The 121,896-nt window shown below is 50.5% G+C and overlaps 4 protein-coding genes across 6 annotated transcripts; 3 read left to right on the forward strand and 1 right to left on the reverse strand.

Moving 5' to 3' along the window:
* Positions 1-12,399: 12,399 nt before the first annotated feature.
* Positions 12,400-14,212, forward strand: SLC18A3 (solute carrier family 18 member A3). The gene has a single exon (XM_022564528.2). It carries the CDS (start codon positions 12,400-12,402, stop codon positions 13,984-13,986), a length of 1,587 nt encoding a protein of 528 aa, XP_022420236.1. The 3' UTR covers positions 13,987-14,212.
* Positions 14,213-18,232: 4,020 nt separating this feature from the next.
* On the forward strand, positions 18,233-66,281 carry CHAT (choline O-acetyltransferase). Its single transcript, XM_022564496.2, has 14 exons — positions 18,233-18,313; positions 21,263-21,454; positions 22,119-22,237; positions 24,622-24,675; positions 28,428-28,608; positions 30,505-30,682; positions 47,575-47,744; positions 52,036-52,136; positions 53,046-53,174; positions 55,779-55,901; positions 58,840-58,981; positions 59,136-59,198; positions 64,088-64,225; positions 65,958-66,281. The coding sequence occupies exons 1-14, from the start codon at positions 18,248-18,250 to the stop codon at positions 66,225-66,227; spliced, it is 1,926 nt and encodes a 641-aa protein (XP_022420204.1). The 5' UTR covers positions 18,233-18,247; the 3' UTR covers positions 66,228-66,281.
* Positions 66,282-72,243: 5,962 nt separating this feature from the next.
* On the forward strand, positions 72,244-84,484 carry C16H10orf53 (chromosome 16 C10orf53 homolog). Its single transcript, XM_089897826.1, is given in 3 exon segments — positions 72,244-75,207; positions 83,579-83,698; positions 84,353-84,484. Coding segments are annotated over 3 exon segments (369 nt in total). The 5' UTR covers positions 72,244-75,023; the 3' UTR covers positions 84,418-84,484.
* A 14,026-nt stretch (positions 84,485-98,510) lies between these two features.
* OGDHL (oxoglutarate dehydrogenase L) lies at positions 98,511-121,632 on the reverse strand. Of its 3 annotated transcripts, XM_022564513.2 has the most exons (22): positions 121,429-121,632; positions 119,478-119,648; positions 115,529-115,631; positions 114,984-115,099; positions 114,685-114,839; positions 113,823-113,969; positions 112,042-112,132; positions 109,401-109,580; positions 109,142-109,270; positions 108,077-108,256; positions 107,650-107,802; positions 106,992-107,094; positions 106,326-106,454; positions 105,113-105,263; positions 103,925-104,052; positions 102,803-102,981; positions 101,372-101,443; positions 101,134-101,259; positions 100,956-101,028; positions 99,433-99,596; positions 99,096-99,250; positions 98,511-98,634 (listed from the first exon to the last, which is right to left on the reverse strand). In XM_022564513.2, the coding sequence occupies exons 1-22, from the start codon at positions 121,630-121,632 to the stop codon at positions 98,511-98,513; spliced, it is 3,033 nt and encodes a 1,010-aa protein (XP_022420221.2). The 3 variants fall into 3 exon arrangements, with proteins under 3 accessions (XP_022420221.2, XP_089753953.1, XP_089753954.1); XM_089897827.1 differs by lacking the exon at positions 119,478-119,648; XM_089897828.1 differs by lacking the exon at positions 108,077-108,256.
* Positions 121,633-121,896: the final 264 nt, after the last annotated feature.

Raw genomic sequence — 121,896 nt, forward strand, 5'->3', positions numbered from 1 at the left:
ATGAGACATGCAGATGGCTTACTTTCCAGGCAGAGGGGAGAGCAGGTGCAAAGGACCTGAGGTGGGTAGAGCAGGCACACAGAGGACCTGCCAGCTTTGGCGAGGGTGGGGTCTAGACCAGAGTGCCTGGAGGCCGCCAGGAGGGCAGGAGGCCGACATCTAATCATCAAAGGACAGTAATTAAACAAGATGACATAGTTCCCAGGTTAGCTTGTCAGTCTTTTAAGGTAATAAACCTGGGTGTTGTCAGGGTGAAAAGAGGCACCCTCATAGTGGGAATGGAGGCCACAACATGCTTTTAGAAAGCCGTTTGGCTGTATGAGTTGAGACATAAAAATGGTCCTACCGTTTGGACCAGTCATTCCACATCCGGGACTGTATCCTTGAGAAAAATCCCAAACATGGGAATCTTTATATTGTGCCCTTCAATTAGCCATGAAAAGCCAGTTGGCTCCCTGGGGCCCTGGCACACTGCCCCCCCCAGTCCCAGGGCTCTGCACCCCAGCACACCCCACCCCTTACCCACGGCCCCCTGACCTGGCTTCCCACCTGGAACCCCTGCCTCAAAGTGTGACATTGGTCTCCTCCCCCGGCACCGCGTGGGTCAGGGTGTGCCTACCCCACCCACTCCTTCCCGTCACTAGAGGAAGGACAGAGGCTTCCTGAGCCCATCAACTGTGCAGACTAAACACTCCACAAGGGAGGCTGGAATTTGCTCAATATCTGGGGTCAGACGAGACGAACGTTCCAGGTCATGCTGTCTGCTACCAGATGGCATCTGAGAAGTTCACGGGAAGACATGGTGCCAATCCACCTGTCACTTATTCATTTACAAACCCACGGACAGTCCATCCTGTACCAACCTGGACAGTCATGGAACCTGCCAATGGTCCAGCCCCTGGCTGAGGCCTCACAGCCCAGAGGAGACAGGCACATTCCTTATGAGGGGTGCACACACGTGTCATCAAGAATTCATTTTGAAACTAGCTTTAAATGGAGTTTAATTAATAGCATCTTAATTACCTGGGAAAACAGTGCTCTGGTTAGTTTCTTGATACAAAGCTGATCATGCTTTCAACTGAGTCACATGATCTTCCCCACAGTCGGGGGCCCCGTCTGCACACCCACATGGGGAGAGGTCTCCACACACCTGCATTCATGTCTCTGGTTATGAAGTCTCTGCGTCCCTGTCCGTGTCACCATCTGGAGCTCCAGGGATATGCAGGGGATTCCTGAGAACTCTGAGTCAGGACTCACTATGGAACTTGACTCAGGTGGTCGGGATGTCCAGAGTTAGTGTCAGTCAGAGGTGTTCTGGGCCACCGTCCTGTGCCCCAGGGGGCCAGTTCTTTTCATCAAGATATAAGCTTTTTCTCCAGAACCTCCCACGACATCACCAGAAGTTTGGGGGTTGGAATCCCCAGCTTAGTAACCTAGACTTTCTTCGTCTCAGGGCCCCATCTTGTCACATGTCCACAGCGCAGGCCCCCAAAGTTCTTCAGTTGTACTTTAATATCTTTGTGCCTCAACAAGAAAGGGTCAGAGCTCCGCTCACTTTCCTCCCTGCAAATGCTTCCAAAAAAAAAAGACACTTTTTGTTTGTTTGCTCCACAGTCACGGTGCCAGGTGCTGGGGACACAGTGGTGACAGATCTGAGAGGGTCACGGCTCGTGCATGAGAAGCATTGGCTGTTCTCAGTGCACAGTCACGGGCAGGACCGGGGGCACCGCTGTCCTGCAGTCGGCTGTGTGCTTCGCAGCCCTGTTCACATGTCCACCATCCCTCCCTCACACCCTGCTCTCCCTGGTCCCAGATCCCGATACCCGCACTTCAGCACAAGCTAACTGCCCCCTCACCCCTGGAGGTACAGCCATAGCTCGACCTCGGAGGGAGGAGATCACTCCAGCTCTTTTTTTCCTTCTGTCCACATCTGAAGGGTGTGTAGGGAGCTGGGAGCCACCTCTGCAGCCTGGCCCACTGTGGCCTCTTGTCCTACTAGAACCTCGAGCCCCGATCAATCATCAAAGCCACATTTGTGGGCGTTGGGAGCATGGGCTTTGGGGCCACCTAGATTCAAACCCTGGCTCTGTTTCTCCCTGGCTGTGTGACCGCGAGTAAGTTATTTCATCTCTCTGTATCTCAGAGTCATCAGATATACATGGGAGAGAATCATAGTATCAACATGATAAAGCCGTTGTCAGGAAGAAGTGAGCCAGCGCCACGCTTTACAAGCTGCAAGTCACCAACCATTTTCTGGTTATAAATCCAGATTAGTGGGTTATGACCAGCATTCAACATAAATATAGTGGAAACAAGAGCATGTCTCACTTCAGAGGTATCGATACCTCTGTATGTGCATGTGGCACAAAACATCCGCAGATGTTTTTCTGCCTGTGAGGCACCATTGTGGGCTTTGGAGATGTTAGACGGATTAAATACAGGTCAAGGTGGGGGGAAGACATGCAATCCAAGCCTGGAAGCCACCCTGCAAGTGCTAGGTTTGAGGTGTGTGCACGTGGGCCAGGATGCTCCCAGTGGTGAGTAACTTATTCTGCTGGGAGAGAAAACGTGGATGCCAGCGCGACACGGCATGTCAGGACCCCGGTGTCCTGGACAGGCAGCTGTGCATGTGTGGCCAGCCGTGCCAAGAGAAGCAGCACGGGGAGGGGCTGGAGTCACACACCGAGGGCCTTGAAAGCCAAGGTTACCTTTTGAGTTCGACCCTAGGCAATGGGAATTTAAAGCAGGATGACCGATTTAACAAATATCTATTGAGTGCCTACTATGGGGAAGATTTATGTTGTAAAATGTTGACTGTGAGAGCAGTTTGGGGGGTCAGGAGCTAGTGGCAATACTGAAGGCGGGGGATCTGCCACGAAGCTACTGTAAGAGTCGTAGCATGAGATAATAAGGACAGAGGTCAGAACGTCTGGAGAAGGAGTCGTCAGGTACAGCCTCTGTATCTGGGGCTGTGTGGTCCCCAGCATCCAGGGGAGGATGGCAACTATGACCCTGCACACAGGTCAGGGGGAAAGAGCAGGGCTCTGGAGGTCACAGAGGAATTCCACAGCCCCCAAAAGCACAGAAGTCACATGGCCAAATGGATAAACCCATGGGCATGAGTCAGACAGCCCTGTGACCATGGCACATTACTCAAGCCCCTGCATTGCCAATTTATACAATGGGGCCAGCCCAGAAGAACACTTAGCTCACAGGGGTGTTATGATATTGAAAGCTAATAATGGTAAAAGCCTTCCACTGTGTCTGGCACAGGGCCAGGGGTCACACTAGGACTCCTTGCTGACCTCTCTTACATCACAGACATGCCTAGAGAAGGTGCTGGCAGGCAGCCTGAGAAAGGACCAACTTCTAGCCACTTACACACAAGTCAGGGAAACGGGGCTGAGTTTGTAGCACCGCTGCCCTCTCCAGACCCATGTTCACAACTCAGACCCATCCCTCCCCAATGACTTGGAGCCTGGGGGTGGGGATACATAGTATGCAGGCCCTGCAGGGCCAGCCCTCTCACCCGATGAGGGCTCCTCCTTGCATCTTCATCACCCACACCAGGGCCCCCCTGAGAGGGAATAGGTTTTCAAAGGCTTCAAGACAGATGATCTTGAACGTGTGACATTACCCAAGTACAGAGGGTTTCCCTGGTCCTCAGTGAAGATGGTCACTACATACGCATTCAGAACAATTCGCTCCAAAGCAAGCATCTCCCTTGGATTATTCACTGAGCCCTTCTGTGTGCAGAGAGTGTGCTGGGTGCTGGGGATGCAGCCCTGTGCAGCACGCATCTGCAAGGAACATCCTTCCAGAGTAATCGTCTGCCCTCCCTCCTGCTGGCCCCCAAGATTTCCCTGCCTCAAACCTACACTTTTCGGGTCTGACAATGGAAGTGACTCTGACCAATCAGTGCTCACTTTTTGGATCAAGACAAGCCTCCAAAACCAGGAGAGCTGGCTGGCAGCCTTCATAGATCTTCTTGGTTTTCCCAACAGAACCAACTCCGAATGTAAAATACAGAGTTTCCCTTAACTATCTTTTGCCTACTGAACTGGTCAACCAGGGAAGCTTTTCAGCGAGGCTGCATTGTCAATGTGCCTTAAAGCAAACATGTTTCCTGGCTATCCCCAGGGTGTATCTGGGGTATTTTTCAGGAACACGTAAGCTTTTCTCTAAGAGTTCCTCGGTCCATTCCAGGCTCAACAGAATTTTGGCACAATGAGAAAGTCTACCCTTTTCAAAAGTGATAAACAGTTCTGTTCTTCCATTGCACAGTCATCTATTGGGTGTGTTGTGTACCAGGTGCTGAGCGCAACCCAGCCACCTTAGATCCTTCCTGCAAGGACACACACCCTGGTAGAGGAAACAGACAGATGAACACATCCTCATGATACAGTATGACAAGTACAGTGATAGACACATGGAACTGATCCAAGGGAAGGAGAAATCAGTTTTATTTGGAAGGTGGGACAAAGAGGCTTGATTTTATCGTAAAAGATGAGAAGTCACCTAGGTGGCTAGGGAGAGGTATAATTAACAACAGCATCAACTTACTTCACAAGGAATCTCATTCCAACAATACCAAACCCTGTGAGGCATTGTCAATGCACCCATTTTACTAATGTGTAAGTAAGGTTTGGAGAGGTTAAGTAATTTTTCACAAGGTCAGAGAGTTAGAAACTTGCAGAGGAGAGACAACTCTGTACAGTTTTTTAAATGATGGAAACTAGATCGAGAGAATTTAAGAAAATTTGCTCAAGGTTAGACAGGTGATGGAATAGGAACCAAACCCAGGCCTCATATTGAGACCGTAGAGGTAGATGAGTTATAGAGGACCTCTCATGCCAAGCTAAGGAATTTGGACTCTTTCCCATTGACGATGAAGAGGCTCTGAAGGGTTTTAATTGGTGTGTCCACTTCACCACATCCGCTCTAATTTATCCTGCCCGATACGTATAACTGATAAATTCTAGTAGTGAAGAAGGAACACCAGTTTTAGCCACAGTGGACATGTCCAGGGCAGAGATATTTTATTTAATGATGTTAGTCTATTAAATGATGATATTCTATTTAATGAGAATTACTACAACTCAGGAAGAAAAAAGACAAAGAATCTAATAGAAAAATGGGGAAAGAAAGTAGCAGCAATTTACAAAAAAGAAAATGCAGACGGCTAATACACATATGAAAAGGTAGTCAGCCAATTAAAACAATAATGTAATTAAAACAATAATGAATACCATTTTTCTCCCATCAGATTGACAAAAAGGAAAAAGAAAGAGCAAGTGTTAGCAAGGATATTTAGGACTGTGTCCTCTGTTTTGTGAGGGTATACACTTACGCAGCCACTTTGGAGGGCAATTTAGAAATTTCTTTTCAAATTTAAAAAGCACACAGATTGGTGGGATCTACCAAGTTTTGGTGTATCTCTGGGGGAAGCACCTCCATACAAGCACAAGGAGATTCATTGCAACATTGTCACACCTAAAAATTAGACATAACCCAAATGTCCACCTAAGGAAATAGCTGTAAACACTGGGGTCTGCTCATAACAAAAAATAATGTGCAACAGCTAAGAAAATCGTGCTGTTTCCGTATAGACTAAAGTGGATACATTGTTGAGTGGAAAAGGAGAGAACTGCAGAATGATACATATATAACAACATTTATGTAAAAATATACTTATGTAAACACAGAGGCTGCTTATGTTACATTTTATATGGGTTCATAGATATGTATGGAGAGGGTTTAGCAAGGGCTTGGAAAATACATGCTAAAAACAGGAACAGTGGTAGTCTGAGAGGTAACAGAAGGGACCAGGGTTGGGGGCCAGAAAGAAACATTTATAATGCCCTAATTTCTATGAGCAATCTCTATTTATGTACTACTTATGTGATTAATTTTCATTTTAATAAATGTAGAGATGGATTTCAAAACCACTGACACATCAGTTCCTCTGCAGTTTTATGGCCAGTGCTCTGCAGAATGCATAAGAAGCAAAATCTTGTTATTAGACACCCGGACGCAGATCCTGCCTTCAAGGAGCTCTCAGGCTGGTGTGGGGGAACAGGTCCACCACCACGTGGGATTAAGTCCTGATGGGGAGTAGATAACGCAAGGGGATTCATGCTGGGAGGAAAGGGAGGTTATTCACATTATTTCAGGGATCAGGAAGGTATGGCAACCAAGGAGAGGCAAAGCTGGGCATGGGCCAAGAGAACTTCCCATTCAAAGTAGGACCCAGCAATCCCACTACTGGGCATATACCCAGAGAAAACCACAATTCAAAAAGACACATGCACCCTAATGTTCATTGCAGCACTATTTACAATAGCCAGGACATGGAAGCAACCTAAATGCTCATCAACAGACGCACGGATAAAGAAGATGTGGTACATCTATACAGTGGAATATTAGCCTTAAAAAGGAATGAAATTGGGTCATTTGTACAGACGTGGATGGACCTAGAGACTGTCATACAGAGTGCAGTAAGTCAGAAAGAGAAAAACAAATATTGTATATTATCACATATATGTGGAATCTAGAAAAAATGGTACAGATGAACCAGTTTGCAAGGCAGAAATAAAGACACAGATGTAGAGTACAAACGTATGGACACCAAGGGGGGAAGCGGGGTTGGGGGTGGTGGTGGGATGAATTGGGAGATTGGGATTGACATATATACATGAATATGTATAAAATAGATAACTAATAAGAACCTGCTGTATAAAAAAATAAAATTTAATTTTTAAAAAAGTGCAGAGGTGGGAGCTCCTGTGGCCATTAGGGAAGACAGGGAGAATGGGAGGTGGGGGGCAGGTTGTGGAAAGCCATGAGGCTGGGAGAAGAAGATGGACCCTAGTCCCAGGCATCAGGGGCCCCTGCAAGGTATGTTGGTCCCTGAGAACGTGCCTGAAACTTTACAGAGAAAAGAAGTTTGGCATCTGTGCAGGAGTGGGTTGGCCAGGTCAGGAGGCAAAGGACAAGTTGGAATGTAATTCACTGCCCCAGTGCAAAGGAAGATGTGCAGTCTGTGCCAGGGGCAGGGGTGGTCTTGATGGAGGAGGGAGATGAACCTGAGAAACTCATTCGATTGGGGTGGGAAGTGAGTGGAGGGAGCAGAGACAAAGGGGATTTTGAGGCTCTGCTTCCACTCAGTGATTTACAGGAAAGCGGGTAGAGGCCGCCCCTTCTCTGGGAGCTATACAGAGGAGCTATAAGTCCCACACACAGTGCAGGAGCTGCAGTCCCCTTGTTTTCCCATTGGAGCCCAGCTATGCTGTGCATAAGGCAAGTCTGGCCCCTAAGGACAGGCTGGCCAAGGGCAGGCAGGCAGGCACGTAGTCCTTCTGGCTTCCAGCCACCAGACTCACAGGCTTCCGGGAAAGGCTGACAGGGCCGCTCTGTTCCTTTGAATCTGGAAATATGTGGCTGGGGAAACCTAAATTAATTAAGTGATGCTGAGGCCCTGAGGCCCCCCCCCCGAGGAAGCACACAAGGGAGGGGTTGGCGAGGACAGGGTAAACTGCACCCCCCCCCCCAGTATTGGAATCCAGAGAGGCTCATGAGCCTCATTGGAACGAAGCCGGCACTCAAGTGCTTTCTGGGAGACAAAGAAATAATAAATCAAGAGCAGGTGCCCTGCCCACACACTGCCACTACCACCAACAACCTGCTTCTCTACAGATACATGGCCATTTCCCGTCTCTGGGACCAGATGTCTCAGTGAAGCAACAAATGGCAAGGTCCTGGAATTGACCCAGTCCATGACCTTCTCAGAAAAGAGGCCATGATGGACTGATGCCTCCCTCCAAAGCAGCCCCCCTCCATACACAATTCCCCCAGGATCCCCCCAAATACACACACACACACCAGACCTCACCGAGGCACAGGTGCAAGATGGCTATCCTTCCACCCCCTCCCTCCCTAAGCTGCCACATACCGGGACTCCCCGAGTCCCCAGCAAGCTCCACTATGGCACTAGTCCGGTGTAGAAAAATTTTTTGTTTTTCTAGCAGACTGAGGTCACGACTGTAGGCAATGGATAAAATGAGAAGGAAGATTGTCAGCCAGAAATCATCAACATGTCTCTATTCATACAAAGCAATAATAATTAAGCTCCCACTAAGTGTCAGGCATTGAGCTAGATACTTTCAAGTAAGTCATCTCATAATCTTCATTCGTCCTGGAGCAGGATAGCACGGTGGCTGAGAGCTGGATGCTGGGGCTAGCCTGCATATGAAGTCTGTCTCCACCACTTGAGAGCTCTCTGACTGTGGATGAATTTCTATACCTTGGCGTCCTTACCTGCAAAAAGGTAGTATGAAGGTTGATAAAGGATTAAGTGAATTAATGTTTATAAAATGCTTAGAACGGTGCCTGGCACTTTATAAACACATCTATGTGTCTTATAAATAAGTTCCTTGCTTTACTCATTCCACTTACTAGATATGTACTCTCTAGTAATAGTTACTCCATCTGGTTGAGAAAAGAGAGAAAAAATTGCTTTCATTTTCTCCAACAGAATTGGATGGGAAGTTCCCTTTTGCCTGCGAGTTATGCTCAGATAGAGGACTCTCTGGGAAGGAATTTACCAAGAGTTCTGGTGACGAGGAAGCCACAGGTGCAGGAAGATGGAGGGTCAGGGCCCTTGAGGGAGGCTGGTTGGCAAGTTGCAAAGCCTGTACCAGCACCCTGGACAGCTCCCTGCAGGCCAGGGCCAGAATAGAGGTTGTTCCCCTCCTGCCAGGCTCAGCTTTTTGCTGCGGCAAGGCGTCCTGGCCTGCTGCCAACTCCTCCACCCTAGTCCTTGGGGCTGTTGATGCACAGGTGGGGGGCTGCCTTCTAAGCTGGAAGTGGGAGGGTGAGAGAATTTAGTGTCCCTGGAGCTTCCTTAAGGAGCTGGTCCTGGACCATCTTCCTTCCTTCCTTCCTTCCTGCCTGCCCGCCTGCCTGGGTGAAGTCTGGGGTGTGTGTGTGTGTGTGTGTGTGTGTGTGTGTGTGTGTGTGTGTGTGTGTGTGTGTGTGTGTGTGTTTTTTGGGGGGATGTCCTGGTGAGTTTTGTGTGGATGGCTGCTGCTTTGGAGGGAGGCATCAGTCCGTCCTGGCCTCTTTTCCTTCCATGGATCTTCATCGGCCCCTCTCCTTGGCACTGACAGGGAAGGTGTGATCACCTTGCACAAAGAGCAGCAGAGGCGTGATGAGGCACAAGGAATAGGGAAGCAGCATGAGGACAACAAGACTGGTCCCCATGGCCTGGGTTTAAATTTAGGCTCTACTGCTGGAATCTCAGGCAAGTGACCCAGCTTCTCCATGCCCAACTTCCTCATCAATAAGACAGGGGAAATAGCACCTACACTGAACCAGGATTGAGTGAGAATTAAATAAAGCAGCACACACAACACCTCTGGCACAGAGATGTGCTTAATAAATGAACCTGTTTCCTGCCATAGGGGAACAGAGGACTGGAGAATTAGGCATGAGCCCAGAGATAACTTGCCTTCATGCTCAGGAACAGCCATGAATTCTGTGGGCCAGAGAGCTGGAAGAAGGGATCTGCATCTTGAAGGCCCTGGGAAAGTTTCTCTTCTCTAAGATTCCACTGTTCTTTAGCCACGAGACAGAAAACTTCTGCCTTAAATTCCAACCCCCCTCTTTCAAATCAGATGAGGCAAACAACATATGCATACATAATAATTGCTCAGTAGGTTGGAAGACTGTCCCTTTAAAAGCCTCATAATGGGAGAGTCAGAAGGGACCAGAGGTCTCCAACTCAAAAGACCAGAAGGTGAGGCAGGTGATGTAAATTTGTGCAGCCAGCTGGAGAAAGACTGCAATGAGCTGGAGAGGGTGTGTACTGACTAACGGCCTTCAAATAAAATTTAAAATAATTATCTCACCCAACGGAGCCCTTCTACAGCACCCATTTCCTGCTGAGGGCTGCAGCGAGTTAGAAGTCCCCTAACCCCTTACTTAACAGAGACCAAGGCTGTGACTTGCCCAAGGTCACCCAGAGCCAGGTCTGTCCCCATACTGGAACTTTTTCCCTCCCTCAGACAGAGGACAGTTTGGCCACTTCAGAGCAGGTGTTGGCAACTCCTTAAGTGGAAGTTTCTTCTCCTTCCCTGAGGTGTCTGGGTGGGTGGAGAGATTGGGCAATGGGTGGCAAGGCTGCTGCCTCTCACCCTGGCGTGCTGGTCTCCATCACCTCATCCGACAGCTATCTCAGGGACAGAAGCCAACTTTCCAATGCCTTCTGGGCGTCTCACCAGCCAAGACACAGCCTGGAATGATAATGCCTGCTTAACCAGCGGGGCGAGCCAGGAAGCCAGGGTACCCCTGAAACTTTTATCTGCTCTTTACAAGACCCACAACTGTAAAATGAAGATAAAACAACACACCTTACAGATGATAATAATAACCACAGCAGCCACTTACATTGCTCTTACTGTGTGCCAGGCACCCTAAGCAGTGGGTACTATTATCCATTTTACAGATAAAGAAACTGAGGGATAGAGAGGCGAAGTGATTCCCCCCCTTCCTCCCAGGCGCCCTAACTAGTAGGTGGCAGAGCCAGGAGCCATCTCAGTCCTCTGCCTCTAAAGCCCAAGTTCTTTCCACTGTATCAGGATGCCTCCTTCGGGGTGGGGAGCACCGTAAGGGAAGAAGCGGTGTCTAATGGTAGTTTGCTTTTGAGGCCAGAAGGATGGGAAGAATCCTCTCTGACTCTGGAAGAAAGGGACAAACTGTAATATCAACAGCACAAATCTCCCAGCCTCCACTGCCTCAGAGCCTCTCTCCGGCCAGTCCGCAGACCAGAACATGGACTCGATGTGCCATCCATGGTCAACGCTGGGGACGCATCAGGCCCAGCGCAAAGCTAGGGCGGCTCACCTTGTCTTCTGAGAACGGGGCGTCTCAGCGGGTGTGGCCCTCTTAAGGTGAGCCCCCCTTGAGCCTCTGCTGAGAGCAAAGCTGCTGGATCCTGCCCAGGAAATGGTTTCGGCGCCCACGCGGGGTCTCTTACGGCTCCAGGCGTAGACCCCTGCCACATCACTCCCTGAGCCCACCCGGGACTTGGAGGCAGCTCTGGAGATTGGAGGTGGGGGTGGGGTTGGGAAGGGGGCGGGACCTCGCAGGAGCGGAGGGAGGGCTTGGTGTAGTGCGAAGACTGCCTGGGAGGAGTTAGAACGGGGAGGGCGTGAGGAGGCGGGAAGGGAGAAGAGGCGGAGCTGCCGGACCCGGACAGTTAAAACGGAAAGGGGGCGCACTGGTTAGGAGAAGGAGGTGGGGAAAGCGGTAGGGTGGGCGGGGCAGAGCTGATATTGGGGGCCCCGGGTGGGGACGAAGCGCCTTCACCCCTCAATCCCCAGATGCTCTTAGTCTGGAGTTCTCTGCTGTGACATTCTCCCGAAGGGCCGGTCGGTCGGAACCCAGTCCAGCAGTATGCGCCTCCCCTCCCCGGCGTGGAAGGGGCCAGGGGGCGGGGCCAGAGAAAGGGTTGAGGGATCTGTAGTCGGCGCCCCTCCAGTCACTGCCCCACATTCCAGCTGCGAGAACAGATGGACGTAGCCGCGGCTCACCTCGGGGACTCCTTACCCGCTGCGCGCTGAGATCCAGGCTAAGGCGGAGATCTGGAGCCCCTAGCGCCCCCCCTCTCCCGCGGGGCCGGGGGAAAGCGGCCGCTGTGTGCCCCTCTCCGTGGGGAGAAGAGCGGGCGCGGACCCCACGAGTCCTAGAACTGCTGGGGCGGAGAACCCGCTTGTCGCGCGGCGCACCCATCCTCAGGGGCTTGGCCAGGACTCTTTCCGCACCGAGACCCCTTTCTGGGGCTTCCAGCCTTGGCGCATCTGGGGAGAGGACCCCCTCCCGGCAGCGCCCCGCCCCCAGCCCCCGCCCCGCCGACGTCGCATTAGCATGAGCGACGCAAGTGGCCCGGGCACCACTCGGGGGCCGAGACTCGCCGCGTCACAGCCCCGAGTGTAAAAGAAAAAAAGAGTAGGCGGCGGCGGAGGAGGCAAGAGCCGACGCGAGGGGAGGGGAGAGCGGCAGGGCGAGCGAGCCGGCGGGCGGGCGGCAGCAGCATGCCCCTCGGCCTGCTCAGGCGGCCTCTCAGCGCTGCGGGGGTGGCTCCCTGCGCGCCCGAGCCTCAGAGCGCTCAGTCTCCGGCTCCGGCGCCTTGGCACGGCCGCCTTTCCTGACCGCCCCTGAGCCCAGCGGCGGCGGGTCCCGAGCTCGGTTCCGGACAGCGGCGGCGCCTCGCCCGACAGGGTCCTTGCCTTTCCCGGCGAGCAGGGTTCCCCGAAGTTCCGCGCCCTGGTCTCTGCACTGCAGGGCGCGCGCGCCCGGCCCCGGCCGAAGCGTCCTCGGAAGAGCGGCGGGGTGCGGGTGATGGAACCCGAGGCGCCGGCGGGTCAGGCCCCGGCGGCAGCCAGCAAGCTGTCGGAGGCGGTGGGCGCGGCGCTGCAAGATCCCCGGCGGCAGCGGCGCCTGGTGCTGGTCATCGTGTGCGTGGCGCTGTTCCTGGACAACATGCTGTACATGGTCATCGTGCCCATCGTACCCTACTACGTGCACTCGGCCAGCGAGAAGCCCACCCTGACTTCCAAAGTGTGTGTGACCACCCTGCCGCCGCCCACTCCGGCCAATGCCAGTGCAGACACGGTCAACACCTCGGAGTCCTCGACGGCCGCGATGCCGGCCAGGTCTACCGCGCAGCCCCAATACCCCACCGACAACGAGGACGTGAAGATCGGGGTGCTGTTTGCCTCCAAGGCCATCCTGCAGCTGCTGGTGAACCCCCTGAGCGGGACCTTCATCGACCGCATGAGCTATGACTTGCCGCTGCTTATGGGCCTGGGCGTACTGTTCGCCTCTACAGTGATGTTTGCCTTTGCGGAGGACTACGCGACGCTCTTCGCCGCGCGCAGCCTGCAGGGTCTCGGCTCGGCCTTCGCGGACACGTCTGGCATTGCCATGATCGCCGACAAGTATCCTGAGGAGCCGGAGCGCAGTCGTGCCCTGGGCTTGGCGTTGGCCTTCATCAGCTTCGGAAGCCTAGTGGCGCCGCCCTTCGGGGGGTTCCTCCACAAGTTCGTGGGCAAGACGGCGCCCTTTCTGGTGCTCGCCATGGTTTCGCTGCTCGACGCCCTGTTGCTGCTGGTCGTGGCCAAGCCCTTCTCCGCCGCGGCGCGGGCGCGGGCCAACCTGCCAGTGGGCACGCCTATCCACCGCCTCATGCTGGACCCCTACATCGCCGTGGTGGCAGGCGCGCTCACCACCTGCAACATCCCCCTCGCCTTTCTCGAGCCTACCATCGCCACGTGGATGGAGCACACGATGGCGGCGTCCGAGTGGGACGCAGGCATAGCCTGGCTGCCGGCCTTCGTGCCGCACGTGCTAGGTGTGTACCTCACAGTGCGACTGGCAGCGCGCTACCCCCACCTGCAGTGGCTGTACGGCGCCTTCGGGCTGGCAGTGATAGGCGCCAGCTCGTGCTTGGTGCCCGCCTGCCGCTCCTTTGCACCACTAGTGGTCTCGCTCTGCGGCCTCTGCTTCGGCATTGCGCTGGTGGACACGGCGCTGCTGCCCACGCTCGCCTTTCTTGTGGACGTGCGCCACGTCTCGGTCTATGGCAGCGTCTACGCCATTGCCGATATATCCTATTGCGTGGCCTATGCGCTCGGGCCCATAGTGGCGGGCCACATCGTGCACTCGCTTGGCTTTGAGCAGCTTAGCCTCGTTATGGGCCTGGCCAACCTGCTGTATGCGCCCGTCCTGCTGCTGCTGCGCAACGTGGGCCGCCTGAAGCGCTCCCGCTCCGAGCGCGATGTGCTGCTGGATGAGCCACCGCAGGGTCTATACGATGCTGTGCGCCTGCGGGAGCGCCCTCTGTCCGACCGGGAAGTCGCGCCTCGCAGCCCGCCAGGCCCCTTTGACTCATGTGAGGACGACTACGACTACTACACCCGCAGCTAGCAGCCCCGCTTCTCCTCCAGGCCACCCGCCCACTCCCCACCCCCGGGTCAAGGTGGCTGCTCTGTGAGCACACTGGCCAGCTCAGGCTCAGATCCCGCCTCCTGCAGCGAGTACCCCAGCCCCTCCTCTGTCTTGATTTCCCCTGCCCGAGTCGCCTCTCTATGACCCTTTCTGTGTCCTCCTCCCTTTCCTCCAAAGGGGCGTGGAGCACCGAGGCACGTGAACTTATGTGCTCCTGGCAAAGACGAAGAGGCGCGCGGGTCGCCACCTCGGGGCTCCCCGATGTAGAGACGTGCCTCTGTTTGTCCTTCCTTCCGTTCCCCCCAGTGCCAACTTGGCCCGCTGCGCTGCGGTGCCTCCGGGCCGAATCAATAAACTATATCTGTACGAGACCGAGTCTCTTTACTGATGGGGTGGGCGGCCGGGCAAGGGGCCAGGGCAGAATGGGAGGGTGAGCTGGGTCTAACCCAAATCCGGGTCTCAGTCCAGCGGGCATGCAGGAAGCCTGTTGCTCTTTTGCTACCTGGAAAAGGAGATACGAAAGAAGCAAACTCAACAAGGGCTCCCACCCACAAACACCCTGGTGCCTAGGCCAGCCTCAGCCCGCGACAGCCCCTCCCTCACCCAGGCCTAGCGCAGCGCCCCAGGGCGCCGCCCGGGGGAGCCTGAGGACCCTCTCCCTCCGGGTGCGCTGGTCCCGCCCCTTGAGGACACACCCTGAGTCTAAGGCAGAGCTCTTAGGCGCCCAAGCTTCCCTTCCCTTCGAGCCTGGCAACCTGTCCCGTCCAGTCTCCGAAAGGGAATAGGGGTGGAACTGTTATGGGCAGCTGAAAAAAAACCGGCCGCATCCTTAAGGGCTTGATTTCTCGAGACGCGTGTGTGTGATTGTGTGTTCGTTAGACCGCTGGACTCTATCCTACGAGGAGTGGAGGAACAGTTGTCGATGTGTCCGCTGTGTCCCAGCTATGCGGGCTTGAGTCAGGGCTGGAGAGAATGATAGTGTGAGAGCTGATACCAGCCCCACCCTACCCGGTCCTGAGTGCAAGCAAGCGCCCAGGGCTGCCAGAGAAGTCTCCCCACCTTGAGTGGGGGTCCCCAGAGTCCCAGACCAGCGTGTGTGCACCACTCCCAGTCCTGCAACCTGTGGCCTCCTGAAGGCTGCAGAGTCCTCGGATTCCGGCATGGAGAGGTCGCCGTGTTGGGGTACGCCTGTGTATTAGACAACGTCTGTGGGGGTCTGTACTGCTGGTGTGTGCACGTCTGTTCTGACTCTGTGTGTCCGGCTGTGTGTGTGTCTGTCTGAGCAGGGTCTCTCTTTGTGAGTCTGTCTGTGTGTGTTCGTGTGTAAGGATCTATATGGGGTGGGGGGGGGAATGCATTGTCTGGGAGGAATGTCTGCCTCTGGCTGCGTGTCTCTAAGCATCCCCAGGTCTGTATCCTGCATATTCCCCGTAGTGCCAGCCGGGATGAGTGGGAATAGAAAAGGACCTGCAGTGATCGATAAACAGGTTGTTTTATTTATTATTATTATTATTATATTGTAAAAGGAGTTGTAATAAGGTTTGAGCCTGCCCTAGACAGTGGGGAGGGCACAGATTTATCCAGACCCAACCCTCCCCAGGGTTCTGCAGAGGCAGCCACAGCTAGGATAAAGGGGTTAGGGGAGCGCAGGGACTGGGGAAGGCTGAGCTGAGGGCGATGGGCGCGGGCGGGGCCACGTTCTGCACCCCCCCACCTCGGGCCTGGATTCCGATGCCTTTGCTAGAGATCGTCCGGGAAGCCGTCAGAGCACGGGATGGGGGCCGGGAGGTGGGATCCCGGAAGGCGGCGGAGTGGTGAGGCGGGGTGGAGAGGGGGTGACAAAGGATGGAGAGGGTGAGAGGTAGGGGTGGGGCTGGGGGGAGGGAGGAAAAGGGAGAAAGGGGAGGGAGGAGGAACAGGAGGAAAGAGGGGAGGCGACTGGCGCGGCCGGCTCGCTCGCAGCCAGTCGCGAGGCCTGGGGACCCGGCGACGTCGGAGGCTCTGCCACCGACTGAGGCGGTGGCCCCCACCCCCGCACTGCTGACGCGCCCCCGAATCCCTTCCGGCTCACATTCTAGCCCCTAGTTCTGCTGGGTGCGGTGCAGCGGCGGCCGAGGCAGCAGAGACGAGGAGAGCAGGTGAGTAGGGCTGGACTGGCGGAGCACAGCGCGGGGAGCAGGGAGCGCAGGGAGTCTCCGTCCAGGGACCGCGCCCGGGGCCGGGAGGCCCCAGAACCCGCGGAGTCCTCCGAGTCCCGAAGGGCAGTGGCCGTCGGGGGACGGCCAGGAGACTGCGGGATTCTGTGGCTCTGGTGTTTCTCCACCGAGCGTGGGGGCAGGGGACGGGGAGCTGGATGGTGCGAAGTTGGGGGAAAGGGCTTGGACAGGCTTGACTGTCAGCTTCGCGGCTTCACGTGTGTGTCCACACTTCTGAACCCCCATCTGCTAAGTGCCAAGGTCTGCACTTTCCGTGCCCAGTTGGAGGGTCTGCAGGTCTCACTCCAACCCCCTGAAGTGCTGGCATGCACCTGCCTCTCTCCAACTCTCTCTCTCTCTCTCTCTCTCTCTCTCTCTCCCTCGGAGGCGGGAGATGGGGTGCAGGCGTGGGCGCAAGTGGCAAGTATAAGCCGGGTGACAGGTAGCCCCTGGAGCACGCGGGCAGCCTGTGGTGCCCGGGCTGAGCTGGGCTTCGGCTTCCAGGGCAAAGCAGAGCCCCCTCCAGGCAGGCTTCAGAAGCCAGGCTGGTGGGAGTGTGGAGTGGAGGGCACCAAACTGACATAGAAAGATACCGACACAAATACACCCTTTAGGCGCCAGCCCAAGGGCCAGTGAGGAAGAGCAGCTGGCCGACAGGAACAAAGCCCTCCCATTTGGCACCCATGAAACCATCCTACTTCAGTCTCCTGTGCCCCTCCGAGACATGGGGTCTCTGAGGCTTGACTAGTATCTTCCCGCTATGGGCTGGCTGGGGGCCAGAGCAAGAGGAGGTATTGGCTGCATTGTCTATAGGGCTCTTACCACCTTGCCCTTGCCCTACTCGCCCCCTCAAAACTCCCGTGGCGCTGGGGTCGACTCTCATCTGGATACCGTTGCTTCTGCTTTGCAGTGGGCAGTGGCAGCTCCTATGCTACAGGGCGCTCGCTGGTCTGGGGACCACCTAGTCCCGAGTGCTGTGGCACAGTGCCTGCAAGGGCTCTACATTCTCTGCCCAGTGCTACCAGGCAACCCCAGGCTCCTCCACCCCTGGACTGGCATTATCTATCTTTCTGGATGCTGTGTCTTAGGGTCAGCTGTGCCTTGCACCCAACCCCCCTCTCCCACTGTGTCTGCCTGGGGGTAGAATGGGCTACGTCTTAGCTTTAGGCTCTTGGGAGAGAATAGGGGATGGATGAGTGGAAACCATGGGTGGGTGCTTATGCTTATGCAGGCTTATGCTTAGGGTTAGAGGTTGGGCCCTGAGGGTAGAGGTTGGGCCCCAGTAACCTTAAAAACTGGCTTTTGCCCCTCTTGGCCTGGCTCACTTCTACTGTACCTTCAGAATTAATCCACCTCCTTACAGGCCTATTCAGGGGGCCCCTAGGGGCCTGGGCTGCCTAACTTCCCTGTACCATCTCCCTCAGCATTCTCATGCCACCTACACTGGCAGCCAGCCAACCAGAGACTGCCTAAGTCACAGCCCATCCAGCAGGGTCCTCCCTGCCTTGGCCACGGGCCAGTCTCCGATAAGCCTCGAGTGTCTCCTGGAGCCCAGAGCCTTAGAGGACCTTGTATTCATTCATGTGCGCATGCATTCCTTGTACTCAGCCACCCAACACTGATTTTACTCCATGCCAGGCACAGGGCTACGGCTCAGAGGTGAAGCACTGAACACGGCAGGTGTAGTCTTGCCCTGGAGAAGCTCACAGTCTAGTGGGAAAGAGAGATTTTAATCTGCAAAGCACATATCTATCGGGTCCCAGGCAGGAACAACGCAAGTGCTCTGCCAGTGACCCCTCATGGATCTGGAATGAGAGGACACTGTGGTCAGTGTGTGGACTGGTCTGGAGGTCAGGAGTTTGGGACCAGGCCCACAAGGAGGGCTGTGAACACTACTGCCCAGCTCTGGCCTCCTCACAGGGCAGAGGCAGGGTACCAGGCTATGGGAAGTGAAGGGTCCCGTCTAGGTGGCTCTTGTATTGATGCCTCTCTGCTTCTTGGTCCCCAGGTCCACACCTCTGCTTCCCCAATCAGGAGTCACCAAGATGCCCATCCTCGAAAAAACGCCCCCTAAGATGGCAGCAAAAAGTCCCAACAGTGAGGAGGAACCTGTAAGTGACGTTTGGATCCCTCTCCCCCCACTCACAAACTTTTGCTTCCAGAGCAGTCCTGAGAGGGACTGACCCCCAACTTTTGCCTGGCCCCTAGCCCTGTGCTCTCCTGGGCAGGAGGCCCAGGCTGCAGCCCTGCCCCAAGTTTGCTGAGGAGCCCGGGGAGGCATGGAGGGGCTGCGAGTGGCGTCAGGGAATACTGAGGGAATGCTGACAGCCACACTTCCTAACCTCCAAGGCCAGGGAGAGCCCTTGACCTGAGCCGGGCACTCTTTTTTCTCTCAGGACCTCCCCTCTCTCCAAGTTCCACCTCCAATGGCTGTGAGCCCAGTGGAACTGCCTTAGGGTGAGGCTGAATTCCCTACTCTAAGCCTTGTCACATCCCAGCCCCAGCTGCTGTCAGCCCTGGAGTCTTAAGCGCCGTCTTCCCCACTGGTTTGAGACAATGCCACCCTTCCCTGGGCAGGCATCCTCCTTCCCCACCACACTCAACCCACCTTCCAGAGTGATAGAGCGACACATCTGATCTTCAGGCTGTTGCACACGGCGGTTCCTGTCTTCTTGACACCTCTTTACCCCAACCCTAACCCCAGGGCTTCATTTGAAAACCTGATCAGAACTTTCTGGCTTCTCCTCATGAAGTTGCTCACCACATTGTCCAGACAAACAGCCTGACAAACACCTCTGTTTTTGCCTCTGGTCCATGGCACGTCCCCCCCTTTGGACTGTGGCTGCCTTGAGAGCAGGCTCTGTATCTCCATTGTCCCTGAGACCAGCCCAGAAATGTGAGCCCTGGCTCACATAAATTGCCCAGAAATATTTATCGATCTAAGACCCCAGGGCCCAAAGACCCTCATTTGTACAAGTCCCTGCCTCTGTACCCAGGCAAGGCCAGAAGCCCACGAGAGTCTGGGAAGAGCCCCAAGGGGCTGAGACATCTGAGCAGAGATTTCCTGCTTCACTCCTTCTTACCCATCACTGATTCCCCATGACCCAGGCTGAGTCACTGTCAGAGCTCCGAAGAAGGGTAGCCTGTTTCTAGCAGGGGCTCTAGCCAGATCTGCTGGCACTCTTGGCCAAGCCACCGGCTGGACTGCGCTTTCTGTAGATGCTTCCCCACTCACCCACCACACAGACCCCCAAGACCCCAAGAGAAGGAAGAGGGAACTAGAGCAGCTTGGTGGGGAGGCTGGACCTGCCTCTCTGGGAGTGTGCGGAGCAACCGGGAATGCTGCCCGGACCCATCCTCAAGGGTTACCCAGGGCAGGAGCAGCCCGTAGTTGGCACTGACACCCTCCTCCCTCCCCCTAGGGCAGTGAACTCTAGAGACAGGCTCAGGCAGGCAGAGCCCCTTCCCTCATCAGCGCACGCGCTCCGGCTCACTCACACTTGGGGTCCTCACACTTGGGGTCCGCCTGCCCAGAGCTCCCGGGAATGCGGGTGGGGGTCCGCTTCAGTCCCTGCAGCAGCAGGAGCAGAGCACAGGTAAGCATTCAACGGACCCCCTTCACTCCACAGCCTGGCCGGGGTGGAAATTCACTGACCCCACCAACCCACAGAGGAGAAACCCCTGAAAAGAAGGCAGCCCACCATGTGCCAGCTTTGTAAAGTTTAAGTAGCAGCAGGAAGAGTCCTGGTTTCCGATTGTGACCAGCTAAGGGAGGAAGAGGGAAAAGGATGGATGGAAAAGGGAGCAAGGGAGAGAACGCCCAAGGAGGAAGGAGCAGAAGGGCTGTCGAGGGGGGTGGGGGTGGGGGGGGGCGGGGACTGATTTCAGGTCCTGGCTCTGCCATAGAATGGCAGGATGAGTTTGGACTAGGCTCTTCACCCTCTGGTCCTCAGTTTCCTCATCTGAAAATGGGACAAAAATTCCTTCCCAGGCTAAGCCATAACACTGTTGAACGCACACAAGATCCCAGGGTGACAGAGCTCGTAAACTGAGAAGCCCAGATCAGGAGGACATGGGTAGGGAGTTCTACTTAGATTCTTGAGACACTTTGGGGGCCCCCAGGTATTACGGGTTTTCTCTTAGGAATCCATCTGGAGGGATAAGGATAGTAATATCATAACGTTTTATGATGTGCCTAATTGGGGCCAGTTGTTTCTCTTATTTAATTCTCTCTGTGCCCCTCTCACATAGGAATTGTTATTTATGTCCTATGGATGAGGAAGCTGAGGCTTGGAGAGATTAAGAGTGGAAAAACTTCCAATGCATTTCCCCCCTACCTGCACCCCATACCCACATGGAGCTAAATGCCCCTCCCTGTGTTTCATAACTCGGAGGGATTTAATAAGGAGACCAGTGCATGAGTCACCTTCCCAGGAAATATCATGCAGAATTCTGGTCATTAGGGCAAGCAGTGAACTACACCTCGCACCACCTTTCAACTGTCCAAATCTCTCCATTAAAGTCACACCCTTTGGGTCCGGAGATCAACTGGACTGTGGAGCCCCAGCTGGGAACAAGTCCTAAATTAAGAGTGGCCAGCAGTCAATATCAATAACAGGACCGTTTCATCTTACACTCATTCTTTATGGTTTGTAGGCACTTTCATATTCGTGATCTCTTTGATCTTATGAGAGATAGAGGTTATTACCTCTGTTTTACAGGGTAGGAAACTGAGGCACAGAGGTAGGGGTGATTTGCTCAAGATCACACAGGTGGTCAGCAGCAGGGTCGGGGCATGAACCCATGTCTGTCTGGTGTCAGCCTCAAGGTCTTTTCCTCTGCACTTTGTCCCCTCCTAGAGACCAGGATGGGGCGTGGGAGAAAGCTAACAGGAGCTTCCTAAGTTCACAATTCTGCTGAGCTGAGCCCTGGAAACAGATGAGTCCCAGGATAGGGAACAAAGATGGGGCAGATCGAAACAGACACAGGGCATCAATTTGGGGACAGGCATGGGCCACACATGAGAAGAGGAACCAAAGCCTGTGAACCTTCTCTTCCAGGGGCTGCCCAAACTCCCCGTGCCCCCGCTGCAGCAGACCCTGGCCACCTACCTGCGGTGCATGCAGCACCTGGTGCCTGAGGAGCAATTCAGGAGGAGCCAGGCCATCGTGCAGCGGTTTGGGGCTCCTGGTGGCCTCGGTGAGACCCTGCAGCAGAAGCTCCTGGAACGGCGGGAGAAGACAGCCAACTGGGTAAGACCTGCTGGGAGGGGGCAAACAAGGAACCCATGGGTCAGGGGGCAGAAAGCAGTCATGGAGACAGAGGGATTTGGATGAGGGGCAGGTAGGTGACAAAGATGGGGCAGATGGAGGGACAGGCATCGGGGAGACAACAGAGCGATAGTGAGGAGCAAGGGTGAAGGACAGACAAGATGGAGATGGGGACAGAGAGAGGACAGATGGGGATAAGGATGGGGGACAGACAGGGACAGAGATGGGGGCAGATGGGGGACAGAAATGGGGGGGCAGATGAATAACAGGGATGGGAACAGCAGAGGATAGCGTGAGGTCAGGGGAGCAGAGAGGGGTGAAAGGCAGGAATGAGACACTCATAAGAATGGGCAGGGGGCATGGATGAAGCAGTAAACAACCAGGATGAACACTGGGATGGAAGAAAAGAGATAGTATGGGACAAAGCTGAAGGACAGGCGTGGTAGACGGGGAGCACACAGGCCCTAGCCCGTAAATGGGGCTCAGCGTATGTTTGTGGAATGAATGAATGAATGAAAAATGTACATGATCTACTGAAGGGTCCCCATTTTCCCCTGGGGCTGCCAGGATGGGACTGGTGCACTCCACAGGCGAGATGTGTGTTGCCGTTCGGGGTAATGGCACCCTTCCCCACCCTCCCTGGCAGGTGTCTGAGTACTGGCTGAATGACATGTATCTCAATAACCGACTGGCCCTGCCTGTCAACTCCAGCCCAGCTGTGATCTTTGCCCGGCAGCACTTCCAAGATACCAGTGACCAGCTAAGGTGAGGTCCCCATGCCCCTGGGCTCACAGCTTGGGAGTCTGCCTGGAGGAGGGGGCCTGGCACCAGCACCAGGAAGGAGAGGTTGAAACTCGTGCCTTGGCTGAGCTTTCTGAGGCCGTATGGCCCTGAGACAGTGGCATCCAGGCCATGGTGTCAGAAGGAGTTTAGGCAAGCGGCACATGGGTAACAAACACAGGGTCTTCCTCAGAATGTATCTATTTGGGGTGGGGTGGGGAGGTCACGGGCCCGCAGGTGTCCCCATGGCAGTCTGGGCCTGGTTGAGGCCCTGGGAGGAAGCCTGTAGCCTCTGATCCTGCCAGCACTTGAGGCTGGGGCTTCTTACTGGGACCCACAGCCCCAGGCTATCTCAGAGGGCCTCTGCTGCCCTGCAGCCCCCAGCTCTGGACAGAGGCTCTGAGGGAGTGGAAATGGTTTCTTCCCGCCAGCCACCACCAGAATCTCTGCCATCTGCTGCAATTTCAGAGCTCACTGAGCCGCTGGAACAGCCTCTGAGCCCACTGATGACAATGGAGTGGCCGTTTATGCAAGGGTCGGGTCGGGAGGAAGGGTCTCCCTGCCAGAGTCTCTCAGAGCCAAACCCAGGTCTCTGGCCTCAAGACCCAAAAGTGGCACAGCATGGGGACAGTTCAGAGGGAGGAAAAAAAAAAAAGAGGCAGGGCCCACCTTGGCCTCTGAGCAGGGCTCAACTATGCTGGAAGACCCCTGCCCACCTCCTGCTTCACCAAGACCAGCTCGGCCAACCTGCTGGCCGGGGGCAGTCTTCCCCCTTCCCCTGCAGCCAGGCCTTCCCTGGGCAGAAGGAAGTGTGTGGATGGATGAACAACCTCCAGAAACAGTTCTCAAAATTGCATTGAAGGGGGCGTTTTCCTCCTGATGCAATTAAGCCAGGCTCATCATCCATGGGCTGTTAAGATGACAGAGTCCTTTAAGGAACCTCCATACTGTTCTCCACAGTGGCCGTACCAATTCACATTCCCACCAGCAGTGCAAGAGTGTTCCCTTAAAAAACTACAAATAGAACTACCATATGACCCAGCAATCCCACTACTGGGCATATACCCTGAGAAAACCATAATTCAAAAAGAGTCATGTACCACAATGTTCATTGCAGCTCTATTTACAATAGCCCGGAGATGGAAACAACCTAAGTGCCCATCATCGGATGAATGGATAAAGAAGATGTGGCACATATATATATACAATGGAATATTACTCAGCCATAAAAAGAAACAAAATTGAGCTATTTGTAGTGAGGTGGATAGACCTAGAGTCTGTCATACAGAGTGAAGTAAGTCAGAAAGAGAAGGACAAATACCGTGTGCTAACACATATATATGGAATTTAAGAAAAAAAAAATGTCATGAAGAACCTAGGGGTAAGACAGGAATAAAGACACAGACCTACTGGAGAATGGACTTGAGGATATGGGGAGGGAGAAGGGTAAGCTGTGACAAAGTGAGAGAGTGTCATGGACATATATACACTACCAAACGTAAGGTAGATAGCTAGTGGGAAGCATCCGCATAGCACAGGGAGATCAGCTCGGTGCTTTGTGACCACCTAGAGGGGTGGGATAGGGAGGGTGGGAGGGAGGGAGATGCAAGAGGGAAGAGGTATGGGAACATACGTATATGTATAACTGATTCACTTTGTTATAAAGCAGAAACTAACACACCATTGTAAAGCAATTATACTCTAATAAAGATAAAAAAAAAAAAAAAGATGACAGAGTCCCGTGGTAAGGTTGTCTGGTGCCTTTTTTCCCCACGCCAGCACCCGCTTTCCTTTTCATTAGTATTAAGGGGACCAAATGACTGACTTTCCCCAGGAGATTGGATTTCCCAGAACCCCGGGGTTTTGGCCCAGTCCAGCCCCAGCACAGGCCTTCACCTGGAAGAACCCCATCCCTGACTGTCCAACCCCCTCTTGCCTGCTCTGTGGCCTCTCCTGGCTTCCTCTCCCTCCTCCTCCTCCACTTCAGTCACCTTCCAGCTTCCTCTCCTCCCCCCCAGTTCTCTCCTCAGGACCATTTTTAATCCAAGGTTTGTGAAGGACCGACAGCATGGGGGTAGGGGCGGGGCAGCAGGAACCCCACGTGATTAGTGTACCATCAAGGCCAGACATCTGGTGGGTGGTCCATGAGTTTGGGAGAGACAGAGTGGAGGTGGGAGGGAGGGGCAGAGGGAGGTAGAGAGAGAAGTAAGAAGGAATGAAGGAAGAAGGGAGGGAGGGAGGAAGGGAGCTGAAGGATGGAGGGAGGGAGGGAGCTGAAGGATGGAGGGAGGGAGGGAGCTGAAGGATGGAGGGAGGGAGGGAGCCTGGGCCCTGGAGAGGAAAAACTAAGGCCTCATCTCTCTCTGCAGGTTTGCAGCCAACCTCATCTCCGGTGTGCTCAGCTACAAGGCCCTGCTGGACAGGTAGGACAGAGCCCAGCCTGAGAAGGGTAGTACCCTGTTCTGGCACAGTCTGTTGACCCATCTGTCTCCCTACCACACTAGCCAAGGAGCTCCCAGAGGGCAGAGAACTTGCCTTTTTCCAGCTCTGTGTTCTGGGCTCCCATCACAGAGCAAACAGCCCCCTTGAACTTGCTGAGCATCAGAATGACCTTTACCCCAGCTGGCCTAGCCATTAATGGTTACTTTGCCCGGGGTAAGCACGATCCCTCCTTGATCTCTTTAAAATGCCCCCCTCCCTCCATACGTCTTATATATACACGTGCCATGATTCAGCGTGTCAGGAATATAGAGAGCATGTCAAAAGGTGGGGAAGGAAAAGTGGCTGGAGCGCAGTGATGGTGAGTTCAGCCTTGTTACTCACTACGTGAAAGGAATGGGCTCCCCACTCTGAGCCTGTTTCCTCAACCCCATCAAGCTTGAGAAATGGGTGAGCTGGCTCAGTGGACCCAAAGGTGTCCTGACAGATGGAGAGAGCTGCATAAGCACAGTGGATCATCACTGATTTTAGGAGGAAAGTCCCTTTTCCAGCCAAGCACCAGGTGCCCAGGAGCAGCAGAGGGAGTGAGAGGACGTGGGGGACCCCGTGAGAGGGTCTCAGAGTCCCCAGAGGCAGGAAATATAAGGGCGTCAGATGCTGGAAAGAAAGAAGGGTCCAAAGCAATGTCCATTGCACAGACGAGGAAGCTGAGGCTCAGAGAGGTTAAGGGTCTTGTCCGTGGTCACACAGCCAGGAGGTGGCAGAGTGAGGAAGGCACAGGGGCAAACTTCACTTTCTTTTTAACTTGATCCAACCGAGTCTTAGCCAGACTTGTGGGGGAGGCTTAGACCTGCAGCCCCTCCAGGGTAGGACTGTTTCCTCTGGAGCGGAGGGGGCAGGCCCCCAGACCCAAAGTGCAGAGTAGCTCAGGGCTTGGGCCCTGGGGTCAGCAGACCTGAGTCTGAATTCTGACACCCACAACACAGGACGTGTCGATCTTGGGTGAGTAATCACTCCTAGCTATATACCCCTGTCTGTCAAATGGAAATAATAATAGTAGCAGCCTCTTGGGGCTGCTGCAACTGTCCTATGAGATGACGCCTTCAAAGCTTTCAGCCCTAAGTTAGGCACACAGCAGGCTCTCCGTGCATTTCTGAACCAAACGCTCCTAGACTTCTGTCTGCTCACTCCTCACCGTACCATTCCCTCGCTGGGTCACCAGACCTTCCGGCTACTGTTACTCGTGGTGTTTTTTTGATGCCTCTCTTCCTCGCTGGGAGAGCTCTGCCATCCCCCAGAACTCAGTGCTACTGACACTCCAACTCTCTGATTTCAGAGAGCCTCATCCCTTACCTTGTCCAGCTGGACAGCAGAGGAGGAAGGGCGCCACCCACGACCTTGTACCCTTCCATCGCTGACAGTCCAGACCCCAGACTCCCACGTGTGTGTGCGTGCGCTTGTGCGCCTTCACACTCACACAGACATGCATACCCATACATATCCAAGTGAAGGTTCCCACATCTGATCACCGTAAATGTCGTAAGGCTGGAAATTTATGCCATTGCCCAAGCGCCTGTTTTAGACGCTTCATTTACTCATTTATTCATTTGCTCACTTTGCAAATTGATGTTGGGAAGGTGAAGGGAAATAAGGCCACATCCCTGTCTTCGAAATGTTCTCAGACTGTTTGGCAAGACGGACACCTCAACAGCACAAAATACAGCTGTGTCGGTCCCCATGAGCCCCATACTCCATTATCTGACCCCCTGACGTCCCCACCAGGGCACCTCCCGGTCATTGCAAGCTGAGTCATCCCCAGTGGGCCCTTGGGGTCCCTCCCCACACCCCAGCTGGACCCTTACCTTGTCCTGCCATCTCAGTAAATGCACCACACACCCCTAGTGGTGAATCCGGGACCCTAGAAATCACCTGAGGTGTCTTTCTCCCTCGCCTGCTCATCTAGTCCAAGTGCAAGTACATCACTCTCCCTCCAGAACCCATTCCCATGCCTCCCTTCCCCTCCTCCCACCCCCCTCCCCAGGCCCATCACCTTCCCAACAGCCCACAGCCTCCTTCCTGGTTCTTCCTTTGACCCACTTCCACCCATTCTCCACACAGAACCAGGGCCATTACGAAAGCAAAACAGATCAAATCCTGCCCCTGAAAGCTCTCACCTTCTGGGGCTTTCACTGCCCCAAGAATGAAACGGTACCACCTTTCCACTGCCAAGGAGACTCACAAGTCTCCCCACCTCTCTGGCCATCTCTTTACTCAGTTTCAATTCACTGGCTTCCTTTCACCTTGGACGAGTGTTCCTCAAATGATCTATGGTGAAGGACCAATATATTCTTTTAATTTAGTAAAGTGTTTGTAAAACACCGCAGAAATGAATTAGCAGAAAAACGGCCCAAAGGTACAAAATACGACACCATTTGTTTTATCGTTAGATTCAACACACACAAACGTCGTCTGTCAACCTGTTACAAGTTTCTGAAAGCTCCTTCTGGAGTCCCACACTCACCCTGTCGTGAGCTGGTCATTACAGTTCCGTCTGACACCCACAGTTGGAGCAGCAGGGCCGTGGGACACCCCACCCAGCACACCTCCTGCCTGCTTCTTACCCTCAGGGCTCAGCTCACAGGTCTGGTCCACAGTGAGGATGTCCCTGGTCGCTCCTTCTGCCCCACCAGTCACTATCTCATCACCCTGTCTCACTACCTGCTTGCTGTCTTTGCCCCACTACGTACCCCAGACCTGTGCCCCATTAGAACAGGAAACTCAGGTCTTGTTTGCAGCTATATGCCCAGATCCTGGTGCCTGGCCCCGGAGAGTGCTCAGTCACATTTGTTGGCTGAAAGGATGGAAGGAAGAAAGGAGGAAGGAGGGACGGAAGAAAGGAAAGAAGGAAGGAAGGGAAGGAGGGAGGGGAGAAAGAGACAGAAAGAGAGAGAAGAAAAAGGAGGAAGAGGAAGAAGAAAAGGAAGGGAAGGCAGAAGGGGGAGAGGAGGAGGAGACAGAAGGAGGGAAGACAGGGAAAGAGAGAGAGTGAGAGAGAAGGAGGAGGAGAAAAAAGGAGGGAAGAAAGTACACGAGACACGCTGAGACCACAGGAGAAAGAGAACTTTCCACCTTGAACTCAGAGGAGGTTTCTAGAAGAGGTGATGAAGGAGTAGGCTCTAAAAAGAGTAGAGGGGGGCTTCCCTGGTGGCGCAGCGGTTGAGAGTCCGCCTGCCAATGCAGGTGACACGGGTTCGTGCCCCGGTCCGGAAAGATCCCACATGCCGCGGAGCGGCTGGGCCCGTGAGCCGTGGCCGCTGAGCCTGCGCATCCGGAGCCTGTGGTCCGCAACGGGGGAGGCCACAACAGTGAGAGGCCCGCCTACCGCAAAAAAAAAAAAAAAAGAGTAGAGGGAGTTTTCTAAATACATTAGTTGAGAACAGGAGTGAGGGTGAAAGTGTGCCAAGCAAAGCAGCAGAAGCAAAGGCCCAGAGGGCTGAGATGGCCAGATCCGCACCTGTGCACATGTAGTACATGAGGCCGGGGCGAGGCAGACTAATGGAGGCCGGAGAACACCCCGAGGGACTCCACGGGGCACTCCACTGCTTTAGAAAGTGGCAAATCTAGCTCTTTGACAGCCATCGTCATGCAGTTCTGGTGTTTCTGCTCCACTTTGCCTAATCAGGTTAGAGTAGAATCAACTCTGATTCCCTGCCTCCCTCCCCTCCCTCCCCTCCAGCCACTCCATCCCGACTGACTGTGCCAAGGGCCAGCTGTCAGGGCAGCAGCTCTGTATGAAGCAGTACTACGGGCTCTTCTCCTCCTACCGGCTCCCCGGCCACACCCAGGACACGCTGGTGGCCCAGAAGAGCAGTGTCATGCCGGAGCCTGAGCACGTCATCGTGGCCTGCTGCAACCAGGTAGGCGGCCCCTTGCTGCTGCAGCCTCTCAGGCTTGGGGAGGGGCGCACGTGTGTTCATCCATTCCTGCTTCTCCAAGGGTGTTCAACCCCCTCCCGGAGTCACACGGTGAGCTGGGGCAGGGTGGCCCCAAAGTGGGGTGTCTTGAGTCCTGGTCAGTCCCATTCCTCTCCGCTGGTTGGATTTTAAGAACGAGGAGAGTCATCAATTGAGAATGCCTTCAGTGGGTTCCCACTTCAGTCCTGACCAGCCAGGTCAGGTTCAAAGAACCGCCTGGATGGACTGAGAGTCGTTAATGAGACCCAGCATGTCCTTAGCCCTTCCACATGCAGTCATCCAGGCTGTGGCCTTCCTGGAGACCACATACAGACAGATGGACAGCTTACAGACTGACTGTCAGGACTTCCATGTCCAGACCATAGGCTTGGCACTTCCGTTCATCCCATCTGATCCTACGATGGCCCTGCAGAGGGGGCCTTGGAATCTCCATTTGACAGATGAGGAAACGAGACTTAGGTTAAGTGCCTTGTCCAAGGGTGAGAAGTCCTCCTAGGTCTGCCAGTGTCACAAGCCCACAAGGTCCTCAGACTGGGTTCCAGGGAACAAAAAAGAGTCCATGGGGGCCCAGGGGACAGGGCGAGCATGAGGACTTCTGACAACAGACAGTATATTCTATATATTGAGGCTCCACATAAATATTCCATCTGACTAAAAGCTGTTTTGTTTTCTGTCAAAACCCAAGTTTGACATCCACCCTGGGGACTCCCCTGGTATTTGTTCTACAGTGTTTCCTTCTTGGGCTCATCTGACATTTTCAGTCTAAGCCGGGAGCCCTAAGTCCGCCATCGGAGGATGGCCGTTCCAGGTTCGAAGCCCACCTGACGCCTGGCCGGCCACAAAACGAGAACCTTTCTCCATCTTCGTTCAAAAGTCAAACCCAGAATTTCCCAGCGCCCACGCACCCTAGCGTCCACCCCTTCCAGAAACGCTTTCAGGCTCCCACCCTGAGCCAGGCCACCTGTATGCTGTCCAGCGTGTGGGACCAGGCACTCACGTCAACCAGCTGACAAGCGTTCTTGACCTGGGGCTGGAAATAAAACCCTTTACAATGCCCAAGGCTCTAGCTTCAAAACTGCTGAACGACAGCTCACAAGCCTTACACACAGAGCACACGCAGGTGCACATGTATGTGTGTACACGTACGCGTAGAGCATTTTGTGTGTTGTTTCTCCATTTTAATCTTCCTCTGCATATTATTCGCTGACTTGCTTTTTTTCTCCACTCACCAGTGTGTTTGAGATCTATCCCCGCAGCTGTACCTAGAGCTAGTTCCTTCCCTTTAGCTGCTGGATAGACATGCACTGGATGGATAGACCACGGTTTACTTAACCATTCCCCTACTGGAGGACATTTGGGCTCTCTGTACCGCTTTGCTATTGCAAACAGGCTGATATGCACATTCCTTTATATGTCTTTCCGGGCACAAGAGTATACGTTTCGCTAAGCCTTAGGCTAGAGTACGTATTTATGAGAACAACTGCTGGATCATAGGGCATGCACATTTTCAGTTTTGATTGACACAGCCCTCCAACAGCAGTTGTATCCATTTCTACTCAATTCCCCACAAACATAATGGTTTTATGTAATCTAGGAACTACAGAAACAAGCTTTCTTTAGTAAGTTTAATCTGACCTTCTTTGATTTGGGGCAGTTTGGAGTCCAGCACAGTCAGCCGTGTTGCGCTGGTCCCCACATTATGACTCTTCAGAGCCATCACATACCTTGGGAACCGTGGGCCCGAGCATCCCCGCCCTGCCCCCGTGTGGAGGCTCAGGGAGGGCCTGACGCCTTGGGCTGACCGCCCTGAGTGACGTCTTTGACCTGTTTCCCCCACAGTTCTTTGTCTTGGATGTTGTGATTAATTTCCGCCGTCTCAGTGAGGGGGATCTGTTCACTCAGTTGAGAAAGATAGTCAGAATGGCTTCCAACGAGGATGAACGCTTACCTCCAATCGGCCTGCTGACGTCAGACGGGAGGAGCGAGTGGGCTGAGGCCAGGACGGTCCTCGTGAAAGGTTAGCAGCAGTGCCCAGTGCGTCTCCACGCTCATCTCATCCTCACACCCATCGGCTCCCCTCCCTCCAGGGTCGGGCGCCATGCCTCATCCCCATTTGCCATAGCACGGGGAGCTCAGGCCTCCCTCCAACGCAGGACCGATGGCATGTCCTACTGTCAGCCGAGGTGCCTTGAAACTGAAGGCACCTTTTGTGCCCTTGTAATTCATCTGACAATGTGCTAGCTTTCTGGGTGAGGCTGACTAGCCCTGGAATCTGAGGATGTCCAGGAATATTGAGGGAGGGAAGATTACGAGCTGGATGAAGGCCAGCTGCAATGAAGCAGTTGTGTTTTACTGGTGGGCAGGGATGGTACTCATTTCAAGAGTCTGAGTCACTGGAAGAGCTGTCAGGTGGGGATCTGGGATGGAGCCCACCTCTGGGAGGGTGGTTGGCTGCCTCCTTCCTGTGATTTCATGGTCCCGGAACTCTTCACCTTCAAGCTGACCTTATCCTGCAGGCTGCTGCTCTTATGAAAGTTTCTGAGCGTTCCCATAAGAAATCCAGGAAGAGCCTTACAATTTTCAGATCATCCTTCTGGAAACGACTTTTCAAACCCAAAGCGAGCCCTATTCTCAGAAACTGGATGGAGAGCCTTCCTTTCTTGTCTACGTTAGAGATTCCCAGATGAGGGGTGACACTTCTGTGAGCCTCTGTCTGCCCCTCAGGTTTTGATGCAGCCAGGTGACCATTCGGACTCCCGGAGTGTCTGTAAGCTGAGGACCTGGGATAGGCCTAGGGAGTGTAAGGGACAGAGAGGATGAACCCCTGGCCCTGAGCTGCCCCTTCGATAGGAATCGGGGAAGGGACGACAGATGAGGGAGCAGATTTAAGTACATAGTAATGCAGTGTCTACCCATGTAAGGCAGTAGGGCCAGCAGGTGCCAAATAAATGCTCCAGGACCTCAGAGAGGGGAGGGAGCCCTTCTAATTGGGAGGCTTTTGAAAGGCTTTGTAGGAAGAGGTGGGAATTGAGCAAAGCCCTGTGACATGAGTGAGAGGGGCAGGAGGGAGGGACAGTGTCCAGGCAAGTACCCCAACTGCAGGCAAAGTCGACCGCCCAGCAGGGCCACGTCTGACCTGCCAGTACCATGAGGAGAGCAGTCTGGCTGGCAAAGGTGGCCATGCTAAATGTACTGAGAGAATGAGAAAGTGGTGGGGCTTGGATGTATGGCCACAGGCACTTCCCTCTCCCTAGAAGGTTCTTCCCCCAGGGCTGGCTGGCTCCTTGCACCATCCCAAACTCAGCTCAGGTGCCCCGCCCTAGCCCCTCCTGGAACATCCCCCAGCTCTCCCCAGCTCACTCTGTCCCCTTGTCCTGTTTTCTCATCTTGATTGCATTTCTCACCCTCTGAAGTCAGCTTTTCATTTGTTTGGTTCGTGCTGATTATCTGTCCTGCCCCACCCCCCAAGTCTATAAGGTCCAGGAGAACAGGGGCCTTACCTGGTTTAACTTCTGAATCTGCTGTCGCAAACACAGCTAGTCCCCAGTTATATTTGTTAAATAAAAGAATGAAGGACTGGGCTTCCATGGTGGCGCAGTGGTCGAGAGTCGCCTGCCGATGCAGGGGACACGGGTTCGTGCCCCAGTCCAGGAGGATCCCACGTGCCGCGGAGCGCCTGGGCCCGTGAGCCATGGCTGCTGAGCCTGCGCGTCCGGAGCCTGTGGTCCGCAACGGGAGAGGCCACAACAGTGAGAGGCCCGCGTACCACAAAATAAAAAAGAATGAAGGACTACTAAGGATACTGGGCCCCAGACTTATTTCCCACTTACCAATGAATTTTTCTTTCATTCGATTCTTGGGCACTTTATAGTGCTTGGTCTTAAATCGGAGGCTGCATGGGTCACAGGGAGGTGTAAGAGTTGACCCTGTTCTCACTGAACTCACTGCCAAGTGGGGGAATTAATAACTTATGATTTGAAAGTGAGTTGATTCCCTCAGCAGACCATGGTGTAATCAAATCCCACTCTTCTCCCCTCCAGGGAAAGAGACAGGCATCAAAAGAATCGCCTCTGCTTCCAGTACGGTTCCCACTTTATTAGCAGGCCAGGCCCAAGCCATCTCTCTGCAGAACTGACCGGGACTGCCTTGGGGTTTGAGTGCTTGGGTGCGCTAATCGGAATTAATTTGTTAATGGCACTTGATCTGGCTTTCTGAATGGAAGTGCTGTTTCTAAAGGAAGCACCGCAGAAAGGAGGGGGCGCAAACACGCCTTCCCTTTGGAAATCTAATTAATCCAGTTAGCACTGACTGTGTCATCTGCACAGCAGGAAGCCAATCTTTCACAGAACTCTCCTCTCTGGAGTGCCCCTTCCCATGGAAGGAAAACAGGGAAACCACTTGGATACAATTTTGGTGTAAAAATGAAAGATTAAGGCAGCTTGGGCTAGAGTGGAGAGTGAAGATGGAAAGACACGGGTGGGGTCTAGATACATTTCAAACTAGAAGTGACAATAAGGAAAAGAGGAATGAGCAAGTGTCCTAGGTTTTTGATGTGAGCAACTGAGTAGATGGTGGTACCATTCACTGAGATGAGAACCAGGTGAGGGAAGTGGCAACAGAACGGAGAAGTCCTTTCCAAGTATGTTAGGGCTGAGACGCCTTGAGTCAAGTTAGATCTATGTGTCTGGTCCTCAAGGGAGAGGTCGGTACAGAGATATAAATTTGAGAGCCATCAGCACAGAAGTGATATTTAAAGTCACGGACTTGGATGAGATCATCTGGAAACAGAAGAATGGGGCCTTGGAGGTCAGGTAGAGAAAGATGCAAAGGGGATTGCAAAAGAGCAGCCTGTGAAGTCAAGAGGAAACCAGGAGATGAGTCACGGAAATCCAAGAGGGAAGGAGAGAGCCGCTGACCACGTGGGATGCTGCTGAGAGCTCGCGGAAGAGCAAGACAGAGAGGAAACCCTGGGCTTAGCAACCCTAAGTCATCCGTGACCTTCACTAAAGTCAGACTAGAGTGCTAGGAAGGGTGAATGGTCGTATGCTGATGGAAGCCATCCAATAGCAGGAGGGAATTGTTGATGAGACGGTCACTGAGTAGAATCTTGAAGGGTGGGTGGTTCTTTTCAGACACTTTGGTACTAGAAGGAGCAGGAAAATGGAAGTGGTGGGAAGACGATGGGGCTCAAGGGCAGTGTTTTTAGTAGGAGAGGCAAGTGCATGGAAGTAATCCAGGAAGTGAAATTGTTAATGAGGAGAGAGGAGACAAACAGAGGGGTGGAATTCTTGCAAAGGCAAAAGGAAATGGAACCCAGAGAATCAGAGGCCTTTGACTGGTACAGGGAAAACAGGAGCTGGGCCCGAGGTCCACGGGGATGTGGCTGTGGTGGCAGGAATAAGAGGAGGTTCCTGACTAGAGGCTTCTGGCTTCAGATCCGCAGAGCCACGGCTATGCACCAAGAGAGGTGAGGGTGGGACACTGGAGGCAGAAGAGAATACGTGGAATAGCCTCTTGCAAAGTGGAAAAGACAGCCTACTCAGGAAACTTGCTAAGATTCATGGACTATGTCGAGCTTGTATTTGAGGGCTTGGGGTCATACATTTTAGAAGAAATTAATTAGCATTGTTTTGCATTCCCCCCCCATAGTGCTCAGGTCCTGAGGTTCAGGTGAGGAGAAGGTGGGTTGCTGTGTTCAGCCAAGGTTGGTGAGCATAATGGAGGGAGTGGGGGGCAGGTGTGGCAGGGGAATGACTATAATGTTGGAATCTGAACTGAGTAAGGAGATTCGTTAGTCTGCTCAGGCTGCCATAACAACGTACGACACACTGAGGGGCTTAGACAACAGCCATTTATCTTCCCCCACTTCAGGAGGCTAGAAGTCCAAGATCAAGATGTCAACAGAGTTGGTTTCTTCTGAGGCCTCTCTCCTTGGCTCATGGATGGCCATCTTCTCCCTGTGTCTTCACATTGTCTTCCCTCTGTGTGTGTGGATGTCTGTGTTCTCATCTCCTCTTCTTATAAGGACACTAGTCATGTTGGACTAGGGCCCCACCCCAGTGACCTCATTTTAATTTAATTACCTCTGTAAAGATCCCCATCTCCAAATACGGTCCCATTCTGAGGTACAGGGGGTTAGGACTTCAACTTGGGAATTTTTGGGGGACATAGTTCAGCCCATCACAGGAGGGAAGTGAAAGACAGGCGTGGGTGGTGCAGACTTGAAATAGGCAGTGGGGCCCAAGGGTTTTGGGGGTGTCAGTGAGGTGAGACGTGTTGCAGTGGGAGGTAAGAGAGTGTGAAGCAGGAGTCAAGAGTGTGGTCAGGGCGCGGCATGCTTGAACTAGGCTTCAGAGGGGGTTGGCTCCTGGTAGAGGTACATCCCCAGATGTGATGGTGGGAGTGGGTACTGAGGTTAGACTGTCAAAAGTGAGACGTCAAGGAGCTGAGAGAGGAGTATGCCAGCCAGGTCACACACACGGGGACGTCCAAGCTACCGGAAGGACGGCCAGAGTGCTGATGGGGAGGAAGAAGCTGAGCCAGGAGCCCAGGTCATCATGGCCGGGCACTGTGAAGAAGTCAGCGGAGCCCAGCAGCAAGGAGGAGGGTGTGATGGGAGGGGTGAAAGCCCAACAACTGCAGTTCCAAAGGGAAAGGGAGGAGGAGTCATTTAGGAGCAGGAACAGAGAAGGGGAAGCCCCCTACCAATCTGGCCCCCTGGTGAGTGTGAGGAGACACAACAGTCTCTTAGAAGGGGGTTCAGGGAGGTGGGCCCTCAGGGAGGCCGCCCTCCACTTGAGGCAGAAGGTGAATAGAGCACTTTCAGAAGAGGTTAACAACACAAGGAATAGCCAACGAGTCACCGTGAAGAGTCCGGGAAGGAGGAGGGGGGAGGGGGGAGGGCTGTGTCCTCACAGGGGACACTGGAACGGCAGGGGATGAGAGTGCCAGGGAAAGACCCAGGGATGGTGGTCGTTGTTGCAAATGATGCTCCCAAAGCCCTAACCTCGGGGAAGCCTCTCTCCTGCTTCCAGGAGCAGCTGCTGGCTGTGGTTGTGAGGCTTGGGGGTCTTTCTGGCTCACAGTAAAACCACAGTTAATTCTGTGAAATGGGTTGAGCTTTCCGGGGTATCTCAGCTGAAGTCCCAAGGGCTCCACCTCCCTTCCTGGGACCCAGGCAGAGACCCAGTCCGTGGGCACTGGGCCCAGGCTGGCACTGTCCAGCAGGAGGCTTTAGCCATGCTGAGCTCCGCTCGTCCTGATGGAGGCCTGGACCAAGGAGCCTGAACTCAGACAAAATCCACCCCTGTATTCTCACAGGGTCAGCTGAGACCCAGAGGGGCAGTTGATTTCATCAACCCACTGTCTTTCCAGAGATGGTTCCTTGATCCCCCAACCAGGATGGCTGCCTCTGTGAACCCCCAGGCTGCCCAGCCTCTGATCCTCTGCCATGACATCAAGAGAGTGGAGCTCATGGAGGTCCAGTAACTGCCAGTGGGGCACAGCCCACATGGAGTGCCCTCCGGGGAGGCCAAGGGCTACAGGACCTGCTGGTACCGTTACTGCCCCTGAGGGCTGCCAACTTGCTGGGGAGACCAGAATAAGCAGAATCGTGAGGGCAAGAGTGGACAGGATAAAACCAAATGAGGGTCTCCATCAGGAGTCCTGTGGGCGTTTGGAGGCCTCACCCCTCTGCATGTCATAGCCCAGGAGGCTTTCCTGTGTCAAGTGGGACTAGAGGTAAACCCAGGTGGGTTGTGGTCAGTGGGACTGGGGCTAGCTGACAATATCAGGGTCATCTAGAGAGCTCCTAAAAAAAACCCCAAAAACCCAGATTCCTGGGTGCTGGTGATTTTCCAGTGGGACTGGAGTGAGGCCAAGGGATTTGTATTCTTAAAGCACCCTCAGGTGTAGTGCAGGTTGGGACCCACTTATTCGGATATCAGCGGCTACTGTGCATGGAGGTCCCCCTTGGTGCTGAGCCCTGTCCTGGGTGCTTTCTGTCCCTTGTTGCCATCGGTCTTCATAATAGCCTATGAGGCGAGAGTTTCATCCCCACAGAGCAGAAGAGGCTGTGTCTCCCACAGTTTGAGGGAGTCCCCACCCTTACAGGTGGTGGGCGGTGGAGCCAGGACTGAATAAGGAACATCTGTCTCCCCAGCCTGAGATCTGCGGGGCCCGGTGGGCAGGGGTGGGATTCAGGCCTCAGAAGGGCCGTGCACATCCACTCAGAACCTCCCTCCCTGCCCAACGCGAAGCTACGGCCTTCCCGAACCCAGGAGGGGCCAACACCGTTATCCTGGTCTGGAAATTTAATTAGACATCCAGCCCTGAGTCTGGAAGACTACAGTGCTTGTCAATTTGTAGGAAAAGGATAGCCAGCTGGAGATACCTCCACCGCACTCACCCACCACAGCCCGCTGGCTTGCATGGGTGCTGCCGTGGAGAACCTGCAAGCAGACTTCGGAGGCATATGCGGCCATTTACACAGTCCTGTAAGTATTTATCCCCAGCAGCCAATTAGAGCTGAGCCACTGCTTTCAAGGAGGGAACTGACAGAAGGTAGCTGTGTCTGCAGAAGGCCCCCTCGGTCATGGTTTACAAGAACCACTCGGGATGGGGCATTTTGCTCTTTAAATATTGTCATCCAGAGATAGGCAAGTCTGCTGATTTGAAAAACAATTGCACATTAGCAATCACAGCATGTCTGATTTAACTGGCCCAGAAATACCTCCTGGTCTCTTGAGGCTGAATGCTGTTTCTTGGGGCCAACCCCTCCCTCCCACAGTGGAAGCATGAAGGCTTTTATAGATGAGAGCATCCAGGCAGGGAGAGGCATGTGGTCCAAGGCAAGAGGCCTGAGCTTGACCTGTGCCCCACTGCTGTCCCCTGGAGCCTGGCTTCCTAGGCCTGGATGTGGAAATAGCAGCCCCACCCGTGGATAGGACCAAGGGGATGCAAAGCTGGTGCCTGGCACACAGAGGGTGATCGCTAAGGGATAACTCTTATTAGACTGGGGGAAACACTCTGGGGATGTTTTGCCCAAGCCCACAGCCTCTCTGGAAAAATCCGGTGAACTGAAAATGGACACCTGTTGATGGACACTGCCCTTGCAGTCAGTGACAGTGGCCCACGGCCTCAGACTGAATGGCCTAAAGTCCTTGTGTGGAGCCCTAACCCTTATGACTCTGGGATGCTCTTTTGCCTCCCCCAGGCTCCCCACATACCACATGCTCTGTGTGCACACACTCCAGACACCTGTCCTCTTTCATTTCTCGCTGGGTGCCATCTCTCTGGCCCTCACCGTCCATTTCATGACCAGCACTATGATATTTGGTTACAAGGTAGCTAAGAGGTTTTGGGGGCTTTTTGTATCTCCTGACCTTCTCCACTCACCACCTCTCCCCTATATTCTGGAAGTATGATAGCTATTTAAATCTGCCTTTGTGGGAAAGGTGGCTAGAACCCAGAGGAAAGAAATTCTTGGCTCCTGACTTTAAAAAAAAATTTAAATTAAACTCATTTGGAGATAATTGCACATGTACTTGTAAGAAATAAACTCGCCTGTACCATTTTCCCCCCGAATGGTAACATCTTGCAAATCTTACAATATCACAACCAGGACATTGACATTGATACAGTCAAGATACAGAACATGTCCATCCCCACAAGGATCCCTCTGTTCCCTTTATAGCCACACCCACCTCCCTTCCAGCCCCATCCCTCCTTAACCCCTAGCAACCACTAATCTATCCTTCATTTCTATGATGTTGTTTCAAGAATGTCATATAAATGGAGTCATGCAGTATGTAACCTTCGGAGATTGGCTTTTTCACTCAGTATAATTCTCTGGAGATTCATCCAAGTTATTGCATGTGTGAATAGTTCATACTGCATTCCACAGTATGGATATATCACAATGAGTGATATAACCATTGAAGGATATCTGAGTTGTTTCTACTTTTTGGCTATTACAAATAAAGCTACTATGAACATATATGTATAGGTTTTTGTGTGATCATAAGTTTTCATTTCAGAAAAAAATGTTCAGGAATGAAATTGCTAGGTCATACGATATTTGCATGCTTAATTTTTCAAGAAACTGCTAAAATGTTCTTCAGAGTGACTGTACCATTTTACATTCCCATCAGCAACGTATAAGTGATCCAATTTCTCTGCATCCTTACCAGCATTTGGGATTGTCACTATTTTTTTTTTTTACCCTTCTGATAGGTGTGTAGTGATCTTACTATAGTTGTAATTTACATTTCTCTTATGACTAATGATGTTGAATGTCTTTTCATGGCTAATTTCCCTCTAGAGCTCATCTTTTGGGAAATATCATTTCATGTCTTCTGCTCATTTTCTAATTGGATTGTTTGGGGTTCAGGTTTGGGGTTTTGGGGTTTTCTTTTTACTGTGAGTTCTAAGAATTGTTTCTATATTCTTTACTAGCCTTTTATTGGATATGTGGCTTTATATTTTCTCCCAATATGTAGCTTATCTTTTCATCTTCTTAACAGGGTGTTTCACTAAGGAAATGTTTTTAGTTTTGATGAAATCCAATTTATCAATTTTTTCTTTTATGGATCATACATTTGGCATCAACTCTAAGAATTCTTTGCCTAGCCCGAGATCCCAAAGATGAATTTCTCCTATTTTTTTCTAAAAGTTTTATAATATTACATTTAAGTTGACTATCCATTTTGTATTAATTTTTTATAAGATATGAGATTAAAAAATATTTTTTTATTTGGGTATAGTTATTTTACAATGCTGTGCTAGTTTCTCCTATACAGCGAAGTGGAGTTCCCTGTGCTGTACAGCAGGTTCTTATTAGTTATCTATTTTATACATATTAGTGTATATATGTCAATCCCAATCTCCCAGTTTATCCCCCCCGCCCTGCTTTCCCCCCTTGGTGTCCACACGTTTGTTCGCTACATCTGTGTCTCTATGTCTGCCTTGCAAACCAGTTCATCTGTACCATTTTTCTAGATTCCACACATATGCATTAATATACGAGATTTTTATCCAAGCTTTTTTGAGGAGGGGTACCTATGAGTGTCCAATTACTCCAATAATATTTGTTGAAAAGGCCATTCTTCCTACACTGAATTACTTTTGCACCTTGGTCAAAATCAAATGGACATATTTGTGTTAGTCTATTTTGGGGGTTTCTGTTTGCTTCCATTGATCTATGTGTTCATCTCTCTGCCAATACCACACATTCTTGGCTATGTAACTATGTGGTAAGTCTTTAAATTGGGTACACTGACTCCTCCAACTTTATTGTTTTTTAAAATTGTTTTAGCTATTCTAGTTCCTTTGCCTTTTCACATAGATTTTAGAATAATCTTGTCTATATCTACAAAAAGTCTTCTGAGATTTTGATGGGAGCTGTGTTAAGCTTGTATATCAATTTGGGAGAATTGGCATCTTCACCCTGTTGAGTGTTCCAACGTGTGAATACGGTATGTCTCTCCATTTACTTAGATCTTTGAAGTTTTGCATTAGTGTTTTGTAGTTTCAGTATACAAGTCCTGTATGGTTTTGTTAGATTTACACTGGAGTACTTCATTTGTTTTGCATGATTTAAATCACATTGTATTTTTAATTTTGGTGTTCCTGCCTTGTCACTGGTATGCAGAAATACAATTGATTTTTGTATGTTTATCTTGTACCTTGTGAACTTCTAACTCACTTATTAGTTCTACGTGGGGTTTTTTTGGTAGATTCCTTATAATTTTCTACATAGACAAATCATGTAGTATGAAAATAGGCAGTTGTTTTTTCTTTCTTGTATGTTTCTTTTTTATTCCCTTTTCTTGCCTTTTTGTGCTGGCCAGAACTTCCAGTACTATGTTGAATAGCAGTGGTAAGAATGGGTATTCTTTCTTGTTCCTCATCGTAGGGGCAAAGCATGCAGTCTTTTCACCCTTAAGTATGATGTTAGCTATAGGCTTTTTTTGTAGATGCTGTTTATGAAGTTGAGGAAATTACCTTCTATTCCTAGTTTTCTGAGATTTTATCATGACAAGATGTTGAATTTTGTCACTTACACTTCATCAATTGATATAATCATGTGATTTTTCTGTAGTCTGTTAATACAGTGGATTACATCAATTGATTTTCAAATATTGAACCAGGTTTGCATCCCTGGAATAAGCCCCACTTAGTCACAGTGTATAATTCTTTTTATATGTTGCTTAATTCTATTTGCTGATATATCGTTGACTATCTTTGTATCTATATTCATGAGGGTTATTTGTCTTGTAGTTGGTTGTTTTTTTCATGTGTTTGGGGGTGGTGGCAGTGGTGTGCTGTTTTATCTGGTTTTGGTGTCAGGGTAACATTGGGAAGTGTTCCCGCCTTTTATATTATCTGGAAGAAATTGTGTAGATTGAAGTTAATTCTTCCCTAACTGTTTGGTAGACTTCTCTAGAACCATCTGGGCTTGGAGATTTTGGTGGGGAGGGGAAAGTTTAAACATACAAATTCAATTTCCTTAATAATTACAGGGTCTCCAAATTATCTGTTTCAGATTTGGTGCATTGTGGTAGTTTATACTTTTTAAGGGATTGGTCCATTTCATCTAAGTTGTCAAATTTATGTCTGTAGAGTTGTTCATAGTATTTCTGAAAAGTTGTCTTTTTGATATGTGCAAGATCCATAGTGATGTGCCTGTTTAATCCCTGATATTATGTCTTTCATCTCTTTTGTTTTTCTTCGTTAGTCTTGCTAGAGATTTGATTGATTTTTGAAAAGAAACAGCTTTCTTTTCATTGATTTTCTTTCTTTTTTCCCCTGTTTTCAATATCATTGATTTCTGCTCTTTGTTATTTCTTTCCTCCTCCTTGTTTTGGGTTTATTTTGCTTTTTTTCCCTAAGTTTTTGAGTTGAGAGCTTATATTATTCATTTGAGACTTTTCCTCTTTTCTGATGTCAGCATTTGTGCTATACATTTCCCCCTCAACAAAGCTTTAGCTGTGTCTCAAAAATTTTGATATGGTGTATTTTTATTTTCATTTATTTCTATGTTTTTTTTAAAATTTCCTTTAAGATTTCCTCTTTGACCCATGGATTATTTGGAAGAGTGTTGTTTAGTTTCCAAATGTTTGGAACATTTATTTTTCTGCTGTTTTTAAAAATCTTGATTCCAGTGGTCAGAGAACACATTTTGTATGATTTCAATTCTTTTCAATTAGTTGAGGGTGTTTTATGGCCTAGGATATGGTCTACTGTGGCATATATATTCCAAGGGCACTTGAAGAGAATGTGCATTCTGCTGTTGTTGGGTGAAGTGTTCTATCAATAGATCCTGTTGATCGATGGTGTTGTTAATTTCTTTTATATCCTTGCTGACTTTCTGTAGCTGTTCTGTCAAGTATCAAGAGAGAGGTGTTGAAGTCTCCAATACACTTGTGGATTTGTCATTTTTTTCCTTCAGTTCTGTTAGTTTTTGCTTCACATATTTTGAGGTATGTTTGGTAGATACACATTTAGGATTGCTATGTCTTCTTGGTAGATTGACCTTTTTTTTAATGTAATATCCCTCGACGTCTCTTGTAATTTTCTTTGCTCCGAAGTTTACTTAATCTGATATTAATATAGCCACTCCTGCTTTCTTTTCATTAATATTTGCTGGATATGTCCTCTTCCATTTCCTTTCACCCAACCTATATCATCATATTTGATGTGAGTTTCTTGTAGATAGAATATAGCTTGGACATACTTTTTGTTGGCCTCCTCATAGCCTCTAGGGGCTGGGAGTATAAAGATCACCCCATAAGCCATAGAGTAGAGAAGAATTTGAGAGGTGTGATGGCAGACTTCCCTCCCAAAAGGAGCTATGATTCCTTTATCTGCGGAGGAAAGATGCTCAGATGTGATTGACAAATATTTAGAAGCTCTAAGTGTCTGAGAAGGAACCCAGTGCCTCCATCTCCCAGACTATCTATTCCCAGGGAATAGATCCCAGAGGGCTGTGTGTCTATCTGTGTGCGTGCGTGTGCACAGGTGGATGTGTTGGGAAGCAACACCTGAGGGGTCTGCAGCCCTCTAAAGGCAGAGGTGCTGTGTTCATTTTATCTTTGCTCACCTTAGTCACAGTCTGGATGCTTTCAACCTCTAACAGAAGCTCCAGGGCCCTCCAAGGCCGCATGGCCTCTGGAATTTCTGCATCGCGGAAGCTGTCAGCCCCCCAGGCATGGGTGGCAGCTCCTCCTATTACTCAACTCCGACTTCTACCTATTAAGCAGGGGCTCCTTGAGGAAGATTGATTTCCCACATTAAACGAGCCTCCATGTGCTCGATGAGGATGTCACAAGACAAATGGCTCCTGCCGTGTGCCTCCAGCCCACTGCCCCGTGTTTCCATTACGTTTGGGCCAGAGTCATGGTGGATGAGTTTGGGTGTAGCTCATTTTCTGCCTTACACGATAAACTTGTCAGCGTTTGACCGATCAGCTGCTTGTATGCAGGGAGTTCATTTGCAAAAGGCGACCTGGCGTCCCAGCTCTGCTGTCCTGCTCCCATTTCACTCTGTCTAATGAGCTAGGACCCAGTTCCCGTTGGGTGGTGCTGCGCTCCGGGGCCCTGCTCAACCTGCACGCAGTGGTGATAGTTCAGCCCCTCCTCAGGGGTCCCTCTCTCCTGCCTGGAGGTGGCTGGGGCACTGATGCCTTTTTTGCTGCCAGCCTCAAGTCACCCGGCTGGGAAGGAGAGTGCCAAACTCCCACTCTTCTGCATAGAGGCGGCATCAGATCTGCTCCCCAGCCTCCCCTGCCGTGGGCTTCCTGGGGAGCTGCAGCCTGCCCACTCCACACTGGCCTTGGGGCTGTTTCATAGACAAATACCAAGCCTGGGCTCTCAAGAGCTCACTGAGACATGGACCAACGTGTGTAACATCGGGGTTGCCCATGGTCCCCAGGCCCAGGCCCTCCCCAAGTGGCTAGGCATCACTGACAAGCTCCACCCACAAGCCTGGGTGTCTACTGCCTAGCCTCAGAGCCTTTTCCAGCACTGTTATCTCCCTTCCTCTCCGCCTGTTTGAATCAGACCCAGGCCTAGCCAAGGCCTCCCGTGCTTTGAAGCCCCCAGCCACCCTGATCCCAAAGGACCCCCAGAATAGCACACAGTGCAGGGCCAGGCACCATGGCCATTGGCAGGGACTCCTATAGGAGCAGAGAGGGGCAGCGTGGGAAGCTTTTCAGAGAGTGAGGAATCCCTTTCCTGTCTCCATCTCTCCCCCATCCCTTCCATCCCATGAAGCTCCATGCCCCAAACGTAGTGGTTTCCTGACTTTCAAGGGGCTGGCTGGGCTCCTCTGAGCTCCCTCTCTGAGCTGTGCCCACAGATCTCAGCCTCACCTATCCATGCACACTCAAGTCCATTGCCAGCCATGGACACTTTCCTGTGCCCACCTGGGCTGGGGACCCAGGCCCTGCTCTCTGTGAGCTCAAAGGCGTGGGAAGAGGGGGCCAGATCAGGGCTCCTGGAGCTGGACTGTCGGTGACAGAGTTTTGGGGCGTGACAGGGTCACGCACTGTAGGGTCATGCACAGAGCGCTAGGAGGTGGTGGTTACATGGAGCGAGCAGAGGGTCCTTATCTGCCCTGAGCACGCAGCCGAGCCGGCTTGTTCCCGGTGTGAGGCGTCCTGGAGGGCAGGAGCTCTCTGGGCTGCTCCCACCCACGCCGGGCGCAGGGTCGGTACCATGAGAGGGTTAGGGAACTTGGGAGGATTTGACCAGTAGGGCTTTGATAGGCAGAGAAGGAGAAGGGCCACCATACAGGGGGCAGCCTGCGTGATGTTGAGGGGATGAATGTGCGCAGGTGACTGGGAGTGACAGGAGGCTCCTTTGAGGTCCATGCAGGGATTCAGGGCAGGCGACCCGGAGGGGCAGCAGACGCGAGCAGTGGAGCCCAGGAGCCACACTGAGAATTTTGGATCCTTCCTTGTGGGCCGTAGAAGTTGTTTCAGGTCGAAGAGGGTGATGTGGTGACTGTATCACACTTAAGGAAGGGCGGAGGGGAGTTCTCCATCCCCGACCCCACCCCCAGCACAATGGTGTCTCGTTTGCCGTTCAGTCCCCAGGTCATGGCCCAAAACCTTGATGTGGATCAGATGAGGCAGGAAAGTCCAAGAGGCCATGTGGAAGGTGATGAGTCATCCTGGACCCATAGGAGTCAAGAGGGATCCTGAACTCCCAGGGCTCCCCAAATCCATATTCTAGACAGGAAGCGGGGAAGGGAGAGCCGAGGGTGGGCTGGCTTGCTGGTTAGCCTCGTTCGCCGGCTAGAAGGTCTCCTCTGAGAGACATCTCCTTCCCCCAGGATTTGCAAGAGGAGGGGGGAAGGGGATAGTGGGGGCTGCAGACTCCTTTCACTCGAGGACGTCTGTGGACCCCTCTCACGATCCTGGAGAAATCACCCTGGCATGGCGGGGACTGCACAGGTGGCCTTAGCATCTGTGTGCCCAGTAGGTGTTGAGGAGACCCAGGGGAGGGTCTCAGGGATTGCCTCACTCGAGGTTGCCTATGCCAGGAAGGAAAGCAGCCCCGAGAGCCTGGGGTGAGGCCAAGAGGAGGGAGGAGCAGACAGGACTTTCTCGATGGCCGTTCCAGGCCCCTAACTGGACAGAGGAAAGGATGGGCAGAGTCCGGCTGTGGTCCTCACTGGCAGCATCAGCTGTGTACTCAGCCTCCCACTGACGGGGAAGGTGCTGCTGTGCCTAGCTCAACCCATGGGCAGGACCTGGCTGGTGAACAGCACAGGGAGACCTGAGCCTGAGGGTGTGGAAGCCGTACCTGCTCCCACACATTCCTTGGACTTCAGGAAGGCAGATTCCAGACGACTATGACACACGATGGGTATATTTCTTGGCTTCAGGCTCTGGAAGGAAAGAAGGCTCCAGAGCTGGGGCCTGGGGTGGGGGTGAGAGCTCTGAAAAGAGAAGTTCTGATTCAGCAGTCCCTGGGGTTCCAGTGGGAGGGGCAGGAGGGGAGAGGAGTTGTGGCTGCAGAAGCAGAGGGCTGCGTGTCCAGGCTCAGAATCGAGGGGCACAGAGCTGACTGCAGGAAAGAGCAGAGCCAGCACCCAGGACCAGGGCTGCCCAAGGGTCTGCATTAATGCTGAGACAGGAGGGAGCTAGGAGGGGGCTCGACTGCCTTCTCGGAGGGATCTTCAGCCCCCAGAGTGTTTCTCTCTGACACAGAGAATAGCATTCTGGACAGGGATCTTGTACTTAAATAACTGCAGGGACAAGAGGGTTAAATAAATGAGAGAGGACTGGGGCAAACCAAGGGCGCAGCTTCTCAGCTCCAGCTAATTCCTGCAGTGTGAAGATGTGAATCCAGTGTAACCAGACTGTATAAGTTAGTATTAGATTTGGCCACATGTGACTGAAAACCCAAAATAATAGTGGCTTAAAAAAAATAGAGATTTCTCTCTCTCTTCCTCTCTCTCTCACATATATGAGAACTGAGCCCTCCAGAGCTGATAGGTGGCTAGGATTCTTCCATCTCACCCCAAGGGTGTGGCCCACAGCCTCCTGGCCCAAAACGGAGGCTAGAGCTCTGGCCATCACACCTGTGTTCCAGGCAGCAGGATGGAGGAAGGTGGAAAGAAGGGCAAAGAGCATGTGCTAGTTGTATTTAAGGAAGCTGTCATACAGTGTTTCTAGATTTTGTTGGCAGAATTGAACACATGACTTCCCCCAGCTGTAAGAGGAGCCAGGAAATGTAGCTGTAGTGCTGCTCGTCCCTGTGCCAAGCTAAAAACCAGGAGTTCGATGACTAAAGGGGGTATGGATATTGGAATACGCCACGTAATGCCCCTTTGCTTCCAAATAACAGGCACTCCATCTTCTCATGCATAGAACACACTGGGGCTGGGGGAGGGCTGTAACCCTGCACCTCATCCAGCCCAGAGGTCAGGAGGTCTGGGTGATGTTCATCCCTCGCCATCGGGTCCTGATGCCCGCACACCCTGTGTGGGATGGTGGAAAAAGAATACTGTCACCACAGTAAAGACTCCTGACTGGGAGAAGGGATACACAGCAGCACACAGTCAGGCCCCGCTGGGCAGGCTTTGTGAATCTTCCTGTGCTTATTGGAGGAAGCTGCCTGGGGCAGCCCATCTGGCCGGCCCAGCTCTATTACTGGAGGAACTCCATACCCAGTGTCCCCCATGGAGGAGTCAGGCTCCCTTGGTGACGTGTCTCCTGCACAACACAGTGGCTTTTAGATGAGTTCTACGTGTCTGAAACTGCCCCAATGATCTCATCTGGATATAGGTTAAGGGGCAACCTGGCCCTTCCACTTACCCTCTGCGTGGAAACAACAGCTGGGGTGATGGTGGTGGGAGGGGTCTGGGAGAACAACACCCTCACTCCCTTACTTCCGATTTTCATGTGAAATTGACTAATTAAAATATTTTGGCAACTAATGTTTGAAAATTATAGTTCAGGACAAATGAACTTGCCTATGTGCCAGATATGGCCCTCAGGTGTGAGTGCAGGGTACCGCTGGACGGGGGAATTGGAGCTCCTTCTCTGGCACAGGCTGGCCCGAGGGTCTAACATTTACGGGGAAGGTCCCACACCACCCCTTTTCATCCTGGCAGGCAGGACCAGTGACCTCACATCTGGGGTCAGAACTGGCTACAGCTGAAGGGCAGGACTCTTGCAGGGACACTGACGGTGAGCTGGCCCCTGGGGTTAGCATAGAAGCTCAGGACAGGCAGGCTGACTTCCCGGCCCAACTCCTGGGGTGGTGGGGGACTCAGGACTGGCTCAAGATCTGGGTGTCCATACGTGTGTCCGCCTGTGGCATGTGGGGCTCTGCAGAGGGGACCCCGGGCCCAGGGCAGGGCAGGTGCTAAGTAAGGCCGTGCTTGCCTTCCCTGCAGACTCCACCAACAGGGACTCTCTGGATATGATCGAGCGCTGCATCTGCCTGGTGTGCCTGGATGCCCCAGGAGGCATGGAGCTCAGCGACACCAACAGGGCGCTCCAGCTCCTCCACGGCGGAGGCTGCAGCAAGAATGGGGCCAACCGCTGGTACGACAAGTCCCTGCAGGTAAGCCTCCCCCTGGCAGGGCCAGTGGCCGGAGCTGCCTCGGGCTTACATCCAGCAGGCTCTCTTGCTGGCTTCTGCTGCCTAGGAGGTTGCATCTGGGGCCGAGGGAGCGGAGGACATGTGCCATTGGTGTCAGGTCCTGGACTGGCCAGAACTCTTCTCAGGAGCAAGTGACCAAACCCAGCTCCAACCCCCCTAAACTTCCTGTAGCCCAGCCTAAGGGGCCTCTGGGTCAGGCCTGGGGCTCATTCCCCATCTCCCATCACACACTGTAAGGTGGGGGCATACCAGGGGCTCCCATCCAACAAATCCTCAACACATTCAGCAAGAAGGCACATGAAAAGATGCTCAATATCACCAATTATTAGAGAAATGCAAATCAATACTACAATGAGGTATCACCTCACACCAGTCAGAATGGCCGTCATCAAAACATCTAGAAACAATAAATGCTGGAGAGGGTGTGGATAAAAGGGAACCCTCTTGCACTGTTGGTGGGAATGTAAATTGATACAGACACTATGGAGAACAGTATGGAGGTTCCTTAAAAGACTAAAAATAGGGCCTCCCTTGTGGCGCAGTGGTTGAGGGTCCGCCTGCCAATGCAGGGGACACGGGTTCGTGCCCCGGTCTGGGAAGATCCCACATGCCGCGGAGCGGCTGGGCCTGTGAGCCATGGCCGCTGAGCCTGCGCATCCGGAGCCTGTGCTCCGCAACGGGAGAGGCCACAACAGTGAGAGGCCCGCGTACCGCAAAAAAGTAAATAAATAAATAAAACTAAAAATAGAACTACCTTATGATCTAGCAATCCCACTACTGGGCACATACCCAGAGAAAACCATAATTCAAAAAGACACATGCACCCCAATGTTCATTGCAGCAGTATTTACAATAGCCAGGACATGGAAGCAACCTAACTGTCCATCAACAGATGAATGGATAAAGAACATGTGGCGCATATATCATCTAGGGTGTTGGGCCATGGACCCGTGTCAGGCTGCGGCCTGTTAAGAATCGGGCTGCACAGCAGGAGGCGAGCGGCGGGGGAGCGAGCAAAGCTTCATCTGCGGCTCCCCCTCGCTCGCATTACTGCCTGAACCATCCCCCTCTCCCCCCAGTCCATGGAAAAAATGTCTTCCACGAAACCAGTCCCAAGAAGGTTGGGGACGGCTGATATATACAATGAAATATTACTCAGCCATAAAAAGAAACAAAGTTGGGTCATTTGTAGAGACGTGGATAGACCTAGAGGCTGTCGTACAAAGTGAAGTAGGTCAGAAAGAAAAAAACAAATATCGTATATTACTGCATATATGTGGAATCTAGAAAAATGGTACAGATGAACCTATCTGCAAAGCAGAAATAGAGACCCAGACGTAGAGAACAAACATATGGACACCAAGGGAGGAAAAGGGAGGGTGGGATGAATTGGGAGATTGGGATTGACATATATACACTACTATGTATAAAACAGATAACTAGGGCTTCCCTGGTGGCGCAGTGGTTGGGAGTCCGCCTGCCGATGCAGGGGACATGGGTTCGTGCCCCGGACCGGGAAGATCCCGCATGGCGCGGAGCAGCTGGGCCCGTGAGCCATGGCCACTGAGCCTGCGCGTCCGGAGCCTGTGCTCTGCAACGGGAGAGACCACAACAGTGAGAGGACCGCGTACCACACACACACACCAAAAGCAACAGATAACTAATGAGAACCTACCATACAGCACAGGAAACTCTACTCAGTGCTCTGTGGTGACCTAAACAGGAAGGAAATCCAAAAAAGAGGGGCTATCGGTATACATGTAGCTGATTCACTTCTCTGTACAGCAGGAACTAACACAATATTGTAAAGCAACTATACTCCAATTAAAAAGAAAAAGAATCATGTCTGATGCCTGAAGATGCCAGCTTTTCTGAATTTCCGTCACCCTGGCCTGGCCATTTCGATATACCTCCCTTCATCCCTGAGAAGTAGGGTAGCCCAGCATCTCCACAGAAGAAAAATCATAAAATGAAACAAAACCATTCATATATATACTTTTAAAATTTATTTTTATTTTTGGCTGCGTTGGGTCTTCGTTGCTGCACGCGGGCTTTCTCTAGTTGCAGCGAGCAGGGGCTACTCTTCGTTGTGGTGTGCGGGCTTCTCATTGCATTGGCTTCACTTGTTGTGGAGCACGGACTCTAGGCGCATGGGCTTCAGTAGTTATGGCTCGTGGGCTCTAGAGCGCAGGCTCTGTAGTTGTGGCGCATGGGCTTAGTTGTTCCGCGGCATGTGGGATCTTCCCGGACCAGGGCTCGAACCCGTTTTCCCTACATCGGCAGGCAGATTCTTAACCACTGCGCCACCATGGAAGTCCCTGTTCATATATTTTTCATTCACGTGACATCAGCCCAGAAACAAGACATTCACTTTGGCCTGGAGAAAAATACTCACACAGATGAGGATGAAGATTGGACCGTTCATTCCCGTCCCCCATTCGTTTACCCCAGCATGCCAATCCTGTATCTAATCTTATTTGTAAAGGCCCCTGCACTTTCACAATGACCACATTAAGTAGCACGCAACCATCTTTATGTTTTGATTTAGCATCACTCACACTGGTAAGCATTTCTAGGCCGCCTCTCGTTTTTCTCCCTCTCTGTACCCTACATTCTGCAGGTTACCCTTTTTATTGGTTTGCATATTGATTCTGCTATTTCTGCTGAGTTCTCTCCCTGCTGTGCTGGCTACTTAGCCTCCACCAGTGGTGCTAATGGCTTGTAATCTTTCATGGAGCAGCTGTGGGACTGAAATGATATAATGGATGTACAGGACCTGAAATATAGTAAGCCTTGGTAGTGGTTTTTAAAAGATACCATTTTCCTCCCTTTCTTTTAGCGATAGGGACAGAAAAGCACTAATGTGTGAGTGGGCACAGCCCTCCCCTCCTGCCTCACGTGGATGACCATGCCCACCTCTGGGCTGTTTTTGCAGGCAGGACAGATTATCAGGGGAGCTGGAAAAGCCAAACAGGCTCCATGAACGTGAGCTGTAAAGTTCAAGAGCGAGTCTCAGGACAGAAAGGCAGGGGACACAAAGGGAGAGAGCAAAGAGCCTACAAGGGATGAATCTTGAGAGAAACTCTGTGGGAAGTGTGTTTGCTTGAAGAATGGGAGAAAAGGTTCGGGCAGCTATGAGATTGGAGGAGACAGGGAGACAGCTCAGAGATGTGCTGTGCCTCAGCTCCCTGGAAGGTCTCATAAACATTTCAGTAGCTTGTTGGTTTGTTCTGCTTATGGATGACAGGCTAGTACCTCTTGAGTGTGATGCTGTGCTGAGGTGGACCTCAAGGCAGCCCCACTTTATTCGCGTTATGCTTTAAGAATCAGATCCCATTCTTCTCATTATTTTCTCCTAGTCCTTTTGTACATACTGAGTATGTCCTTTTTCCAAGTCAACTAAATCCAGCCTTTGTACAGTCATAAAAATCATAAGTAATCTTCACAGTTCCCGTGGGCCTTTCAAATGCCTCCTCTCTAATCCTCACATCGATCTGGTGAACTGGGCCTTATTGGATCCATTTTAAATGAGAGCAAACTGAAGCCAGAGAGTTGAAGTGTCTTGTCAAAGCTCTCCCAGCTGGCAGGCGGCAACCACAGAACTGGAATCAGGGTTCCTGACTTGAAGCCCAGGTGGCAGTTAATGGGCCATCCTCCGTTCACCTTTCTTTCACTCCCATCAAGGGATATTTTATTTCTCCTAGGAATCTGCACACCATCCAATATGGATCATTATCTTTCATTACTCATTTAACAAAATTATGAAGCACCTACTATGGGGCGATCCTGGGAATAATATCAGTGGTGGCCAAACACACAGGGTCCACCAGACACATAATCACACAAAGCAGATGGTGGCCCTCGTGCACCGTGAAGGGGAAACAGGGCTAACAGGAGACTAAGGAGCTTGCCCAGCACCCAAGGAGAGTGTGTACAGCCTCGGCGTGAGCTCTTAGGAATCGCTGGGCTACTTGAGCCAGGGAGCTTTGGGCTCCACCTTCACCGCCTGGCGCATTTCTGGGAAGGAGGTCACACAGTTTAGAGCTGTCTTGAGGCTCCCATACTCTCAGGCCATGGCAATTGCATGCAGCGTTCCTTTCAGGAAATGATGTGCTTTGGTGTCCCTAGAGGAGAGTTTCCCCCTGAGAGGCGGGGGCAGAGGGAGAATGCGGGGTTCCTGACCTGGGGCCAAGGTGCTGGTTTGAAATATTGACTGTCCCAGAGGTCCACTCACTTCTCTTTCCTATTGCAGTTTGTGGTGGGACGAGACGGCACCTGTGGCGTGGTGTGCGAACACTCCCCTTTCGACGGCATCGTCCTGGTGCAATGCACAGAGCATCTGCTCAAGCACATGTGAGTCTGGGAGCAGGGCCCCTCCCGAGCAGCCAGAGGAGGCAAAGCCAGACTGCCAAGCAGCCGCCAAGCTAGGCCAAGAAAAATGTGGGCGGCCGCTGGGGGGCCGCACTAGTCTGGAAAGTGTCTTAGCAAAAGATGAATTTGAAAACCAACCTGAACAAGGCATCATATGCTTTATCGGTCATGGACAGAAGGGGCAGACTGAACAACAGGTTAGGGGCAGACTGAGCAACAGGTTAGGGGCAGTTAGGGCAAGGCTTGGCCAAGAATTCTCAGCTTTAAAGGAACCTCTGCTTTGGTCCAGGGAAGTCCAGGTCGATGTCTTGCTTGTCCAGAGTCAGGGCTGGGCCTGCTGTTGACCCAGCACAGAGGAGAGGTCTCTGAGCTGGGCCTCTTTCCTTTCCCTTGGGCTGGGTCTCTCTCTCCAACTCCCATCCTGCACAGACTGAGTACTTCTGTGTCCCTTAAACACACCATGTTCCTTCCTCCATTCACAATTTTGCTCATCTCTCCTTCTAGGATCTTCTCCCTGAATCTATAAGTTCTTCCATGATTTAGGAACTCTTCAGGATCACTGAAAACCCAAACCTGCCCTCGTAAACAGAACAACACAATTTGCTTGTTCCATTTGTCCCCGAGTGTTTTTTAAGAGTTAGTGGTGTAGCGTGGTCAAATGGAAAACATGAAAAGGAATACTGGGCTTTGGAGTCAGGTGGAACCGGATGGAATCCTAGCTCTGCCACTCACTAATTTAGGTGGCCTCTCTGAGCTTCAGTATGTTCATCTGTTTCATGGTTTGGGGGGCAAATCAAACTCCAACAGCTAAGATGACTACAGCACAAAGAAACAAGCTGCCCTCAGCCCCCCAGCCTGCAGGCCACAGGAGGTCACCGCTTTGTCCTGCAGGGTGAAGACCAGCAAGAAAATGGTCCGAGCCGACTCAGTCAGCGAGCTCCCAGCACCCAGGAGACTGAGGTGGAAATGTTCTCCGGAAATTCAAGGCCTCTTAGCCTCCTCGGCAGAAAAACTTCAACAGTAAGGAGAATCCCAGGTCTTTGGGGGTGGTGCTCCGGGGGTCACCCTACAACGCCCCCGCCCCACCAGCTGCCAAGGCACCCTGGAAGCTTCCAAAGACCCCAGCCACTCTTCCTCCTCTCACCTGCCTCCGCCCACCCCCTCATGGAAATGTAGTCAAACAGAAGGGGAGTTATAACTCTTGGGGAAATAACCTTGCTGAAGTATCCATCATTTCCATAAAATGCAAACGTGGAGCTATTTTTTTCCGCAGGTTTCACCTGACTGAGCAGAGTCAAGGCGGGGAAATCACCCTCTGCTTTCGGGGGAGTCATAAACAACTGGTTTGAATAAGTCATTTGAATCCAAGCTATTTCAATTTGCTTGAATTTACACTGCAACTTGACAAGGGGCCTTTTTTCCCAAGGGCCATGCTGGCCCTAATGGGACCTAGGCAGGCGGGCCAGGGATGGATGTGAGCCCTCACTGACAGTGGCAAGGTGTGCTGGGAGCCACGGGCTGGCAACTAGATCTGGACTTTGGTTGTTCATTCCCTCATTCAATGAGCGAGCATGAGTACATTGATTCATTCTTTCATTCATTCATTCATCAAACACGTGTAGAGCTCTGGTGTGTGCCAGGCCTCTGGTAGGGCTCTGGGGACACAGAGATCAATGTGCCACGGGGCCTGCCCTCCATACTTTAGTGGAGGAAGTAGACCCCCAACACAAAAATATCAGATGCAATAAGCACCAAAACCAGAGAGAGGCATTCGAACCTGAACACACAGAGGACACGGGAGCTGGGTTCTGCCAGGATGCTGAGGGAGGGCTTTACAGAGTTGGGCCTTGAAGGATGACTAAGAGTTCGTGGTACCAGCAGCTGGGGGAGAGATAGGTTCATAAGAGATCAGGCTGGTTTGGAGGCCAGCAAGTGAGAGAATGGCCAGAGTTGGGGCAATAAAGGGAAGTCAGGGTCACATTGTGAAGAGCTTCATGTCCTTATGTTATGGGGACTGGAAGCTGTCCTGTAGCAGTGAGGAGCCCCTGGAGGATTTTGTGCATGGGGTTTCGGGGAGCCAGTGAGGAGACCGTGGGAATAGCACAGGTGAGCAGGACAGAACCTGGCCGGGCTCAGAGGCCGAGGGATGGCGAGGATGAGCCCACAGCGAGCTGCTGGGGAGGTTGAATGGCTTTCCACGGGGAGGAAGAGAGGCTTCAGGTGTTCATCTGTAAAGCTGTGCTCGTATCTCAACCCTACGGGGCTGTTCTTGGGACACACAGGCTGTTAGGAGAGTGAACTGGTGGGCTGGTGAACCCTGGGCCGGGGAAGGAGCCCCTTTACTTTCAGGGATTCAAGCAGGCGTCACGCAGTCCCGAGACCCCCAGCTTCCCTTTCTGGAGGACCAGAAAAGCCAAGAGAGGCCTGTGGGTGGGGAGGCAGCAGGAGCTGAGGGGGGTCTTGAGCTGCCATGGAAGGCAGGTAGGGTCTGATGGCCAGGGCTTGGACAAGAGGTTTCCAGGTGTCTGTGGTGACGGTAAGCTCAGCCTGTTGGGGGATGGTGGGTCAACAGGCCCGACTGAGCAGTGAGTTCCCGTGAGCGCTGGGCCTTCTCCAAGTCCTGATGGGTCCCCGGAGCCTGGCATGGCCCACCGAGAGCTGAGCTCACACGGCTGGAGGGATAATTCAAGGCAAAGCAGGCAGGGAACAGAAAATCCTGAGGGAGTGTTGAGGCGGGGATCAGGGCTGCCCACCTAGGGCTCTGCGCGCGCGCACACGTGCGGCTGGTGGACGGGCGGCGAGGACCTTGCTGGACGTCGCTTCAGGCAGCAGTCAGTCCGGACCCCAGACTCATTATGAATGAGGAGACTGGTCAATATGTGAGGGTGGGCGTTGGGGGAGACCGGCGCTGAAAGGTCTCAGTGTGGACTCAGGGACTCTTCCTGCTGCTCTGACAATGATTCGTGAGCAGCAAAGACCTACGCATGTCAGGGGAGGCTCAGCAGCCCTTTCTGGGTAAAATGGGTTTTCAGTCACCAGCAAAGCCCAGATGAGCAGCTCTTGCTGTGGTGACCGTGACCAGCGGCCAGGCTCCAGGCCTTTCTTCCATAGCACGACAGGGACGAGTCTCAGTGAGGAGATGCTGCTTGCAGCCATCAGAGAAACAGGCTTTTCCCTGGACATAGGGGATTTGCAGGTCTGGCAGGATGGCCGGGATGCCTAGAGTCCCTAGGGATGCCGGACACACCTTCCCAAACAGATTGAACGCATGGCCTCTTTCAGGCCTTCTTCTGTGGGCAGTGAAGTTTTAGGACTTTGTTTGTGGGCAGTGTTCTCCCTGCCCATGCAAATGTCCCTCGTGCTTCCGTGTCCTTCCCCGCAGCCAGGCCCACCTCCCCTACCCCCAGAGCAGGGCCACTACCCAGCCAAGCCTCACCTTTAGCTCAGAGTCACCCTGCTTGGCATGCCTTCTGCCACTTCCAAACGTCAAGGCCTGTCTCTGACAGCGCACTGGATATCTAGCGTGCTGGGATGTAGACCAGGATCAAGAAACCTCGTGAGACCCTGTGGTGAGTGCATTCTATTTTGCATGTGATGAATGCATCTTTTCTTTTTCTTCCACAGAATAGTAAAGAATCTCGACTTCACCGTTTATAAATTTGATGACTATGGGAAAACATTCATTAAGCAGCAGAAATGCAGCCCCGATGCCTTTATTCAGGTGGCCCTCCAGCTGGCCTTCTATAGGTAAGTACAGCCTGCTAAGATGGGCTCACTGACAAGCTACTCTAGAGTCTAGAATCATCTTGGAGGGAGAGATGACTTTCTGTGGGCCTAGAGGATGGGGGTAGGATCAGGGCAGCCTGCATGGAAGGAGGTGTCACCTAACTGGGTTTCAAAGTGTGAGTCCAACCTCAGAAATGAAAAGAAGGATATTGCAGTCAAGGAGCTGGCGAGCGATGGCCCAGGGGCACAGAGCTCACAGGGAAGGAACGCAGAACTCACAAGGGCCAGGGAGGTGATGAGGACGTCAGGTAGGGAGGCTGCTTCTCCTGCTGATCTCACCCAGCCCACCTGGGTCCCTGTATAATTGTGACCTGTTCCTCTCCACCTTTCCTGGCCTTGATAAGGAAACGGAACTAGCATCACCACCCTGCCCGCCCTGGCAAGGGGGTCAAGTCAAAGATTTGGGGCTTGATTTGTCTCTCTCATTCCCCTCATTCCCATGTCAATTCTCCTCCAAATGTCCACCCTCCATCCTCTTCCCTTCACCTCCACTGCCATCGGCCCCTCCCAAGCCCCCATCATGTAGTGCTTGGTCAACTGTAGCATGCCCCGGGGGGTCTCTGCTTCCACTCTTGTCCCCTCTAATCCTGTCTTCATGAAGCATGAACTTTGAAATATGCAAGTCAGTCTTTATCACCTACCATGTTTCCCTTCACGCTTAGAACAAAGTCCAGCTCCCTGTGAACCAGCCTTCCCTGGGGCCCTGCCCCCAAGCTCTCTTCCGCCTGCAGATCTTTGCTCTGGCTCTGCCTCTGCCCACCCACCCGTCACCACTGCTCTTCACGTACCAGCTCCTTCCCACCGCTCAGGTCTCAGCCCAGGTGTCAGCCCTCAGAGGCCACCTCGGGGCTCCTCGCCACCCAGCTCTCTGTCACAGCTCATTGCGCTTTTTCCTTCATGGCAGTCGTTATTCATGTGGACTCCCTTATTCATTGATTTGCTGACTTTGTTTTCTAGACTGTCTCCCCCAGGCATGATGTTCTGGGTATCTTGCACACCTGGGACAGAGTAGGCATCAGGGACTGTCACAGACATGAGAAGACACTGCAGGAGTTTTAGCCCAGGGTGGCACAGTGAGGCGTGTGGTTTAGAAAAATCTCTATAATGGTAGCTGTGTGTTGGGGAAGGGATGCAGCGTAGGGAGGTAAGAGTTGAAGGCAGGGTTGGGAGCCTAACTGGTCTTTTATAGGAGGGGAAAAGTAAAATGCAAAATAGATCTTCCTCAAGACAGGGCTGGCCCCTGTTGGTTTCAGCGTTCCAGAAGCTATAGCTCATAAACTGGCACGGGCAGTAAATAGCACTATGCCCCCACCAGAACCTGCCTTCGGTTTGCAGCCAGGGGAGGCATAAAGCGACCTTGGAGAAAGCCGGGGCAAGGAGGTGTCACTAATGAGCAGGCGGCATCCCAGAGCCCAGTGTCCCATGCAGGGGGCTGTGACTCATGGGGAAGGGAGTGCAGCCACTCTGTCATCTGTCAGGCTGACGTCACCCCACACAAGGACTGTGCTCGTCACCAGGACATGGAGACCTCACCGGCAGGACCTGGCCTCTGGAACTGCAATCAATGCCGTTCTGATACTCAGATGGTATGTGGCTAAAATGGGCCACGAGGTCAGTGTTCTGCTGGTGCCATAACTGGGGACACTGCTGCACTGGTACCCCCCTGGCAAGCACTTCAGAGCTTCAGATCCAAAGCCCAGAGGGGCTGGTGGACACTGCATAGAGCCTCCCAACTCCACCCTCCAGGGATCTTTGCTGTCACTGGACATGGCCAGGAATAGATGTGGCCAGAGGCTCCCGGGCTCATTGAATAGGCAAAATACGACCTTCTGCCCATGGAATGCATTCTTCAGAGTTTCAGCTGTAACAAAAAAGATAGTTTTTAATCTGCTCCTACATTCAGCAGAAACCTGGAAGCTACCTAAATTGGGGTTGATCAGCGACCAGCCAGTGATGGCGTCTACTTTTGTGCTCGGCATGGCATTTGCCCCCAGGGGCTAGAGAGATACAGGAAGTGAGCTCCCTGCCAGAGTCTTGGGGAAATGAGACATAAGTGTACAGAAAGTGCCATTCGCTTGGCAAGCCATACAGTGCCAAGCACTGTGCCAAACCAGACTCTGCCTTCCCTCCTCCTGGAGCTCACCCAGGGTGGGAGAGACATGCCCTGAGAAGGCCAAGATACAGGGCCCCAGCTTGCTGTGTGACTTCAGGGTGTCACTGCCCCTCTCTGAGTTCTGTGTCTTTCCCCTCCCTGACCCCAACACCAACAACTTTCCTGACTGGTGAGAAGGGCATGTGCCAGCCTGGTGTGCAAGGGGAAGAGACTTGCTCTGGCTGGTGGGGACAGCGGCCACTGCTTTCTGGTCACAGACGTGAGGGAGGAGAGGCACAGCCCTTGTGCCCATGGGTCTGTTTGGAAGCCCTGCTGCCCCTGGACGGTGAGCCTCTGCAGCAGCTGACACCCACGGCCACTAAGGCCCCTTTCCTGCCTCCATCCATAGATCATGCTTGAGTTGTTTCTAAATAAAACAGGATTCCCTCAAGAGCGCGAATGATGAATTAGTCCATGCTGTGCTATTAATCAAACACTAATTGGATCTCGCAGAAAACCCTAGGTTTCCCACCAGACTGGGACTTTAAAAAAACTACCAGTCACGTCTTCCTTATTTTATATCCACACAATATCACCCACGCAGGAAAGTGTGCTCAGCTCTTCGTATCCGAGGCTCCCCGACATTCATCTTTGGGGAATCTCCTCCAGAATCCTATTAGCGTTAAAATGAAATACTGTGCAGAGCGAAGGCAGGATTGTAAAAGTAAGGGCAGCCAAGGCCATTTCAGCATTTATGACTCCCTGAGAAGGCGGCACCGTCTGCCATTCCTCCTTCATCCTGTGCAGGCTCCACAGGAGACTCGTGCCCACCTACGAGAGCGCGTCCATCCGTCGGTTCCGCGAGGGACGGGTGGACAACATTCGATCAGCCACTCTGGAGGTGCTGCGTTTTGTGAAAACCATCACTGACCACACGGCCACCGTGCCGGTAAGTCCTGCTAGCCCGAGGAGTCTCAGGGGGACCAGTGAGGCAGCTGTGGACCGCCTGTCCTCTCGGCCCCGAGACAACCAGCTCCTTTAGCTTGTCTGCTGCTGAGCACCCTCTTAAAGCCCCATGCGCTGTGTCTCTGGTCCATTTACAGGATTCAGAGAAGCTACTGCTCCTGAAGGATGCCATCCGAGCCCAGACCGAGTACACAGTCATGGTGAGTGACCTCGCCTCAGCTCAGGACTGTGGGCTGTGCCCAGTGCTGGGGCCTCGGCATGGGCTCTGGGTGACAGCCGGGCCACCACCTGTGCAGCGACTTGGTGAGGGCACCTCACCTCTCAGAGCCTCCTCTTCCTTATTTTTAGAACCTGGGTAACACACCACTCCTGGTTTTTACACGGATTTTACAAGAATACAATGAATGGTCTTTGAAACAACGACAACAATAATAACACCAACATGTATAGCACTTTACAATTTATACAAGAGAGTCAGATGTGTGGTCGTTTGCACACTTGGCACAATCTCAGGTGAGGCGGTATTTATTCCCACTCAGGACTGGTTTTGTCTTCTTATTCTCCATGTATTTATTTATAATGCCTGTGAATTAAAAAAATATATTTGCTGAAAGTTAACGGTGAAATTGAAATTGTAAGGGAAATGTTTCCCTAGTTTAGGGAAATAATATATTTTCTAGCACTGCAAAGCCATCATTTGCATACAAACAGAGAATAAGCTACTACTTGGGCTGGTGATCAATGTATTAATTGCAAATCATTCTGATACAGTCTCTGAAGGATCATATAATCTCTGTAAAGGAGCTGACTGATTTCACTCTATATACTTGAAAGCAAGCACAACACATATCTGGGTTTTAGAACTAGCCAATGTAGGCTTTTCTGTAATTCAGTTGCTAGGTCCCTGATTCATCGGAATAGTTAAGTGTTTGTTCTGTTTCGGGAAAATCAAGCTCGCTGTCATGTGTTCAGTGGGTAGCCTTTGTTTTCCCACTTTATGCCAGGCAAGGCCCTGGGTACTAGGAAATAAAAAATGAAGCCCTATGCTTGGGGAGTGTACCGTGTAGTTGGGAGAAGAGGTCTTACATGCTTCAGGAAGTAGCAGAGAACATGGAGTAGCAAGCTCCTTCTTCTGCCTGGGAAAGCCGGGAAGACTTTTCAGAGGAAGTGGTGCTTAATATGAGACTTGAAGCATGAAGAAGTGCTTGTCAGGTGGGTATAGAAGGGAAGGATGGCCCCAGAAGGGAACAGCATGTGCAATGGCAAAGAGTCTTGAGAGAATAAGACATATTGGAGGGAAAGCAAGTAGTTCCATATGTGCAGCTTGCAAAGGACAGAAAAGCAGGAAAGCTCGTGATGCTGGATTTCCCTGTCACAAAGCTTACCCTGGTGACCAGGCAGAAGGACTGGTTGGAGCGTGGGGTGGTCTGCCAAGAGACAGAATTAGGGACCTATATAATGTTTAGGGAGAGCTGGTAAAAGGACTGATGTAGATCAGAGGCAGGGGGTGTTGAAGAGGAAGACACAAACTTCTGATCAAACATGGTGAACTGAACACAAGGGTTTACTGTCACTCCCTCTAAAACCCTCAGAAACATCAGCAAAGGGGTTTTTTAAAGCCATAAATACACTAGAGCAAAGAGAATGGGAAAGGAGATGACAACAAAGTTTCAGAGCTGGAAAGCAGAACAGATGGCATCTGACTTAGCAGACAAGAGAAAGCTGAAACCCAAGCAAACAGTGAGGGAGACCCAGGAGCCCAGTGAAGTGCACTGCAGAACCTCAGAACGGCTCAGGTGTTGGAGGCTCCACCAAAAGTAGGAGTGCATGTGGGACTGAAAAGAAGAGGATTCGCTGATGATCTATATGAGAAGCAGTTAGCCCCTCAATTCCTCCTTTGACCTTAGTGTTGTCCAATTTCCTTGGTATGAAAGAAAAAAGTCTGAGAGGAAAAAAATCAAATACAAAGATCAGGAATAAAAACATAATTGGGCTTAACATCACTGGAAGGTGGAAGATACTGAAACAATACCTTCAAATTCTGAGGGAAAATGATTTTTAATGCATATTCTATACCCAGCTAAACTATCAAATTTGAAGCTAGAATAAAGACATTTTATACAGATAAGGTCTTAAAATTTTTACTTATTAAGCGCTCTTTCTTGTAAAACTATTGGAGGACATAGACCACTAATGTAAGAGAATAAAGCACGAGAAGGAAAGTCATAAGCTCAAACATCAGAAGATTCAACACAAGAAAGAGGTAGAGAAAGAGGATGAGAGTAAAGGGAGATCCCATGTTGACAGCTGTTCATCAGACCCAGAGAACAGAGGGTCCACAGAGAAGCAAGAAGTGAAAGGAGAAATTAAATTGATAAATTATCTGATACATTTTAGTGTATTAAGGGAAGTTTTACACTTCGAGCTAAGGGTTTAGGAATCAATTAGTTACAGATACATAGAAAGGTAAGCAAGTGGGAAAATCATAGTTTGATTATTTACAAATTGTCATTTCTAGGGAAAACAAAAAACTGAATGAGAAAGGAAATCTGATTCTAATACACTACAGGACTCAGCTGTGAGTACCTGTATAATTATAACCATGTAAACACTGAATATTGATCAAGCAACAAGGAGTTCAAATGTAACTCTATTTGGGAGCATAGGAGAGTGGAAGTGTATTTGGGGAGTGGGGATATAAAAGAACCAAAGTTTCATCTTCTATAATAAGAAAACTGAAAAATGCAGTAACGGCAGTCTAAGCGTGTTGTTTAGAACTAAGAAAGTCAGTCGCTAAAAGGGTTCCAAGTGATTGCTTCTGTGGAGTGAGACTCAGTGCTGGCAAAGCGACATAAGCCTTTGGCTTACTTGGGGTCTTTTTTTTTTAACTATAAATATACAACTTTGATAATAATTTAAATTTTTATGAAAAATTTAGAAACATATCTACCAAAGCATTGCCATAGGCTTCTGTTGTTTTAACTATTTTAAGTTGGTGAAAACGACAAAGTAAAAGAGACAAGGGATGGGAAGAGGAGAGCTATAAAGATGCTTTGTAGGTAAATCTGGTACCTGGTTGGCCGTGCAGGGTAAGGGACAGAGGAAGGAAGCCAGGAGACCTCCAGATATCTGGCAAGTATATTTGGTAGTGGTAGTGGAGAAAGGAAATTCCAGGGAAAGGAGCAAATGTGATCCGGAGTCGCTATCACATACTCTCACAGCACCTTATGCTTTTCCTTCCTAGCATTTACTCGGTTTATGATCACAAGCTTAGTTGTATGGTTGCTTAACATCTGTCTCCCATCACACTCAGCCTCCGTGAGGCTGAGTCTGTGACTGCTTTGTTCTCTAGCAGCTGCTCAGGCACATAGTAGGTACTCAATTAAGATCCCTTGAACGAAACGAAAGACTGAATGCCGAGTCATTTTACTCATTACTACGCATGGCTCTGATCCAAACAACCTGTTAAATCAACCCCAACTGCTACAGTGACTTCAGAGATGGTGAAAACAGGGGTGGATTGGCTGCTGCACAGAATAGCTGCTTTGATAGATCTACACAAATCAGCCATTAAACAGAGGCAACCAGAGAAATTAAAAGTGCATCTACTTCATAGCTGGTCTGTCTCACAGTTCTTCCCCTCCGTCCTAAGGGGGCACGTCTAAAATGAGCGGTGGTTGTATAACATGTCTTTTCAGCCCATAATTAGGGGCATTTGGAGAGACTGGGGCCTCTGAGTCATCTTTATGCATTCATTGTCAACTGAAAGAAAACAGCTGTCAAATTCCAAAACGTGACTTGTAAACCTGAACAAAGTTCATTGTGATGGGAGGTTTCCTCCTAGGTGGGGCGTTAACAGCTAAGTGGCCATCTTACGTAACCGTGAAACCCCCAAGAGTTACTCACAATTACCCTCTTGTTGATCCAGAGGTTAATACGAGAGACCAGATGTGGCCCCCAAGTCTCCATCAGCCCCCCGAATTGCCCCAAATAAGCATGTAATCCAAGCAAAACCCATGTGCGTGCTACACATGCAGCCTCCAGTGGGGAATATGAAGAATGAGTGCCCTGGCCTCACTGCCACACTTCCAGCCACACCACCACCACCCCTGGGCTCCTCCTACACAGAAATTCTCTTACCACTGCTTCCACTGCTATTCTCTCACCTGCCCTTTTTTTAAAAGATTTTTTTGATATGGACTATTTTTAGTCTTTATTGAATTAGTTACAATATTGCTTCTGTTTTATGTTTTGGTTTTTTGGCCACGAGGCATGTGGGATCTTAGCTCCCCGACCAGGGATTGAACCCACACCCCCTGCATTGGAAGGCAAAGTCTTAACCACTGGACCGCCATGAAAGTCCCTCTCTTATCCTTTGATAAGAGTTCAAATACCTGTGACAAAAAGGAAAACCCTTTCTTCATCCAAAAACCCTTGAAAATGTGAGCTGAGCCTCTGCTAAGCTGTCTAGTTCCTGTCTCAAAATTATTCTTAGATTACGAATCCAGTTTAGTTGAATTGATTCTGAGCCTACAAAACAGCAGCCAAGACTCAGGAACAGACCTCAGTGCTCTCTACCCCTCATTTCTTGGGCTCCTGCTGGAGTATGAAGTGTTGGTTGTGGTGAGAGTCTGTCCAGTGATAGCCCGGGGCACCCCTCCCCATGCTTGGATGGGGCCCAGCACCCGTGCTCCTGCCCGGATTCCTGCCCTACCTGAGAAGGCACTGGGGATGGCCCAGCCGACCCCACTCTTTCCACTTAGAGCACGGAGTAGTTATACACAGTGTACGCCAGCAGGGACCATGCTGTTGGGAGGACTCAGACTCACTGACTTTTAACTGAGGCATCCTCGTGTTAGAACCCAACCTGCTCTGGCTCATCCTGTGGACGTAGAAATGCACAAGGGCCCAAGGAGCAGAGGCCATGTAGTACAGTGGTCGGTCCTGGGCGGTCACCCACACACGTGGTCTGCAGCAAGTACTGGGTAGGCGAGAGCAGTTAGAGTCCCCTTTAGCACTGTGGACTAGAGAGGAGGGGAGGAGGGGGAGCCCATGTCTCATGTCCTGTTCTTTGTCCCCAACTACCCAGGCCATAACAGGGATGGCCATTGACAACCACCTGCTGGGGCTGCAGGAGCTGGCTCGGGAAGTGTGCAAGGAACTGCCCGAGATGTTCACGGATGAAACATACCTGATGAGCAACCGGTTTGTCCTCTCCACCAGCCAGGTACAGCCCTAGCACGGCCGTCACCCAAGAAGCCACTTAGTGGAAGCAGTGGGCTCTCTAAAGAGCTCGGTGTCTACAGCCCACTGCCTAGAGTCAGGCAAGTCCTGGCTCTGCTCCCAGTGAGCTGCATGGCCTTCAACGGAAGGACCTGAATGCTCAGAGTACAGGTCTCCCCACCTTCTAAATGGGCATAATCATGAATGCCACCTTAGCAGAGGTGGGCAGGATGGGAGAACACCCATTCTGGTGTCCTAACCATTAGGCTTACTCCTTCTAACGTTGCCTGAGACGTGGTGTTCCACCATGGTGACTACAGGCTCTGAAGCCCGACAGGCCCACAGCAAGGTCCTGGCTCAACCAGATGTGACAATATCAGTGGAAAGCCCAGCCCAGCGGCTGGCACAGACAGGGTCCTCCAAACAGGTCACAGCCATTATTCTAAGGGGCCACTGCTGGCCCAGCATCTCCTAACCAGTGCTACAGGCTTGTTCTGTTGGAGGACCACTGACACAAAAACAGAATGCAATCCATTAGAGAAAGGCAGCCATTTAGGGAAGAAATTACCTATTCCCCCCACCCCCGCCCCCGCGAATGTCAATTTACTAAAGCTCCACCTCATCTGCGAAAAGCTGGATGCGGGCAATAAAAAGGGCTGATAAAGTTGTGTTTGAGGATAAAAGCACACTCAGTAATTTCATTTTGGCATTATGGCAGTGAGCTTGCAGACGTGAATAAACGAGGGCAGAACACAGCAACATAAATTCTTCAGGAAACCATCCATGGGCAAAAAGTGCTTCAGAACGGCTTTATGGCCTTCGGCTGTTACACGGCAAATTTATCTGACAATGAGGTGACTCTATTAGCAAGACTAATGGTTTGTTCTGCCCCATTCAAATGGCCAGTGTCATTTCTGAAGGCTCGAGCACACAGAGCCTGTGGGTTTAAAGCAAACCCCACCCTGCACCTGCTCAAGAATGTGCTCTATTTTCCCTCTAAAGCCAGCTAATAAAATTAATTTAGGGCGTGGTGACTCTTTTTTCCAACTGGAATGAACATTTATGGCTTGAACGCCTTCAGAAACACTTTCTTGGTTTGTGATCCAAATTACAAAATCTCTGCCCTCTGAATTCAAAACGTATCAGGTACATAACTAAAACTCCAGTTGATGGCCATCTTTGAAACGCCCAGTGCTGGGTAATTGTGCGTGGCCAGGCTGTGGGGAGAAAATCAGACCAGCCAGGCAATACTGACAGTAATTAAGGATGTGGGAAAAATCGACAGAGAAGACGAGCCAGATTTCCTCCAGTTCATAAATTACTCCCTCTGGGAAGCCATCTAACTGTTGGGTGCCACCAGGGTACCATTTAGTAAATTGCTTTGATTGCCTCGGTGATTCAAACAGCCCCCAGGTGAAGGAGAGACTCGGCTGAGACCCAGCACCAGGTCACTCTGGGAGCTTCTGACTCCACAAGTAGAGCAGATTTCACACCAGGGAGGGCCTTATGGCCCTTCTTCTTCTGATTTCATGCAGTTAGATGGGTTTGTTTTGACGACTCTGGCTGTGGCCATCCATGATGAAGCAATAAGTTGATGGGGTTAATTCAGTCAAACACCCAGGTGGAAAATAGTCAAAGAGAAGCAAATATCCCATCGAGGCCCCTGGGTTGTTGGAACGCCATGCTTTATAGCAGACTTTCAGAACAAGCAGCTTCTGACCTGTCCTCTCCTCCAGGTGCCCACCACCATGGAGATGTTTTGCTGCTATGGTCCTGTGGTACCTAATGGCTACGGCGCCTGCTACAACCCCCAGCCAGAGAGCATCCTTTTCTGCATCTCCAGCTTCCATGGCTGCAAAGAGACCTCTTCAACCAAGTTTGCAAAAGCTGTGGAAGAAAGCCTCATTGAAATGAGAGGCCTCTGCAGTCGGCCACCGTGTGCCACGGGCAAGCCACTGGTGACAAAGAAAAAAGTAACAAGGCCCAGCCAGGGGCACCAACCTTAACTGCTGCCACTAGGTCTCACCTCCTCAAACCCAGCATTCTGCAGCTGCCACACCCTGCCGAACCCCTGTCCCAACCCTTACCCCAGCTTTCTGTAGCTCCCCTGTAACTCTGGACCCAACACACAGACCACACTGAGGCATCACACAAAGCTGGAGTGTTAGGAGGAAAGCGCCCCTCAGGATGCATGGGAATCGTCATTATTGATCAAGGTGCCCTCAGGCCTGCGCACTGGGATATAAAGCCAGCCTGGCCCGGAGGTGGCCTGGGCGAGATGGGGAAGGCACCACTGACTTCCCTCCATGGCCATGGAAGCTTAATATTGGTTTGCTTCCCAGCAGGACCTAGCGTGTTCAGGTGATGTTTCTGCCCAACGAAAGTCACCTTATTATGTGCAATGTACCCAAATGAACCACAAAGGAAGAGGCTAACTCCAGGTCATTACCTTGTGTCTTTTTGGGAGGAGTAGGGGGCTTTGTTTTCAGATTCAAAGCAGTCTGATCACAGCATTCAGAGTGACCTGCCCCGAGACACACAGGCCTGTAAGCACTAACCCACCCCCCACCGACATACACACATACACACACACACACACACACACACACAGAGCACAAGTTAATTTAAAATATAATGATCTGGGCCTGCAGACACATTTCTCCTTTTGCCTCCCAGAAGCAGCCTTCCACTGAGTTCAGAAAATCTGGTCCGGCTAGTCTAAAAGGGAAAAGAAATGGTCTACCATTGCCCTGGAGTAGCTGCTGCTCCCTGCTTTCCCCGGGGACGTGGCAGGGACCACTTCCCCAGGGATCCTGCCACTTGCATTTTTTCTGGTTGCGTTCCCACCCGCCTTCACAAGAAACATGCCCTGATAGGTGATCTGTCTCTTAGAGGAGAGAGGGATGCTTCGGGGGTTTTCTGCTGCTGTTGTTTATTTGTTTTGTTCTGTTCATTCTTAAGAGAGGCTTTTAAGAAAACCACTGTGACGTTAATTTCAGATCTCAGCAGCCTAAGCAGGGCACCCTTGGACTGCTGGGCTCCTTTATGTGGAGGATGTTATCTAGGGATTCTGCCTAAAAACTCGTGTGGAGGAGCCCAGAGCAGGGCTCTCCACTGGCCTGGGGGCTGAGGGCACAGCTGGCAGAGAGCGGGGTTGGGAGAAGGGAATGGCCACATGAAGAGCCAGCCCTGACAGAGGGGCAGACAGTCCACAGAGCCGAGGTGAGATTGTCTGGGGAGGCTGTGATCGTGGAGGAGATGTGAGAGGCACTTTCTGCTGGGGCATATTTTTATGGGAAAGCAACCAGAAAAATCAAAACTGCAAAAAGCTGAGGCAGCCTGCCTCAGTCCAGAGGAGGTGCAGAACTGGGGTCCCATCACACTGAGTTCTGCCATGCTCCCTGCGGGGTTTTCTGGAAAAGCCTCCCTGCCCCTGCCCATCCTGCTCTGTATCACTCTGAGCCCTCCACACTGGCCCAGGGACCCTGCATGTGTCCCTTCTTCAGACCACTGCGCCACCTCTCTGCACTTTGACCTGTATGGAAGCCGGCAGGGCTGAGATGGGATGGGCATTTTAACTTTGTAACACAAACAGCCCAATGTAGTGAATTCCTTAAACCCCTGGTTTTAGATTGCAGATTTCTATTGGATGATCTGGGAGATTCTGGCACTGCCCTTCAAAATTATTGGTCTATAGGTCCATGCTCCTTCCCTCACACGTCCACCTTCCTGCTCCCCCTGGAAAGGTGCAGCCCAAGAGTTCTGGGAATGTTTGGGGAACTGCTGTCCACCTGCTGTAGGTTGACCCAAAGCCACTTATCTGTTCTCATCAAATAACCACAGTGAAGATCCGAGTTCTCTTCTGGTTTCTCTCCATGGATTTCTGGGTAGGCAGAGAACTCTGGTTTGGGGATCAGGCAGCCCCACTGACCTTGGCCAAGAAACTTAAAAGCCCAGAGACTCAATTGCCTCCATCATCAAATGGGGAAAAGAGTGTCCCGGCCTTGTGAGGTTGTCAGGATTGTATATCACGTGAGTAAAGGGCTTTCCACAAGCATGTGGGCACTGGTGCCTGCTGTCAGGATGATGTTACCCCAGCAGGCATTGTTCAAGTGATGTTTGTTTCAACCTTTCTACACTGATTTGACAGAACCAAACTCATATCTGCCGTTCTCTGAGCATAGGGAAAGGAACCTGTCTCTGTATATTCAGATATCAACCATGTGTGGATGGCAGACATTTGGCTGGAGGGAACACCTCCTCCCTCTGAGGAAGGGGCTGGAAGCTGGTCTTCCCCCTCCAAGAACTGGTGGGGGCACTGAGCCTTTATGTAAAGGCAATGCTGAGCCATGGCCATGGGCATCTCTGTGGGGACCCTGGTAAAGGAGACTGTTCCAAGTGTCCCCAAAGGGATGGAAAATGAAACTTGGAGACAGACATTTGGGGGACAGTGATGCATAATAAAAATGTATGTGGCCACCTTACAATATTGCTAAGTTTCCAAAATATATAAAGTTGATATTTGAGTTCTATTTTTATAAAATAGTTCTAGATTTATGGCGATATGTACATGTGTATTTATAGCCTTTCAATTTTAGGTTACAGTTTTGTGCTCTAAAGAAATATATGTATGACTAAAGAACTGTATATTGAAAGCACTATATTCAAATTATTTAAAGACTGTAAGTCTGTATTCAATAAAATGTAATGCCAAGAAAGATGGTGTTGGCTATTGTTTCTACCCAGAAATGCTATAAAAATTCTGTAGTAAATTCTGTGAGCTGGGTCAACAATTCATTCGCCTCTGAGGTCTGACAGCAGCAGTGGCAGATGTCTAAAAGACAGGGGTTGGGAGAGAAAAGGGGGGAAGGAACTTAGTCTCTCCTAGTGTGTGGCATGCCACCACGGGGTGGGGGTGAGGGTCAGAGAGGCTTCATGGGATGTTTGTGATCAGGTTGGCAGAAACCTGGGTGTAGAGATGGGTGTTTCCACTCAAGCCTGCACGAACATGCATAAGCAGAATGAAGTGGAGGGAAAAGCATCAGGCTCAGAGGCGGGATGCCTAAACTGGAGCCACAGGTCTATCTCTAGCTTGCTGTTAGAGACAGAGTGACTTTGGGGATGTCACTTTCACCTCTCTAGCCCTCAGTTCCCTCACCTGTAAAATGGGGATGTTGATATCAGCACTACCCATTTCCAGGGTTGTAGCAAGATGACAGAAGATGGTCACTGTTCGAAAACTTAGAAGTGATGTAAAAACTTAACATCCTTACTGCAGGCTCACAGGTACATGTGCACAGAGGTTCCTGCACCCTGCACAGGTATATTCCCAGCTGCAACGTCCCCTCCACAGCCCCAAGGATCCACAGAACCAGAACTGAGGTTCCTTCAAATGGAAGCCCAAATCGAACCTTAAAGTGTATGAATTTGTGTGACTGGGATGCAGAAAAGCATTATCCAAAAAGACAATGGCTAAGAATATTCCGGGAGCAATGGGGGGGATAGGAAGGAACAGGAAGAAAGCAATGTGGGTTTGCTCTTATTGATCACATATATCACACGTGGCCCCAAAATAACAAGGTATAGGTGACAGAGAAGAGTACCAACAGGCAAGCCAACCCCCAACATGCAAAATAATGCCACCCCCTCCTTGTTGTCTCTGAAGGTCCTGAGAGGTAGCCATTGGTACATTCAGGTAAAAATGTAAGGAGGAGTCCTTCCTAGGTTCACAAGAGCAGCCACGAGTTTCCAGATTACTCCTGAGCAGTTCTTCTTGGGGGGAAAACCAGTGCCTTGGTTTCCCTTTATAAATTCAGGCAGCCTCCCTGCTTTTATGTTTCTCTGAGTTTTCCTTCCAAAGAGGCCTCTTGAGTCTGCAGGATGAACAGTATGGCATCTGGGGGAAAAGCTGGCCTCACCTTTCTCAAAGCCCTGTTCTCCCTCATTCCCTAAGGACCAGCTCTCTCCCTGTTCTTTTCTTACTGCTTCTTCCACCTCCTTGTGGGATTTCACTTTCTATTTCTGTTCCTTTTATATCGTTGGACCCCAGGATTCTGTCCTTGGTCTCCATTTCTTATATTTAAGGAGCCTGCAAAATGGCAGGCTGAGCTGGTACAGAAGGGCCCCTTCTGCCTATAAAAACATACACACAAAGAGGAAGGAAATTTTAAACATAGAGTCAAGTTCAAAAGAAAGAAAATAAATCCCCACATTCCAGAAAAAAAAGGCTGTTCAAAACAGAGCAGTGAGTGGGAGCTAAAGGTATGTCGGACCAGACACAGACTCCAGTGGTTGACAGTGGGCTTTTCCACCCCTGCAAGTTGACAGGACGTAACCTCAGCCCAGCCAAGGTGGGAGATACAGCTAAACACCCCTCACAAAACAGGAACCTCAGAGGGGTGTCCCAACACTTTTCTAAAAAGGACTAGAAACACTCTTCCCATCAGCCCAGGGGAGCATTAAGGAACCAGGCCATTCACTCAGGGCTGCAGATGGTGGAAAAAAGACATCCATGAGAAATCTAATTATAAGCTTATGCCACATGTGGATGTAGAATCTGAATGTATACACCTTATCTGTAAAGCAGGAATTCCAAGTCAATAATTTATTTAAATTGCCTGGGTTAGTAAGATCCGAAGGGCCTCAGCAGAATCAAGTATAAAACCACTCTCCACAACCCTGGACACACCAAACCCCCAGGGGGAAAACACTCAATTAAAAATGAGCTCACAGTCAAAAAATACAAACAGCACAAGAGATGGCTCACAGGAGGGAAAGCAGCGGATAAAAGAAACAGGTGAATAATATCACAAAGGCTGGAGAAAAGAGATGACTCAAAGAGAAGCCATGAAATAGATGTGTTTAACATTATAAAAAAATAAAAGTACAGGAGAGATACATATAGAAGTTCACAAAGGAGAGATTAGATACAGTGGGGGAAAGCACTATTCAAAGAGAAAATGGCTAAGAATATTACAAAATCCAGAAAACACACCATTCTAAAACTCATGGTCAAAAAAGAGATAATAATGGAAATTTTAAAATACTTAGAGCAGGATGATAATAAAGATACTTCATATCAAAACCTCTGGGATACAGCAAAAGCGATGCTTTGAGGGAAATTTATACTTACATCAGAAAAGAGGAAAGGCTCAAGATTGATGAGCTAAGTGTAACTTTAAAAGTAAGAAAAAAGGACCAAACAATAGACTCAAAGAAAGCAGAAGGAACAGTAAACTCAAAGAAAGTAATAAAGATAAAAACAGCTCTCAGTGAAAGAGAAAGCAAAAAACAATAGAGAAGCTAAATAAAGAAAAAGTTGATTCTTTGAAAAGACTAACAAAATAGACAAGTCTCTGGTAAAACCAATAAAATAAAAACAGAAGGTCAGAAATAAATAATAATATGAATAAAAAGCTGACATAACTACAATAAAGTAGATGATAAAAGGATAACAAAAACACATCAACCACTTTATGGCAATAAATTTAAAAACAGATTAAAAACAGAAAAATTCCTAGAAAAATATAATTGACTAAAACTGATGTAAGAAGAAATAAAATTTCTGGATAGTCTTATAAATCTTAAACCAAAGTGATAATTTAAAGTCTTCCCACTCGGGGGAAGAAAGGGGGGTGTCAAGAACATTAAATTTTATAGACATGTTCTACCAAACATTCTAAGAAGTACTCATTTCAGTTGTATACAAAATAAATAAAGGGATATTCCCTCTTCTTCTATACTCCCTTATTTATTCTCTGAAGCCAGTGTAACTTTAATATCCAAACCAGACTAGGACATACAAAGAAAAACTACAGGCCCGGGCTTCCCTGGTGGCGCAGTGGCTGAGAGTCCGCCTGCTGATGCAGGGGACACGGGTTCGTGCCCCGGTCCGGGAAGATCCCACATGCCGCGGAGCGGCTGGGCCCGTGAGCCATGGCCGCTGAGGCTGCGTGTCCGGAGCCTGTGCTCCGCAACGGGAGAGGCCACAGCAGTGAGAGGCCCACGTACCGAAAAAAAAAAACAAAAAAACTACAGGCCCATTTAACTCATGCATATATATCCAAAAATCCTAAATGAAATACTAGCAAACAAATTCTAACAGAATATAAAAGAAATAATACACCCATGATCAATTCAGGTTTATCTAAGAATGCAAAGTATTTTAATATTAGAAGATATCTAAATGTCATTTACTCATCAACAGCCTAAAGAATAAAAATAATAGGATCATTCTAATCATTAAAATCACTAAAATACATTCAAAAAATTCAACAGTCATTCATAATTTTAAAAAACTCATAGTAAAATGGAATTAGAAAAGAACTTAGCTTGACAAAAATCTACAAAAACATACAATATACAACATCCTAAATAGGTAAATGTTGGAAATGTTTTCTATCCTTTAAAATCAGGGTAAGGGGACTTCCCTGGCGGTCCAGTGGTTAAGAATCTGCCTTCCAATGCAGGGGACCCGGGTTCAATCCCTGGTCGGGGAACTGAGATCCCACATGTGTGGGGCAACTAAGCCCATGCACTCTAGAGCCCGCGCACCACAACTAGAGAGAAGCCCGCGTGCCGCAGCTAAGACCCGATGCAGCCATAAATAAATAAATAAATATTTTAAAAATAAAACTAAAATAAAATCAGGGTAAGGAGACGATAGGCAGTATTATCATTTCTATTCTTCATTCCACTAGAGGTTCTAGCCTGACCAATAAGAAGGAAAAAAGAAAGGCTTACTCAAGTAAATAAAATTATCATTGTTTGTAGACAATATGATTGTCTACATAGAAAACTCGAAAGAATCTACAATTAATAGAAATCATAAGAAACGGTCAAGGTAGCTTATATAAAATCAATATATAAAAGTCATCTTCATTTTACACAGCAATAAAATCACAGTGTGAAGTACACAACTTACAATAGAAACTTGCAATAAATTTAACAAAAGACATGCAGAGCCATGCACAGATAATAATAAACTATACTTAAAGACATTGAAGAAGATCTAAATAAAGGAGAGGTATTTCAATATAATAAATAGGAAGGCGTCAGAAAGATTCAGTTTTCCCCAAATCGATTTCTAGATTCAATGCAACTCCGGCGAAATTCTCAATGGGTGAACTTCTGTTTCTGATAACGGTAGAGTAGTTTAATTCAGACTATGCTTCCTACATAAGACATCTTTAAAAATCTGTCACATATGTTTTTTTAAATCTTCTTGAAAATCAAGAAAAGAGCTAACTGGATTAAGATCAGGAAGAGGATGAGAGTAAGCATAGCACTGGAGATACTTTTTCTCTGGAACTATCTAGTGATATTGAATAGGCAACCTAGAAGATGAGATGCAATTTGGAGTTTGCAGAGTTAGGCTTAACAAAAATTGGAGTCTAACACCACCAAGGGGGGGGAAGCCTGGTAATCTACAATCCTCATTGGGCTAGGATCCAAAAAGACTGCACCACAGAAATGAGGAAAAAATATAAATAAACCAACCTCCACATGGACTGCAGCCCAGTTTCAGGCCATCTGGATGGCTCAGAAAATCTCAAGTCCTGAAATTGTATTAAGATGATCCTGGGTTGCTGGTGCCACCAGGACCTGGCAAGAAGTGAAAAATAAAGTCATCTATAGAGGAAAATAACATCTTTCTTGGCCTCAACTTATTTCTACAAATAATTTTTCTAGTACAATGTCCAGTACACAATTAAAGGAAACCAAGCACTCTAGGAGACAAGACAAAATGACAGAAACTAGCAGAAATAACAACAGAAACAGACACATGGGGTCTCTAGAGAGTGGAATTCCCAAACACAGACTATAAAACAAGTATTTTTACTATGATCAAGAAGATAAAACCAAACTGAAAAACTTGGCAAGAAACTGAACTCTATGAAAAGTGGCACAGCAAATTTGAAAAGGGACCAAACTAAAATTCTTGAATTGAAAAATAAATAACTGAAATAACCAGATTAATGGTTTTGATAGTATTTAAGACACAACTGCAGAAAAATCAGTAAAATGGATTACAGGTAAAAATGAATGAATGAATGAACCAATCAATCAATCCATGAATACACACATACATACAATCCCAAAAGAAGCACGGAAGAAAGAAAGAGAGAAAAACACAGGAGAGAAGAGACTGTGCGAAGAATACAGCAGGAATACAGTGAGAATACACTGAGAAGGTCTTACATACATTTAACTGGAGTCCCTGAAAAGTGAGAAAATGGGACATTAGCAATATGTGAAGAGATAATGGCTCAAAATTTTCCGAAAACAGGTGAAGGATTTAAATTCAAAGTTTTAAGAGCCCCAACAAACCCCAGGCAAGATCAATAAAAAGACATCTATGCAAACCTTACAAAGGTTTCCAATCCATGCTACACGCCTGACTTGCCTGGGAAGGTTACTTGGCACCTCTGACGCTCAGTTTTGTAAATACAAATTACAGCCTATTTCATAGAAACGGTAAAATGATTAAACGAGATAACATGGAAGGTGCTTAGCTTGTCGCCTGACACATACTTTCTGTAACTAGCTGTAAACGATGGCTATTGTTGTTGTTTATCATTAACACTTGCCGTGCCAAGTTGAAATTCCGTGTTTACCGGGCTGCGCCAGTGACGAGAGCAAGTGGCCTTTTTGCACCCCAGCAGAGGGAACACAGTAGTTGGTGCAGGCATTCAAGAAGGGAGACTCCTCACCCCCAGTCCCTACGCCAGGCACTTGGCAGAGGACTTGGGGTGCAGGGGATCTTCGAGCTCCACGCCCACCCTTCATGGCCCTGCCCATCCATGCACGACCACGCCCATTCCCAAGGGCCTGAAAAGCAGTTGCCTAGCAGCGTGTATTGCCCCGTAACCCCGGCAGGAGGCCCGGCCATGCCCAGGAACGCGTTGGTCATCACGCCCTAGGGGCCGTACAGCTCAGTCGGCCTGTCAGTGGAGCACCGCACCTACCGCTTGGAGGGCCTGCTAGGTAGGCAGCTGAGCGCCAAAGGGCCACCCAGCTGAGTGCACCCAGGTACACCCCAGCCTCTGAGCACCTGTGCAGGCTGTGCCCTCTGCCTAGACTTCCTTCATTCCTCAGACCTAGACCGAGTGCCACTTCCTCTGGAAAGTCGGCCCTAAGCCCCACAGCTGCAGGATGTTTTAGCATCTTCCTCTGGCTTCTGCTGCCTCAATATTAGAGCAGGAAGAAACATACACTGTAAGCCCACTGGGTGCTGGGTAGTAAGTGCAAATTACCTGGATAGAAAATATTACATACCCTGCTTTACACATTGGGAAACTGAGAAGCAGGAATATTAAGTGACTTTTCCAAGGTACGTGGCTGAAAAATGGCAGAGAGTCTGTCCCTTGATCATCCATTCATGCAACAAACCTTCACTGAGCAAGTAATATGTGTTGGACACTCTTCCAGGTACAGGGGACACACTGGTGGACATGATACGTGTCCTTGAAGTGACTGTGTCATTGTTGACTGCTAACTGACAGCTGTGCCAAGGCTCTGACACAGGAGCGTAATCATAGTGGGACCTGCCACTGGCCATAATTGGAGGGGAGAGGACAGAGATCTGGAAAGGTTTACTTGCCTGAATTACATCTGAGTTGAGCTTTAAAGAATGAGGAGAAGCTAACCAGGTAAAGGAAGAAAGAGCATTCCAGGTAGGGGGACTAATATCTGCAAAGGCTGGAAGCATGAACAAATGACCTATGTATTTGTTGAACTGATGGGAAGATGAGGCTAGAGAGGTGGACAGGGGCCAGATCCTGCAGGGCTGTGTAGTATTAGGCAGGGGAAAGAAACTGTGGCTGCTGTGAGTAGAACAGATTAGAGGGGGCGAAGAATGGAAGCAGGGAGACAAGGGACGGTTGTGGTGGTCCAGGGGAGAGATGATAGTAGCTTGGACCAGGACAGCCTTAAAGAGGTGGTGGATTAAAGTAAAAGTAACAGTACTCCCTAAGAGGATGGAGATGGGAGGCGAGGTTCAGGGGGCTGTGCTCCAGATCCAGTCAGTGTCTGGCTAGAAAACCCTAGAGTTTACAAAAACACTGTTTGAACTAATAAAAAAAATCAGCACAGTTTAACTATACAAAATCAACACACAGGACTTCCCTGGTGGCGCAGTGGTTAAGAATCCGTCTGCCAATGCAGGGGACACGGGTTCAAGCCCTGGTCTGGGAAGATCCCACATGCTGCGGAGCAACTAAGCCCGTGCACGACAACTACTGAGCCTGCGTGCCTACAGCCCGGGCTCCACAACAAAGAGTAGCCCCCGCTCGCCACAACTAAAGCCCACGCACAGCAACGAAGACCCAATGCAGCCAAAAAGTAATTAATTAATTTAAAAATATCAACACACAAAAATCAATTGTAATTCTGTAACTAACAATGAACCATCTCAAAAGGAAATTAACAATTCCATTTACAATAGCATCTAAAAGAACAAAACACATATGAACAGATCTAACCAAGGAGGTGCAAATCTTATACACTGAAAACTACAAAAATTGCTAAAAGAAATCAAAGAAAACCTAAGTAAATGGAAAAATATACCATGTGCATGGATTGAAAGAGTTAATATTGTTAAGATGACAATACTTCCCAAAGCAGTATACAGATTCAATGCAATTCCTATCAAAATCTCAATGGTGGTGTTTTTGCAGAAATGGAAAAACTCATCCTAAAATTCATAGGTAATTTCAAGGGACTGAGACTAGCCCAAACAATCTCAAGAAAGAACAAAGTTGGAGGTATCACACTTGCTGATTTCATAACTTACTCAAAGTTATAGTAATCAAAATAGTGTGGTACTGTCATAAGGATAAGTATATAGACCAATGGAATAGAATCGAGAGTCTAGAAGTAAACCATCACCTTTACAGTCAATTGACTTTTGTCGTGAGAGTCAGGACTACTCAATGTGTAAAGAACATTCTCTTTAACAATTTGTACTGGGGAAAGTGGATATCTACATGAATATCTTTTGAATGAAGTTAGACCCTTATACCATATATAAAAATTAACTCGAAATTGATCAGAGGTCTAAATTTAGAAACTAAAAAACTCTTAGAAGGAAACATAGGGGCAATTCTGAATGACCTTAGATTTGGCCAGTATGTCTTGAACACCAAAAGCATAGGCAACAAAACAAAAAACAGAACAATTGAAATTCATTACAGTTAAAAACTTTTGTGCATCGAAGGACACTACTAAAAAAGTGAAAAGACAATCTATAGAATGGGAGGAAAGATTTGCAAATCATATATCTGCAGTCAGGACCTCTCATTGTCATTGGGAAGCTTAATAGGCATCTCAGACCAATATGTCCAAAATATCTAAACCAGACTCCTAATACTCACAGTCCCTCCTGCATTTTTTCCATCTCGGTTCATAGCAGCGCCATTCTTTCACTTACTCAAGCCAAAAACCTTGCAGGCATCTTTCTCTACTCTCTTTCCCTCACACTCCCCATCTAGTCTAGCAGCACATTCTGTTGGCTCTATCTTCAAAGTATCGCGACAGAATTCAACCACGCCTTAACCTCCCTGCCACCACCCTCGGCCTCTTTGTCCAAGCCACCGTCAGTCATCTCTTGCCTGGATCACCGCCCTGGCTTCCTCAGTGAGCCCCCTGCGACCACCTTGTCCCATGCAGTATGTTCTCAAAGCTGGGTGATGCCATTAAACCTGAGTCAGAGCATGGCCCTTGCCTCCGAGAACATTCTGGTTGCTCCTACAGTGGCCTGCCAGGCTCCTGATGACTTCCCTGACCTCATCTCCCCCTGTTGCTACTTACCCTCTCGGACCAGGGCTCGAACCCGTGTCCCCTGCATTGGCAGGCAGATTCTTAACCAATGCGCCACCAGGGAAGTCCCTGGTCTTTTCTCTTTACTCTCTCAGCCTTCAGGTCTTTCTCAAAAGTCACCTTCACAGACAGGTCTTCCTTGAGCATCTCCATTGACAATGTCGACACTTCCCTCAGCCTCCCTCTTCCTTATCTCCCTTCCCTCCTCTTTCATTTCTTCCTAGCGCTCATTAGTACCCAACATAACATATATTTCACCTATTTCTCTTGTTATCCTTCTCTCCTACCGGGATGAATGCTTCAGGGGCTCAGGGATTCTTGTCTGTTCTGTTCTCTGCTCTGTCCCAGAGTCTGGAACTGTGCCTGGCATATCTGAAGGACTGATAAATACTAGTTAAAATGAATCTGCGTGGAGCGAACGCTGGAACCACAGAAGGTGAGACTGGAAGAAGCAAGGAAAGTCAGAACCAGGCAGACCACAGGACACGGGCAGTGGTCCCTCTGAGGGCTGCAACGGTAGGAGAGAACCTGGAGGTACAGAAGACAAGTGAGATGAGGATTTCAAGAAGAAAATAGCTAATAGGCACCAAACTGTTAGCAGGAGTTATCTCTAGAAAAAGATAAATCCATGGTTGATAAAGGACATAGAGTGTTCCCAAAGACCTGTGATGGGAGGGGAAGTTGGCACAGTAACTTTGGGGGGCAACCTGGCAGTGTCTTAAAATTTAACTGTATACTGTAGAATCCAGCTACTCCATTTCTCAGTTTCATAAATATATAAAAGCTCGCACATGTACATGGAAACATGCCCATGAAGGTTTTCTGCATTCCTTGGTCATCTTGAAAAATTGGAAACGACCGGAGAAAGGAATGACTGGATATATTGCAGTACATCTGTCACATGAAACGCAACACGGCAGATCTGTGTGTACTGATGGGGCTGGATTGCCACAGCCATTGTGTTAAAGGAATAAAGCATATTCCGGAATTTTATGCACACTATGATCTCACTTCCACTGAAAAAGACAAAAGGAGGGGGAGGGGAAGAATTATAGGCGATTTTTAAATCTGTGTCCTTTACTTTTCTGTAATTTTTAAGGTTTTTAAGAACTCATCAGTCTGCATGACATTTATAATCTGATAAAGTTTTCGAGTTTAAAATATGCTTTTACCAGCACAAGTGTTTTAAGAAGCAAGAAAGGAGATAGGTCAGCGCGTGAATCTGCTGGAAGGGTGGGGGAGACCTGGGTGAGCCACTGAATGTGCTAATGGGTCTTCGCCTCTGACGATGCAAGTTCAGGAGAAGGTGGGCAGAGGCTCCAACTGCAGGAGGTAAAGGAGTGGTAGACATGAGGAAATAAAGAGCCCAGGCAGCTCTTCCCACAGTAGGGGAGGGGAAGGCGTATTTTAAGAGGATCAAGGGGAGAATTTTTATGATTGAAGGAGACTTGAGTATTGCAAGGTATCAGCAGGTGGTTGATTTTTAAAGTTAGCTTTGTATATCCCTGAATGGTAGTTCATATAATACTGGCAGCCAACATTTACTGAGGGCTGGTGACAAATGCTGGGGTGTTAACAGAAGCAAAGCAGGGAGCATCTGCTCCCCTTTCTCTGTTCAACACTCCCCCCATCATTTTAGACCCAACTAACATCACACCAAGCGCAGAGTGGTGCATTTGCAGGCTCTCATTTGTAAAATCTGCCTCTGAGTTCTGTGCATTTCTTTAAAAATCATAGTCCTTTTATCATTTCCCGAAACCCTGCTGGCTTTGGAAATATGCCTGATCTCTCCTGAATTTACCATGCCTTAAGCAATCTGAAAAGTTTATTTCTTTCTTTATTACCCATGAATTATAATAGCTTAGCAAAATGTCCTGACTATGGCCTCAATACTGATGAAATTAAACTAACTAATGCTTAACAAGAAGTGTTAATTTCCCTCGCCATGGTTGTGCCTTGCCTGCTGTACTTAAGTCTGCCAAATGACCTGCTAAAAAGGAAAAGACTCATAAGAATAGAATCCATCCTTATTTAGCTGAGTTGCTCTGTGTACCATCCTCCTGTCCCTAGCTATGCGTTAGCTACACACGTTAATAGTCATTGGCTTTGCATCTGTGCCGAGCAGAGGAGGGGGAGATGCCTGTCTGTTTGCCTTGACTTCCTAACCAGGAACATGTAAATCATTTGCAGGTGACACACAATTCCACCAGTACTGAGAAGAGGGAGGCTTTTCTATAACCCTCCAGTTCACCCAGATCCCCCTTGAAGAATGAGATGCCACTTCAAAGAGTCAGGTTTTCTGCGGGTGGCCTTACAGATTCTGGTTGATTTATGCTGGAGTTTAGCCACTGCCTTTGCAAAGACTTTGTTGCATGGAGTATATTTATCTGACCTTTCTTTGAATAGACAACCCATAGCAGCTCATAGGAAAAAAATGTGTCCTCCATATAGAGAGGTGGCATTTGGATGAGCTGCAGGAATTCTGGTGCTTCTCCGAGTTTGATCCCTTAAGCCTTCACTGGCCGCCCTGCATCTGGACTCAACACATCCTGGAGTGGTGAGAAGGGGACAGGCATCCTGAGGATGAGTAGATGAAGTAGTCTCAGAGGTGGCTTATCGCTTTAATAAGACTCAGATTTACGTCACTCAGGGTCCAAAAGAGTCGTTGGAGGTGCCCAGCGCCATTAGGAGCTTGTTTATTCAACAAGCTGTATTAACACCAAGCCCGGGGTGGGGGGGGAGGGGGAGGATGGACTGTGGTCAGCGAAGGAGACACGGGGCTTTGTAAGGCAAAATGAGGACTGACATGCTCTGTTGAAGAGGATTTCTTCCTGTGGGACTTCATTTGCTCAGATGTTGAGGCATATTCCCATTTTTGGCACTGCCGCCACCTCCATAGGGTGGGTTATTCGGTGGATTAAACCCTATTTCTTAGGTAAAGCTTGCCACGAAAGAGTGCTGTTCTCATAAAACAAACCCCAAATGCAGATGTTACATGAGGCTTGGTGAGATGTGCTCTGCAGGGAAAGGGCCATAGCAGGCTGTGGGGTACACACCTTCCCCGGGTCTCCTTCTACAGAGCCCCTCCTCCCTTACACTCCTTCTACAGAGCCCCTCCTCCTTCTACAGAGCCCCTCCTCCTTTACACTCCCGGTCACAGGGACCGGCCCCAGGTGGAACCTGCACCCCTTCTCTCCAGAACCCCCAGGATTTAGAGAAGCTGGTATTATGTGTTATCAGAATAGAGGTAGCACCTTGCTCCCAGAGGTGGGGTGTAAGATGGGCATGGAGAAGCTGTTTTGTTCCTGATTTCTCCCAATCAAATTGAGTACATGTCCCAGGAGCGTCTTCAGACAATGCAAAGCCAAGGTCATGGAGGCCAAATTGCCTCCTACCTACCAGCTTGCAGCTTTTCCCTCTCTGGCTATAACTCCCCTCTCCAGAGGGGGTGCTGCTGGGGGAGTATCTGATCCCCAGAAATCTCTGCCCACAAACTGCCTTCATGCCTCCCTGGACGATTCACTGGCCATTCCAAACCAGGTGGACTGCTTCATTTAAACAAGTCACTGGTCCAAACTGAGTGCCTTCCTCTAAAGATGGTTAAGAACAAGACACTTAAATAGGATACAATAACATAAATATGTCAAAGAAAAAGATGCCGGTGTTCCGTAGAGAGAGGTGTTAGCAGTCAGTCACAGGGACAATTAGGGCCACCACTGGGTACCCAAGGAGCACTATCTTGTTAATGGAGATTCTCGCTGAGCTGCTTTTTGAAGTTCCTTTCCAGAAGTGAAATTAAAATCACGCAATTAAAATGTTCACAGTTGGGGCTGGATGTTCTTGAACTGATTGAAAGAGAAGAAGTGGACATGGCAACATTTTGAAACAGCAATTGTCTCTGTAATTAAATGCAATTAACTGGCATAGCTGTTTGCTTTTCTCCACATAGGACTGATTGAAATGCTAAGACTTTAAAAAACATGCCCACCATCTGATTTCTCTTTCCATTCTAACCACAATTCTCACCAACGAGTGAAGACTGCCAAAGGTGGTGATTTAGTGAACCAACCCTAACACTGAGGTTATAGGGTGAACATATCAGGAAACGTGGGGAGAAATGTGTTGGAGAAAACAGAGCTCCAGGCTGTTCCATGCACATCATTTCTCCTAAACCCATATACCCTTGCATTTCCACAATAGAGAATAAATCTAACAATTTTCCCATAGCTGATCTCTAGGAAAGGAGCTGTTGAATGTAAGTAATAACCAAAATGCAGATTCCAAAGGAGAGAATAAAAATTTAGTCCATTAGCTTTAAAAAAATTTTTTTCCCTGATTTTTATAGAAAATCTAGAATATGCTAAAAGAATTTTTTTAAGTTTCTCATAATCTCACCACAGAGAGATAATCACTGGATATTTTCTTTTTTCCTAATATATACACATTAATTGCACTGAATACATATTTTTATTGATTGATTGATTTAGGCTGCGCTGGGTCTTCATTGCTGTGTGTGGGCTTTCTCTAGCTGCAGTGAGCAAGGGCTACTCTTCATTGAGGTGCACATGCTTCTCATTAAAGTGACTTCTCTTGTGGCAGAGCACGGGCTCTAGGAGCACAAGCTCAGTAGTTGTGGCGCGTGGGCTCTAGAGCGCACTGGCTTTGGTAGTTGTATCGCACGAGCTTAGTTGCTCCGCAGCACATGGGATCTTCCCAGACCAGGGATCAAACCCGTGTCCCCTGCATTGGCAGGTGGATTCTTAACCACTGGGCCACCAGGGAAGTCCCTGAATACACATTTTAATATATATTATACATGTACCCTGATTTTTTGCTTATATTACAAATATTTTTCTTGCTATTAAAAATTTATAAACATTTTTGAAATGTCCAAATAAAATCCCATCATATGCATTTGCCACCATTTACTTGACCATCTTCTTATTATTGGGCATGTAAGTTATTCACAGTATTTTGCTATTATAATAGTACAGAAAGGCATATCTTGTTGCAAAAGTCTGCCTTGTTGCAAAAGTCTGTATTTCTGATTTTTTCCTTAGGGAGCTTTCTTATAAGTGCAATTTCCTGGGCCAGAGATTAGAATCATTTTTTAATTCTAATTTTTGTGAGGCATTTGAAGCTTTTGGTATGGACTTCCAAACTGCCCTCCAGAAAGGTGACCAGTTTATATTTCCATCATCAGGGTAAGACTTTACCTAATTCTGTATATCCCCTCCAACACTGAGCATCACCTCTATAAGAAAGGCTCAAAACTATTCCTAGAGAAAGCTCATATTTTCACTGATCATATGGCTCTGGGGCAAATCACAACCAAAACCAAATTTTTCAGGTCTCTGGCTGTGCTTCCCAGCAAAGGGGAGGACACATCGGGGCCAGTACCAGGTGGGCACCCACCAGGGATGTTGAGTTACAGCCATGAACAACTGGAGAGCAGACCAGTCGCTGCCATCCATGAAGACACCTGCATATCAGGTTCATCTGTCCCCGTGGCACCCACATCCTTCCCCATCTTTTCCAGCTGTGTTGGCTAAAAATGGACACCAGGCCATCCTAGAGAAGATAGAAGACTGGAATGTGGTGGAACTCGTGGTGAATGGAGAAGTTGTCTTCCACTGCAACATCAAAGACTTGGAGTTTGGTAAGCCCTTCCCACCAGCATTTTGCCTTCTCTGGGGCATTTCCATTTCTAGTTGAAGTGGTCGATGTGTCCTGCCCATATTCAAATTGGGTTTCTTTCTGAGTTTTAAATTCTTACTCAAAGCCCCATGCTCTGTGGCACATGAATGAGCACATCCTAAACCATACACAGTAAAGTGCTTGATGCTCTGGGCTTCTTCCCAGGACACTGGAAACAGAAGAGGGATGGAAAGAAAATGAAGTTTTAGCTCTAGACATCAAATGGGACTGTGCAAATTTAGGGAGAATAGGTTGTTTAGTAGTTTTTCATTTTCAGAATGTGTGTTTTATTATTATTTACCTTGAAAACGGTTTTTGTTCTGTTTGATCATTCTATCTAGGCTAGCTAAGACAATCAGGGTTGATATGCCGGCAGTGTACGGCATCACCAGCTACGTTCTATGGATTTCTTTGCCTCAGAGAGCTTCTGGCTCAGCAGGCTGGCATCATGCATGCCTCAGTGTGTGCTCAAAGTAAAAGCTTTCCCAATCCACTAATACTCTACAAAGGCTGGGACCTTTGGAAATGCTCTCCTAGTGGAAGCCGTATGTTTGTCTTATATGACATGACATTGTATATAAAGCTGGCTAAAAGAAAATTATACCTATTTCCCTAGGAGGCGATGGTAAACTAGACCCACGGTGCAAAGAGGCCAGGAGAGCTGTACTAAATGCCTACTGATCTCTTCATTGGAACAGGCATCTGAAGTCAGCAGAAGAGCAGGTGCCTCCCGCCATTCTGCAGTATAAGCAAAAGCCGCCATTCCGGGCTGTGGATGCTGGGCTCAGGCAAGGCAACACACCCTGTCCTTCAGCCTGCACAGCCAGGTTTCTCACCTGGCTGCAAGGAAACGGGGCCCGCAAAAGTAATAAAACCACACCATTTGCAGCATCTCTCAATCTCAACCCATAGGGAGAGCCCTCCAATATCAGGTACACATTGAGCTTGAAGGAAATAAAATGCAATCTAATAACAAAGCGCCATCCCTTGCTAATAACGCAAAGTTGCCAGAAGCATCAGAGATTCCACTGTATAGCAGTGAAGAGCTAGGAAGAGGTAGAATTAAGGATAAGGCAAGAGGGGGATGGTGGGAGGGAGAATAGTGGGCTTTGAAAATCTGAACCAGAAGTTAATGTCAGTATTTGGAAACCTGCCTATTCCTACAGGTTTACTTCTTGCTCCCAATAGAATAATATTTATTTAACATTGTAATATATAATTACCTAACGACAAATCTTCATTTATTTTCTTTCAAATAAATCTTTATTTATTTTCCAGATCACAAGAAAATGATCTGCCTTCTTTTGCATTAGCCAATCCAACAGGCTGGTCTGAAGAGGGCCCGAAAGAGGGCGGGACAGAAGGGGAAAGTGGCTCCCTGTCTCACTTGGAGGAAAACACAGCCAGCGGAGGTTAAAAAGGGTTTTAGCTGTGGTCAGTGTCAACCTCAGCCATGTCAAAATGACGTTCATTTTCTTTTCAGGATCTTTGCACCAAACTGTAGCGTGCATTCTTAGCTGTAGAGTGAAGGAGAGGGGAGAAAGGCAGATATTCACCTAATGATGCTAACTGTGAGGTCATGGTAAGAAGGCATCACAGAAGAAAGCCGGATTCCTTTACAGAAGACTCCAGGCGCCATGTTGAAAGAGAAGGGCTTGCAGGGCCTGTGACAGGCAGCGGCCGGCTCTGGGTGCACAGCCCGCAGGGATGCGGGGCCACCCTGCTCCCTGCAGCCTCACCGCACCTGGGGAGCCATCCTTCCCTTTGCTCCAGGGAACCTCAAACCCCCCTGCGCCCCAGAACTGCAAAGGCATCTGGTGCTCCATGAAACCACTTGGCCAAGTTCTTTCCCACACGTGATGAAATAGGGGATAGAATTTTCATTTTCAGCCCAAGTTCCACTTTATCAGATTTCATTCAGAGATTATGAATCACTTAGGATGCTGGAAATATTTAATCATCTTTGCTGAGAACCTGAGGCTAAAAACAAATCTTCTTCCCGGTGTCTGGTGCCGGTTTTCACACGTTTTTAGTAACCCTGGATTTAGTCCCTTTTTCTCAAAGATCAATTTAAGTTATTATTTGCTTTCATATAAACATTTCACTACAAAAGAAGTACATTTTCATTACAGTAAAATGAAAAAGTACGAGTAAAGATAAAGTATAAATTTGATAACATTTTGGTTTATTTCAGTTGGGGTTTCTTTCATTTATATCTGAATGTTCATTAAGAGCTAGACATACATAGAAATGGATTTCACCAATTTGGGATCATGCCGTATGTATCCAATTACAAATCTTTTTTTTAAACGTAACCTTTTATGTTGAACCTCTTCCCATGTGACCAAAACATTTGCTGACTGTCTAAGCATTCTATCTTGAACCAGGGAAATTTCTTCCTGCTTGAATGGTGCTTCCTACTTTCATTGACAAAAGCTTTTCTGCTGGGATATAAAATTGCAGGCTTTCCCATCTACATTTGGTGCGGTAACTTCAGCTCCTCAGGCTCCAGGACCCCAGTGTTAACCAGTACAAAGGGTCCACCCTGCAGCCACCTTGCCCTCCTCTGACACACCCTCCACCCTGGCCTGTATTTTGTCTCAGAACAGCGCCCCCATACACCCAACCTGCTCTCCTTTCCTCCACGGCCAGAGTAGAAGGGCTGGTAAGGGGAGGTTGCACACGGTTCTAAGAAAAAACCAAGTGCAGAAAGCTTCTGGGAGATCCTGTGCCCAGGGTGCTGTGTTCCAAGTTAGATCAGAATGAAATGATGTATGAATCAGCGCTACTGGAAAAAGCCCCAGGGTTACCTCTGGGCTGTAGGTTTGGAGAGGTGGGTGGGGTGAGTGGAGGGAGGAGGCCTGCAGGACTATCATTTCTTCCTTTTCGTAAATGTTCTCATTGGTGGAATTGATTTTTACTTTGCATATGAGTGTGAGAGAGAGTGTGTGTGTGTGTGTGTGTGTGTGTTTGTCCGGGAGGGGGGTATTTTTCAAATAAACATTTAAAATAAAATCAAGAATTCAGCAGAGGTCATCTGTCTATATAACCTAGCTCTTCTCTGTCATTGATTAAGAAGAGCTTTGTGTTTGGAAATGTAATCATTTTTTGGTCTACAGAAACATGCCCTCATCCTTCTCCTCTGCTTCCCTCTGTCTTACGTCTTCTTAAAAAGATATCTCCCTGGGGCTTCCCTGGTGGCGCAGTGGTTGAGAGTCCGCCTGCCGATGCAGGGGACACGGGTTCGTGCCCCGGTCCAGGAAGATCCCACATGCTGCGGAGCGGCTGGGCCCGTGAGCCATGGCCGCTGAGCCTGCGCGTCCGGAGCCTGTGCTCCGCAACGGGAGAGGCCGCAACAGTGAGAGGCCCGCGTACCGCAAAAAAAAAAAAAAAAAAAAAAAAAAGGAAATATAAATGGTCCTTAACAAGGAAAAGATGTTTAACCTCACTCATAATAAGATCAATACAAATCAAAACTGAGATATTAAATCAAAAAAATGAGATAGCATTCCATGTTGGCAAGGATGTGGGAAATAGACACTCATGCGTTGCTGGCAGCAGTGTAAATTGATAAAATGTCTGCAGAGGTATCTGGCAATATTTGTCAAAAATTTAAACCATATATCTTTTTTTTTTTTTTTTTTTTTTTTGCGGTAGACGGGCCTCTCACTGTCGCGGCCTCTCCCGTTGCAGAGCACAGGCTCCGGACGCGCAAGCTCAGCGGCCATGGCTCACGGGCCCAGCCGCTCCGCGGCATGTGGGATCCTCCCGGACCGGGGCGCGAACCCGTGTTCTCTGCATCGGCAAGCGGACTCCCAACCACTGCACCACCAGGGAAGCCCAAACCATATATCTTTTGATTCAATAGATTCCTCTTATCCTGAAGATATACATCTGCAAATACAAATTTCTACATGTACAAAAATTCTTTACAGCATGTCTTGTAATAAGAAAAGATTGGAAGCTGCCTCATATCCACTAACAAGGGATCGGTTAAATAAACCACAGTTCATTCAAGCAGTGGAAACCTGTGCATCCTGTAAAAAGACCGAGAGATATTTTTGGAGCACTGTTATGAAACAGTCACCAAGATATGTTACTTAAGTCCAAAGAAGCATGAAAAATATGGCTCAGAAAAGTACATACTATTACAATTTGTGAAAAAAAAGAGAAAGAATATATGTATATACATTGAATCTGCATAAAATACCAAGAAACACGCTTGGGGTAGCAGAGGGACAGCAGTGAGAGGGAGACTGCTTCACTAGACACCCTTTTTACCTTTTAAATTTGTATTTAAATTTAAATTTGTATATATTTTATTATATAATAACATTAAATAAAAATCACATAAATAACATTTTAAAAATAAAGCAGTCGGGTTTAGACTGACAGAGAAACCAGATCACAGCAGAGCAGAGGGCTGTTGACAACACAAGAAACAAGAATCAACTGAAAGACTCTCTGAACTAAAGAGAGAATTCAGTATATGGAGGAAGATCCAAAAATTAGTTACCTCAAGAGATGGTGCTGGGACAACAGGACAGCACAAGCAAAAGAATGAAGTTTGATCCTGACTTCACACTGTATACAAAAATAACTCAAAATAGATGAAAGACACATATGTAAGAGCCAAAACTATAAAACTCTTAGAAGAAAACACAAGGGTAAACCCACATGACCCTGGATAAGGCAATGGTTTCTTAGATATGACACCAAAAACACGTATCTAGAACACATACAGAATTCTTACAATTCAATAATAAAAGAAACCAAGTAACCCAATTTTAAAATGGAGAAAGGATCCGAATAGACATCTCTTCAAAGATATACAAATGGCTGACACAAGCATATGAAAAGATACTCAACACCATTAGTCATCAGGGAAATGGAAATCAAAACTACAGTGAAGTATCATTCACACGCATTAGGGTGGCTATTATCAAAAAGTCAACAAGTTTTGGTAAGGACATAGAGAAATCAGAACCCTCATACACTGTTGGTGGGAAAGTAAAGTGGTGCAGCTACTTTGGAAAACAGTTCCTAAAAAATTAAAACACAGAGTTACCCAGCAATTCCTCTCCCAAGAGCAATGAAAACATATGTTGACAAAAAAGTTGCACATGAATATTCATAACATTTACTCATAATAGCCAAAAGTTGGAAACAACCCAAATGTCCATCAACTGATAAGTGGATAAACAAAATGTGATGTATCCATACAATGGAATATTGTTTGGTCATAAAAAGGAATGAAGTACTGGTACATGCTACAACTTGGAAGAAACTTCAAAACATTTATGCTAAGTGAAGTAAGCCAATTATAAAATACCACATATTATATGATTCAATTTGTATGAAATGTCCAAATAAGCAAATAGAGATAGAAAGCAGGTTAATGGTTGCATCGGACTCGGGGGGCTAAGTGGGTGGAGAATTGAAGGGCTGATAGACTATGGGGCTTCTTTTTGACATGATGAAAATGTCCTGTAATTATTGTGGTGATGGCTATACAAGTCCGTGAATATACCAAAAACAATTGAATTGTACACTTTAAAATGAGTGAATTGTATGACATGTGAATTATACACATATAAAACCGTTACCAACAAAAGTCAGTTACCTCCTCTCTCCGAACTATTTGAACAACTTTAAAAAGAATGAGATACTATCTATATCTATCTATAGGTGCTGGTTTTGTAAAGATGTCCACATCATATACATGTGAACAATTGTGCGGTCTGTGTATAGTGTGTGTACACATTTGCACAAGTAAAAATATGTCAGGAATCTTGCCCAGGGTCGCCTGCGATCAAGGCAAATAGATAGGAGGGGAACTTTCCTTTTTACTTTATATACTTCTATGTTATTTGATTTTTTTAAAAATGAGTACTTGCTGTTTTATTAGTATACGATAAAAAATAAGAAAAGGCAAAAACTGAGCTCCTTTACTGACATGTATCAATTATTGAGCCCTTGCTAACTGCCATACACTGTTCTGACCTCCTGATGTACCTGGATCTCATCTCATCCTCAAAAGACTCTTATACAGCCCTTCACAGTATTTTCTCTTACTGGGTGGGAAGACTGAGTCTCAGAGGAGGTGAGGGACTCAACCAGGCTCTCTCACAGAGCTGACAGGTGGCTGAGTCTGGAAGCTGAACCCTCCTCTATGGGCTAAACCCTCATCCTAAACCTAAGCATTCCAGCTCCACCCCCTCCCATTGCTGGAATGAGACTCGAGCGATTTTTGTAATTTTCCCCAAACCGACCTCCTCTGAGTCTACTTCAACAACAATGGGTAACAACAATAATCTAGTTAAAGTGCCATATAAAATAAACCAGGCTTGTGCCACGAATTTCAAAGCTCACCAAAATTAAGTAAGAGCCTAAATAACACCAAAGGAGGCTCAGAGCAGCCGGTGATCTGGCTCCAAGGCTTGACTGATTCTTGTCTTTAAAATGTTCCAGTCGTTTAAATATTCAGTAGGAATTCAGCATCACTGGGGAAATGGATTAAATGAACTAAAGACCACAATTCACAACGGGAAAATATCCCAAACTACTTGTTGATTACTGTACTTTCTGAAGTGAGGAGGGGGCTGGCACTAATGCCAGGCAGCCCAGTGGCATTTGAATAGTGTATGCCTTCCTGGGAACTGTCCTTAGAGAAACATCTATTTTCCCTGGTTTTGAAAAATGCTTCCAAAACATCTAATCATGTCTCAGTAGTTTTTTGTAGAAATAAAAAACAAAAAAACAAAACTAGCGTGGTGTTTTTAACTGTCTTAAAACTTTTCTCAATTTGCTACAAGCATTAGCACTTTATAACAAGGATCCTAGTATTACTTGTTCGTTTGTTTATAACTGCGAAGGTATTTACAAGTGTTTCTAAATGTATTTCTGTACCAGCGCCCACATATTGGCTCACCCCATGATTCTGTCCATGGTCCTCTTCTCCCTTCACTCTCTAAGGTCACATCCACAGCTTCAGCTATAATTGCCCAACACCTTTCCCAGTCCTGATTTCTTTGCTAAGTGCCAGATGCCAAATCCCAGTGGTCTAGTCAGGAAATTTTACCTTCAAATGTCTTAAGCCAAATACAGTTGGCTTAAGAAAATAGGAAGTACATTGGTTCATCTAACTGAAAACTACATGTACAGATTCAAGCTTTGTTGGATACAAGTGCTCAATCAGTGACAGCAGACTCTGTCTCCATCTCTTGGAATTGGCTTCATTCTCATGCAAGCGGACCCAAGCTGCTTCAGGCTGACCTTTCACTAGCGTAGCAGCCCTAGCAGGAAGAAAACTTTACCTTCCCAAATGTGCCAGCAAAAGCCCCAGGGCTTGACTCTCATTGGCTCAGGTTGAGTCCTGTGTCCAATTCTGAATCAATCACTGTGACTTGGGTTGGTCATGCTCACTTCTGGAACTGAGAGGAGGGGGACTCAATCCTATTGGAACCAAAAGGACTGTGTGGGAGAGAGGTTAGTTTCCCAAAAAGAAAATAGAAGATCTGTTTCCAGAATAAATAGAAGCTGAGTAGCTAAAACAAAAACAAAAACAAATAGTTGTCCCACGTCTCCTGAACATCTCCAACGGGATGTCCATAGACAACCTGCAGTAGACCTAACACATCTGCTCCCCAACTCTATCTCTCCAACTGTATTCCTCTCGATAATTAAAGTTATGATCAATAACCTACTTAATTTGGAAACTTGGAGACAGCCAGTTACCCTTTTAACATCTTCGCTTGTTTCTGCTCCTGAAACACCGCTAATCTGTCCTTTCCTCAACAATGCCAGTGCTTCTGCCCTAGTTTGGGATTTCAACATCTCTCGCCTAGACTATTTCACTAGATTCTTATCTTGTTATTCTGTCTCCATTATCTCCTCCTGAAAACCACTCTACATTGCTGCTGAAATAATCTTTCTAAAGTATAAATCAGACCCTGTTTCTTCCCTGTGCATACTTTGTGGGATTTTTTTTGGCTGTCCATCATCATGGTGTGCCTGGGGGTCTCTCCGCATATGGGCCCTGGTGGAAGCCGAGTGTTGACATGGGCAAGGAATTCACACTTGGGCAGTTGGATGCACCTTCCCCAGACCTTGACTCTAGAGCTCTTGGCACAAGGATGAAGAGAGAACGGATAAGGTGTTCTGTGGCTCCAGCTGCGGCAGCTAGCCCAGTTTCTGGAGTCATCCAGGCAGTCATGCCAACCACAGCATCCAGCATCCAATGAGGCACGTGGTACAGGCTGCCATTTCAGCAGCCACAGCCACGGGGTCCTCCCAGGCCTGTTTCGTTGTGTGACTTGAGGTGCTCCTCTGGCTCCCCTTGTCCCTGTTTTTTCTTTTTTCTTTATAAATTTATTTTTTAATTCATTTTTGGCTGTGTTGGGTCTTCGTTGCTGTGCACGGGCTTTCTCTAGTTGCGGTGAGCAGGGGCTACTCTTCGTTGTGGTGCGCGGGCTTCTCATTGCGGTCGCTTCTCTCGTTGCAGAGCACAGGCTCTAGGTGTGCGGGCTTCAGTAGTTGCAGCACGCAGGCTCGTAGTTGTGGCTCACTGGCTCTAGAGCGCAGGCTCAGTAGTTGTGGCACACAGGCTTAGTTGCTCTGTGGCATGTGGGATCTTCCCCGACAAGGGCTCGAACCCGTGTCCCCTGCATTGGCAGGTGGATTCTTAACCACTGCGCCACCAGGGAAGTCCCCTTGTCCCTGTTTTTAGTCCAGCCTGCGTTCCCAGACTTCCTGACAATTCTTTGAGCTCCCTGGCTTCCCCTCTCACATTTTCTTTTGAATCTGTCTCAGCCAGAGTCAGCTCTGTGGCTCACAGCTTGAACCCAGACTGAAACATCCCTACATGGCTTCAGGATAAAACCTAAACTCTTCAGCCGGGCATCAGAGTCCTTTATGATATAGGCCTCACTCACCTCTCCACTTGCCCACTGTCCGCTCCACAGCCCTAAGTGACCAGACCAGGCCCTCCCGGTCTATAAGCCTTTGCACTCCTGTCATGCCCTACTTCACCTGGTAAATGCTGCCTGACTCAAAAGGCTCCTCACCTTTCCTCATCCCTGTCTCTCCCGACAGCCTGGTGGGCTCCCTTCTCTAGTCTTCTGCAGCCCTCATCCTCCACTGGCTCTGAACAAATGCCTGGCACCTTGTATCCACGTGTGTCTGTCTCCTGAGAGGGTCATAGAGCTCCTCAAAGCAGCAGCCATGTCATCTTTCATGTCTCTGTGCCTCTTACCCCAGAGCCTGGCGCACAGCAAGCGTCACCCAGTGAGCTCTCAACGACATGTTGGTCGACAACGGAAGGCTCAGATACCAGCAATCAACCCTTACTGAAGGGGCAGTGTGGCATTCTCGCTTAACAAAGCATGTTGGAAATTGCTTAAATGCCTTGGAGAAACGTGCTTAGTACAAACTGTTGCTGACAATTTCTTAGCATCTCCCTCTGGGGATCAGTTGACTTGCTAGAGAAAACTGTCTCCCTGGGTTCTTGGTAGCTGGAAAACCTCTGGGTCCGTGGAGCACAGAAGACTTGGCTCTCTCCTTTGGCCACTGTGGTGGGCAGTGGCTGTTCACTTCTGCTGCTTCCCTTCCACCTTCTTCCAGGAACAGCCCTGTCGTTAGGGCTCCACCTCTCCCCTACTCTTGGTTCCACTGGGAAGCCAAACTCTGCTCTGCTGCAGCTGAAAACTCGTGTCCAGCTAATCAGAGCACGACACCACCCAGGCGAGCGTGATTGGCTTTTCTTAGGCCAGTGTGAGTTAGGTTTCCTGTCACCTGGAACCAAAACGTTTTTCACTAGATCAGCCACCAAACACAACAGGGGTGCTCACCAAGATTAAACCAGCCACAGCTCAGAGCAGCTGGAGGGCCTTTGGGAGCTGAGGCAGCTCTCTGCAGCTCCGGGGACCCCTACTCCAGTCTGGGACCTGAATCACCACCCGCACCCCTGCAGGAGCTGACTGTTGGCACTCACCTCATCTTCCTCTCAGGGCGCCCCCAAATAAACCCACCTGCCTAGAGGCAGCCACGCACAAAGCTGGATTTATGGAAGCTTCCCTTGGGAGAGGGGAGAGGGCTTCTATCACATACTCCCAGGAAGGGATTTCAGTCTTCCTCATGTTCGTCTGCACAGCCCTCGCCATCACCCTACACCTCACCCTCCTGGCAGAAGCAAACACTTTCCTGTTTTCTCCTCAGGCAGCAAACTCCTCTTCCTTGTCTCAATTCCAGGCAAAAGATGGGCTGCAGGCTGCAGGGCGCCCCTGGGTCTGCTGTTCTGAGCTAGGAAACTATGCCTCGCCCTTCATGTATGTTAATGAGTTCTCAACAGACTGCCGGCTACCAAGCCTGCTATCTGGAGCCTTAAAAACGGTTCCAGAGAGTGAAGCAACTTGCCCCTGGCCACAAGGCTGCTGGGCAGTCAGGACTAGCCCAGTCTGCCTTTGTGACCCAGATGAAGCTCAGAAAACAGCGTGGCCGAGCTGTGTGCTGGTGGGGAAGGGAGAGAGGCAGCACAGGTGGTCGGGAACACTGGGACTCACTTCATCAGATGTGAAGGTGTCAGAACATGTTAGGGCTTCTGGCAAAGAAACAGGAGTATACGTTGTGGAGTCTTGCCTGAGAAAAACGATCGTACAGTGATATGTTTGGGAAAATCACTCCATCTCCCAACTTGTTCAGTTTGTCATGGTGATTGTTGTTTTCCAGGCAGCTTGATTTGCTCGCAGCATGAGTGATGCCCGCCCTGGCATGCAGAGACGCAGCCTGGATGGCACCCTTGGTGGTCCAAGCATATATTTATTTCTACAGGCTGTAAGATCCCAGCAAAAAATGCCCCACCCCCAATCCCTTTACTGAACACGACAACCCTGGGCACACGTATGTTTGAGAAAATGCTTTGAAGGTTGGCCAAAGTGAAGTATGTGTGTCAACTTATGGAATGGGGACACAGGAAAAAAAAAAAAAAGATGGCTGTTTTCTTTGTCGCCAACACAATGTGCACAGTTCAGGGTGGAGATTCAGAGCAGGGGTGTAAATGCTAATCCCCCTCTTGGGATCTGTGTGGCTGAGAAATTACTCAACCTCACAATTCTCAGTTTTCTCCTCTATAAAATGGGGGTGGTAATAACATTTTCTTCATGTGACTATTATGAGGATAAAAATGAAAGAACATACAGAGCAGAGCCCAGATCCTGGTGCACTGTGAAGCCGTCAATACATCAGGGATTATTATGCTTTATTATTATCTGGAATGCTTCTTTATTACGCAAAGGACATATATTACTTTTCCCATGAGGAAAAAGGTGAAGTTTGGTTTTTACGATCCTCTGCAGTAAAGCAGCATCTGTTTTCTTTGACCTTTCTTTTGGGTCCAGCAATTCTGAGAAGGAAATGACTGCAGAGCATTTTCACTTTGCACTTCAGCTGGAAAGAGAGGTGACAAACAGAATGGGAGACAGATCATTTGTAACACAATTCAACTCTGGCCTCCAATTTTTGAGAATTCCGCCTTATTATGAAAGTTTCCTTAGTTATTCAAAGGAAAAACAGCTCACATCGCCTTCTCTCACTCCCCACATATGGAGAAAACCCAACGAACCCCAGCTGGACCCACACTGACCAACGTGGTTAGACACTGAACAACCATCATGGACTGACCACTGTGTCTGGTGCTCTGTCCATACTGCCTCACTTAACTCTCAATCGACCTTATGAAGAAGCACCCGAGTCCAGAGGTCACTGCGGCTCAGTGGCTCAGGATAAGGACACTAGACCCCAACCAACTGGATGTGAATCCCACCTATGTGACCTTAGGAAAATTACTCAACCTCTCTGAGCCTCAACATCTTAACGGGTAGCACGAAAGTAATACATGTCTCATGGGGCGCAGTGAGAATTTAGAGGTGTAATTAGGTGGAAGAGACCAAGAACAGCGACTGGCACATAGTAAGTACTTGATAAATATGAGCTGTTATTGTTCTCACACCTACTTCGTAGCCGAGTAAGTAGAGCGGGCGTCTATAGTTTGTTCTGCCCAACATCCATATTCTCACCTCCTGGAAACCACACCCCAAGTTTATTTTCAAGTTCCTCTTCCATTCATTGCACAGAGTCTTGGATAGGCTGTCAGTCAAAATACTCCAAGAAAGATATGGGTGGCCCGAGAAATGCCAATCAGACATTCTTTCCTAGAATTTGACTCTTAAGGATAGTGACAAAAATGACTGAACACGATTAGAAATCTAAGAATTCAACTTCAGAACAGCACGGACCAGGCTCTCCATTAGTTTCTATTGCCCAGATCCCCAGATCTATTCGGGTCACATCCCTCCACCCCATGAGCTGTCTCCCAGGCTTCCTACGTACAAATTCCAGGGGTCATTTCTGTGGCTTACAATGAAAGAACTCATTCAGCCCATCTATTGATATCTTTGTTTTGGCAATATTTGGTATTTTCTAAACATCTGATTTTTTTTAATAGTCTATTACTCTTTCATAGAAGCAAGATCTCCCTTGCCCTCTGAAGTTATTACAGTTCATATAAAGCCTTTGTTCCATGAGCTCCATTTTACTTCCCAGTGTTAGTTATTATCTTTGTAGAGTTTGGAGCCCTCGTTTCATGTGTTTGGTTTTCTTCAGTTTGGCAACCCCAGCAATTGGTCCCCACCAGCCTGTCTGCAGCCTCCCTACACAGAGAGTGAGGAAGGGGCAGTGTGTAGTAGGGCAGGATGCACCAACCATCCAACTCCAGAGCATGAGGGCTCCTTACGAGCCCAGGCACCTCACGAGCCCAGGCACCTCACGGGATGCATCCCCACTCACTGCCACAGCCCAGCTGCAGGGAGAGACCCCAGACCGCTAGATTTCCACAGGAATACACGCTATGGGAAGAGGTTATTTCCCAAGGGAAGAAGTGTAGCCTCACAGACAGAAGCCAAGTTGACTTGGCAAGTGGCCCTCAACTTCAAGGTTCACATGAAATTATTTGCAAATTCATGTGAACTTTGATTTCCTCACCTATAAAATGGGTATATATTCCCAGCATGCAAAGCCATGGTGAAGGTTAAAGAATATTTAGTAATATATGCAAAACACCCAGCAGAGGGCCCAGGACACACATCCTATAAGTGGCAGCTATAATTACTTTTACTTTATGTCACTGAGAACGCTCCTGCAGTGTGATTCAGCGTGCACCCCAATAGGCTGTACTTGAGCAGATGGAATTTTAACACCCTATCCTCCAACTTCACGTTGATGTTTTTCTTTAGGGTGCCCCACTCTAACCCCATGATCAATCAGTATTTCCGGGTCTGCTCTATAAGAGGCTCATCTCTCCCAGCTGTCCTGTAGGACTCTTTTCTTCAAACACCATCATCTCCAGGGAGACTTCCCTGACTTCCACAGCCCTCTGCACTTACCTCCAACATAACCCACAATTCAGTGAATGACAGCAGTCCCTCAGTATCCATGGGGGATTGGTTCCAGGACCTCCCCGAAGATACCAAACTCCACGGATGCTCAAGTCCCTCGTATAAAATGGTATAGCATTTGCATGTAACCTACACACATCCTCCCACATACTTTTAACTCATCTCTAGATTACTTACGATACCGAATACAGTCTGAATGCCAGGAAATAGTTGTAAATACAATGTAAATGCCACGTAACATAGTTTGCTTTTTGGAACTTTCTGGAATTTTCTTCCCCAAGTATTTTTGCATCTGTGGCTGTGGAACCCCCACGGATACGGAGGGCCAACTGAAAACTGTTTACCCATCTCCCGTGCTGGGCTCCAAGACACACGTTTCTTTCACCCTGGGTCCCAGCGTCTAGCACGGAGGAAGTGCTCTGAGAAGGGGAGCCGGGGATAAATGATTTGCAGAAAGCAAACCATCCCTCCTGTGCTGCTGCTTCCCCAGCATCTTTGCAGGGAAGCAAACCAACGAAAGGCTAAAGACCGGCCATGCCGACAGATCTGCAGACATCGCCTGGTGCTCAAAGGAAAATCTGGCCACAGGGGGCAGAAGTTATCCCCTACACGTTCCGTTTTTCTTTCTCCCCATCCCTCACCGTCTCTAAACCATCTGCCTCTTCCCCCAACTTTACAACAGGAAGTGACAACAGGAAGTCTCCCTTAAGCATTTTCTAATTTCTCCGTTATTTGGTTTTCTACTTTGGTACATGTGAGCCTTGGCTGTATTTCACACAGAAGCTGACATATTTTATTATGACACACCCCATAAAACAGAGCACATATAAATCACCTGGCATGGTTTTGCTTCACCTGGTTGTTATTGCTAAGATCTCTATTTCTAAGAGCACAAAAGAGAACAGTTCTTGAATCCACAGACGAACAAGGACAGGGTGAGCAGCAGTCAAGTCTACCAGGCTGGGAGACAGAGACCAGAGACACGGGCTCCTGGGTGGCTGTCTGTCTGCAGAGACAGGAATGACACAGACGGAGAAGCCACACGAACACTCCAGAGAGACCCGGGCAGCTGGAGAAACACTCTACAACTACAGCCCATCTATCAGACCCCTCTGGCTTTCTCAGCCCTAAGAGATTCTGAAATAAACACAAAGGCCCAAGGTGGCATAATACCGAAGCCAGCGGTACCTACTCTTTGGCCTCAATCACTGCATGGGTATGTTTTATCTTGGGGACCCTGACAGTCCCTCTCCTGGGCAGAAGAGCCAGCCAGTCCCTAATGTCCCCGGTGGCCTCAACAACCCCACAGCAAGACCCAGGCAGGCTCTAAAATGTCTTGCCCTCAAAGGCCTGGAGATTGAAGGCAGTATCCAGAAACTTCTTCAGAGACACCAGGTGAGTGTTCCTGTTTCCTGTGGCTGGTGCAGCTGCTGGGTCTCGGCCAACATACCTGGGGGAGGAGAGTCAAGCTAAGCGGAGGGCTGAGCCTGGCCCTGCTGCTACCCCAGGACTGCACCGGGTCTAATCCAGCTGCAGAAACAAAGAGCCTGAGGTTCCAAGGGGCCAAGTCACTGGCCTAAGATCAAAGGTAGGAGATTTGAGACACACAGGAGGTTCTCTAGTTCAGTTCTGGCTGCAGAACAAACACAAAGGTTTCCCCTCCATAAGGCCAAATTAAAGAGGATCCCTGATGGGGAAGCTGATCTGTCACTGACAGTCACAGAGCCAGCAGGGACTATGGGGCCCAACTCCTCAGTTTCCAATGCAGCCCAGAGAAGGGCAGTGGCCAGTGCTGGGTCACACAGCAAATGGGGTGGGCAGAGCCAGGATGGGGCCTCAAGCCCCCAGAGCCTCAGGCCTGGAAGACGTGAGGGGTAAATGGCGGGCAACCCCTTGCACCCAGCCTTGTACCATATGGGCCGCGCTCGGCCCAGGATGGTCATGAAGCGCGGGCTGATGTAGTCGTAGTAGCCCATGTTCTTGTGCTCCTCCTGGCACCACACCAGCTCTGCACCTGGGTACTTCTCTGCCTCTCCCTTGATCAGGTCGAAGGGGAATGGAGAGATCTGGGACAGACAGGGAGAAAGAAGGGAATAGCTAGGGGAAGGGGGAAATGCGCATGCCAGGCCCCCAGGAGAGCAGCCACCGCTTCCCTCACTGGCCCCAGCCCTGGCACGCTGCCCAGGGCCAGGGGGCTGGCGATATGACCTTGCTCGTCACTCTGAGCAGTTGAGGGGCTCGGGCGCACCTGCTCCAGGCGTGTGATGGCCACTTGCTCATCCAGGCCCTGGCTGCTCCGCTCCTTCACCAGGTCATAGTACACCTTTCCCGTGCAGAAGATGAGCCGCCGCACCTGCCCGGGAGCCTGCGCCGCAGCCCCATCCTCAGGAATCACCCGCTGGAAGCTGGTCCCTGGGGACCGACAGGTCATGGCAGGGGCGTCTGCTCCCAGAGGGGCCAGAGCAGCTTGGGAATCAGGTCCACATCCCTGGCACCTCCAGGTTCTCCCTGGCCACTAAGACAAGCCCCAGATTTAGACCTGTGGCTGCAATAGGAACCTCTTGAGCCAAACAATGGAGCAGGGGACAGAGGACACTCTGAGACGTCATAGGGACAAGGGTGGAGACAGTGGCTGGAGCCAAGGGCAGAGCCTTGGGAGCATCAACAATAAGGTGATGGGGTGGGGGGCGCTGGGGATGATGGGGAGAGCCCCTGAAGGGGACAGAGGTGATGTCACATCCCCATCTGACAGCGTCACTGTCCCAAACCTGCTCCCCATCCAGCCATGCCTACCTCCCAGGCACACTCAATCCACCCCGTCACCAAGCTGGAAGGCGAACCCTGCACAGTCCTCCCTCTCAGCCCCAGAGCCCAGCCTCCATCCCCAAGTCCCATCCATTTTTCCTTCCTGAGCTCATGCCATGTGCCAGGCACCAGACTAAAAATACTACAAAAACCTCTGAGGAAGGTACTGTAGGGTCCCTGCAACCCAGATGAGGACACTGTGGCAGAGAGGGTCACTGGCTGCCAGGGCCCACCAGTACTAGGCACTCAGCCCAGGCGGTCCAGCCCAACGCCAGAGCTCTGCACTGCTGGCTCAGCCACCCGCCACATCTGAGGGGATGCCCACACACACACGTGAAGAACAAGCACCTGTCCACGCCACTGAGGTCCTCCTGGCCAGCCCCTGCCCCTCTGCCTACAACCCAGGACCGTTTTCCCAGACAGCTCTGCTCTGCCAAGCCTCAAGGCCCCACACCTGCTCCTCCCTGATCCTCCACTGGGTCACGTCTCACTTCCAAAACCTGGTCCTTCGGGTGCTTTATCTGACCTCCGACTCCCAGCTAAATGAGGCTGAGAGCTCTTGGAGGGGCCGCTGGCTCCCCAGGGCCAGCAACGTCTGTCCGGCTCATGAGAGAAAACAACGGATGAGTGAACTGATACTCAGTGTCCCACGAACTAGCAGATCTCTACCAGGCCTCCTGCCTCTAAGCTCTTCCGGCGCAGCCAGGCCGGCCCTGCTGGGAGGCTGCGGGGTCCCAGTGCACTCCTCTGGCCCTGGTGCTCCGCATAAGTGACCCAAGTGGGTTCAGCCACCCGGCCGCTGCACCAACCTCCCAACCCAGCTGCTGGCGGGGATCATGCCAGAAGCTGCTTCAGGGCCAACAGAGCCACAGACAGAGGCAAGAACGGAAGAGTCCCGGGAGCAGAGGCCACACGTGGGCCACCAGGCCCCCCATCAGCCGTCTCCCCCACACGCCCAGCACATACCAGAAACCATTTGGTCAAAGCTGGACTTGGCTTCTGGGTGCCTCAGCAGAGATTTGGGTGTGAAGATGATCAGCTGGAAGGGAAACACGTGCCCGGCTGCCAGCCGCCCCTGCTTGGCCAGGGTGCCCTGCACTTGGCCCCGGTACGGTCACGGTGACGACCAGGGCGGGTGGCTCACCGGCTTGCGGAAGGGCAGCAGGATCTGGCGGCGCAGCACGTGGAAGTAGCTGGCCGGCGTGGAGCAGTTGACCACTATCCAGTTGCAGTCGTAGAGCTGTCTCACCTCGAAGTCCTGGGTGAACGCCTGGAGGGGCAGGGTGCGGCTGGGAGGTGGCCTGCCTGTGGCATCCACACCCTGGCCTTGCTGGGCAGGGCAGCGTGCACTCCTGTCCTGGGGGAGGGCGGGCAACACTCACGGGGTAGGCGTCCGAGTCATCATTGCTCATCTGCAGGAACCTCTCGGGCCTGGCTGAGGAGTGCTCCGGGCCCTGGGAGCAAATGCCAGATAGCCCAGGCTGGCCAGCGCTCGGGGGGGACTGGGGATCTGCCACCCAGGACGGGGACTCTGCGCTTGGGGGAGAGTCTAAAGGGCTTCGTGGAGGAGATGCCCTCACTCCGGAGTCTCAACCACAGGAAAGCATCAGGAATGTGGGACAAGAGTAGGGAGGTAGCCTCCGATGAGGGTCTGGCCACAGCCACCATGTGTGAACATGTGGGGCAGAAGGAAAAAGCAAAAAGGCCAAGATGCTCTTTCTCTAGAACGTTCTGACCTACAGCAGTGACTGTTTACTATGTGCCCGTGGTGTGCCAGACATAGCTCTACGGACCCCACACAGATTATTCTCTCGTCTTGTGAAAGCAGCCCTGCGATGGAGATGAGGAAGGTGAGGGACAAAGAGATTAAGAAACAACCTCAAGGTCACTCAGCCAGAAAGGGACAGATTCAAACCCAGGTCTGACTCCTACTCCTACCCTGGCCCACGGGGCTGCTCTGCTCCATAAGAGCAGCAAGACCCCCCACGCTGTCCTCCAAGCTGGCTCTCCGTGGGACAGGGGTGACCTGCTCCTCCCTTAGTGGGGACGCCCCAAGGACCCATGGCCACAGGCACCAGCCAGGCCGGCCCAACTCTCCGCAACCAGCCTGACTCACGCTCCACCCAGTGAGATGCCAGCCACCTTTACAGCTGGGAGACTGTGGGCAGTCACAGGCCTTCTCTCCTCGCACGTGAAACGGGAACAGAACTGACTGCCTGGTCCAGCTGTGAGGATGCCGTAGGATTATACGTGGCGTGTAAAGTGCACGGCACAGGGAGACCTGACTCTGAGCAGTACTGATCAATCCCTGACCACGTGACCAGTCCAAGCTGAGTGGGTCCTCGGGGCCATCCACTGCAGCCAGCACAGCCCTGCCCACGCTCCACCTGGTCAGGCCACACACCCACCAGGCTGGCATCTCCTGATGCTGTGCTCCTCCCCTCCCCGAGGGCCTGCACATCCTCCTTCTCCCCCACATGCGGTTCCCCCAACAACATAGGTTCAAATTCCAGCTACTAGCTGTGTGACCTTAGGCAAGCTACTCCACCTCTCTGTGCCCCAGTTTCCTCATCTGGAAAGTGGGAACAGGTCCCGGCACAAAGCAGGCGCTCAGGCATGTCCGTTCCGTTTACTGCTGGGACAGCAGCATCACCCACCTCAGCAGCGGTGACGCAGAGCTACGCAGGCCCCACCCTGCAGACCCGTGTGCTTCCGGGGGACTGGGAGGCACATACCCCCCCTCAACTCTGCAAGTGGCCAAGGTCTAGCCGTGCTCTCCCAGGCCGGCCGGGGCCCGCCCCCACGGCCCTCACCATGCCCTCCATGCCGTGGGGCAGCAGCAGCACGACGCCATTGTGCCGAACCCACTTGGCCTGGCCCGTGCTGATGAACTGGTCGATGATACACTGGGCCGTGTTGTGGAAGTCACCAAACTGCGCCTCCCAGAGGACCAGGGCGTTGGGGCTGGCCATGGCGTAGCCCAGCTCGAAGCCTAAACGGGAGACGCCGAGGCAGAGCCTGTCACACACGGTCCCCAAGTGGTGGTGGCTCCGGCCAGACCCAGCCCTTCCTCCCACGCGCTGCCTGCCCCGCCCGTCCCTCCCAGCAGGACAGAAGTGCCCGGGGACTCCTTGGCGCCCAAAGACCAGGATCTCCCTTCCTGGCCACCGGCAACACACCCAGAGATGCCGCTCTCAGCCCTGACCTCACGTACAGCCAGCTTCAGCCTTATGTAGGCCAGGAGTCAACTCCAAAGACACCCTGGGGAGGCAGCAGGGCCCATTTGCCAAGGGGCCCCCCAAATATGGCGGGGCTGCCGAGGGGAACGGGCAGGAACAGCCCCAGAGGCAGCTCCCCAGAAGCGGTGGCCAGTCTCGGTGGGTTCCCGTTTCTGGGAGGAAGCAGGCCAGCTAAAGGTCAAGCCAAGGGAGAGTGCAGGGGGGCATTCTGGGTAGCCCAGAGTCTAGGGAGGGGGCCTCGAGACGGGGCTGCTGGGTGTGGTGGCACAGAGGGCAAGACAGAGGTCAGGAACGTGGAGGTGGCCAGGCCAGGCTCAGGGCCGGTCAGTGGCAGCAGCAGTCAGTGGACTCGATGGGGCTTTCTGTCTGGGCCCACTGTTGCCCAGGGACAAGCTCTGGTATCCAGAGCTCCCACCCAGGCCAGACTGCACCCCCACCCCCCATCTGTACTCTCTGAGGGGCCAGATGGGACAGGACCTCATCTCTGATGTGGCCTCAGGTGGGGGCAGCCCAACCACTGTCCCTCAGGGCTGTCCGAGGACTCAGGTCCACCCAGGGGCCTCTGAGCCTCTTTGGCCCCACCCAGCCCCAGACCACGGTCAAAACAACAAAAACAGACACCCTGAGGTGCAAGACCCTCTCTGGTCCCCAAGCATCTCAGGGCCCGCCCGACCTGCAGGCAGAGTTCTGACCCACCCAGAACTCCGTACTCCGAGAGGGAGCTGTTGCACACAGTGTAGGGGGCCTGGTGAGGCCAGAGGTGGTTCATGGGGACACACGTCCTCCGGTCAACTTCCTGGTCATGGAGAACGTGGTGCCGGTGACTGCAGAGACACAGACCAGGAAGTGGGGGGAGGCGGGCGGACTGAGCAGGACACCAGGCAAAGTCCCACAGGATGGCGACATCAAGAAGGCCGTGGAAGACCAGAGCGATCTGGTCCTTCCTCTGGGCAGCCTCCCCTCCCACTGGTGCCCTCACACATGCCCTGGGGGTCTTGGAGCACAGGCGTGAGAGGCTCAGCTTCTCACCTAAGGAGGGATCCGATGAGACCTGCCTTGCCGACCTCCCAGATGCTGGGTGGAGCCTGAGACCCTAGGAGGCCACACCCCAGGGGCACCATCTCCCTGCCCATCCTGCTAGCCCCTTTACCACCTCACCTGCTCTGTCCAGGTTTACAGGAGGCAGGAATTCCTGTGCATAAGGGGGGCCCCCCTGGCCAAACCCCAAGCCTTGTGAGGACTGACATGCAACTCAGGGTGCAGTGGAGTGGCCCTCTGTACCCTGGTTGGAGCAAGACCAGCAGTGATGAGGGAGTGGGACGTGGGAAAGATGGCCTGTCGAATACTGGAAGCCACACCTCCAGGACTCACTAACATGGCAGAGACGGAGTTGAGATCCCAAACATCCGGGGTCCCAAACAGAGTAAATGTAATGAGGACAACCGGCAAGTGTAAAGTCCCTCATCTGGACCCAAAACCGAACTGCGAACAAGCAAGATGATGGCAGGGAGCTGGCTTGACAGTAGTTCACAGAAGAGAAACAAAGGATCTTGAGGACCATAGATAACCACAAGGGTTGACATCAACCAACAGCTCTGGCCAAGCAGTCAGCTCTGCACGCTGGCCCCGTGGGGACAGAGAGGCAGGCAGCCTAGCAGCCCTCAGACAGCTTGGCCCAAGGGTGGGGGCTAGCATGTTGATAGAGTTACCTGAGAACACCTCCTTGGCTTCCCAGTCAAGGTCTAGGAAGAGAAGGAAGGGCCACTCCACTCCAGAGACCCTGGGCCGACTGTGAGAGATCCCCAGCGCAGCTGAGCTCTCAGCTCCCCCCAGGCACAAGGCTAATGCCCATACGGCCTTGGGCCCAGAGCCCCCCACCCTCACCTGAATGTGCCCCTCTCCACGTCCTGCCCACTGAGCCGCACATGGATGCCTTCCTTGAGCAGGGAGCCAAAGGCCATGTACTCTGCCAGCGCCCAGTCCACTGTCCTCTTCCTGGTCATGTCCGCACGGCCCCGCAGGATACGAGAGAGGCCTGCGGGAGGGGAGGGCCAGCCTGAAGGCCACAGGGGCTTGGCCACCCCATCTGGGACAGCCATAGTCCCTGGGACCTGGGCCGGGTGTGCATATACTCAGTGTACACCCCTCCCACCGAGCAGGGCCCCGGCAGGATGCAGGAGGCCCCTCCTCCAGCATCACCACTCCAGCCAACACACAGGGCCAGCCTGAGCCCACATCCCCACCAGCCTCCCTCCCTGCAGGAAGGAGCAGGCACCGTTAGGCAATCATCCGCCACATGCGTACGCCGCATTCGTTGATTCAGGGACGTTTCTCATAAGCCCACGGGAGAGGTACCAAACTCCCCCACCCCTAGATGAGAAGACACGCTCAGAAGAAGGAATTCATTTACTCACGATCACATAGCTATGAAGGTGCTTGGATCTGAGCCCAGGCACCCGGCCCAGGCTGGGCTCCCATCAGCCCTACACCCACACAGACCCTGTGTGACTGCACAGAGCCGGTGCCCCAAGACACCTGGGCCTCCACGTGCATGTGGAGGAATCCTCTTGGAACGCCCACAGGCTGCTCAGAGGGTGCACAGGGACCCCACTACCATCGCGGGGGCCCTCCAGGCTGCCTGAGCAGAGGCCACGATGGACACCATCGTGGCCAAGAGGCGCAGCCAGTGATGACCTACTAGCCTAGGGTCGCCCTCTGTCATCCACCCAGCCCAGCACTCTTGCCGCCCAACATTCTAGGCCCAACCGCCCCCTCCATGGGAAGCCCTTCTTTCCCTGCTCTCCTTCTGCCTGATGCAGGGATGCCCTCGGCAAAGGCATTGGGAAAATACAAGGTGTCCCACAGAAGCCTGGTCACCAGCACCCAGCTGGGAGCGTGGCATCCACATCTGCTCACCCTGAGAGGAGCTGTTAACACAGGCACCTCATGGGGCACAAAGGAGGCACTGAGAGCTCCGCTGATCTACCCAAGACCAAGTCAAGATGAGGGCCGGGCCTCCCTGACTCCTGATGCCATCTCCCTTGGGGCACGATGTCTGGGACAGTGGCCCATGCTGCAGCCTGCACAGCAACCTCACCCGTGTGGATCTTAAAGTCCTCCAGGGGCACAGAGCTGGCCACTTCACCAATGTGGGTCAGCATGTCCTCTGGAATACCCGTGGCTGGGCATGTCATGCTCTTGGGCTCCCCGTCCACAGTGAAGAAGCCTGAGAGGGCAGAGGCTCTGTGACTTGTGTGTGGCAGTGGGGCCTCAGCTCCCCTGGCCAGGCTGTCTCCCCAGGACTCAGGGGCCCACCACTCCCTTAACCCCAATGGCACTCAAACCCTGAGCCCATCCTGGGGACCTGGGACAGCTGACAGCACCCACCTAACATCCTCCCCTCCGGCGCCTGCGAGGCCCCTCCCTGGACCCAGGGTCACAGCCATCTAGCTCTGCCCCAGAGAGGCCCGCTGAGCACCCCTCCCCCAGGGCCCACTCCACTTTGCGGTCCACCCTCCCTGACCCAGCCCTTTCCAGGAAGCAGCTCATCACATGTGTCCCGAGGGCGACACTGTCTACCTCTACTCCCGCCTACCCCACCTGCAGGAATCAGTCCCACACAGCCTCAGGGGTCTCAGGGACGAAGCCCACAGCCTCTGGGCTGGGCAGAGACTGCCCTCATTCAGGATCACTCCAGTCCTGGTCCCAGTGCCAGAGGCCAGCGCCCAGGCAAAACACTCTCAGCCACACGCTGCTCACTCACCAGGCCAGGGGGAGTCCAGCCAGTGCTTTATATGCAGGATCTTTTTATCCTTGGACCTGCCAAACGCCTCCTCACAGATCCGGTCATATTTGGCGATTTCTTCCTGAAATCAGGGTGAAGGCCTGGATTGAGGCAGTGATGCCCTGGGCAGCCGGAGGCTGAGTCAACCCAGACTCATAAACCCTGGTCCCTCTCACCACATTCTAGAGGAACTGTCTGCCCACTGGCCCACAGGGACCTTAAGGCCAGAGATAAAAGTCCCAGAGTGCAGGGGGAATCCTGGAAAGAGTTCAGGTGATTCCACTCAGCAAGGGACTTGGAGGAACGCAGGGAAGACTCACAGTCCTTGCTCTGAGAGCTCCCTGCAGGTGGGAGGGCAAGCACATCCACAGATAACTATGGGGTCAAACCCGGCTCAGGGCTACCTCCTACAGGAAGCCTTCTTGGACTCTGGCCTGAGGATGGGCTTCCACGCATCGCAGCGTTCACTGTACCCCACCAGGCTGTAAATGTCTTTGGTCCTCTGTCCCCCTTGATAACTGGGGGCTACTGGGGACAAGGACCATATTGGCTACTTCTATAAACCGCCAGTGCCCAGCACTGGGCTGATGACATCAGCAACCGTCTCAGGCTGATCCCAGGCGCTGACCGGGCCCACCTCGAATTCCTGCAGGGTCACTGTGCCCTCGGCGATGAGCTTGTCTGCATACTTCTTCAGCACAGGCACCTGCCTGTGGATCTGCTTGTACATGAGCGGCTGCGTGAACATGGGCTCGTCCATCTCGTTGTGGCCACGCCGGCGGTAACAGACCTGCAGGGACAGAAGGTGGGTCCCGCGCCCAGGCGGTGTGGCTGGCGCAGTCACTGCACAACTGGGACACACCTGGCAGGCCGCATTCCGTGAGGCCTCACCAGCCCCCACTACAACCCATCACCAAATGCCCCACCCCCAGGCCTCCGCAGAGATGGTGCTCAGCAGTTCTAAACCTGCCGCTCAGCCCCGACTAGCAAAGATGTTGCAGACCCGGCGCACTTGCCACGGCAGGGACAGTCCGAGCACCTCCACCTCAGTTCCCCAGACCCACCAGGTCCACCACGACGTCTTTATTGAAGGTGTTCCTCCACTCGGCCGCCACACTGCACACATACATCACGGCCTCTGGGTCGTCTGCATTCACGTGGAAGATGGGCGCGTTGACTACACGGGCCACGTCGGTGGGGTATGGTGAGGAGCGGGCCATCCGGGGGTCCGTGGTGAAGCCAATCTGCAGAAGCAGGAGGCACTGAGAGCTGAACAGCAGCAGCCGCCTGGGAGACCAGAGGGCCGGGGGCCAGGGGAGAGGCGTCTTTGCCTCGAGGTCCATCGGGTGTGCTCAGGAGGTGCAGGGGACACGATGGGCTAACAGTGGATGACCTCAAAATCAGACGTAGCCGTGGGTCCCACGGGGACGGCGGTAACACCAGGGGAATCGTGTCTGCTCTTTCTCCTGCAATCATTTTTATACAGTGGGAGTGGGGAGCGCAAGTTGGGGTAAAACCCAGTCTCACCAGTTACTAACTGTACAACCTTGGGCCAGGTACTTAATTCCCAAAGCCTGTTTCCTCATCGATTAAAAGGGCTCATTAAATTCCTACCTCACAGGGTTATACTGTGAAGGTTAAATGACTTAATATGCGAATAAGGTAGCTAACCCAGGGCTTTACAGGCTCAGAGGAAGAGCTGTTATTAACCACAGCTACCTTTTTTAAAAGCAAAGGCTGTGAGAGTTGTGCTCTAAGACTGCCTGGGTCACATGCAGCTCAAGGCAGCATCTAGCTACATGCTCAGCCTCAGTGCTTGCTAGGTGCTGGTTATACCCATCTTCCTCTGACCTTACTGCTTTCTCACATATATAATACGGGGGGAGGGGGCTGCAGAGGGAAGGACAGAGAGACACAGAGACAGAGACAGACAGATGTATATACCTCCCAGTTCCACAGACCAGGAAACCGAGGCTGAGAGATCAGGCATCTTGCCTGAAATCACACTCTGGTAAGTAGCAGAGTGGGGGGGTTAAACCCAGAAACGCCTCACTCGTCCCCTCAAAGTGCTGCCTGGATTCAGGGATGGACGACACTGGCAGGGCCCAGCACGCAGCCCAGGCCCTCACCTGGTTGTTGACGACGACGTGCACGGTACCGTTGGTGGTGTAAGAGGGCAGGTCACTCAGGTGGAAGGTCTCGTAGACCACACCCTGGCCAGCGAAGGCGGCATCCCCATGGACCAGGATGGACATGACCTGCAGGGCAGGATATAAGCCAGGAGGGGCCCCCATGCCGCAGCCCGAGAAGCCCAGCCCTGCTCCTGGACTTCAGAGATTCAGAGCCCACCCCTCAGAACCCAGGACCTCAGGGCCCAGGCAAGCTCACCTTCTTGCCCTGAGCGTCCCCGCGGTAGAACTGCTCTGCCTTCGTCTTCCCCTGCACCACGGGGTCCACAGCTTCCAGGTGGGAGGGGTTGGCCACGAGCGACAGAGTGATGTTCCTGTTTGTGACTCGGTTGATCCTCTCATGGTACATGCCGAGGTGATATTTGACATCTCCGGAGCCCTGAAGGTTAGGGTGGCCTGTGATGAACCTCCCCCCCCACCCTATCCCAGACATGCAAGCTTACAGTGGCGCTGGGACGTTCCCTGGATTCTGCTCCCTGGGAAGGCTGTTTTGTCCCTGACTCACACCTGCATCCTTTCCCCAAACCCAGCACAACGCCCTTCTTGCCCTCCAGGCTGGCCTAAGAAAGGTAGGCAGGTTCCCTGGGCCTTGGCTCCCTTATTGGAGCCCCTCCACATTATCAACAACCATCCTCTCCGCATTAACGATGGCAGGGTGGGGAAGGGGTAAGGCACCCGTAGGAAGCGGCCAGCCAGCTGCAGTGAAGGCACAGAAATGAAGGGCGGCTCTTCATTTGTATTGAGACCACGGGCTAGGCCTCTGGGCACACATTGGAGCAGGACCCGTACCTAACTCCTTACACCAAAGTAACCAAAAATGTACAGACAAAGCCATAGTATCAGGGGAAAACATGACATACTTTATGATCTTGGAGTAGGGAAAGTCTTTCTAAACAATGTACAAACCTCAGAAGCCATAAAGGATAAGACAGCTAAAATCTAATATATTTGCCATGTGGGAAGAAGATCCATGCACAGTATTAGGGGAAAAAAATCAAGCTGGGAAAATACTTATCAGACAAACGCAGGCAAAGGGCTAACTCCTTCAATACATAAGGCATTTTTACAAATTGGTGAGATAAAGCCCAAAAAACCCATAGAAAAATGAGCAAAAGCCAGGAAAAGGAATTTACAGAAAAAGGCACCCATGACTTAAACATGTGAAAAGACGCTCAAATTCGAAACAGAGAAATATGTTCAAATGCAGTGACTTTTGGACATAGAACATTGGCAAAGATGGAAAGGTTGGACAGAGTAAGGGAAGCCGGGGGCCTGGGACCTTCGCACACAGCGTGTGGGCTCGCTGCTGTCTGCAAGCTCTTTGGAGGGCAATTCATTCCTACCTCCTCAGCTCCAGCCACCGCATTTCTCGGATGCCATCTAAAAGTGCACACATGTGCGCAAAGACACTCATGCCACCACCTAATGCTCATCAACAGGAGATAGCAGAAACCAGAGGGGCACTCGAAGCTTGGGGAGCTCTGTGTGCAGCTCTGAAACAGTGACAGCCCATTAAGTGAAAACAGCAAGGTGGCCAGAGGCATCACGAGCTGCTCCCCTGGCTTTTTACAAATAAAGCTGTACTGAACACATATGTGTGTTCGCACTGCGTGGAACATTTCTGGAAGTACACACTTTAACACAAAAACTGACCGCAGCAGAGCCTATGGGGAGCAGGAAAGGGGTCTCAGAAGGGAAACACACTCATTGTGTAATCTTTTCTTCAAACGATGCTCACATTACTTTTTCTATTAAAAAAAAGTAAATTTGTTTAAAGTGTCCTTTGGCCAGGTTTTACAGTTTACTCACATGTCGTCTCTGATTCCTCACAACCATTCTGGGGGCAGGAACTTTTATCCCCATTTTACAGAAGAGCAAACTGAGGCTCAGAGAGATGAAGGTGCTTGAGCAAAATGAACATGATGGCGGGAAGATTCTGGATTGGGAGCCAGCAGATGTGGATTCTATTCCTACTCTGGCCTAACGTGCTGGATGATTTTGGAGCAGTCATTTAATGTGGTTCATTTTAACAAACCATGCACTTGTGCTGAGTGCTGGGGCTTCGGGAATGAGGTCTCTGCCATCACCCTGCTACCAGCCTGGAAGGGAAAACAGACATACACACACACAAGCACGCACGCGTGTGTGCGTGTGCGTGCGCGTGATGGAAAAGGCCAGAGTAGAGACGGATCTGCTGGGAAAGGAGGCACAGAGGAGGGAGAGACAGGATTCTGCCTGGAGGACCAGAAAAGTCACTAGAAGGGGAGACAGGCAGGGCTGGGAAAGAGGCAGAGAGCAGAAGAGAGGAAGGCCATCTGGCTGAGGGCCCAGCATGGGCAGAGGCATGGGGTATGAGGCATGCATGACATGTATACGTGCCAGGAAGGGGGTGAGGGCAGAAAAATATTCTCTCTGCTCATCAGTGGGCACAGGAAACCGTCCTGACCTCCCAGTGCTGTGCTGGTCAAACAAGTGAGTGAGGCAGCCCTTCAGGGAAGGTAGACAGGACCCTGGGCACAGAGGTATGGCCACATGAGCTGAACTGAATAACTTCAGGCGCTTCCCTGCACACCTCTCTGGGCCTCAGTCCCCCTAGCTGGAAAGAGGGAGGTTAGCCCAGATTACCCGAGGGCTCTCCCAGCTGTTGGAGATCATAGCACTTGGCTCCAAAACACCTTAGGAGCCTCACACAGACACCCCCAGCCTCTCTCCCACTCTTCTGCATGTCCATCCACCTCAAGGTCTGTCTGAGCCTGCAAGCTCCTGGCCCAGGCCCTCTCCAGTCCACATCCCAAATACCCAGCTCTCCAGAGGCTTTGGGGCCTGGGCCTGGCACCCACCTCATCCGCCGCCTCCAGCTTGGGGTCAAACTGGCAGAAGATCTGCTCCAGGTCCTTGCGGATGACGTTGGCCAGCACGTTCAGCCTGCCCCTGGAGCCAGAGGGGGCAGGGCTCTTACCATGCTCCCTGCCCACCTGGGACCTATCAGAGTTAGCATGGGGGCTGGAAGGCCCCACCCTCTCATCCCGCCTCAATCTACAAGGTGTGTGAGTGGGTCCAGCTGGCCGGCCCCCCTGGGCAGGCAGGCATCCACCCCTACAACTCAGATTCAGGAGGCCCTCGCGAGCAGGGAGCCACCCAGCCTCATGGCAGGGTGTCTACTCACCCCTCTCCCCAACCAAAAGTTGAGCCCAACCCAGCACCTTGACCCCAAGCTGCTAACGAATCACAGCTGCTCACACATGGCTCCCCCCACCCCAGCCCAGTGATATGGAAGTGATAAGGAGAGGGAAGAGGGGACTGGACTGCCCCTAAGATCAGGAGTCACCAGAGGACCTGTCCAGAGGAGCTGAGTGAGGACTGAGGGGTGGGGGGAGGAAAGCAGCCAGGCCCAGGGATTCTCCAGTCCAGCCTGAACTTCCCATCGGGGCAATCTATTCATGGGTGGGCACCAGCCTGATGGGGGCACAGGACGTGACTCCAAATCCGCTCCCCATAGACTACCAGCGGACGCAGGCCCCAGGCCTGCTCACACCCTGACCTCCAGCCCTGCACGGCCCAGTGACAGAAGGGCAGCGCTCTTCCAGCGGGCCCCTCTCCTGCTCTGCGGTGGTGGCAGGGCTGTGGGATCACAGGAGCCGTATGAACAACCCTCAGCCCCTCTGGGCAAAGCCTCCGGCCTCAAAGGCCCCTCCCCAAATACGGAGGCCTGGCCGAGGGCAGCCCTTGACTCTGGAGCCCTCCTCAGGCCAGGAGCCTGGCCAGCACCACCACCCAGTCCCAGAGCTGCCTAATGGCCCAGCACCATCCTCTCCCACAGTTCTACTGAAGCCACGTATGCCCCTGCCTCCTCAGACCACGGGGCCAGCTCTGCACGACCCTCTGACCAGACACCAAGCATTTCTGGGACCCCCAGAGCGCAGAGCCTGTGTGGCAAAGCTCGGGCTCCCGGGAGGCCAGCCCACAGGGTGGGGATGCCCCTGGTGCTGATGCAGTCCGGGGCTGGCCCACCTGTGAGCAGCTGGAAACAGGCACAGGAAATGCAGGGGCTTTGCCCCCCAAACTGCTCAGCAGTCTTCTTCCAGCCCATTTAGCAGGACCCCTGGCCACCTTGGCCATATTCCTTGTTAGCCCACAGGCTCCAGCTCAGAGGTAACTGCCCAGTGGCCAGACCATCCTTCCAAGTCTTTATCAAAGTCACAGGAAATGTGTGGCCAGCTTGCAGCCGGGGAAAGAGACCCTCGGCTCACCTCCAGAGACCTCCCACCAGGGGATGCGAACCTGAGGCCACCTGCCCAGGCTCTGCCCTCACTTCCCTGGGATGTGCCCCTCCACATCCCCTTGTCCACAGGAACCTCAAGTAGCATGATATACCCCTCTTCTGTAACCTCAATACTCCTGGGGACAACAGCAACATGGTGAGAGAGAAACAGTTTAAGAGAGCCTGGTTCCATGTGGCTTTGGCCACGTGCTTTCTGTGATGAGCAGCCCAGGGCCCAGGGACTCTGATAACTTTCTAGACCACTTTGCCTCTATCCCCAGGTCCCACCAACACCCCTGCTCTGATTTTCAAAGCCTCCTATCCACCTCAGCTTGCTGGGCCTGGAGGAGAAGGGCACACCTGTGTGGCATCCCCAGGATGACATTCTCGATCCCCATCTCGCTGGATTTGTCGATGATGGTCTTGAGGGCAGGAATCATGACCTCACAGCCCTCCAGGCCAAACCGCTTCTCCGAGGACCACTTCCGGGCCAGGAAATCTTCAAACCTGCTTGGGAGAGATGGGGAAGGGTGGAGAGGCTGGGCTCCTGGGGGCTGTTCATGAGGGCTTGGAGCAGGATGCCAGGACACAGGAAGCTGCAAAGCCACCTCCCTCTGCGCAGTCCAGGACCTGGCACAGACACCATGGTGCTCCTACCAGAAAGCAGCATAGGTCGGCGGGGAGGCTGAGGGTCCTCCCAACTTCAACAGACCTCTGGCTCCATCCATTCCCAGTTACCACCCTCTCTTCCCCTTCCAGTCACACTGCTCCAACTAGCCATTCCCCTGCTCCCAGACCACTGCCCTCCAGCACACACGTGCCCTGGGGCTCTCTCATCATGCCCCAAAGATGCCTCACAGCTCAACTCAAATTCCAGCCCACACGTCACTGCTCAGGGAGCCACTTTACTCCCAGCAGCTGGGCCAGGGGCTCCTCCAGGCCCCCGCAGCCCTGGGCAGACCCAGCTTCAGAGAAGTTCAGGGGCAGAGCCAGGCAGTGCCCCGCCTGCAGGAAGGCGCTGCTACACTCATTCCACACAGGGACATCTTTCTGCCACTTCCACCCTCATTCGGTGTCATGTTCTCCTGGAGCACCATCCAGCCCTGCCTTCCCTTACCAGGCACCCTCCTAGCTTCTTAGCCAGGGCCTGGGACATTTCATACAGCCCTGGAGCAGGCCCCCCAGCCACTCAGGCTGCCCGGGGTGGTGCTGGGAGCCTGACCTCATAGAGCGCACCAGCCGGGCCAGCAGGGTCCGCTTCTCCTCACTGGAGAACTGCATCACGCCAGGGGTCTCGAATTTCTGCCGGATCCACTGACACTGCTCCACGTCATTGATGAACATGAACTCCAGACCAATGTGCTGGCAGTATGTGTTCTGGGGGAAAGGGGAGCACTCCACGAGGAGCCAAGAAGAAGACCAACCGCCTTGGGATCTGGAACAGAAAAGGCAGTGCCCTCCCTCCCTCTATCGCACGCCAGAGCTTCATCAGCTATGCCCGACACACCTGCCTGTGCTCACCTCCAGGCGCCGAATGATCTCCCGCAGAGAAAGGGTGTTTTCAGAGCCTCCAATAAAGGTAGTTGTGGGCAGCTGGAACTCCTTATCCAGGTCAGCCTCCCGCAGGTCGTAGAAGGCTAGGAGGCACACATGGCAGAGCCCGGGCAGCAGAGAGGAGAGAGGGAGGTCAGGCCCAGGTGGAGCCCAGCTGTATCCCCAGACCTCCCAACAGTGCCCCCAGGACCCTCCCGCCATGTCTAGCCTAAAGCTCAAAGGCCCTCTGTCTGCAGGGCACAGGGCATGAGTCAGAGCCTAGCTTGCCGCCATAAGGGTGGGCCTGGACAGGTGTCTCAAGCTTGCTGAGCGTGGCACACCAGCTAGGGAAGACGGGGAGACCTCCCTTGCAGGGACACCATGCATAGCTGGGCAAGGGTCAGAAGAAAGCCTCCCAGGCTGCTTGCTGAAACCCAAGACCCAGAGGCACTGTAGTCTCAGAGCCCCTCACCGGGCACAGGCACCAGCTGGCTCTGGTGTCGCCAGGGCAACAGGAAAGGGTTCCGACTCACCCAATTTATCAATGGTGGTGATTAAGTCTGAGGGCACAAAGGAGTCCAGGTCTGCATCCAGAATGCCCAGGGGGTCCAGTTGGGCCACATGGTGGCCACGGATCTGGAGAAGGGGAAAAGGTCAGGGAGGAGCTGGAACACAGCTGGACAGCCCTCACCAAGACTGAGATTCTGGGCCCCGGCCCCTCAAGTCCCCCTTCAGAATTTCAAGTTTCCACATATCTCTAGCACCCAGCCACTGAATAGTTGCCTAGGAGACCCCACCATAGCCACTAAGGTGGCAGGAGCTCAATTCTGTTTCAAAGTACAACATGCAGCTTTCAAAAACAGGAAAGAATGCGTACACAAAAGTAGTTACTACAGTACTATTAGTAATTGCAAAATTCTAAAAACTTCCCAAATGTCCATCAACAGGAGACTGGCAAATGGATATGGGAAATCCACACAGGGAATACTACAGAGCTGCTAAAAGGAATGAGGAAAGTTCCTAACTGCTACTATGAGGTTGTCTCCACAAAATATTATTAAGCAAAAAAGCAAATTACAGAAAAGTGTGTGTGGTGAACTACCCAGTATCTAAGAAAGGGAAGAGAAAAGTAAATGCATGCATTTGCATATATTTGTATATATTTGCATGTCTACAAATAAATATATGCATTAGAAGAATATACAGTAAAATAAGAAAACTATAAAATAAGGAAAATTATTACCTATAGGGAAAGGACAAAATAGGGCAGAGCAGCAGGGCTAGAAGCTAGACTTTTAAGAATATATCTTGCATTGACGATTTGACTTTGGAATCTTATAAATATTTTATATCACTATAAAATAAAATTAAGTTTTAAAAATTGAAAGTAAGACAAAACAAATGAATTAATGCATCCATTTGGTGGCATAACTACAAAGAGAGGAACTATTCCAACTGACTAACAGAATATTCCCCAAAGACAAACAGAACTGCAGGAATAAAAAGATCATAAATTCATTTACAGTACCAATGAGCAGTGGTAGTACTAGAATTGTATTCTCAGACTGTCACGTGTGGATTGTGGGAAAATCAAGTAAGTCATTGTATTGCTGTCTTTGAAAACCTCTATTTTTGGTATCTTTAAAAGGAGATGGTGACATAAGACTGATGAGGTCAAGGACAAACACTAAGTCCTACATTTGATGTATATAGAAGCATCAGTATAAACCCATAAAGTATGGTATCTTAAAAAAAATACATATTTCCTGGCTCTAACCATCAAAAGAACCCAGAAGTCATGACCAAACCAATAGCAGTAAATACTCCCTCACTCCCTGGAGAGCTGGCTGGACAGAAATGTGCGAGATGAGCTCAAAGCATCTTGTCCTACCAGATAGCAAAGGGGTGCTCAAACACTACTGGGGCTGGGAATAAGGACACATTTTGAGCAACAAAAAGGATAATATCTATAGCAGACTAAAACTCATTAAATATGTTTAAATTCATGCATTCATATCATACTATGAAAAAGAAGAAAAACCTTTATTGGCCATCTTTGGAGGATGCTAGGAAACCATGTCATAATTTTGAAAATCCAACAACAAAAGGAAAAGTCAAGCACTGATCCTGCCCTCCCTATACAATTTGTACCTCAGGATAAACAGAGCTGACAAAGGGAAGGTTCTCACAAGAGAAGTATTTCAGGTAATAAACAAAGAAAGAAAGAATTAGAATATCACCACTTTTACCACTCCCAATGACTTAATGTGTCCAGGAAATAATTATCTTTAGCTGCTAACTGATGAAGTGCCCATCACCACCAGGAAGCTGATTTTGCAACAACAGAAAAAATCAAATCTATGCTGGATCAAGCATCTAGATCTAACTACCAATTTACAGAAATTACATGGGGCAAAGGGACAGATGAAGTGACACCATGAGGATGCAATCAGCGAAATCCACACTCGAGAAAACGCTATAGGACAAGCAACCTGGTTTCTTATATACACACACAAACACACACACACACACACACACACACACAGAGCAAGAAACACAAAAAGAAATGGAGAGGAACCCGCAGAGTAGAGTACAAGAGGCTTGAAAAGCCATGTCAACATATCACAACCTGTGGCTTTATTTGGATCCTGATTCAAACAAGCAGTAAAAAGAAATCCTAGGACAAACAGGCAAACATGAATACCAGCTGGGTATTTGGTGACATTAAGGATTATTACTATTTTTAGGTGTGATAATACTATCACGGTATATTTGAATTTTTTTTTTTTTTTTTTTTGCGGTACACAGGCCTCTCACTGTTGTGGCCTCTCCCGTTGCGGAGCACAGGCTCCGGATGCGCAGGCTCAGCGGCCACGGCTCACGGGCCCAGCCGCTCCGCGGCACGTGGGATCTTCCCGGACCGGGGCACGAAACCGTGTCCCCTGCGTCAGCAGGCGGACTCTCAACCACTGCACCACCAGGGAAGTCCATATTTGAATATTTTTAAAGGAGGCTTTACCTCTGGAAATACATGCTGAAACGTTCAATGAATGAAATGATATGAAGTCTGGGATTTGCTTCAAAATAATCAGTGGCTATGGGTGGAGCCGGAGGTGGGTAAGATGAATCAAGACTGGCCCTGTATTGATGGGGGTTCACTACATAATTCTTCTACCTATTATATGCTTGAAAACATGCATTAAGAAGCAGCCTGGGTTTTTTTTCTCAGTACTATGTGCAGATGGGTCAAACCAGAGCTCAGCCCCCAAGTGACTTGTGAGGGGCTACAGCCCACCCAGTAGGTGCTCACTACCAGGCAGATTTTTATCATGCAAGTATGGAGTAACATTCCTGAATCCGGAGACCATCCTGCTGGAAGGACCCTAGTGCTTTGGTCTTGGCCAGTGAAAGAACAAAGAGCTGCTGCAGAGCTGGGACTGTACTTAGAAGATAAGGCCTTCAGGCCATACTCTGAATGCTACCCTGTATTTCATACAGAGTTTTATGTTCCTTGTCCTTTTTCAAAGTCAACAGTCAGATCACTTTCTGCCTCTTTCAGCCAGCCAAGAAAAACATAATTACAATCACTGCTGTTTCCTCGCAGGTGGCCCACGATCCATGGGTCCTGAGGCCAGTGAGGGAGCCCAGTCCTGTGCACCTTTCCTCTTCCGCCCCAGCACACCTGGGCAGGCAGCTGCCATCCCATACAGAGTGCATCATTCAGAGGCAAGGTGCCATTTCCGTTTGCTAAGGCCTCCCTCTCCCCCGAGTTCCTGCAGCAGCTTGCTGCACCCTCCCACGGAGTCTCTACCAAGCACCGCAGGATGCCCCTACCCTTCCTTCTGCATGTCTTCAAGACAAGTTTCTCTTATGAAATACCTCCTGCCATTGATTCCCAGACAGATCCCAAATGATTACATTTTTATGGAGTGAACACCCAGTACAGCCCTCCGGTTAGTCCTGTTCGGTCAAGACCAAGAATAGGAAACATCATCAGGAATCTTTGACATAGCAAGGGCCCAGCCTGGGAACCCAGCAGAGGGGAGCCTAAGTCTCCAGGACAGAGTAGCTGATGGGGGAGAGCTGCTTAATGAACTATTCATTCATTCCACAAATACTAATTAAGCACCTGCTGGACATCAGCCCCTGTCCTCTTGGAATGCTCAGTCAAGAGAAAACAGACATTAACAAGGGGCAATCTACTCACCTTTCATTCAACACTCACTGAAGCTGATCACTCACTAAGTACTTCTCCAGGTTCTGGGGCAGAGTGGTGTGGGCCACAGATGAGAAAAACCACAAACAAACCACTTTGCACGGAAAATACAGGGGGTGGTAAGTGATGTGAATGGTAACGTGACAAAGAGCAGGAGGAGGGGCCAGAGCCACCAAGCTCCCTGAAGTGACGCTGGAGCCGAGCCAGTCTTCTTGCCGTCAGCACCTGGCCACACCCCAGGAGCCTGTACCCTCCCAGCCGCTCACCTGGTAGGCCCGGATCAGAGACTGCACAGCCAGGTGGTCCTCCACCAGCTTACTGGTCTTGGTCCGGCTCAACACTGCCGGCCTGCTCTCAGGGACAACAGAAAGGGGCCGGGGCTGAGCCGGGCCATAAGAGGCTTCCTCACTGGCTTTCCGGAAGAAGCTGTCCCAGGACTGGGCAGGGGCAGAAGAAAGAAAACAGCCAGGTTAGGGCCTGGGAGTAGCGCGGGGTGGCCCAGGCTGGGGCCCTAGGGGACATCAGTCTTCCTTCACCACCATAGCTCTCAGGGCCCTCCCAGGACCCTGCCAACAATACCCTTCTCAATCAGCCCAGGGCCCCCACCCAAATTCTGGATCTCTCCAGGACCCAGCTTGGTAGTGGGTGGGGGAGGTTATAAGGTGTGATCAAGGGGCTTTATGTATGAAACGGGCTTCTATCCATAGGCAAAACATGCCCTCACACACTGTGGGTTGGAGGCAGCTCTGTGGAGGGTAAGGGCAGGCAGGCCCTCAACATTTCCAATGCATGTATCTTTTGAACCAGCAATTCCACTGCCAGCAATTTATTCTACAGATGTACTTGGACAGGTGTGCCTACATGTACAAGGATGTTCCCTGCAGGAGACTTTATAAAAATGACAACGTAAAAACAATCTAAGCAGTGATCAATAGGAAACTGGTTAAATAAATGATGGTAAATTTAGATTCTGGAAAATTATGTAGTCTTTTTTTAAAAAGACACATTTATTATTGTGGATGTGGAATATTGCCAAGATATGTTGTAAAGTGAACACAGCAGAAGAGGATGTATGCTTTGCTACTATTCGTGCAGAAACAAAAGCAGATGGGCACATGCACCAGTACCTCCACGTTCTAGCAGAACACATACAAAAGTGCTTTCCTCTATGCCCTCTCATACAGTACTGGTGGGAGAATAAGGTGGTACAAGCCGTGTGGAAAGCAATTTGGCAACACCCATCAAAATTATGTACACAGATGCCCTCTAACCCAACAATTCCACTTTGGGGAATTTATGCCACAGTTAGCTGCACACGTGCAGGATGATGAACGTACAAGATGATGTAGTACAGCACCGGTCATGACAGTCAGAGACTGGAAACGAGCCAGATGCCTGTCCCTGGGGATGGATGTAGAACATCCATCCAAACAGTGGAATACTATACAGCTGGGAAAAAGAAAAATGAGGCTCTTGAGGTACTGACATGGAAAATTTTGGAGAAGTATGCTGAGTGAAAAAAGCCTGGGGCAAAAGAGTGGATGTTACATGTTACTTTTTGTGTAAAGGGGGAGAATCCAGAGTTATGTTTGCAATAAGTTTATCTGAATGGATACAGAAGAAATTAAGAATAGACTGGGGAACAGACAGGTAGGAGCTGAGCAGATACAGGATGGAATGGGAGGAAGGCTTTTCACTGTAGAACTTAATACTTTTTGTTTTTGGATCATGTGAACATATTACTTTCCTCTGAGGCATGTGAGTGAAGGAAAGAGAGCAGCTACGCTTTTCACTTTTGTCCTGCCATCTGATTTTGATTTTATTTTTTTTTAACCATCAGTGGGTACTTATTTTATCAGCTTACTATATATGTAAACACTTATGCTCCAAACTATATAACAAGAGGACATCTGGAGACGGCACTGCATGACAAAGCGGGCAGGGACAGGCCTCAGACCAGGAGTGACTGAGCAGGGCATTATCAGGGCTTCTCAAGACAGACCACCGCCCACTGGCTGGTCCAGCAACAGGACAGCAATGGACTTTCCTCACCCGATATGAGGACCAAGCTCTTTCACAAAGATGATGGAGGACCTGAGAGACAAAGAAACCTGCCCGGGGTCACACAGCAGGCAAGTTGCTTCTCCCCACTCCCCTCTCCACAGCCCAGCCCCAGGACCTTCTCTCCTGCACAGAGGGCAGGGTTGGGGTGCCAACCTTGTGGACACTCTGGGGGTTTTCCAACCAGGCGAAGTACATCTCCTCCATGTAACTGGAGCCGCCTCCAACTTTGCTGCTTGGGAAGGTGGCCGGTGGCCCAGACGACCTGCTGTACCAGCTGAACCTTTGGACGCCATGTGCGGCCAGGAGCCTCGAGGCCTGTGCCCCAAGCCAGGATGGCAGCAGCCTCAGCTGACTCATTCTGGACACAGGCAACAAGGGAGAGACATAAACCACAGGACTGGGATGGAAGGAAGGAGGCTCTGGCAGCCACTCATCCACTCATATGGCATTTGCTGGGCCTACTGGGCAGGTGGCCCTGGGCTAGGCAGTGACGAGACAGAGGTGAGAGGGACAGTCAGCCAGGCCTCCTGAACACCACGGAACTCAGGAAGCGGAGTCCTCCAGGGACTGGGTGCTCCATGCCCGGTCAGGAAAAGGCCAGAAGCAAGACATCTGGCTGAG

This window comes from Delphinapterus leucas, chromosome 16 (genome assembly GCF_059928025.1).
Source record: "Delphinapterus leucas isolate spDelLeu-1000000601 "Yukka" chromosome 16, BTC_Dleu_Yukka2, whole genome shotgun sequence".
Lineage (NCBI taxonomy): Eukaryota > Metazoa > Chordata > Mammalia > Artiodactyla > Monodontidae > Delphinapterus > Delphinapterus leucas.

Excerpts from the sequence above, each read along its gene's own strand:
- SLC18A3 (XM_022564528.2), top strand. The coding sequence starts at position 12,400 with ATGGAACCCGAGGCGCCGGCGGGTCAGGCCCCGGCGGCAGCCAGCAAG.
- CHAT (XM_022564496.2), top strand. The coding sequence starts at position 18,248 with ATGCCCATCCTCGAAAAAACGCCCCCTAAGATGGCAGCAAAAAGTCCC. Across the intron at positions 21,455-22,118 it reads GGGAGAAGACAGCCAACTGG|GTGTCTGAGTACTGGCTGAA; the intron begins GTAAGACCTGCT and ends CCTCCCTGGCAG. Across the intron at positions 52,137-53,045 it reads GAGCATCTGCTCAAGCACAT|GGTGAAGACCAGCAAGAAAA; the intron begins GTGAGTCTGGGA and ends TTTGTCCTGCAG.
- OGDHL (XM_022564513.2), bottom strand. The coding sequence starts at position 121,632 with ATGAGTCAGCTGAGGCTGCTGCCATCCTGGCTTGGGGCACAGGCCTCG. Across the intron at positions 101,260-101,371 it reads ATGACTCGGACGCCTACCCC|GCGTTCACCCAGGACTTCGA; the intron begins GTGAGTGTTGCC and ends CTGCCCCTCCAG. Across the intron at positions 98,635-99,095 it reads GGCCGAGCGCGGCCCATATG|GTATGTTGGCCGAGACCCAG; the intron begins GTACAAGGCTGG and ends CTCCTCCCCCAG.